This window comes from Motacilla alba, chromosome 4 (genome assembly GCF_015832195.1).
Source record: "Motacilla alba alba isolate MOTALB_02 chromosome 4, Motacilla_alba_V1.0_pri, whole genome shotgun sequence".
NCBI lineage: Eukaryota > Metazoa > Chordata > Aves > Passeriformes > Motacillidae > Motacilla > Motacilla alba.
Genome location: NC_052019.1, coordinates 61,428,632 through 61,572,810, shown reverse-complemented (window position 1 = coordinate 61,572,810; position 144,179 = coordinate 61,428,632). Strand labels below are relative to the sequence as shown.

Genomic DNA, 144,179 nt, shown 5'->3' with positions numbered 1-144,179 from the left:
TTGAAATCACAAAATTTCTTCGGCAACTTTTGTATAGTTGATGATGTAAGGGAAGTGTTTTAGTCTCCAACAGTATGTCACAAAGATGATGTGTGTGGTATTTCCTTGTTGTACAGAGTTTGACACTAACCAGATCCCTGCTCTTCAGTCAAGAAATAAAAACATTGAAACACACCAGTACAGAAGATTTGCAGCATAAGAACCTAGGAAGCAATTTCTGATTTTTCCCCCTAAGGAAACATAAAATGAAACAAAGCAGAAACAAAGTGTATTTGGATAAGATATTTTTGATTGTGTTTTTTACACAATTTACATATCACAAAGTCAACTTTGACATTGTAGTGCTGCCATATTTCGACTTCAGTCATCACTTTTAAACAGTGGGCTTTGATATTCTTATGTGTTAATTAGTGATAGAAATCACAGAAGCTGAAATTAATCATTCATCAAGTACTTTTAGTCCTAACTCAAGGAATGTTGGATTGAGGCTTGCCAACACTGTTTGATAAAGATTAAAGTAGCAGTGGCATGGCAAGTGTTTGCACCACCCTAAGTCTGAAACCTTCCAAGATTTGCAGTGTGGGAGCTGGTAGTGTTGGGAACACATTCCTTGTGATGTCTAACTGAACTGGATTAGAAATCTGGAGCAACTTACTCTTCTGCCTTGGAAATGTGAACATAGGATACATTAACAATAATAAGGTAGGAGCTTATTAATACATCGTTAGTAAATTAACAATAATATGATCAGGCATCATAGTGCATAATCCCAAAACAATAGCTTACCTTCAAATATCATAGCTGCAGTCTCATAAATCAGTGGAAGCACAGCAAGAAACAAGGCAATAGAATCTGGGTTTGGGGAGGTTTTTGTGGTGGTGATTTTTAAATTTTTTTTAAAGCTTAGAATTTAAGGAAGGAAATTAAGGAGTAAGAACTATTTTGATGCCTGCTTTGACATAGATAAAGTCAAGTATTCCAAATGAGAAGTCAGTTGGATTAAATCAGAATAAGAGCCAGCTCAAAAGTTACTTGGCTAAAAAGATGAGGTGGTAGGTGCAGTCATAACTTCCCTCTACCATATGTCTGCTGAGAAGTGCGTTAAGATCTTGTTTGCATAGGTGCACTTAGCATTTCATTTCTTCTCATTTTATTTTAGCTGCAATTCTGCATTGCCAAAAATGGCTTTTTACAGTGAAGGGGCATTTGTTAATCCTCCTATTTAAAAGAAACATACAGAGAGCTCAGCTGTCTCTAGCACTAGCTCATGATTTATTTTACAAGCAGTTTCACACAGCTCTTTACTAAACAGACATTCTTTGTGCTTTATTACAAGTTTGTTCCATTGAGTCATGCTCTCTGTGGGATGTTGTGTCTATATTTTATTTCACTCTAGCCATTAATTACCTTCTGGGCCCTGTATCATGTGTCTCTCAGTCTCATTTATTACAACGGTGCCTGCTAGTGTTGCTAGTCCAGGGGCTGTCAGTATTTCCATTAGAAAACCCATCTCTCAGGGGTTTACAAGTCAGCTGTAAAGCTTTGCTCCTGGCTGATGGCTGGCATACATGGCCACAATCAGAAGGGTTCTTTCTTTCCTTTCTTAAATTGAACTAGGAAAAAAACCCCTCAGTGTTTTTAAGTCATAGAATCAGACACGAGTTTTGACTCCATGTTTTCAAAACTCAGAAACAGCTTTATTTCTTTAAACCAAGTCTTGCAGGCTGTTTGCTGGTAGTGTAAGCCAGCGCTTGGGAGTTTGACTATTTTTAAAGGATTCAAGTCATCCTTCTACTTCCTTTTCCATCACTGGACTTCCTTCTACAACACTTTGACTAACAGGTCTGAAGTCTGCTCCTCTGAAGCTGCTGCTGTCTGAAAAAGCTTTTGAATATTCCTGCACATATGTGCCCTTCCTTTTAAGTCCAACAACAAAGAAATTGCTCTCTTCTGCCTATATCTCTACAATCATACTCACTTGCAGTTAATATCTCTATATCTCCCTTTTGCCCAGAGAAGTTGTTGGTGCCCCACCCCAGGAAGTGTTAAAGGCCAGGTTGGATGGGGCTGTGAGCATTCTGGTCTAGGGGATGGTGACCATGGCAGGGGGATTGAAACAGGGTGATCATTGAGGTCCCCTTCCAACACCACCCATTCTATGTTTTTATGAGTTAAAGCAGAGCTGGGAGGACTCAAAACCATGACATTTCCGTACAGCAACACCTGATTTCAACCCCATTTAGAACAAAAATGGGCATCCCAAAAGCTTCTTTGTAAGGACTCCAAGGCAAGATAGAACAGCCAGGGCCCCTAAAAGTCCCAGCAGTCAAGGAGCAATCAGGAGCCTCAGAGAGCCAGTGCTTGCCAGACAGGGATTTTGCACTGTAGCATGCAGATGTCTACTCCAACTTAAAATTTAAAGCAATTTCTTCCAATTTTATTCCAATAATTTTAGTGCAACCTTTCAATGGCAGGCATTATCCAAAAATAAATCCTTACAATTGAGGATATGAGGAGATATTCTACAAAAACAGAGGCGCAAACTAGAGATGTGTTTGATCCCAGTGTTCTTATCATGGGGAGTATCTTTACAGAAAAAAAAAGTACACATCAACAACTATATACTATAATAGTACAAAACACTTGGAAGACATATGTTTTAACTAAATGTATGAAGTTTATCCTAGGTCACTTCCCAAATAGGCTGGTTTTCACACGCTACACAGGAGCTTATGAAAAATAAGCCTGGGGTATAGAAAGGAAATAAGCTCCAAAAGACTTTTTTATAGTCTTGATTAGTCTGCATTTTGATTTATTAAGTGCATAGTGGTGGAGAATAAGGCAGTCATCAACCACAGACAGAGAACTGAGATTTAAATTACTGTGTTCATGAGTTTCAGGTAAGGTGAAAGGGAACACTTCTTTAGCATGGTAAGAAGTAAGTAATGAGACTGATAAAGACCGGATAATGAGCACCACTAAATAATCTGGAAAAAATTCCAGTTAAATAGAATTACTACCTATAAAAATCAACAGTCCTTGCCATTAAGCTCTTTTTGTCTTAAACTCCCTAGGATACATCCTGGTTTATCAAACTTCTTGGATAGATGGTAGGTTGCTTATTTCTATGCTCTCATGTAAGTGGCCATAAATTCTGAAAATTCATTATCCTCATTCTTTTATTTTAACTGCTCGGAATATTCTGCTATATTTTTGTCATCTAAAGAGAACACAATGCAAATCACTCCTTTAGACTATCAGTAAGGAAGAACATTATATAGAAGATGAGGTACAGAGACAAGAGGACAATAAATCTATAACAAATAATTTACTTCATACGGGTGAAAGAATTATTAGACCAAATGGAAAGAATTGGTAGGGAGAGAAAAGTCTTTCAAATGCATACCTAGAATTCTGTGTCTATTATACAACCATATTAATTATTAAAATATTCTTAAACAGTTTAAAGATAACCCAACAAAATCCAGGCTTTGTAACCCCTCCTCTGTAAACATCCTTTTCAGATGCTCCCAAGAGTGTTGTCACTATCCACTGGCTCTCATTCAGAGAAAATGATTCCCTCTCTAGTAAATTTAAGAGAGTTAAGATAGTTTACATCAGAATAAACTGGGAGGGGGGTTATAGCTACAGAATCAGAAAGATAGATATGGAAGTTCTGTCATCTGTAGTTTTAGGCACTGGATTTGGGTTTTAATTGCTTTGTCCCTTGGAGTTTTACATCCCTTAGAGAAGGGGACTGAACATGTGAATCTCAGCTCAGTATTGAATACTAGACTAGCTCATGAAATTCCCTGCTTTTTGTAGGCCTAATATTTTGGCATCCTCATCATCTTCATAAGGAATTCAGGGTTTTTGCTGTGTCTTGCTAGTTCATTCTCTCTGGATGTGTTTGAATTCATCAAAGACAAAAACAAATCTTTTCACAAGAAGAATATAGAGCAAGAGTGCCACCTCTGAATCCAGTTGCTTTGACTGATCTTTCATTTCTACCCCCAGTCCTTTTCTAGTGGAAAGAATAGTGTTTGCTTATATTTTCTCTTCAAGTTTTACTATGGCATTAAAGATTCACTTCAAACAAGAAGTGGTATCTTTTATTTAAATCCATGTTCATATACAGTCCGCAGCAAGCTTACTGTCCATAAATCAACCTGATACTTCTCCATAACTCCTTTCAATCTATTCTGCTCTCTTCTCTGATTTAGAGAGGAAGTGTCAGTCATGAAAATTAGTTTATGATTCATTTTCAGTTTATTACCTTGGTTGACTTAGCAGGCTTCCCTGCTAGCTCTGACCTATACTAACCATTGTAAAACAATTAGAAGAGATGCCTCAAAATAATTACTGCTGTGGGTTTATTGAAATTAAGTTTTGCTCAAGATAACAAGCAGCATGCCTAGATGAAGACGATGAAACCTTCAGTGAGGAAAGAAGACTTTACCAGTTGCAGACAGCCATGGATTGGAGTCATTTTTTCTGGAATTCATGTCATTAATGAAACAATAAAAAGACAATATTCCAAAATTTCATATTAATATTGCCATCTCTGCTCCCCCTCCATGAAATTCAAAGGGCAGACTGGCAAGTGATATAAGTGTCTCCTATGCCAATATTCAGGATTACTTGCCCTGGCCACTACCAGCATAACAAAGAAGTCACAAACCATTGCCAAAAAATACTGCATTATCAACAAGTAGCTACAGAAAAGCTGGCAACCTTTACCATGCTACTCTTCCTAGCAGTGAAACCTTTGAGGAAGTCTCTGAAACTCATTAAGTCTCCTAATAAACTCACTTTGTGACAGCAAAATAAGAGAATGAAAATGGAGAAGGCATCTTGAAGGTTTTAAAAAAAATGGTCCTAAATGTCAGAAGTTATAAGGCATTCCTTTGAAAAGCTTAAGATACTGAGAGCTCAACATGGAGTTACTTGCCAGGGAGACAATTTATTAAAGTAAAAACATATCCTAACCATGACAGAAGCCTCTTTGTTTACTTTTGTAATATTTTTTTTTAAATAATGTAGTTGAGAACAATGAAGAACTCTTGAACCCACAGCAAAGTTCAGAACCTTCAGTATGTAAATGACATATTTATTAAAAGAAAAATATTTGTGTGCATTAAGTTTGCTTCTAAAAGCAGTTAGAGAGATATAAAAGCTGTTGGGTTTACAGATATATTCATCCAGGATGCATTAAATGAAGTTTTTCTGAGTTATTTTTCACCTGATTAACAGTGATAACAGAGTCATCCTTTGCATTAATTTATGATTTCACTGAGATATCACTTAGAAACACAGGGATCATCTCTGAAGAGCTCTATAGCAAGGATACCACAAGTATGTACCTAGGCCACTCTTTGGCTGTGGCTAATGGTTGTGAGGGGAGAGTTTGCAGGGCTAAAAGTCAAATGAGGTGGAATATAAAATCTAAAATTCTGCTTTGGAAAAGAAATTGATCAATGCAGAGGTGATAGAGGATCTAAAGAGACTCCAATTCAGATTTATATTTGTCCCGATCTCACAGTAGTTCCACGGTGTTTTGCTTAGAGGGTTTAACGAAGTTTTAGACCCTTCATTCCACATCTGTGTGACAAAAGTGCTGTCCAGATGCTACCATTAGTCACAGCAAGGTGCAAAGGCAGCTTTTTCACATGGCCTTGGAGACATCACCCACAGGGAAGTGAACTCACCTGGCTCAGTATCATGTTGCAAGTCTGCAAATAAACACAAAGTCTGGGACCTCTGCTAATGGTCCTGAATATTCTACCTTCCCATTTCAGGCACCTGAGCAGTCTTTTTTGCATATTCATAGTCAATTCAAAATCAAATTTTCTCTTGACTCATCCTGGAAACCAGTTACTTTTAAATTAATTTAAACACAGACACTAAGTATAGTTGTAAATAATTAGTAAGTTAAATGTGTTGCACCATAGAGCAAAATGCTGCAGTTCCTTAGATGTTTAGCCTTTTTAATCCTCTTCTGATAAAAATGAAAAAAGAAAAAGAAAAAGAAGAAAAATAAGAAAGAAAAAGAAAAATAAGAGAACGAAAAAGAAAAAGAAAAAAACGAAAAAGAAAAAGAAAAAGAGAAAAAGAAAGAAAAAGAAAAAAGAAAAAGAAAGAAAAAGAAAAAGAAAAAGAAAAAGAAAAAGAAAAAGAAAAAGAAAAAGAAAAAGAAAAAGAAAAAGAAAAAGAAAAAGAAAAAAGAAAAAGAAAGAAAAAGAAAAAGAAAAAGAAGAAAAGAAAAAGAAAAAGAAAAAGAAAAAGAAAAAGAAAAAGAAAAAGAAAAAGAAAAAGAAAAAGAAAAAGAAGAGAAGAAAAGAAAAAGAAAAAGAAAAAGAAAAAGAAAAAGAAAAAGAAAAAGAAAAAGAAAAAGAAAAAGAAAAAGAAAAAGAAAAAGAAAAAGAAAAAGAAAAAGAAAAAAAAAGAAAGAAATGCATGTATTTTAATAGACTGGTACCAAAGATTAGTGTTCTACAGACCTGTGGTACACTCCCTTCTCCAGGAGACCCAGAGCACTGTGTACATGAACAGCTCTGGACAGCACTTGGATTGGCAGTGACCACAAAGGTACTCATGGAGCAAGCAGGGATCTGGAAGGGGGACCAGGATTATCTAATGGAATGTTTCAAAACCCCTTGGCTGTGTATCAGTCTGTCTGCTTACAGATACTCTTCTTGGCTTCCAGGGGAGTAGGGTCCTGTCTCACAGCCAGTGGCACTCTTTCCTCTGTTTAAATAAATATGAGCTGTGCTGAGACAAACAATCTGTGCTGGTCCTCACCACACTGGCACATGCTTTTAAAAATATTTCCTGATGCCAGGGGCTGCCTGGTATACAAAAACATTCACTGCAAGTATAGCACAAAAGTTTGGTGACAACGATTTTCCTGCTAAGTGAGCAGACCAGGTTAAAGTCAATCTTCCTGGAGTGGTTATTGCAAATTTATACCATATCAAGCAATTTCTCCTAGTTTTACACAATAATGGCAAAGGGAATCCCCTTATCCATGTTGAGTTTATTTCTCATCGCTTCAAACACTATGACAGACTTGAATCCCCTTTATATGTGCTAAAAAAGGGACTTTGCACCCCTTACGTAGTACACGGGACACAAGCCTATCCCCATGCAGGTCTCCAAAACCTATCTGCATCCTAGAGAGCATAAAAAAGCATAGTCCTGCAGAGAATAACCTCTGCAGGGTTCAATCCCACAAAAACTATTTCATGGGAGTACATGGACTGAAATGGGAAGAATTTGAATCCTGAAAGATTTCAGTAACTGCACGAACCAGTTCTTCTCAAACATTTGCAGAAAGTGAATTAAAATAACAAAATAGTTGAATTAACTTCTATAGAAGCTTTTCCCAGGGGTGTACAATACCTAAATAATGTACATAAAATAAAAACAGGATAAAAAAAATTTTGTTCTGATTTTCATACATTGATCAAATGCATTGGAAGGACAAATTTATTTGCTGTTGTTTTCTAAACTAATACACCCTACCAAATATGTAAATGCTGACTCTAATTAATTTATTACAACTCAAGCTGCAGACAAGCTGTTGATCTTTAGGTATTATATAGATTGAAGTCTCTGTCACTTTTAAGTGAGCCATTATCTTCCACTGAAATGTTTGATTTATGATACAGACACAGTGGAAGTTTTAAGTTTTATTCCCCAAAGTCTCAAAAAAATAAAGACAAAGCAAGCATGTAACTAGGAATGACATCAAATGACAACATCCTAACTGTTTATACAAGAAATGTACTCACATGGGTAGTGCTGTGGAGGGCCAGGGCAAAAGAAAATAAATGGGTCACCCACAGGGGGAAAAGGCCACTTTGGGGTGATTATATAATACATTTTTTGACGGAACCTTAGTCATTCAAAAACAGCTTTCTTTTTCCCCAACCAAAATCAACATGTTTTTCCTCTACTTTGCTTTGACCTTGACCACAAGCACACATCCTTCCTGAGAAACAATTCTAAGTCAACAACAGAAGCTTCATTATTGCCTACATTTTTCAAACAGACAAGAATGATGCACAGCCCAGATCCATGCTTGAGACCCTTGTGAACTGCAATGATCCTTCTGTACATGGAGGGGCTTGGAGGAAAAGCAGCATGATTTGGGTTGTCAGAATTCACATAGTTAATTTAGCACTGGTATGAGCGTGAACTTAAAAAAAAATGTCATGTCAGGGGTGTCAAACACAGCCATGATGTAATTTTAACTTTTCAGTTAATAGCATAGTACTTAAAGTCACTTGAGGTTATTTGGTGGGCAAGAAATTTAGACTCAAAGGTTCGAGCTGGTCATGCTGCCCACCTAGTTGCAGGTAACAGGGAGCCTGTTGTTCCTGGGCAAGCACACCTGGCAGAGAAGGTGCGCTTAATGACTGCAAAAGCCTCTGCACAAAGCAAACCCACCACATTTCAGCCAAGCTGACATGTACACATTATCATACACTGTGCTAGACATGCCACAGCCCGTACAGAAAAGGAAAAGAAGCCCTCAACTCTGGGATCAGAGTTTATAGATTAGCATAGAGAAATCTGCATCCTCACTGCCATAGCTCTTAATGGGACACCACATAGTCTCTGCAGAGCAGTTTTATTCATGCTCAGAGAGATGTTATCCAAACTTTGGTCAGTGAATCTATTAGTCAATAAGCCTGTTGACTTTCCGCAGAAAAATATCTAGATGTTCTATGAAAGATAAGTTTGGACACTGTTTTAACAAAATCTTTTTATTTGTACGGAAATATACAAAATAAATATGACAGATATTCAGATATTGATGCACAGAGAAAAGCAACAGAGATACAATAGGGAAAGTTGGTAGAAGAAAAACTAATTAAAACCTTACAACGTCCTGTAAAACTGAATCAGTGGATCCTTACCAAATTTTACTGGGGAGAAACAAGAAGAAAAAACAGCATTGTTATAGTAATGTCATAAAATTCCTATTGATATTCCCAGAACAAATTTCTCAATATTTTTCCCCAAAGTATTTTTTAATCATCTGCTACTGTAGAAATAAGTCAATATTAGAACCAAATAATTTCTAGTCCGAAATTGCTTTTCCACTGGATTTGATTTTGAGAACACAGAAATCATTGGGCCTATTCTAAAAGAAAGGGCATTGTTGCATTTTGCACAAGGCATTCTAACCAGAGAGTCAAATTTAGAAAACACAGCAAAGTGTTCTCACGTGTAATTGCTCAAGGCAGTAGCTCTGGTGTAGATCCCAGTCTGACAGAAGATGCTAACTGGAAGTCCCAGTCCCAGCATTCTTCTGACCAGGGACTGATGAGTACCCACCATCTCTGCCAAGCATGGGGGACACACCCCAGAAGCTCTGCCTGTTTGTTCCACACATCTGCTCTGACACTTGAGCTCTGTGTCTTCAACTGGACCATTTCCAGACTTTTAACCACTGCACACTGACACGCAAGACCAGGATGGGGAGAGTGCTCAGTGCTCTATCTGCAAAGCAGAGAAGCAGCAGCCTGGGGCAACAGTAACAGCCCCACCAGCAAGTGCCACTAGAAAAAGTGACATCAGATGCAGGGAGCAAAACCCCCTACATGCTAAATGTCTAGGACAGCAAGTGTTATAAAACGGTTTTGCTTTCTCTGTGGAAAGGAAAAGGGATGGAGCTGTTATTCTTCCAAATACAAAGCCATGAGAAAGAGAGGCTGACTAAAATTCCCAAATTTACTCTGTGGCTACAGGCAAGCTTTTTGTACTGAATTAAGAGTCTGAACACACCTGTGATCAGTGACCATGCAGAAGGAGTATCTGTGCCTCAGGCAGCCCAGTCCGCTCTGGGTGAACAAAGAGCAGAGCAGCTTCTCTCTCGTACTCTAAATGGTGCAAAACTTGTTCATACTAACACTACTCATGGTGGTTCTGATGGGGCTAGTGTCCAAGAAACACTTGTTTTCTGATCTCTGTAGAGCTTCTACCACTAGGGTTTTAAGCCTTATTCTTAAATTATGCAGAATCTGAGATTCTACTTAAATATTGCAGCAATAGGGACATATGCTAAGTAGCAGTGATTTGTTTACTACCAAAAAACCTATGCTTAATCTGACTGCAAACACTCAGAATTCAGTAATTCAGCTTAGTTATTCCCCTCCCTTCCAACCTGGAGATAACTTTGGGAAAAAAAATATTACTATTCATAATGGAAGTATTGTTATTTCATCTAACTTTGAACTAAGGTGCCGCCTACCAGAATAAATCAGGAGGATTTAACTGGGTCCATTGAAAAGAGCAGGTCAAAAGCAAGTCTGTCTGCTTACATAACTGCTATGTAAAATACACTATAATTAGATTTCTATATCCACAGATACCAAAAAGGGGGTCATTATACCTGCTCCTCCTCCCAAGAAGACTTGGTACTATTCAGTAGTTAACTGTCCATTTCCAATTTCCCAAAAAATGGTGATTATAACAAGTACTCATCTTCAGTTCTTACATACTTGACAAGGATTATTCAGTGCTTAAAAATGCAAGATGAATACCTTTTTTAATTATTACTCTTAATGTTGAAATGTCTGACTTAAGAGTCCCAGGCTTTTTCAGGATAGCCAGATGCCTCAGCCTTGCAACAAGGGGGCAAGAATGAAGGAATGAGAACTTCCCACACAGTAGGGGGGATGAGGAATTTAATTTCTAATTGCAGACACGAGCGTCTCTCTTCACTGCTGAGTACCAACTGCGGAGAAGCAGCAAGCCATGTCTATTCTTAAAGGATTTGTTTGGTGGTGGGCAGATGCAGTCTTTAACTTTAGAGAAGGAGAAAGTAATAAATATTTTAAAACACCCCCAGGTAGTTTGGGAAGAGTAGTTAAAGTCTGTTCCAGCTACAGAGGACGCTTCAGAGAGAAGCACCAGCAATTTGCTCTCCATCACTTGTACAACTTCCGCTTCAAGCACAAGATGCTTCACTTACCTTTCTGCAGTTACCTCTGCCAATATAATTTGTGCATTTGGAATAGAAAAATGCCTCATCACCAATGCCTCACTAAGTACTAAGAGCTGTAAATTCTGTCATGAAGCATCTGAAATGCAATTCCTGTTACTTTAGCAATAAGAGTTCAATCCTCCAATTTTATGCCTTAAAATAAAATTAAAGATTTCCCTACTAATAACACACAGGAACAGAACCAAACTTGAATAAGCCAAAGCCTTTGACATATTCCAAGTAGCACGCCCCGTCAAGTTTACCTTATATCCATCTCTTGTCCATGTGACTGAGATATATATAGATAAAAATGAGTGAAAGAGCATTGCATCAACTGCTCTTCAGAATCAGTTGATTTATATTCATTACTTTTTTCTTTTTGAGGCAAGAGGTTTATATTTATAGGGCCTAGAAACTTAAGACTGACTGAAATTCAGATCTCATAATGCAATACTGGGAATTGATGCCTGACAGTTGACAGTCTGCCAAGTGTAAGTAAGCACCTAACACAGTTTCTCTCCCTTGGATTTGATCACTTAAATATTTTGGGAATCTGAATTGGAGAAGAGGCTTTAACCTGCCCTTGTTCAGGACACCAAGTAAAGCAAGAAATATTGCAAACTTTCCCTAAATTGGCAGCAAGCTCTCAGAACTAAAGGAACCTCTGAAATGGAAGGGACACTCAGAGAAGTTACACTGAGGGAAGCTGTAGTCATTTCAGCAGCTACTATAGCACAGTTTCAAGTGGTAGCTTACAATCCTGCCATACAGTCGACAGGCCTGTATGCTCAATGCTCAGGACCCAAACTCATGACAACAAAAGTTCTGGGAAAGTGGGCATTTATTCCTGGACTTAACACCCCTGTGATTTTTGTAAACTTGCCTGTTAGGTGACATTTACACTTTTGGTTTGGTACAGACTTTAAACCATTGCTGCTGAGTTTTACATACACAGTGGAATTCCTCAGGGCTATTTGGGGAGCAGAGGAAATTATGTGTTACTGGGTTTGACCCCAGTAACATCTTTGGAATTGAAATATTTCTTTCCAGAGAGACTGAAGTGTATATATATTTTCATACCAACCTCAGTGAAAAGGAGGCTATGACTAGTCTGGCTGTGTGTGACCTTGCTTCCAGATATTGCAAAGCACACAGAAAAAAAGTTTAAATAATACTCCATGAGCCAGAGACTTAAGAAATTGAAAGAGTCATTTCTGATAAAAGAAGCTCCAGCACATGTACAGAAGACCATCTGATAAGGTGTGTGCAATTCCTCAGCAGGGGAGACCAAGGCCTGTTTCAGGTTTCTCACATCCTCTCTCAGGATCTACCTCCACTTGCTCCTACAGCTGTGCTTTCTCCTTTATAACATAACAAAATGCACTTGAACCCCAATTCCTTTTCCACTCCTCTGGCATGAAGTCTCCTCTTTCCAAATCAAACAAGCAAAATGCTTACAGAAGGAAAGCAGAGAACATAATTCTCTTCCCCTGCTAAGCATGCTGGCCTCAGATTGCAGAGCAAGACCATTAAATGAAGTAACCCAAAAGCCTCCAATCTCAAGCCGCCTACCCCAAACGAAAACAGCCTTTGCACAGAGCCCACCCACCACTTCTTTGGACTATACCCAAAAGGTTTTACTGTGTTCACAAGGTGAACTCTAGACACTCCAGAATAAAATCCAAACTACCTTGGAGACTTTATTGTTTAGGTGGTGCAAAATATGGGACGGATTATGAACCAGTGAAGACATACCTCACCCTTCACATTTTTTTTTAATCATAGATTAGCCTAATATGTTGCAGCCTTATATTGCAGCCTAATAACAAAACATTTATGTGGTCCTTAAAGCATAAAAATAAACTACCATTATTCTGGTTGTGATTCATACATATTAAAAACCTCTTTCAAAACACTATTCTTTCACCTGTGAACTGCAAGAATCTATTTTTCTAGTGAAGCATAGACTAAGGACTATTCTGGAACTAGTTTTTCCCCAAAAATATGCCAATGTGCATACCTAGGGGATGTACCTCTTTTCTTGAAATAATTTCCGAATTATAGCATATATTCTACTAAAAAGAAAAAAGCAGAAATATGAAGGTTGAGTGATTGACTGACTGCTTTATTCATCCAAGTTATTACAAGACCTAAGGAAACACTTCAAGGGGTAAGTTTATCACTGTATGTCTAAGCTTATCATATCATCTGGTAATGGTTAGAATCTCATACCAAAACCATCCTGTCAGTGAAATAAATGTGTCCATAGCACAGAAAAATGACTAGCTGTAAGAAGACAGTGAGCGTATAGACACCAGATGGATAATGTAGTTCTGAGCATTGAAGAACACAAGTGAACACTATTTTCCAAAACTTCTTTTCCTTCTAGCGTGTTGGAGTTTAGAGGAGAAAGATAATATAAATATTTGTTTATAACCTGCATTTTAAAAATTTGCTGTGAAGTTATACAGAGAAATTTTTCTGAAATTTCAAACAGTGTGCAGTATCTTGTTAGAATGATGTGAGAAAATTTCTTTAAGACTTTTATGCACATTATTGTAGTCCCTTTATTACAAAAAAAAAAATCTTCATCTAAATTTTCAGAGCAACAATTTTCTGAAAAGAGGAGACAAGCAGGAGAAGATTAAGCGCATCTTTGCATTCACTACCATCACCAAATGCAGGAAACTTCACACACTTTTAATCTTAAGACAGCTTTCAGTGTAATTGTTGGTTCCACCCTAACTCCCTAAAATGACAGAAAGCAATGTTGACAAAAGATAACAAGTCATGGTACAGAATGTCTAAAAGAATGAAAAACTGGAAACTGTAATAATGATAGTCCATCACCTCGATTCTGAAACTCCTGAGTAATTTGGGGATGGATGTCTGTCCTTTTCACCAAGCCACTCTGATTTTTCTACTTCATTTTCATTTTCCTTTGATCTTTCACTCACTTTGAACAAAATGAAATGTAGACTTAAGAGCCCCATCAGGAGTGGGAAATCATGTAAACTTTAGAGCTGCCAGAGTTAGCTCAGTCAGCTGCTCTAAGTGAAGGGTTGTACGGCACAAGGGTGTCTAACATATAAATCTTAATGAAGACTCTGTGAGGTGGGACACCTGGTTATGGTGAACTGGACCAATCAGAAGTGAGAGTAAGTGAGAGTGAATTTTCTTGTATGTTCATAACTTTAAGACTTTTACTCAAAAAAAAAAAAAAGGTACTAATTACAAAATACCTAAACTATACAACAAAGTAAATTTGAAAACTTCACAAGACCAAAGGTATTTTCTTAATCTATTTTGCTTCCTATAGCAACAGGGAGAGAAATTCCTCTAAAATTTTGAAAAACTGCACTTCTAATAGCATCTGCTATCCCAAAGTACTTGGAAAGCTACTTAGCGTGTTTCTTTATGAATGTAGTTATTTTTTCCCACCACAGCAATACGAAATCAAGAGGAGAAATTTGGTTGTAGACTATCTTTTCCCAAATATAAGCAGTCCAGTCTTCAGTGCCTAAAGCTACTGAAGATGGTCAGTAATGGCTTCAACAAATAACACCTCTTCTTCCTTTTGACTGAAATAGCATATTCCCCAGAGCAAAAAAAATATATTTGCCTGTGGCTGAAGACTTGTTGAGGATTGTGAATCCATTCCAAACAACCAGCAACATTTGTTCTGCCATCCTCTACCTGGAGAATGAAGTCCACTATCCAGGCAAAGACCTCGGAAAGCCATGATTAAAATAGCTTGTGAAATCTGTCACATCACAGAACAAGGTGGGAAGGAAGGCTGCAGACTTTCCTGACATGAAAAACTGAGGGCATTAAAGGACATTTCTGGGGTTCCCAAGAAATCTTGCAAAGAGAACCCACATGAGGAATATGGCTCTGTATCTTCTGACATTTGGATAGGTCTAATAGAAAATACAAATCTGATCAAAAAAGAACCATCCCACAAATCCAGTTCCACTTACATGCTTGTAGTTAAAACTAGCTGTGTTTACATCCCAGCCAAAGAACAAAAACATCAGGTTAAGCCAAAGATGTCATGCTTCCTCACCACTCCATCGAGTTACTATACCAAAATATAGTGAAATTATGTAGACAAACTTAAATTTATACGTCTTTCTCATCAGACTAAAGAAATTGCACACAAAACAGCTTGTTAAGAAATAAGTAATATTTTTTAAAAGGCATTTAACAATCTGTTCCTACTACAACTCCTTTCCAGACAATTTGCACCTATAAGTCGTAGTACAACTGCTTTGGAATCCAGAAAACATGAATTGCATATTTTTATTACACAGGAGATGTATAACAATACTATTACTGCATATATACATAGTTTTCCTTCACTGCCTTTCACGAGCTATTCAGCTAAGTCGTTTTATGTGTGTATTGTATAAAATTACTTTAAAGTCCAATATGCCAAATGGTAGAAAATTTGGGGACAGAAGAATGAGTTTTGTTCATCTTCTTTTCATTACCCTGTGCACCAAAGACAGACTTCTGAATGTCCCTGTGACATTTCTGCCTTCAGATAAAAACTTTGCGTAAAGTACGTTATTCTCTTTTAAAGCAGAATCTACTTACCCAGAGGCAAAAGACCCCAAGACTTGCCACAATAAATAGTTCTTACAGTAAATCCCTTGTCAATGCATACAACACCAGGGCAATCTGTGCCTGGGATTTTCATTTCCCCATGGACAGCACTGAGGCGCCCATTTATATCACTTTATGCTCAGATATTAACACTAAACATTGCTGGCTCTTTCTCCCATAAGGGGCCACCAGTAGCAGTGGAAGAGACTAATTTTGTCTCATAAATAATCAATCAAAAATCTGTTCAGCCTTTCTGAAGACATGTATTTGGCACATGGCACATGGGTGGTTGGAGAAAAAAAAATTGAATAGATCATAGAATGGACCGTAAAGATCACCTAGTTCCAACCTCCTTCTGTGGACAGGAACATTTTTTCCTATATCAGCTTGCTCAAAGCTCCATCAATCCTGGCCTTGAACTCTCCCAGGGATGGAGCATCCACAACTCTCTGAGCAACCCATGCCAGTGCTTCATACCTCACAGTGAAGAATATTTCATCTAAACCTACTTTTTCAGTTTGAAGACATTCTCCCTTGTCCTGTCTCTATAAAAAACCCCTTTTCCATCTGTCTTGTAGTCTCCCTTCCGGGAGACTAGGATCTTGATTGTGGAAGGCCACAATTAGGTCACCCTGAAGCCTTCTCTTTTCCAGTCTGAACAAACCCTATTTGCTCAGCCTTTCCTCAAAGGAGAGGTGCTCCTTCCCTCCAGTCACCTTGGTGTCCCTCCTCTAGACTCACTCCAACAGTTCCATGTCCTTCCTATTCCGGAGCCCAGAGCTGGATGCAGCACTGCAGGTGGGCTTTCACCAGAGCAGAAGGACAGAATCCCCTCCCTCCCCTGCTGCTCACAGGGCTTTGGATGAGCCCAGGACATGTTTGGCTCTCTGGGCTGTGAGAGCCATGGCCGGGGCATGTCCAGCCTCTCCTCCACCACACCCCAAGCCCTTCTGGGCAGGGCTGCCCTCAATCTGCTCATCCTCTAGCCTAGATTGATACTGGAGGTTGCCTCTACCCAGGTGCAGCAGCAGTATTTGGTCTTGTTAAACCTCATAAGGTTCCCACAGCCCCACTTCCTGAGGTTGTCCAGGTCCCACTGGATGACATCCAATCCTTCAGGTGTGCCAACTGCACCACTTAGCCGGGTGTCAAGTGGGCTGAGGGTGCACTTGATCCCTCTGCCCGTGTCTTTAATGAAGATACTAAATAACACTGGTCCAATACAGACCCGAGGGAGGCCACTTGTTACTGACGTCCACTGGGACTCGGAGGCATTGACTACAGCCCTCTGGATGTGACTGTCCAACCACTTTCTTATCCATGTTACAGACCATTCACCAGACTATTTAAAGAGAAATTATATTTGAATTATCAGAGCTTGTTGTCATTCACATATTTTCCAGTATAAATTATGAATTGCCATTTCTGAAGCATCAGGTCACTGTTCTTACGTGCTCCCACATTTACTTGTAAGATGGTCCCAGATGAAGACACCAGAAGTGCTTTCCTCCAATAGCTTTGTCATTGTCATTCCCTGTCACCCAGTATGTGACACGACAGCTGCTTTCAAAAGCTATGCTGAAGGAGTGCTGGGATGCATGGTCAGAAGCACAGGTACTGTCTTCCTGGACAGGTATAATTTATGCTGAATTTCTTGCTTTTGTAACAGAAACAGAGAGGACTCCTAAAATCAAAGGGTTCAAAGTATTATGAAAATACATTAGGAAGAATGGACATTAGTCCTTTTACTTGAAATTTCAGATATACTCTACAGAAAAAAAAAAAAGAAAAAAAAAAGCCTTTCTACTCTGAAGCTGGGTATGCAAAAAGCTTAGGGAATTACAGAATATTCAGGATCACAAAATAATTGTATTTTTGTTCTTCATTGAATTAAGTCATTATTCAGTCTCCCTCAACTTAGGCATGACAAGACTGACAGGTGTTTCAGGCAGGAATATATATATATAGCTCCTAAGGACAGAAACATATATTCAGCTTTTTTAGTGAATGCAGTCAGGTCAAATTTGGTTTTCTGGAGATGTTGGAGGCAGAAGAACTTAATAAATGCACTTGAGAAATTGAATGGAATATGAGAAAAGGTCTGAAATTTTTACTTTTGCTAAATGCTTTTTCCTCTGTATGTCTGAAAGATAGTTTATACTTTTTCAATCTTTTGACTTGACAGTTTAGACACAATTAACCTAATATTAATTCATCATAATTAGGAACACTCATTCTACTGCAGTGTCTGTTGAATTATAAAAATTATTCATCTATCTGTTAATAAGAAAATTTAAATTAAAATGGTTACAGCAGAGGTATGAGCACCAGAATTTCACTGTTCCACCCTCAGTCTGTGACAGCTCGTTACAGAAACTCACATGGGTCAGTTTCCCTCAGGCTCCTTTTTTAAAACAGTTCAGGGAAGATGATGTAACACTAAGCTCAGATATTTCTGCATCATTTTGGGCCATTCTGCTGGAGTTTCACATCTATCAAATGGTAACCACAGGAAATGTCATTCAATATCCTTAGACATTTGATTTAGAGTAGCACCCAGTCGTGCACACAAAAAGTGAATTTCTAAGTAGTCAGCAACATAAGATTGCAATTCATACATTTTTTAGTAATAAAATTGCTAACCTAATTGTCTGTAATTTAGGATAGGCAATGTCTTCTGGGCCAGCCTACCATGCAAGAAGCTAGAATTTGGAAAGAGCTCCATAGGAGAACAGTTAACATTTTGACCTGTGCTGACACTATTATCAATGAGGAGGAAATGCAGAGAAATAGAAGCAAAAGGAAAGATACAGTGAGTTTGTTAAAATCTTTATGCACATTGAGAAGAGAGAAAAAGCCTATCAATCCCTTTGACATCTATAAATGCCACCAGTTAATAATTTTCCAAAGATATTTTACATACAATTCATGTGCATACTATAATCAACATAAATTAGTGCTTGTCATCAATATTTTAAGGTTTATGATAAAACTAGATATTTGATTTCTCATCTGAAAGTAGAAGCTAAGCTGTACTAGAGAAGGGTATGCAAAGAGAATTATTTGACAAGAAGCAATGTAAAACTAAAGAAGACAAACATATCACACAAAAAATAATCGGCTGGAGAAAAAGAACCTGCTGCTTTGCTCCCTGGCAAGAAGAAAAAAAAAAAAAAAAAAAAAGGGATTGCCAGGAAACTAGCTTTTGTGGCTAAGAAGGGAGAGTGAAAGTCCTTCAGTCTCAAACAGATGCTTCTCTAAGACATGATAAACTTTTCCACTAAAACTTCTCCATTGGGACTCCAGTTTCAGGTTCCCTTCTCCTGAGTACGTGTTCAATAACATCCACACATATCATTTAAAACTTAAACACTGCAAAGGACTCTCCAACTGTATTTGGAGGTAATACAGATGCCACTTTTGTTCTTTGAAGATGAAACTTCAATATTGTTATATAATTGAACAGAATTCCCATTCCCATAGCTGTCACCTATAACTTTATAGTAGCATCTTCCAAACACTGCCATTTTTGATTGTCCAAAAGATCCTCCAAAAGGTTTTAAAAAAGGCAAATGCCATAAACAGATTGACACAGTTGTCTGAAGGTCTGTATAAGCCAAGATGTGGGCCATTCAACAGAACACAAGTACTTAAGTGATCACTGCTTTTGGTTGAAATCAATACTCAATTAAAAATCTCCTACAGTCTTAGCTGTTAATTGCTTCACAGTAGAACAAATAACATTTTAACTGCCTGTAGGCTTGTAACAAGCCTATTTCTTTCTGTTGTAATTGCTTCTCTTCTTGGCACCCTTACATTTCTTCCTTGATCCTGTTGAAAGAAATTGAAAGAATGAATGGATGATAGGATAATGTACACATAGAGATTGATTGCACATATTTTGATTACAAAAAAATTATTGGGATAAATAAAAGCAAGCAGAAAAAGTGTATAAAGTGATAATTTTGATCAAATGTATGTTACCAATGTTTTTTGTTCTTAATTTGTAAAAGCATCTCAAATTTTTTCAAATTTAGAAAGTATTCAGACTTCAAAAACAGAGTATATTTTAGAATAATAAAGTTTCTTTTTATATATATTTCGCAATTAGGATGATGTCAGTAATAGTACCAGAAAATCTTACAAAGAGAGTCACAAACGTCTATCTAGATGTAGAAAGCATTTTGTATCCAAAGTTTCCAATGCCCAAATTACAAAATAAATTGCTTATTGGCATCTTATTCCTGCAGCTTACAGAACAGCAGAAGTCAATACACAGTGCTGGATTTTATTCTCACCATAAGATAAGCAGTAAAACATCTGCTCTGCCTAAAATGAAAGGACTCTATTTTCATTTAGAGACTTCATGCATTCCCACAGACCTCTGCTATTACTTCCTTTCTGCAGAAGAATTCATATGGTGCTTTAATTTCCTCCTTCCCAGAATGGTCAAATACCCTTCTGTATGTTTTTTCTGTTCCAGGAAACTGCTCAGACCTGAGAAACACAGGGACTTGAAGGAGTACATCTCCCTCACATAGCTCCACTGCCCCTTATTTGTCAAGTTCAGTTTGCTAGCAGGTTGTAAAACTTCAATAGATTTGTTTGCAAGGATATCTGCTTTTGTACTTGATCCCTTGGCTACCCATCCCTACCTGTTGCTGAACATCTGTATTCATGGGCTTCTGGGGCCTTTATCTAGAACAGCCTTTCCAAAACTTCTTATCTTGGCTTAATTGCATCAATAAAAGAATTGCAAAACACCTTTAAAAGTAATGAGCTCTCTCTCTCACACACACACACACACTACTGCTGTTCCTTCTCTTATGTAGTCCATAAAATGTAGCAGGAACTGATGATTCTACTTTACAAAGAATAACTAACTCTGGCAATACAGTGCATGGCACTCTGTTTAGATCTTATTTATTAATAGCAATAGTAAACAGTAAAACTAATTCATGCAACAAATCAGGAACCTTAATTTGATGCTCAAGATCAAGACTTCAACAGGTAAACTGTGACTGATATTCTCAGAGTATCAGTGAAGATTAAGAACACTGAAAACACTGAATTTATCAATTAAAAATAGACTATACCTTGTCACACTGTTTTTCAAGTACGAGTTGCAGCCCATGTGAAATTATTATGTCTTCAAATACACTTCTAATAGGAATTTTCAAGGTTTCCCAGCAGTTCACATTCTTAAAAAAAAAAAAGGTCTACATGTGTACAAAACAATCTTCTGAAGTAGTAACCATCAAGAAATTTTCACACAAACATCTAATGAGAAGACATAAAGATATAAACCTCAGTGGGATGAACTAACATAATTTACTCTAGACTAAACTAACTTGATTTGTTTAAACCCATTTTTATGGAACTATGCACTTGTGTTCTGTACCCCGTTGTGGCCCAATCACACCCAAGATAAGAAATTAACATTTCTGATCAAAAATCACTTTTATGTATATATTCTAAGTTCTTCAATTATTGTTTAAAAAACCTGAAACCAACAATAAATTATTACATAGCCAGCTGGCTATCCTACTGAAATATTAAGAGGAAAAAGATCAAGTCGCTGTATTCCAGTGAGCTTACAGGAAAGCTTCTGCCACAGCAAATGCAACTGTCCAACAGTGCTGAAGAGAAAAATTAAACACTGGGGGTGGGGGAGGAGGGGTGGTTGTTTCCTTTGCTTTTCCACGGGAAATACTGCTTCTAGAGAGCGCACAAGAATCACTAATTTAGTTTAATTGCACTATGAATCTTACCACTGGTGGAAAAAATTTAATGAAGCTTTAGGGGAAGAGGGGAAAAAAAGAGAGAGTTTCATATGCCATCTGAACTTCTCAAGTGAGCCATGTTCCCGTTTTCCAAACAGTAAAATTAAACCAGAGGGTTAAAACACAAAATCACTGCATTGTTGTTCATTCACACCTTCAAGAAGTCCTGATCAAAAACTTGCAGGAAACCAGTTTTCAGCCTTCAGCTTATCCTTGGAAGGGACACACAGAGGAAGTAATCCCCCAGACTGCCTTTATAGTCAATACCTCTTAAAGCTCACAGGTTTCCAAACGTATTATCTCATGTTAGAATTACAGACAAGCTCTGTCAGGCTGTTGACACCTTAGTGTTGCCCAAAACACCTCAGGTTCTGTCTCTCAGTGGGTTTTTAAAGCTGGCAATCTTCCTGCAGTTATTTGAATGGGATGCTCCATTTGGATATCCTTCTAAGTAATTTTTCACTGCTATGTTCGGAATTACCCCTTAAGAGGAATAGTGACATCTGTTCCTCACAGAAAGAAAGGATACCTGAGCAATGCTGTCAACCCTCAGCTATTTTTTCTTGGCCAATTGCTAAAACAAAGTTTTACATGAGAATTTAGCATTAATAGGATCAAGAATAACTCTTAAAATTGTGTGCACAACAACAGTTTGGAAATTTTGCCTTTTCTCTGTTCTTTCTTAAACAACTTTTGTTTGCATTGATTTCACTATTGTACAGGAAGTCAAATCAGGAAACATATTTCTAGTGTTTTATTCCCGCATTCCCAATGTATATACCTGTTATTGTAAGCTGTGCCACCAAAAGTAATTAAAATTGAGAAAAAAGGATAAGAAAAGAGGGGGGAAAGTACAGTTCCCTCCCTCCTCATGTATATACTTAGTGCTTTTAAAATATTTGTACAATGTTTTTCAAAATTCAACTTTTCCACCAATGTAGATTTCTTATATAGTTATATTTTGGGTTACATATATAAGGATAGTTAGATATCATCAGTGGCTTCCTGTTGGCTGGTGAAGCAATTTCTAGACTTCTTTTGTTTTTGAAATATTGATAAACCATATATTCTTTTCACATAATCTGGGAAAATCCATCTTCATTTTGTAGGTATGGTAAAGAGAAATCAGACCTTTCCCTTTTCCAAATAATTTGTGTAACAATAAGAGGCAGTCTCCAATTTTTTTTTTTCCATTAAAAATCTGCTGAGGATGTTATATAGTCTTTCTTCTAAATGCCCCATTTGTTCTACCTATTCATCAGAGCAGCACTCGAGGTCCAGCTGGCAGTGAACTTTATCCATCCATAAAAGTAGGAGAATAAATTGTATATAAATAAATCCAAACTGTATGGTGACAAAGAGCGCTCAGTATGCCTTAGTTAATAGCAAGTGAGTCCTGATAAAGGCTAATGATGATCTTTTGTGATCTTTAGGTGATCTTTTGCTTATGAAGAAGCTGTAGACAGCAAATAACAAATGCATATGCTAGGCTAAAATAAATAAAAATGGAAGAGAACAGGAAGGATTTTTTCTTATGAGCAACTTTAGAAATGATAGCATCAATAAATAGTAACACATTTCCATTTTTAACATTTATTAATACACCTCCAGGAAGTTCAGCACAATAAATTACCATCCCTCCTTTCTAGAAAATTCTGAAAGGAATTGGTAAAATCAGATCATCCAAATCCCTTGTCCTGGACTCAGGAGAGTACCTTTTTGAATTAAGATAAAAATCATGCCTAAGTCTTTTATTAAATGCATTAAAACTTTCTTTAGGGGATTATGTCACATCAAGGATAATGGCTGAGAAATTTACCTTATATAAAAGGACATTAAAAAAAATCTAAAACGATAGTGTTCTATGGCAAAAAGGACTCAGACAACCCAAAACTCAATTTTTACAATATAGCAAGCAAAAACAAAAATAAAAACCAACCAAAAAAAAAGACAAAAACAAAACCAAAGTTGTATCATCCCTCATAATGAAAAAGAGTGTCTCTAGAATAAAATGAGACTCTGACTTCTTTGACCACATATTAGCTGGGGTAATTACACAGTGCCTTACTACAGCCCACAGAATCTACCTTTACTACGTGGTGCTTTTCTTTTGCATCGAAGAATTGTCGCATTTTACCCTGCAAAAGGCCACATTTCAATAGGGATGAACAGCACTTGTGTATTGCTTGCGAACAATTTCAAGCTTTAAAAGCTTCACAGGCCTACTTGGTCAGTTGTTTCTTAACAAAAGATACAAGGAATATATATAAAGAGGAATATATATCAGAGAATCTATATATATTCTTAGAAGCCATGTGGAAAAGTTGTCCACCACAATGACAATTTCTCTATAATGATAAAATAACTTATTACCTACTCATTATTATGAAGAGGTGCTGTTAAATCTTCCAGTTAAACCCTAAAATCCCCAAATGAGAAAGATTTGGAAACTGTTCAGTGTTCTTTGGGTTTCTTTAATAATTTCCTCAACAATCTTTCTAATATAGCTTGCGGTAAATTAATACAGATAGCATAGCCTTATGACTCCAAGAGTTTCATAACAACCACATGAGATCACCTGCAGCAAGAGCAAACACATCACCACAGTCTTCTTTTTTTAAATAAGCCCTTACTACTTAACAACAAAAACAGCAATGTTTTGCTATCCTGTATTTTGCAGAAAGACTAGATTGTGATGCTCTTGCTCCTGCCAAGACTCCTTCCTGCACAAACGTTTACTCTGACTTCAACATGGTTATGCAAATCCTTGAACCAGGAGGCAAACTTGAACTCTGTCATGCAAAGAAACCCCAAGTAAATCACATTCTTAATTGTAAGCAGAAACATAAATTCCTTGTTGAATTTTGCTTAAGATGATAGTCAAGACAGAAAAAAAATAATTTGAATTTTACTTGAAAGACTCTAATCATCCAGAAGGAAAAAAAAATACTACTGTTTAACTGTATTGAAGTTGAGTAATTTGGTATCCAAAGAAAATTCATCCATGTCTGGTACTGACAAAATACCATAACATAGATATAAACCTCATTTACCCTCTCTTAATTGTCCTTTGAAAATATTGCCATTCCAAATTTAAATCTTTTCACAAAATTCTGCAGACATTTTTCTCCTAAGGATATAACTCTGGAGAGGAAAAGAGTAAAATAAAATTAGGGAGATTTCCAAAGACTGCTGGTGTAATCCAACCTGAGCAATGCATTAGTCATTCATAATAAATAATTATGCAAAACTCAGAAAAAGTATATGAAAGTAGACACAATATTCATGTCAAATGCTATTGAACATATGACATAAACTCCCTATAATTCGGTAGTAGCAGGATTTCCTTATGCCTCAGTTTTCTCTTACAAATTCAATACAGTAGATTCATAACTAGTATTTTCATGGAAAGTGGGATGAAGCAAGTGGATGAAGCATCCTCCCTTACAGAGAGGGGCAATGAGAGGTTCCCCCACCTTCAAGCAGCCTCCAAGCCAATGCAGGAAGAGAAGGTGGCTTTGGAGCATGTTCTCTCAACTGACTTCAGGCGGAAGAAGCCAGTCACAAAATATGTTCAGAGTAAGTGTGTCTCTATTTGTAAAAACCAAAACCAATAATGCAACAGGCAACACCAGCAGTGAATATTTTATAAGCCAATGTTCTTTTGGTAGTGTGGTATTTTTTTTGAGGAAAACACCTGCCTGTTTGCCACAGAAGAAGGGTTAATAAATCTAGTCTCTCTCAAGAGCTACACAAGCCCAGTGGATTATTCTGCTCGGTGCAGATGAGTCTCTACCTCTGCCAAATGCTGCCACAAGGCGTGTTCTAGGGAAATCACAGGCTTGATGGCCACTTGCAATGTCCCAAGGCACAGACATGAAGCAGGAGGAAATCAGCCCCTGAATCTCTGCACAAGTCCTAAAAGAGGCACTTTTAGTTCCTGCAAATTTTAAATGAAGCTATCCCAGCCCCTGAAGAGAAAAACAGTGGTTTTTCCTTCTCTGCAGTAATAGCACCCTGCTCCTATTCTCCTTAATTACTTAAATGCTTTCCCAGCAGCAGCACATGGAAAAGGGTCTTTTCATTCCCACAATGCCTGTGCTAGCAGCAATACCAGAACCAAGGATGACAGCATATGCCTTTCTGAGTCAAACACTGTTTCTTTCTCTGAATTCTGACCTTCAGCCTCCCCATTAAAAATGTTGCTTTTGGGAGAAGAAAAAGCTCTTAACCACAAAATCCGGTGAAAGTGGAGGAAGAGGAGGAACAGCGATGAAATGGAAAAAGCCAAGCATCTGATCAGAAAATACACTGTTGTAAGAATAACATTTCCAACTTATTTGTCCCACCAGAAATAAGAGAGTGAATAAATGTTACCATTCCCTTTGGGATCCTGAGGGGATGAAGTGATACCATGAAACAAGTCTGCCAGGTGACTTATCTTCATGCCTTTCCCTTTCTCTCCTCACTCTGAGAGTCTCACCACGTCCAGTTCTTGTCATACCCAAATGAGCACCTGCAGCCAGCAGAGACAGAGCCAGTCCAGGCCATTTGCTGCTTCTGATTCAATGACAAAAGCCTCAAGGATGATCTTGTAAAGATTGTGTTTTACCTAATGCAGGCCAAATAGGAAGGGGCCATTCAGAACCTCCTCACTGCAGAGAGATGTGTTTATATCTCTCAGAAGAGAAAGTCAGGAAAGAGAGAGAGGGAGAATTTATGCCTGATTTTAAAAGATGTCTGGTTTACTGAAAGTCATTAGCCTATTTTGCTAACCTCTTTTAACTGCTGCTGCTGGGAGCCTACAGCCAGTTCTCTGCTTGTGCCCCACAGTGGGATGAGATGTGTAAATGTGTGTAGATTTGTGTATATGTGTGTATGTGCATGTGTTGCTTCACCTTTTGCACCACCGAGGCAAAGCAGCACAGCCGAAATCTATTCCCTCATTTTCAAGGGGTGTGGGGCTGGGATACTTAACGAAATAAAAAGCTACCAGCTAACGAGAAGCATCAGAAAAACAGCTTTGGAAAGGAACAGGCCATGCACTTTGAGTCTGAAACTGCCTCAAGTTAACAGCGCACATAAGAAGAATAAACTGGTGGTGCTGTAATTGAATTTTTATGGAAATAAACAGGTGGCAGATTTACTATGGCTGCAGGGATAGCAGGGGGTGAAATGCTGCAGCTACATTAACCTGTTTAATTTAATAGCCTCTCTACTCCAAGAGGGAAAAAAAAAGATACTGTGCTGTTAGTTCAGTCAGCTGGATGCCAAATGTAAATAACTGCAATTACCCTACTATGCCCATGTGCTGGATGGGGAAGGGCTTTGAGCCAAGTCTCACTTTCATTGTCATGTTTATTAATTAAGCTCCAGGAAGTTTAAAAACACAACAGTTTTCATGAAAAATCAAGGCAAGAGGAGCCTGCATATGGCAGGAAGTGCAGGGTGTACCTCAGTCCTCTCTGTAGTGTCTGCTACTTAAACCCAGCACTGCAGCCCCACTGTCAGAGAGATGTGGCCAAGTCACTACCTTCATTGGCAAGCTTTTAATGCCTGCTGGGGTATTTCAAACTGGTCAGCATTTAAGAGCAACCTTTAATGTTCACAGGAAGCCTGCAGCAATTTAGCACAGGGAATCCAAAATCATTATGTATTTATAATCAAGGAAATTGTATGTGGAGGGATGGAAATATTAGATTTAGCTTTTTTACCTTAACTGCTGATGCAAAACAAAAATAGGTTGAAGCATTAGGAGAAATATATTTGCATCCTGGCATGAGAGAGGTATATGAAAGAAATGCTTCAATAATACTTGAAGAGGGATCTAGAGCATCCCTATAAAATTACACATTAATGGAGTGGGGAAACTGCTCATTTAGGCAGCTGCCAGCCAAAAATGGGTTCCAGGGCTCTGCCCCTTGTCCATATGGATTATGATACAGGTTTTTAAGTATATGATCAGTCTTTAATGATGTAATATAATAACAACACATTTCCTGGTGTACTGCCCTTAATAAGCTTATGCAGCCCCCTAGACCTGTGGGTAAGTAGACCAGATTAAAATATTGTATACAGATTCTTTTTTATTCAAGTAAATGAAGGTTCTTCTCTGGAAAATTACTCTGTTGAAGAAAAGGAATTACATTCTCTGTTAGTGTACACTGGTATTGACTCTGAGGGAGCTACAGTCATTTATATGCGTTGTGGGTCTGATCCAAGCAATCATGTAATTAAAGACTGCAATGCAATTGCATCTCATTAGTATGGCTGAGATAAAGCTTTAATTTAGTCACTACCTGCCTTATGAGCAAAATATCTGGGGTTTTAGCATACTGCCACTGTTAGGCTTTATGTAATTTTCTATCTTAAAAGAGTATGACTGAATAAAAGAAGATCCCATAATTTAAAACACTTTAGAAAAACATGACTGGAAGAATGCATATTGATCTCTGTCTCATTTACTATGTTCTGTGCAATATACTGACTGCACACACAAGAATACTTCCTTATTCCTCACTAATCTTCAGTAAATTTTTGGCTTTACTTGTTTATTCATGGACAAAAAAAAAAAAAACTCCCCTTTAAAAATTTCTGCCCAACTTGCCAAACATCTTCAAAACCGTCATCATCAAAATACTTTGCTCTACCTGCCACTCTAAATGACCTAAGAAGGTCAGGAGGACAATGAGAATGGCAAGGAGAAATTAAAGATAACTGTCTTTTAAAGCAAAATAAGTAACATTTAGACTGGGAAACTGAAGTCCATTTTTCTATCATTCTAGATATTCTCTGAACCTCAAGAAGAAAAGCAGGTATTGTAATCCTGGCTCTGTACTTTCTGAAAGAACACTGATTTTGAATAGTTACAATGATAAAAGTATAAAACACATGCAGAACAAGGGCCAGGATTTCTGACCCAAATTATGCATCTGAACAAAAGATAAATTTAAACATCAGTAAGGACTTTATGTTGCAAAATACAACTGCTAAAATATAGCTCATTCTGAGACATTATTAATGGCCCTCCCCTTAGCTGCTATCTATGCTAAGTATTGCAATGAAAAATTAGAGTATGCCAAAGAAAAAATCTGAGGGTAGAAAACCAAAACTGTTTGAGAGATGATTCTTACTTCCTTTACTTCTCTCAACAGTCTTCAGCCTGATCTGCATGAAGCTGCCATGTGTGCATCCCTAGTCCTAAGCAGGGAGTCATAGAATGGTTTGGCTTAGAATGGAACATTAAATGTCACCTTGTCCAACCCCCGTGCCATGAGCAGGGACATCTTCAATTAGGTCTGGTGCATCTAATTGATCTATCCAACCTGACCTTGAATGTTTTCAGGGATGGAACATCTACCCCCCTCTCTAAGCAACCTGTTCCTGTGATTCACTACCATCATAGTAAAAACTTCTTCCTTATATCTAATCTAAATCAAACCTCTTTTACTCTAAAACCATTCCCTTGCTCTATCACAATGAGCTCTGGTAAGAAGTCTGTCTGCACCATTATTATAAGCCCCCATTAAGTATCAAAAGGCAGCAAGAGTCTTCTCTAGGCTGAGCAAATCTGTCTCCCAGCAGAGGTGCTCCATCCCTCCAGCCATCTTTGTGGCCTCCTCTGGACTCACTCCAGCAGGTCCATGTCCTGTCTGTGCTGGAGCCCCAGAGCTGGATGCAGCACTGCAGGTGGGCTCTCACCAGAGCAGAGCAGAGGGACAAAATCCCCTCCCTCCCCTGCTGCCGACGGTGCTCTGCATGAGCCCAGGACATGTTTGGCTGCCTGGGCTGTGAGTGCCATGGCCAGGGAATGTCCAGCCTCTCCTCCACCAGCACCCCCAAGTCCTTCTGGGCAGGGCTGCTCTCCATCTGCTCATGTCCAGCCTGGACTGACACCGGGGGTTGTGTCAACCCCGTGCAACAAACACTGGTGTCACCTGTCGTGCTGAGACACCCCCCGAGAAGCAGCACAAAGCACTTCAGAACAGCAAGAACAGAGATTCCTTCCACAAAACAAAACAAAACAAAACAAAACAAAACAAAACAAAACAAAAAAAAAAAGAGAAAAAAAATAAAAATACAGATCCCCATCGCAGCGATATTTTACAGGTGCACCGGGGAATGGCCGGAGGAGCTGGAATTCGGAGCTGGGCTGACACTACCATCTAGCGGGGATCGCTGGGAGAACCAAAGCAGGGAGGCAGCAAAAAGCAGCTGAGGCGAATCCAGCATCTTCCCAGCTCGCTAACGCGCCTGCAATTTGACTGGAACCGCACTGAAAAGGCTAAAAATTAGCCTTTAACCCTTCTTCTGCGGCAAACAGGCAGGTGTTTGCCTCAAAAAAATGCCACACTACCAAAAGAACATTGGCTTACAAAGTATTGGCTGCTAGTGTTGCCTGTTGCATTATTGGTTTTGATTTTTACAAATAAGTAGGTTACAAATTAGCAGTCTCACAGTGTCTGCTACTTTTCAGGGGGGTCCCAAACTAAGCAGAAAGACTTGTTGGAAAATATTTTATTCGAGCAAAAAATAAAAAAGATCAGCACTCTCTAAAAGCAGTCAGGAGTCTGTCATCCACAAGGAGCAAAGGATGATCCATGCATTGTTTCTAGGCTATGAGAAACAGCCCCTTATCTGGAAAAAAACCTCTGTATTTCTTGAGTTTTCCACTGAAATATTATCACTACAATTGCAAATTAATTTCTTTCTTTCTTTTTTTTTCCCTTTTCCTTCTGGGTTTGGGTTTGTTTGGGGTTTTTGGTTTGTTTTGTTGTTTTGGGGGTTTTTTTGTGGGGAATTTTTGCTTGTTTTTGGTTGTGGAGTTTTGGGCTTTTTTTTCTAATTGGGTTTTTTAATATAAATAAATAAAAACAGCATTTCTTTCTTCTTTGTTTTCCTGAAGTTCTGCTAAACTTCAGAAGGATTTCTGTTGTAGAAGAAATATCTTCAGGCTTCCTGGTCCCTCCCAATACTAGGATTTAGCACAAAAGGAGAAGACATTTTTATAGAGAAAATACAGAAAATACTACACTGATGTGGACCCTCTTCCTCAGAAGTCTGTGTATATATGTGTCTGCTACAAGCCATAAACGTAGGAAAATTATGCTGCTCCTCATGGTGGTATAGGATAATGAAAGTGTTCAAACTAGAAAAACATGATATATGTGTATAAGTGTCCTTGGAGTCTGAAGACATCATAAACTACTCATGTTTTTCTCTTTTTGCTACCAGAACCCCTTAATGCCTACATAGTGGTTTCCCATCAGTTTTTCCTCAGCTGGCTTTTTATTTGTAATGGATAAAAAAACACTCTCATAGCTACGGCTGTAATATTCATTTGTGTAGTACCAATAACCAAGAAAGTCTGATTTTATTTCTTCTTCAGGAAAACTGGTGTTTTTTAATCCTTGTTTCTCTTTGGCACACATGAATGAGAAGTTAAGACTCCTTTCAACAAACAAAAAAATTTAAGGCAAACCAAATAGCCAGTTCTATATAAGTACAGGAATTTTACAGCCATTCAACAATGCAAGTGTGAAAACCACTGCAAAAATGAAGGCCAAAGAAACTTTGCATCTTTACATCTGCTTATCAGACTTCCAAATATTTTGGTCTCTTTTATGCTGTTTTCTTCTTTTTCTTGTTATTATTTTCTTGTTGTTTCTGTATTTAGTGGCAACTGCCACTAAAGCATCTCCTGTTTGATTTCTAGAACATATTTTCAGTCTGGAGTAACATATGCAACTTATATTTAGGTCTTCTGATAATAATTCTTGCTTTGGTTTTGGGGTTTTATTTTCTTATTTCCTCAATGGTTTCTTTATAGCATTATACTTCAAAACATGCCAGAATCTGACTTTTACAAATAGATCATCTTGTTTGCAATTACATGGGTGCATGATACAATATTCTTCACCTTCCATTCCAGGAGAATTAAAAAGTCTGTGCTTTTGGTTTCATGGAGTCTCGGTTTGCATTCTCAGAGGATTATGTAAAATATTCCTCCAAGTCTAATCTGAATGTGATATCCTGGAATTTTATTGTTCACAAGCACAGAAAAAGTCTGACCCTAGTGAAACTCTATCTGAACTTGAGTTTATTCTGAATCCACATCACCTCCATGATGTGAATTTTTTTTTTTTTCCAGATATAGAATTTTAAACCAAGTGAAATTCAACTCACATTCAACCTACCATCAGTGCAGTCACCTGAAATGTTTGGGAAGCTTGGAATGGTGGGACAAGCACTTATGTGTGAGCTTTAAGGTAACTTGAATACCATGCAAAAATAAGTCCCATGGCTCTGGAACATTTCACATTCCAAAAGTCTGAACCACCACAGCTGAAGCATCACTTCAATGATGCTTCAGGTTTCCATTTGTTTGCATACAGATCACACTGCTTTTCTGTTAAACCCACCCAGGAGTGGGAATATGGACACGTTAACTCTAAGGGCCCCCAATTCCTGCTTGTGAAAATCAGCTGATGTCAGTGGAATTGAGTAATTTACAATGTTTGAAAATCTGGCCCACCAGCATTTTCTGTCAAATAGAGCTTTAACAGTTAAGTAGCTAAGCAGAAACTAAAAGATAGTGACCATATGTAAAACAGTTGTCCATTTTGTAATTGGGAAAGTAAGAAATCGATTTTTCAGATAAGACTTAGTTCTTCATCTTGCTCAAAATTGCATTCATCTGAAATTTAAATGCTGAAAATACTGGACAATAACTTGCCTTAACACACAGAACTATTTCTGGCTGGATACACACAGACGTCCCCAGCACTTAAGCCATGACAAACCCCCTAGAGTGTTCACCAGCCAGTGTGGCTGATCAGCCAGTGTGATCATCACTCAGAGATATGCTGAATTTCTCCTGCTGAAGTGGCTCTGCTTGCAAAAATGGATTCCTTATTAAAACAGTGAGGAAACCAGCTTAGGGAGATATCTCCCTCTCTTTCTCAGTAGTGATAGAAACCAAAATCCCCTGAAGCCCTCAGAAAGCTTGGCCTGACACTGATAACCTCTCCATGTGAGTCCAGAGGAGGCCCAGGATTGTGATCATAGACCTGGAATATCTCTCTTGCAAAGAGAGGCAGGGAGAGCTGGGGGTGTTGTTCCTAGAGAAAAAAGCACACCAGGAGGACCTTAAATTACCTTCCAGTACCTCAAGTGACCTTCAGAAGATCTAGAGAGGGATATTTTACAAGGGCAGGTAGCAATAGGAAAAGGGGGAAGGGCTTCAAACTGAAAGAGGGCAGGTTTATATGAGATATTAGGAAGAAATTCATTACTGTGAGAATGATTAGGCACTGGAAGAGGTTGCCCAGAGAAATTGTGGATGCCCCATCCCCAAAAGTGTTCAAGGCAAGGCTGGATATATCTCTGAACAATTCAGTCTGTTGAAAGCTATCCCAGCCATTCTGTGATGCTTTGATTCACAGGATTTTTCTGCTTGTTTGCTTTTTCAGACTAGAGAGGGGATGGCCAGCTTTCACAGCTGTGCATCCTAAACACACACCTTTCCCTCTCATTTCTGAGTAAGGCATCTAAACATTTCTCTTGCTTTCTGCTGGGCAGCCTAAACAGCTTCCTACTCAACATGCTGGTTTTTATAAGCCCCAGTCTTAGCCTTTTAAGAGATATTTCCAAATCCAGGTGGTGCTATTCAAGGCAACATGTATCAGAAGGGCTCTGGCTGTGTTAGCAGAGTCCACTGATGACTGGGCTGGGCTCTGTGTGCCCAGGGAAGCTGTTGATCCAACACAGCCATGGTCCATCCAGTGCTCTACCCAGCCATCTAAGCAATGCAAACTGGCTCTCCCTCTGCATCATCTCCCTGCATTGCAGTACTAAGTCCACTGGAGAATCTAATCTTAGTTTTTTTTCTATGGCTAGAAAAGGTTAATTTGCCTCCTGATGAGACAATGAATTAACTGGATTTTTTTTCTTTGGGGGAATCTGAATACAGACATAAAAATCTTTCTCATGCTCCTATCACCCCCTAAAATTTGTTCTATGTGTCTTCTGAAGCTGTTTGTCTCTGCTTCAATCATCACACTAAAATAATATGGTCATTTCCCAAGTGCCAGCCACTGCCATCTTCTCAGTAGGAAAAAAGGGATCTTTGATCTGAGCTAATTATTCATCTTGCCGCACACCTACTACTACTGTTAAAACACATAACACATCAGAAGTAGATTGTGCTGTATTTCATGAACATTCACTGCTGGCACTAAGGGACATACCCATCTGTTATTTGCTCTCAGCTTCGCTTACTGATAAAACAGGAAAGACAGAATGCTGATGGGCTCTTTGAAGCAAAAGGCTTCACTCTTTTACAATTAAAGTCTATAATTATTTTTTTTTTCAGTAGACAGCATGCAGCCTAGCTCAAATCAAAATTACTTCTACTAAATTAAAACTAAGTACTCTGTACTTTTTTTTTTTTTTGTATCATGTAATTTTGAGTGATGGAACCTTACAGCAGCATGACTTTCTTTAAATTGTATTGGACTTTCTCCCAGCACAAGCTGCTTTTCTGTTATCTGGATTTCAAACATATGCTCTAGTCTGTTTTTCAGCTGTGTTGTCATAGAAAAATCTGTGAGGGGGTTAGTGCATGCTGGCTCAGGGACCCAAGGAGAGAATCAAGGGCAGAAGGCAGAGGGCAGATAGACAATGCAACTGTCTGTAGGATGGAAGCTTTGACAGATACTGTCCTTTCAGGGGTTCTCGCTGCTAATTTTTATGGCCATCACAGATCCCAAGAACTTCCCAGTACAGAAGACAGAAAGCCTGTAATACATCAGGAGGGAGTCACAACCCACTGGTAGGAGACATGATGTTTGTTATAAATTTTCACCATGCTGAACAAAGACACCAGACACATGTCAGGAGCTCTTCTGTTTTCTTGTACATCACACTTCAGTAAGTTTTCAACTCCCACCACAAACTCCTCAAAGGTGCTGAGTCACAAGCCACAACACACCTCCAGCATCTTAACAGGGATGATTTTCACTTCCAGGAACATGCAGTAGGGGATATAGCACAGGTTTTGTACAGGTAAATTGTATTTTCAGAGTGTGAGTTGCTCCCTCCTTTTCGTCACTCAGAGCAGTCACCACGCTCCCGACCCCCATCCATCAGTGCATCAGCTCAGATTTAATCCCAAAAGTATTTAAAGTCACTTTGGAAGATTTCCAGTTTTGCCAGACATGTAACCTGGCAGCAGCTCATCTAATACACATTACCTGTGTCACCCCTTATGCCCTATCAGTGGAGCTCTGGCCAGCACTGGAGTCCTCTTCATTCAGCATGGGAACACTTGGCAGTGATCTCTCTGAAGAATAGAAATACTCAATGTCACTCACATCAGTGACAGGTGACATACAGTTTCTCTTGAGGTACATCTCAAAGCAACATTTAAAGCTTTTTGGAGGAAAGTTAATTTTCTAATAATAATTAAAATTTCTGCATGCTGGTATTCTACAGGCAGGAAGTACAGGAAGAGACAACCTCTGTGATTCACAGTCAATGAGTTCTGAGCTTTCAAGATTCAGATGCACTATCCAATAAAGTGCAACCATTAACAGCATCTTCTGTGTGCTTCTCAAGATATCTGAAAAAAAGTCATTGTTCTGGCAAGGTCATTTCTACTGCTTGAACCAATTAAACTGCTTTTAGGAGAAAAAAATAACCTGCTAAGCGCAGAAAATTCAGCTCTAGGTTCAAAGTACCTGAATAGTTCAGAGTAAATAACCTTGTAACTTTGGGACAAATTTGCTAACACAAACATCTCTGCACAACCACTGTCATTTTGCTCAATGGGATCAACATATAGAACACTTATAATGTAGCCTTGTGGGTATGCACCCTCCATATGACATGCCCAAATAACTAGAACAGCAAAATTTTGCTGTTCTTCTTCCCCACATATTGCCCTATTGTCCACAGCAATCTACAACAGGAGCAAAATCTGAGGACGTCTGTTGACTGGTGAATTCTTACTGCTTTGGGAAGCTGGAGGTCTTCATGAACTGAGTCAGTGCGCCACAGACATCATCCTAAAATATCCTAGGAAAACACTTCAGAGAAGAACTTCAATGCTCCCTGACTATATTACTATTCTATCTTTCCCATACCAACAAGCCTTCGGAGAAGGCTGATGAGTTCTGTCTTACTGTCGTGACTTAAATCCATCCAGCAGCTAAGTACCTCTTAGTGAGCAGATGCCCACTCACTCCCTCTTCCCCACCGTGGGAGGGGGAGGGGAATCAGAAGCAGAGAAAAAAACCTCATGGATTAAGCTAAGAAGAATTTAATAACAGAAACTAAATTAAATAAATAAATAAAATAATAATAATAACCAAAAATATAGTAATGAGGGGCAAAAAAAGGTAAAGAAATAAAATCCACGACAGACACAAGTTGCACATGATAAAATTGCTTACCACCCACTGATCAATAAGCAGCTCATTCCCAAACAGTGATTGCCCTCTTTTTGGGTAACCCTCCCCAGTTTATACTGACCATGACATTCTAAGATATAGAATAGCCTTTTGGCCAGTTCAATTCAGCTGTCCCAGCCAAGGTCCCTCCCAGATGCACTTTCTCACTGCAGAACCTGGGACACTGAAAAGTGCTTTATTTAGAGTAAGCCCTACTGAACAACAGCCAAAACGTCAGTGTGTGATCCATGTTATTCTCATACTGAATCCAAGCCTATATCCTGGCCTGAAGCAGGACACTTACTAGCCAGAGGAGTGTTTTGAGATTCTTGAAGAAAAGCATGGCTGAAGTGCAAGCAGCAAGAGCTTTGGGCCAGCAGAGGAGCTGAGCAAGCACAGCCCAGGCACCTGGAGTCTGCCAAGGGGCTTTGCTGTTCTTTGTGGAGGGATAGGCCTCACAGCTGCAGTAAGCAGCTTCACTTGGTTGGCCCCTAAAAAGTTAAATTTAAGTTGGAAAGCAACTGAAGGCAAATCCCATGCCAAGTGCAATCAGCCCCTTATGTGCCTCTGGCTGCAGGACTTGGTCTGCTTGCACACACTACCAATGGGTCAGCTGGGTTTATCTGGACTTTGAGGGGTACATTGGTATGTACAAGGTCAGGGTAACCTCACAGTGCAAAAATCTCAAGTGCATTACTGTTTGCCTGCAACAATCATTGTTATCTCCTCTGGAAGTATATCTGTCATTGTTGCAGCTGGACATAATTACATAGCAATTTGTCCACACTTTGGAAAACAATGTGTAGTTTGCAATAGTGTGACCTCACTCTCACAGAGTGCTCTGACTCCATTGTTCTTCTCCACACAACATGCTTTGTCACGGGTTTGGGTTTTTTTCTTCTTCTTGGGCAGAATAAACAAAAAGACACACAACAAAATCTTTCCCTCTCCCGGCAATGGGTAGCCTCCTCTGGGCGCTGTGCTCATGGTACACAGTTCCTCTCCTTGGAAGCAGAAAGGGCCACCTCTCTCTACCAGTCCTGCAGCATTTCTGAGCCACTAGAACAGAAAAAGGGATTTGGTAGCATCAGGTCATGAATTTTGTGTCATACAGAAAGGGCAACCTCCTCTGGCCCTTCCCTTGCATAAGAAAGTTAACAAAGGGAAACAAGGGAAGTCATGCTCAACAGAAGTAAAAAATTGTTGGTTAAAAAGTAGGAAGGAATACCTATGTTTGTGCATTATTTACAATGGGTTAACAAATGGTTTTCATCTCTGGTCATCTAATACATCCTGTCTTGAAATAGCCCTACATGCGTGTCTGTGTACACAGATGTACAGAACCTGGTAAAATTAGTTACGTTTTTAGCCTGTTTTCATGCCAAAAGCCAGCTGGGAGAAATACTAGGGACTTTATGGGTAGTCTGAACTTTTCATTTCTTCCTTTCAAACAAGGTCTATGGATTATTTATCCATTCCCTTCAAGTGTGAACACATTCTGTCATTCATTATTGTATGAACATCCTTAGGGACTACATCATGCAATTAGGCTCCCTTCTGTCACCTTCCTTCTAGGCCTGGAGATAATGTACTATCCAAACATCACCTCATACATAACTCATTCATTTAATTCCCTGCAGTACACTCACTCCTTACTCTTCTTTGCACTTCCTGAAGCATTTAAATACCATCTTCAAACTATTGTTATGAGACTAGCCCACAAAACAGCACAGAGGAATTAGACCAGTTTTGGAGACGCTGTAAAGAAGACTTTTCTTTGACCCATAGCAATGTTTTTCATGGTCTTCTGGCAGCTCAGTCCTTTGAGACAAGGAGGCTCAAAAACAAGCCCTTCCTAAAAGAGAGCTGCAGCTTATTGCTTTCTTTGCTGCATTTCAGTTGTTTTCAGGGCCTTACTGAGCATCCTGGGTCATATGATTTCCTTTTGCTCAAGTGTGTCAACAGCATATCAGCTCTGTTCTGGTAGTGCTGCACTCAGCATACAAACAGTGCAGGCAATGAATTTCAAAACAGAAATGCTGGGAGCTACAGAGAATATTCTTAGTTTTTGAAGCATTGTCACAATGCTCAAACCTTGAACACCTACAATGAAACATCTGCTTAGAAAAGAAAGGTTATAATTTATAACAGCAAGAATTTCTATTGTAAAACAAACAAAACAAAACAAAACAAAAAGCCCCACCAAAAAAAAAAAAAAAAAACCAAACACCTGAGGGAGCAAAATATCAACAAAATATCAATTCTTCCTCAAGCAACCCTCTGGAGAAATCAGCTATTTCCTTACAAGAGATACCACTCTAGGAGGGAAGCATTCTCCACTTTTCTTTCTCAAATGAATTTTGTGTTCAGTAGAAGCATGAGCATGTGATTACATTATGCTTCTTACACATGCCAGTGCCTAACTATAGTTAGTCTGTTTCCAAAGCCTGTCAAGTTTACCTATTTTCTCTGTTATTAAATAGACTATTTTGTCTTCCCTCTTCACAACAATGAGTAGACTGGTTTGTGTCATTCCAGTACTGTCATTAACAGCAGGCTGGAATGAGGCCATGCTTTGCTGGAGCAAAGCCAGGCCAGAGAAGTGTCTTAATAAATGCCAACGCTTTTCTGAGACAACACTCCAAACAAAGCAAGCCAGGAAAATTCCAGAAAAATGTGTTTTCATTGAAATGGATGGAATTTTCCAAACATCAAATATTAGGTTTTATTAATTTTTATTCATTTGCTTTTTTTTTTATTTTTTAAGCAAAACATTGATTTTGGTGACAGGGGCCTGGAGAAGTATGACTGGTTTCTTGTCAGATAAAGCAACCCTCAGGAACCTAGGGTCTGTTCTGAAAATGTCATTGCTGATGAAAGCCCAGCAATTATTCTATTATTCACAGCCCAGGAGCAGGTCCCACTTGCTGGCTGCCTCATGTAAAAGGCTATACAAGTTTCTCAAAAAGTTTTTTTCCTCCTACTTTTCCCTAGGTTTTTTTTTTTTTTTTTTTTTTGGGGGGGGGGGGGGGGGTTGGTTTGGTTTATTTTTGTTTGTTTGTTTTTTTTTTTTTGGTCACAGGTTTATCACACATACTTCCACCCCCATTCCCCCAAAAATAAAAATAAAATAAAAAACCAAATACTTCCAAAGCCCCAGGGCTTCTGAATTCCTCAAAACTGCAAAAAGAAATCTCTTTTCTGCTTGCTCTACTCTCCAATATTGACTTCTCCAGAGAGTTCACAGTAAGTATGAAATGCAGGTCTACACAATGCAACACCCAGGTTGACCATGTGTTTTAAAATGAAATTTCTTTGTTGTCCCTACAAGCAGAAGAAAACCCCAAAAGTAATTGAGCAATGTTGCCTGCTCTTAGGTATTTCTCTCATTTGTTTCTCTTTTGGTGGAATACACTACACTTTAAATATTTCACTGGGTCATCAGCAACACTGTACTGCCTCATATGAAATGAATTAGGGTCCTTGGAGAGTTTGTTTGGATTTAATGCTGGGTTTAATGGTCTAGCTAGTGTGGTTCTCTGAATAACCTGAATGTCATTAAAACTCGCTCTGTGTGAAAAGATATGAAGATTCAAACCAGATGAATCTGTGCTACATGTGCAAAATTAGTGTAGTGTTGAATTCTGATCCTTAGATAGTGCAATGCAGAGCAACTGCAGAGATGACTTATGAGGCAATTTTTCTGTATTAATTTAGATGACATGCTCTGCCCTCCAAACATAACTCAGGCATTCTTCTACCCATGTCACAAGTACAATCTGCTGAGTCAGCTTTTAGCTGGCTCTTGATTTCAATGCCATAAATTTCAGCAGCTGGTGATAAAATACATACTTGTTCTTGCTGAGTAGAGCCAGAAGTTAGTTTTACATTTCTCTAAACCTGGAGCTGGGTTTGGTATTACAGTGGTGCCTGGAGGTAAAAGAAATTAATTGTTCCTGTCCAAAACTTTCCATAAAAACTGTTCAGCTTTTATATATATAAATTTACAAGTGTCTGTGTTTAAAAAAAAAAAAATCAAAAGGTTTTAGACAAGTCGAAAATTCAAGAGATGTGAAAATCTGCTTTATAGTTGGGGTGAGTGGGCTGTACTCACAGGCCTATTTACAAAGAAAACTATGGTCTCTTTCTGTTTTAAATCCCAGACTTTCCTTAAGTATTCCTTCAGCAGTAGAACCTATTTAATATGATCACAGAAACTTTTTAGTTGAAAAAGTCCTCTTAAACTGTGAGTCCAACTGCTAACCTAGTACTGCCATTACAAAACCTTGTCTTTAAGTACCACATTTACACATCTTTTAAATAGCTCTAGGGATGGTGGCTTAACGACTTTCCTGGGCAGTCTATTCCAATGCTCGGTAATCCTTTCCATTAAGAACTTCTTTCCTAATATCCAATCTAAACCTGCCCTGGTGCAACTTGAAGACATTTCATCTTGTCCTATTTGTTGTTACTTGGGGGAAGGGACTTTTGTCACTTATACACGTCAAATTCTAAAAGTAAAATTTTATCTTACTGTTATTCTCAGTCTAATAGGAGCTTTTGTTGCTCCTTCTGCCGTTTTAATGCTTTTATTTGCTGGCACCTTGTGTGCTGTCATGCCATGCCGTGAGAGAGGTTTGCTTTCTCTTTGAGAAACCACAAACGTTGCCTAAAGGTTTACAAACCTTTAGTGGTAATAATGTCCAACATCCCCAGTTCCTCTGTCCTACTCACACACTTAGTATCAGCCTGTAAGCCAGACTCCAGGATGGACTGGAGTCCATCCAGTCCATCCATCCCAAATAATCTGATGAGGTCTCCCTTCCAACCCAGTTCTTCTCATGTGATTCTTGTCTGCAAATATAAAAGTCCTACAAAGAAATGAAGCAACATACAAAACAACAAGTAGTGGTATAAGGACAGGGAAGAAACCAGGGCAGTTTTAATCCTGAGATTAATTCCTCTGCCATTTGAAATTGTTAAATACTTCACAAGCATCACTAGGAAAACGTCCAATTCCTAAGGCTCATTTATAAAATGCACTAACATTGAGAGAAGTCTTCCAGGATGATATTCTTCCTCTCCTCACAAAATGTGCTCAGATTTTTGATGATATTTCACAGAGGGACAGCCAGCCCTAGAAGAACTGATTAATTGCACTCCCTGTTGAATGGGGGTAGGTGAAAAGTTGGAATGCAGGCATCTGGCCTAGCAACAACAATTAGGATTGTAAAGTGACTAATGAGATGAGTAATGGCTTAAAATTTCACTTTTCCCAGAAATAAAAAGTGGAGGGAGTTAGTCACATTTATGTGCTAATTCCTCCTATATACCAGGTGGCTTTTAGAACTTGTTCCATTGGTTTTCTCTAATTTTTTCAAGTTTTATTTATTGACATTCCAGCAAGAGAATTCTTCTTTCACAGCAGCCACATAACTTATCTTTGCAGAGTTTTACATTTCTTTCTTCCCTCTCCTTTTTCCTGACCTTTTTTTTTTTTTTTTAACTCAGAAGCCGGTTTTGCAAAGTTTAACTGTAACAACAATGCAAGACAGAAAGGCTGTTCTTTTGCTTAACCTGGTTTGTCACTTATACTAAAGAAAAATTTGGCCCTCAGAACAGAGGTTGCATGAAGGAGATAAATGATGGCTCTGTACAGCAAGCTGAAAATTTTGCCTTCTATTAGATCCTTGTTCTGTCCAGTATTATGTGTCTAAGTCACACCTGAAAAAGCACTTAGGCACATCCCTGTTTATAGGAGGCAGAAGCAGTTTGCTAACTAGGAATGCACTACTCAGCTGAGGACTGCATTTGCAAATTGCACCTTTATCAGTAAATGTGAGTATTTTAAGAGGAACTGTCTGAATAGCACACATGTGGTACAGAAATTGCCATAGCACCAGAAAGAAAAGATACAGCAGGGTGATGATAATCACTATCATTAATATTTTTATCAACGGAAATTATGAGTAAGTAGTAATAATGTATTCCAGTGTTTTGATTTTAAAGGTTTGGTTTTTTTTTCTGCAATTGTTTCACGAAAGTTTGCATTACATTTTAATATATGCAAGGCAATATTTCAAGAAGGAAGGCTTAATGCATGTTTCACAGAGCTCTGAACATCAGGATATTTCAACACTTCAGTCTCATGGAAGCATAAATTTGCAGAGTGTTCCAAGGTGGCACTGGTAGATACTGTGCCAGGAGGTGTCCCGTTCCCTGCTGAATCCATGAGCAGTCCTTGCAGCAGTACTAACCGTGCTCAGTCTGCCACTAGGAGCTTTTCCAAGTGGAATTAGAGTACTGGGAAAGCAGGATATTTTACACTCTGCTTTAGACTTTTCATCCATCAACAGTCATTGTGGTGAATAAATAACTTCCAAAGAATTTAGCATCTCCCTGAAAAGGGAAGTTTTTGTTTCCTGTTTTACAAGCTTTGTAATAAACAAGTTTGTTTCCCTCTGTTGAGAAGACAGCTTGCAAGACTGTAATGTCTACTGCATTTAGGAATAGGACAACTAAATTAATTCAACCTTATTGCACAGGCAGGATACTTGCACCCATGGAAATGTTTGTAACGACTGAGGCATGGACTCAGACCAGCAGGGAATCTGAATCCTTTATTCAAAAAACAAGTAGGTTTTATACACTTCTTGAAGACACAGTATTTCCTAATATGGTCAGGCTGCCATGTGCTTCTCTGTGCTGCCATGTGCTTCTGCAGGTGCATCCCACTGCTGTAACTCAGTTCTATCCTATCTCTTCCCACAGAAGTGCTGAGATTGACCATAGGGAGTCACGTCCTGAGTCACTAAGAAACTTTTGAGGTTTTACATATTGGGTCAAGTATTCCATTTCCACCAGTCTTCTTTTGCTGCTGTTGAAACCATGATAAATGTGATCGGTTGTTAATTCACAGTGAAACAGAGGGTGGAGAGAGCCAATTGTCATTAGTACATGACTCAGAGTCTTCAGATCTCTGGACAAGAGGTTTACCTCTCAGTTTGGAAGAGGTTTTAATGTTTTCAATTTATTATTCTGAGTTATTTTCAGTTGAAAGACAGATAGTCTGTTTAATGACTTGAATTTATAGCCTTCTTTAATAACTTCATCTATGGAGTGCAAATAACAATGGTAAAGACAGAGAGAAGACATATAGCAAAACACTTTCTGAAAATTTGAGTTCGGTATATGCTACTACAGCTATAAATAAAAGGAACTAGTCTATGGCATCTTACAGAAGAAAAATACCATAGCAGAACTTCTTCTTATGGCCTTTCTCACTGTTCTTTTTGTGATTGTTCAATGACTTAATGCATTTCAGAGTAGAGGTGCAGGATGAGTGTAGTGTCTTGCCTGTACAATTTTTTTCTCCTGGTACTGTTGGCCACAGAAGGCACTGTCCTGATCCAATGGGGAGTATTTGCCTTGTATGAGAGGAAGATGTAAACCCTCAGGTGGGATGAGATCCCATTTCTATTCCACACCTCCAGGAGCTATTTATGTTTTCACAGGTGGAAGGCAGACCAAAAACCACTGGCAGATACACTGGAGTGTTGTAGTGTGTTTTGTCCTATTAATATGATTATTGTTTGATTTGTAATTTCCCTGTGCTGCCTTTTGGTCTCTGCCCTTTTCCCAGAACTTCCTTTACTCCTCCTGGCAGGAAATGCCATTCCCTTTCTAAAAACTGCCGTCTCTCGAGAAACTTCTCTGTCAGTTTAGTATTTCTCTAAACTTCATTAGTTCACTGAAACTGTTCTTTTTGCTTGGGATTCTTCATTGGGTGATATTTGAATGCCCACCTTGTTTGTTATCTCTAGTTCTCCTGATTTGTTGAATTCTGTATCCTCTGCTGTGACCCTCCCCTGGTATATAAGCTATTGTCTGTCCCGAGCTCGGGGTCCTGGAGAAGCCAAGGGGAATGGTAACATCACATAAAAGTACCCCAGGATCCGTGACTGCTGCTTCTGTTTTTGCGCTGTGCCCTCCTCTGGCAGCTGGGGAAAAACGGAGGAGAGAGAGGGGGCTGTGGCTGCCTGTTACCACCTAGCCAGGACAAGCTACACTGGAGAAAGAGGAGTTTCTCACTGTCCTTTCCTCCCTATTCCCCTCCACTTATGGGCATTGCCTAACATACCTGAAAAACTTCTAGAATAGTTTCAGTTGGAGGGGAACTTTAAAAGTCATCTAGTCCAACTCCTCTACAATGAACAGGGACATCTTTAACTGTATCAGATTGCTCAGAGTCCTGTCCATCAGGCCTTGAATGTTTCCAGGATTGGGGCATCTTCCACCTCTCTGGAAACTTGTTTTACCACTCTTAGTGTAAAAATTTTCTTCCTTATATCTAAACTAAATGGAACCTGTTTTAATTTAAAACCATTAGTCCTTGTCCTATTGCTATAGGCCCTACTGAAATGTATCATAATGTAAATCACGTTGTTTTGAAAAACAAAAATTTCCTGTGACCATTCAACTAAATGGTGGCCACAGGTGATGCCCTTCATTATGAATAGAACTAATCAAACATTCTTGAGAGCAGTTCTCCTCATTCTGGAGAATGTCTTCAAAGTCTCTCCCATCTTTCTTACAAGCTCCTTGTAAATACTGAAATGCCACAATAAGGTTTCTAAAGAGCCTTCTCTTGTGCTGAACATCCCGACTTGGCTTATCCTCACAGGAGAGGTGCTACATCCATCTGACTATTTTTTCACAGAGAATAAAGAAACCTCCTCCATAACAGTGAGTCATTGCAGTTGATATTTATCCAGGGTCTAGAACTCATGCCTCTCTCCTTCTTCAGCACCCTTGGTCTTCTTTTGGAAACAAAACCTTTTGCTTGTACTACATTTTCTGACTTGCAGATGGAACTTCAACTGCAGCTGAACTGAGAAAAGTCTCTGTTACCCATTGAATTGTTCTTCTCATAGGTATACTGCAGTTCAGACACCAAAGTCTGACCCAAATACACCATCAGGAACTGAGGAACCAAGAGGGTTCAATTCCAAAACATCACACAGGTACCTCTGCTACACAAATATCTGGGTGTCTGTGTTTGCATGCACATGTGGGAGAGTGCATGCATCCCTCAACTGCGAGGTTACACTTTTTTCATAACTTCAGTCTGAGACAAATGAAATTGCCCCCCAGAAAATGATTAAAATCAAAATCTAAGTGGATCAAAACAAGCTTAACTGAAATAGATTTGGGAGTTTATCAGACCTCATGTACTAAAACAGTAATGAGACCACTTCCAATTCATTCATATGAGACTAAATTTTCAGCAAAGATTGATCTAGGGATTAATGGGAACTTTTAGTAATAGATTAGGGCTGCAAAGCATTCTTTTTCTAAGAAATAGTAGATTTTCCTCTTACTGCTGGCAACGTTTTAATGCCGCCTTTTTTTTTTTTTTTTTATCAGAACACTAGATGCTCTCTGAGCATCTCTTATTTGTTTCAGAAAATAAACTATTAATTCATTGTCTGCAGCATTTTGAACTGGATGGGATGAGAGAGAAAGAGTATGGGAGTAAAAATCCCTTCTGGCCATGACTGTTAAAGCATTCCTCTTGGTCCCCTTGTTGCTCCCATTGCCTGCATTTATCACATAAGAGTTTGGATGAAGTTAGGGAGCCTCAGAGGAAGGGATGGAGAGTCCCCAGCAACACTGTAGGGGTGGGAAGATCTGAGCTGAAGGCCCCCATCACTGGCATTGGCCACTATGTATTTGGCACCTTCTCCTTCAAAACTTGTGTTTGAGGTTTACTGAAAAAAAAAAAGAAAGAAGAAAACAAAACAAAAAAAAAACAAACAAAAAACAAAAACAAAAACAAAAACAAAAAAAATCCATTCCCTTAACTCCATGGCTATAAAATCTGCAAAAGGTAGGTCACTCCATCTGCCCCAGGGACAGACACCAACATACTTTTTGGAGAGGGACTGAAGAACCCTTTTTTCTGCATTTTCCTCAAATGTTTCCTTCCCTCTGCACATTATCCTGGCTACTTACTCAGGCATGTGCACTGCTAATTGGATGGATAGTCTTAGGTTGGGTTTATCAGTACTGCTTCAAAGAGTAGGATTTATTTCTTCTAAATTCTCAGTTGCCTTGGCATGTGATGTGTGGCTTAGGTTCTTTTATAGTCTAAGAATGTTCTTCATGGTCAGTGGGGAAAAACCAGAGTGCTTCAGAGGGGGTGAAGAGAAAACCCACCATTCTCAAAATTCTGCGAGCTGACATGTGTCAAAGGGTGTGAAAGGCAGCCAAGTCCAACAGAGCTGGAGAGACAGGAAAGTACAACTCCGCTGCAAGCAGAAGGCAGACAGAGAAAAAGTCATCCTTCATACACCAGAATAGCTCACATTGCCTCCTGGGAGGACCAGTTTGCCTCCAATGACTACAGAGACCTTCAGTCTTGCACTGAGTTTTCAGATGGTTAGAGGCAAGTGAAATTAATACATCTTCAAAGATCCAGCATCCACAGCTCTGAAGTTAGCTCTTAATCTGCTCTTATTTTTTTTCTGGAAGGCTGTTCATGCAGATGGACTATAACTTTTTTGCTGCGGCTTGATCCACTTAAGGGAGGGGGAAAAAAGGAGCAAAGGAAGGTATTCTCCTGGCCATTTACATATATATGTGTAAATAAATGCATCCAAAAGGAGACAGTGCTTGCAGAGCTTTACCTTTCTCTGTGTGACTCCTAAATTACAAAGAAAACAGAAGGAATTGCCAAGAGAAATCTTGTCCGGTAGGACATGAGGAGAAAAAATAAGACTGTAAAGTTATTATAACTGTAACTTTTTGTAGACTAAAAAGAAAATCATAAGGTTTGTAGATGAAAAAATCCATGTTTTGACTATGTAAAAATTTGGTAATGTGGGGAGGTACTTTGTGTACCATTACAGAAAAGTTACAGAGTTTGTTGTAACCCAGGCAGAAGCTGGTGCATAATCTTTGAAGTGATACCTATTATTTTGATACAGAGACATTCAGTAAGGAATTTAGTTTGTTCTGGGATTACAGTTACCAGAGAACTTTTGGCACCACAGTGAAGAGAGCTGAATGTTCATATTCTGAGCTATAACATTCAGAGCAAGAAATATAAAAACTTGAGATGAAATTATAACACAGCACAATAACAGATCTTTCCTAATGTTTTTTGTAAAGTGATATTTAACAGGATCACTTCTGCTTTTTAGTTGCAGAACCAGCCATAGGTCATCAAGAAAATGGAATTCCTACATACTTACATTTATAAAAGTATTCTGCTGAGGTACTCATAGAATCATAGAGTGATTTGGGTTGGAAGGGACCTTAAAGGTCATCTAGTTTCAACCCCTCTGCCACAGGCAAGGATGCTTCCCCCTAGAAGGGTGCCCAGAACCCCATCCAACCTGGCCTTGAACACTTTCAGAAATGGGGTGTTGGAAGAGATGGGATGGAGTTGAGCTGTGGGCTGTGGGACCTGCATGCAGAAGCACACGGGGGCTCCAAGCAGCACATGGGGGCACAAAGGAGCACATGGGGCCACAGAGAGGCTATCTCCACCAGACTCCAGCAGGAGGAGGTGTCGCACAGCAGACCCCTGTGGGAGAGGAGCCTGCTGGAAGCTGACAAATTCCTGAACAGTGCGTGATCACCCCATAGAAGGACGTTCAGAAAGTGTGTTGCTGATGTGGCAACATGGGATAGGTCACATAATGAGAATTACCATGTAAGGAAATACTGTACCTTGGAAAAGTGTATAAAACCAGCTCGTTTCTTTAAATAAATGATTCAGATTCCCTGCCAGGCTGGGTCTGTGCCTCGGTCCTTCACAACGGGGAATCCCCAACTTCTCTGGGCAACCTGTGCCAGGGCCTCACCACCCTCACAGGAAGAATTTCTAACTAATACCTGTTGTAAACCTACCCTCTTTCAGCTGGAAGCCATTCCCCCTTATCCTATGAATAGTCTGTTTGTAAGGAAATCCTGTAGTTGTTTGCAAGAACAAACACTGAGTAGCAAGGACAGCAGAATGATGGTGAAGGTTTTGGCAGAAAGACGAAATAGGGCAGAATGAAATGCAGGACTCTGAGCAATACCAATTATTAGAAATAAACTTAATAAAAAACAGAAAGAAAATGTGAAAGATAAGGTTTTCTGGACTAGAACTTCTAAACATAAATTGTTGCCTTAAAAAAAGCATATTGAATATGTCATATTATGATAGATAGGAAAACCAACTGAAGTGGAGTCACAATCAATTTTTTTAAAAACAGAAGCATAAATAAAAAAGTAACAGTATCATGATACTCATCCAACCTGTATTTTGGTAATGAAGAATAAAGGATTTCTGCAAAATAGTTGTTAATAATTCTGCCTAGACTTCAGATAGCTGCTTCTGGAATGATAGCTCCTGGTCAGCTGCTACCATTGCCAAGAATGCAGGAATTTGAACCATGTAGAAAATAAAAGAAAAGCACTTTTTTTTTTTAATGAAAAAACCTTTTAGGAATGGACTTGAATTGCAAGCAAAAATTTTAAAGTGCTTTTGGAACCCCATGAGGAATACAAACCCAGTTAAGATGAAAAAAAAAAATTATCATTCCAAAAAGAGTCTACAACTTCTAAATTATGGCTCTTCAAGTTCCTCTTAAATTTGAATACTCAGTCACTCAGTTTAAAATACATCAAATTAGATGTTCCAAAAGAAACCCAAAACCTGTTGTTTTCTTTTAATTTATTATTTTATTACTTCAAAAGTGTAATTGTAACTGAAGCTCTTTGTGCATGCCCTTCCTGTAATCCTTTGAACATAAATGTTTGGAATTGAATAATAAAATAGTTTGGGTTGGCAAAGACCTTAAGGATCACCTTATTTCAACCCCCTTGCCATAAGCAGGGTCACCTTTCATTACACCAGGTTGCTCAAAACCCCATCAAACTTGGCCTTGAGCATTTCCAGGTACGGGACTTCCACAACATCAATAGGTGCCTTAGGAGAACAGAAACAATATTATGTGCCTGTCTCAATCAATCAATCAATCACATATTTAATGGATATAATTCCTCAATTGTAGACTAAAGATTTCAAAACAATATTTCTCAAATACTGTTGAATATGAGTGGACTGTCAAGAAACCACAGTTTTTTAATTGGTACAATGTCACCCACAGTCAAAAGCATTTGTTGCCTGAATGTAAATATGGAAAAAAACATGGAAGGCAAATCAGATATTTTCAAATGCTTATATGGACATTCATTATCTCTTCATACAAACGAATGCCACAACAGCTTGGACCTCTTTTCAGCTCAGTCCTGCTCATTATAACTTGTCCCAGACAGTTTTTACGTTCCCCCAGGTTTCATATGGCAGCCACTGGTTTCTTCTGGAAGAACACATGGGTCTGTATCTCTGGCATCCCTCTTTAAGGAGACCTTAAGTCTGTATTCTCCTCTTCAAGACACCGGGACTTGAAATTCATGGGAAGAAAACTCTGCCCATTCTTTCCTACAGGTGATGACTCTGCTCTACTGTCCTGATCCTCTCAATTCAACCTGTCTCCCTGCTGTTACCTTTCTCCTTTTCTCCGGCCTCCTAAAATAACCCAGCTTTCCCAACTGCCCTCATGAGCTGAGCCTTCTTTTTTTATTTTTTGTTTCCCTGAGACATGTTTAGCTCTCCAGGGAGCTGAATTACTTATCCCCCACGGAGACAGGAGCACAATACTGACAGCACCTCTATGTTCACTTTGGAGCTCAATTTCTTTTACACAGTCCATTGGAGCTCAATATAAAATACTTCCTGGTTTTAGAGCTTACATTTGTCAAAAACATGGGCTTCTGGGTAGCTTCTCATAAGCTACCCATTTTTTCCCAGTCTTTGTTCTCACTATATTCCACAGTCCCACTGGTATGGGGCCACCCTCCATGGGGGCTGATGACTTTCCAAGTACATTGCACCTTTTCCACTACCCAGACAGGGAAAACCACTCCAGCCAAATTCCTTCACAGTGGCAGCACCTGAAAGACTGATGCTGGAGGTGCTCGGGAGGACAGGAATATCAGAGTCCCAAAATTTTGGCAGCACAACTCCCAGACAGGGTCTCTGAGGTCGAGATGACCCTGAGGTGTTAGAAAGTGTCTTTTTCCCAGCCCCGAGACTGAAGAAGAAGCCAAGATGTGTCGGTTCTGCTTTTCAAGGTCATTTATTTTTCCTTATCTATAACATTCTTTTTCTGATCTGCTGTGCTCTGTCTGGCAGGTTGATTTGTGGCACACTGACCGCCCTTGGGGTGGTGTTAACATTTTATACTAAAAACTACGTGTAATTTATTTACAATAATTTTCCAATACCTATCACCTATGTTAGACAGTCTGTCTCTACTCTAAACCAATCCAAAAGTGTAACCATCACAGCAGAAGATGGAGGACAAGAAGAAGGACAAGGAGGACAGGATATGCTCAGATTCCTTCATCTTGCCTCTTGAACCCCCATTCTAAAAACCCCAAAATTCTACTTTTTCACCCTGTGACAAATTAACTATCATTCTACTCAAACTCTTGTGGCTTGTAAATCCTCACACAAAGCTGGTAATTTTTTCCATGGGTTAAAATCGAAGGCACAGGTGTATTTGACTCCGTGCCGAGGTCCCTGAGACCCCTGCCAGGGTCTCGAGCCATCCAGGGCAGCCAGAGGAATGTCCTGGGTTCCAACACTCCCCTCCCGAAGCACTCACTCCTCACCCAGAGTTTCAGGATTAGTACACAGAACATTGCTCTTATGTGTTCTCCCACCTGCAATACCTGCAATACTTTATTTCTTCTCTCATGCACACATAGTTGTCTGCTTTTATTTGCAAACGAAATGTTTTATATAAGTGTGGAGAAATTGGTGGAGTTTTGTTTCTTAAATATTTGCAGTAGTACTTCTGAAACATCCCTATCATCTGACAAAAAAGGGAAATTTAACGCAAACCCATATTTCCTCTCTCTCCCAATACTGCTGCTTCCTCTACAGAAATTGTTTTACTGACTGATTTTTTTTTTATGAATTTGGTATTCATGAAAGAGCACAGATTGATAGACTAGAAAGTGATGGCCAGATTTCTGCACAGAACTCAGATAAGCAAAATTATCTCAGTTTTAAAAAGGGTTCAGGTGGAATTTTAGTTCTAATCCACAGGGAAACGTTTCACCCCTGTGCACAACATAATGCAAGGCAGTGTCCCCACTTCTTCCCAGGTTCATTTTAAAGGCTTGTTACCTGTTTGGAGTGCTGTAAGATAGCAGGCTCCCTACCTGATGACTTTGGGAGGCAGCTTAATGAGAGACAGTGGCCAATAATTTGGTCAAACAGTGATTTTAATAGCTGATCTAACATTAAAAAGCTGATTTATTGCCTGAGAGATTGAATCTTCTTTTTCATCAGTTTAGTTAGAAAGGAAATTGTTGTATTTTAATAGCAACATTGAAAAATATGGATTGGATGAAATACAAAAGAAAAAACTTTATAATTTTGAGAGTATCAGTGAAGAATATCCAGTCTTCCAGTAGAGGTTACATCCTCTGAAGGACTTCAAAGTTTGCAGCAGCCTTTCTACCTACCCAAGGGCTATGTTCACATGATCTGCTATGCACAGTCACTTTGATATGAGTAAACACAGGTGCAGATTTGCATCAATCAAAAAAAAAAATCTGTTTAATGTTTTTCCAACAGCTCCTTTTTATTATCTTTTCCTTTTTTATCTAACTTTGTTCCAAGACCAAAATAACAAGATTTCATCCCATGCATGCACAGTTGTAATGTTTGGCAAACTAGGGGCTGGTATGATACCTTACCAAAAAGATGCTCCATTCTTAAGGAAAAGAGGGTCCATGTTATTTTGTCTCATTGATATTGGAGGAAAATAGAGTGTGAAGTACTATAGGTTTGCTACAAAGAACTTGAAAGAACCTCTTGATTATCATTCACTGCTTTATAGATCCTTGTTAAAAGTGTTAATTTCAATTATCTAAATGTTTTTCTGGCTTGTGTGTCATTTGCAGTAGAATAACCAGGGCCAGATTTACTGGTGTACACCATTTGCTGTGTGCAATTCCAACCTCAGCTTTACAGCTGCTCTGTGTTGGTGAAGTGGTGCACTGAGCTTTTTAATGATTCTGGCTTATTGCCTATTCCCCACACATTCTATATCAATTTATTATTCCATGGCGGATAGCTGTGTACTTGCTGAAATTTACTTTAGAAACAGTATTAAAAAATAAGTTGGCATGCATTAAGTAATGCTTCATTGATTGTTTTAAACGTTCAACACCGGAGTGCAGCTCTGCATCTCTAGCCCTAAAAAATACATACATACATGTATATGTTAATACAGAAAATCATGTGTAGGAGAAAAGAGAAAGCCAAATTAAAGCCATACAAGCCAAACATAAATGCATCTTGAAAAATTGTGAGAAAACCCAACACAATGTGCTGCACCACTCTGTAGTTTGTAGGCAGGCATATTCATAACATGAATGAACTGCAATTTCTTCATGAGAGCAGCTTCCAGATGAGTTCTAGTATTATGACAGATGCACAAACCCCTCCCCAGCAAGCAAGGACAGGGAGACAGTCACAGGCTGCTGCTCCTTGCTCCCTCTGCTCAGATAAATTTTTGGGTTTCAAGTCCAAATTCTGTGTTCAAGACCGGAACCTTGGTGCAGACATCCATTGCTAAGAGCCAAACAGCAACCAAACTCAAATTTGTATGACTGGAGAGTTTCTGATACTTGAGTAAACAGTATTTACTAAAGTAAGGAAGAACACGAGTGTTTGCATGACCACCTAAACTTTTGACTAACACATAATGATTTCCTTTCTAAAAACAGTACTCTTAGTGAGTACAGAGATGAGCTATTTTTTTACCCACATGTGTCTGCTTTAGCTAAAGGCTTTATGTTTCTATTTTAGAAAGGTTTTTGAACAATTTTTGTTTAAAATATGGGTAAAGGAATAAAAATGGGGAGCATGGATTCAACACAAGAGAGAATTATTACCATGAGCTACAACCTGAAGCATTTTAGCAGACACATGCCACTAAATAAATATGACAGTGGTGCAGCACTGTATGCTGTCTTCTAAGCCAGCCTGCTTTTCATCATCCAAATGCCTCTATATGATCTAAAGTAGGGCTGCATGAGACTTGCAGTCAAATGTAGTGCTGTCACAAAGTATGATCAATCATCTCTGCCAACCTGACAGTTCAGGATCTGATTTATTCTGCCTCTGACTCATATATTTATTACAAAATCAAAGGTAGGGCTTAGTATTAGTACAAAGCACTGGAGTTTTGTTCAATAGTGAGCTGTTGCATGTGGAACAAGCATCAAATCCCCTGATGTTTAATGATTCATTTTAAATATATCTGGTACATGAATTAGCAAACAGAGATGGGAAATACTAACAGCAGCCAAAAGTAATTTATGAATATTGAATTGCATTGTGCAGTACATGTAGAGAAAATACAGTGAGAATTCCCTTAAAAGCTTCTTTGTCTGCCCCAGCTTTCAAGCAGAACACCTGAGGGAGGTGTCCTGAATATAATACTTAAAAACAAAGGAAAGAAATATGAAAAAGAAAAGAAAAAAAAAAAAAAAAAAAAGAAAAAAACACAAAAGAAAAAGAAAAAGGAAAAAAAAAATAAACTCAGGAAACCTGAAATGCCCCTCTAATGCCCCTCTAGAACAGTAAAACAGATTTTTTAAATGAAGCTATTGGTTATTGAAAATATGCAAGTAATTAAGTATACATAGAAGTCTAATCATTAAATTCACTGCTGTGCGTGTAGTCTTTCAGCGTGTCCAAATCTCTCACCATCCCCACAGAGTTTTCATAACCTCAAGTGGGGTTTACCACATGCCCAAATTTTCTAATGCCAAGCTGGCCAAGTCAGGACCTCTAATCAGGTGTTGGAGTGCAAGTGCAAGGATTCTATTAAAACACCACACCCTTGATACCTGAGAAGAGCTGAGTATTTGCTGTGATAAACTTTAAGATCCTCCAGCTGCAATCTGCAAACAAAACTATATGAGCTTGTTAGGAGGGAGCTGCTTGGAACTACTTAGAGTTTATGTGACCCTAATTTATGACTGTGTTAATTTTCAAAAGTACTGTTACAGCCTGAAAAACCAGTTCTCTATGACATGACAGTTTTCAGGTGAGGAAAAATAGGAGGTTTAAAAAAATCACAAGCAAATTGACAAGAATAGCACCCAGCTTAAAATTAAATACAGATCTTTCAAAGAGCTGGCTTGCAGAAGAGACACTGGCTAGAAATGCTCTCAGTGAAAAGGTATTTGTAGCCTTCAGTTAGGGTGAATGCAGAAGAAAGCACTGGGGAAATCATCTGCCTAGGAGGTCACATTTATATCTCTCAGATTTTCCTCATTTTCTCACGGAAATTTTGCCAAATGTGGAAGAATGCACATATGTGTAGAATCTAAAACATCTCAGGCTTTGCACTCATGGTGTGCTGGGCTGTGTCATAAGGCCTTCTGAAAGCCTTCATCCAGTTTAAGCCAGAGATCCTGCCTTGATGCTTTTAAACAGCTTGATACGTAGATAGCATGAAAGCTCAAGTTCCCAAGAAGTTATTTATCTGCACCAGTCTGACTGCTTTGCTGCGCATATTTATTGATGAGTATCGTTAGAAATCAGCTGGAAGTCACAATTAAGACAAGCCAGCATTGCTAGCAGAAAATTATAGAAGTACTTTAGATCCAATTACACTGTAATGACTGAGTGGCAAAGAGATATTGGCAGCTGAAACTGCATCAAACAGCTTTCTTCAGGCAGAGCCAAAGGTACAGGGTAAAATTAGAAGATCCCATAACACTTAGCTTCTCATAACCAACAAAGAGGGGGGAAAAATAAAAATTGCACACACACACACACACACAAAACCACATTTAAAAAACAGCACCAAAATTCCCATCTAACAGTTTTACAAAAAATTTTAAGTACAAATGAGAGAGGTGATTGCAAAAGAGAGCTTCTTTTTAAAACCCAGGGTTCCAACTTCCCTTGAACAGAACAAGCTCTGGGCTCAGCAAAGAGCCTGTCTAGAGCTAAAGTCACCTGCTAACATCCAGTTCTAGGGGCTGAGGTGCACCATAAAGGAAGGGATGGCATTTCCCTTTCAAAGGAGATGTAGGTGAATTCATGGATCTGAAAAAGGCCTGTAGAAAAGCTTCGTAGTGGGAACATTTTGTAGCCTGGGTTGGGAGCAGAGAATGAGCTAGAGGAGCATAAAACTGACTGTTGCCACAGCATCTTTAGAACTATGTTGGATCATCACCAATAGCATATTTAGAAAATATCAAAGCTTTGATATACATCATAACACTGTAGACATTCCTATATGAAGAGGATCCAAACTCTCTTGATAAAGTTAATCCTTCATTGGGAGAGGTGTTTTATCCACTTGGTTCTTTGCACTTCAAGGAAAAATTATTTCAAAAGTTTCTTTGAATAAAAAAATAAATAAGAAAGTGAATGCAAAAAGAAATGGTGTCAATTGTTGACATGTTCTCCAGGAGTTCCTTGGCAAAAGTACAATAGAAAGCAAATTAAACATGGACTAACACACAAGAAAATTCTACAGCCTTCTGAAGGCAACAAAAAAATTCCATGAGTTTGCCAAGTCTCAACAAATCCCCAGAGGTGTTTAAGGCATGGAGGCTTTCCTCAGTTACTGCAGACACCACCAGAGAGGAATGATTCAAAGAATACAGGAGGAGGTTCAAGGGGCAAAAGAAAAATCACAAGTGATGTCTTCTACAGAAAAGGCACAGGGATATCTCAATCTGCCATCTCCCTTCTGCAGTACCAGCCTTCCCTGAGACTTATCCTGCCAGGGGGAGAGCCAGGCTAAAAAGGACTCTACAGCACCTTAGGCAGGACACAAACTGGCATGGGCACAAGTATTAATTTTTAGGATGCTTGTCTAGCAGAGGAGTCTCCAGACTTAGGCAGCTACCCAATAATCATTAGAGGTCATCACACATTGTCCTGCACTTCCCCCTGACCACTCTTGCCTGGGTTCAAATGCCAGACTTTGTACTTTGCATCCTTGGCAGACATAAATCAATTTTTGTATTGGATTTCAGTATATTCCTTACCTGCTCCATGCTCTGCTGTCCGAGCTATCTGTGGTCTGCTGGTCATTAAACACAATAATTGATAGGTACAAGGAAAAAAAATGAAATATCTAATTCCTCCTGAGATCAACATCCATTTCTCGAAGACTTATGCTAATTAAAATCTTTTTGGATCATGCTATATGGCTAATTCTTAAGTCAGAAATTCTGGAAGCACTGAACATAATGGGAAATCCTCTTTATTTTGTTACATCAACACAATTATGCACCCTGTGGAAATAGGTAACTACTACTTTCTTGTGTAGAAAAATATTTGAAAACTATTCTTAAATTGAAGCCTGATTTTCCTGTGAAAATCAAAAAAGCAGGAGCATACACATTCAGACAAAGTTATATTTATTTACATATAGTGAGAGGCACATGAACTTTTGGCAAGCAAAGTTTTTTGGGGTTTTTTTTTTCCATTCAGATTGAAAAATACAGAAGATGTAGTGTGATCAAAAGAAGCCTCTGTTTCAATTTGAATTGAAAATAAATAATTCTTACAGGGGAATCATGATGCTCCAGATTAGGAAATGCAAAGGCATGTCAGCCCCTCCAGAGGCTTCAGGTGCTGAATGGTTTCTTTATCTTATACTAAACCTGACCAGTATTTGCTACTCACATAAGATACCAATTTCTCTTGCCCTCAGGGAAACTTTTACCTATACCCCAGAAAAGCGACAAATTCAAAGAAGAAAAAAAAACAGGAACAACCACCTAAAAAAAAAAAAAAAAGGAAGATATCTTTTGGCACATCCAGTTGGTATAAAAGTGCAAAAGGCAAGAAAAATAAGAGCCACTGAATATCTCCACAGAAATGGTCTTATTGGCTGACCACCTCAGGCCCTAATAAGAAAAAATATATAAAAAGTTTATTCTTTATTCTAGAAGAATTTCCTCTATGACTCTGAAAAGAAATACTTAACAACCTTATAAGAGAACTTGATGCTTTAAGAAAATATGTTTTTACTCAATTTCTGAAGCTATGCCTCACTTTCAAGAGTAATAAAAATCCCTAATACTGATTTTCATCATACAGTGGAAACCCAATTACATTATTTTGTATTGCATTTGCATGTGCTAAAGAAACTAGACCTGAAATTAAAATCCCTGTGCACCTTCAAAAACTCCAGATTTTTATTTTGCATGTAATTTTTTTTTCCTTCCTAAAGTATATAACTTCATAATCAACAAGTCCTAGGATTTCCCTTGGGATAAATTAACCCTTTGCATCAACTAAAGCTAGTAAAAATCTGTTCACTGAATCAGGCTTCAGAAACATTTCTAAACCTTAAAAACCACAATGGGAAAATAAAGCAACATCCAGTTATAGTTATGGAGCCCATTTATTTCTACAAGTTAACACTGCCAACAATCCAATTTTCAAGTAATGTGGCACAACAGAAGTGAATACATGGGAACAAAACAGAGTGACATAGTCGCATCCACTGTTGCTCTGGAAGTGGTTTGCTCTGGATCCCATGCGCTTTGCATTCATTAGGGGAGGAATGGGTTAGATGCCCTCCTGCAGGGTGCCAGACAGATTATTTCTGTCAGAGAGAAGCAGAGTTTGTGTACTTTAAAGATGCTCCATGACGACAGAGGCCAACCCCAAAGAACGGGGATGGCAGGAGATGGCCTCAAGGGCAGAATTGTGACCCAAAGGTAAGTACTAAATAAACACATCTACTGTCAGCACAAAAAACTCTCTCAAAATATTTGCCTAAAAAAAATTTCAAATAACACTAAATTGCTGTAAACAGAAAACATTAAAAGAAAAACACTATTTGCAAAATGCTTCTTGTGTCTTAAATTACTGCTCTTCTCCATAAGCGGTTACTTGCATTTCCCTACTTTTGTGAATTCCACCACAGAGATACAAAATCAAAATACAGGTATACATTTAAGACACATTACTGTACACCTTTAAAGCAGTAGATATTCTGGATATATACAACACATATACAATACACAGTCTCCCTTTACTGTAGTGGTCTGGCTACTAGTTGTGCTTTTCTCCCAATTTAGGAAGTTAAATGTTGCTTAATTCCATAAGAATTTTCATGAAACGTGACTTGCTGAAAGCAGACAGCTCAAATAGTAGTGCATTCAATAGTTAGGTGTTATGTTCTTAACAGAGTGATAATAAACCTTAACCTTAAGGTTGGGTAGTCATTAAGAATATAAAATTCAATTTCTAAGTATTAAAATCTTCTTCAGCTATACAATTATCTTTTAAAAAGGGCAAAATTTCAGCTCATATTTGAGCCAGAGTTCAGCTCAAAAATAGCTCTGGAGATGAATTTCATTTCATTTTATCAGTTTTGAAGGCCTTTCTCTGTTACTGCTGAGATAAAATCCGTGAGAAGACAGGAAAAGCACATGTTCCTCAGCGTTCCAAAGCTCTGTTAACTGGAGTGTGCTTGAGTGAAAAGCCCACAGATCAGGCACACATCCTACTCAAATCAGCAAATCTGCTGTAGCCTGCCTTATGCCTTATTCATAAAAAAGTATTGCATTTATTGCCATGTCTTTACCATGTTCCTACTGAGTGACATCTATTTCTGCCCACCAACACTGATGTAAAACTTTAAAATCAGGGTTGCCTGACTTATAACTGCAGGACCCTATGCTCCCAGATAGGAAATATTCATACAGCAGTGGAGGTGATCTTCAAATATTTTGACTCATTTGAAGGTCAGTGCTCAACTTGCTGGATTTTGTGTATGTAGGTACACAAACACTGGTAAAAACCAGTCATCAATTCCAGCCTGGTAAAAAAGTTAACATGCATGAAATTACTGCTAAAATTCCCGTGCTAAAATCTTTCTGCCCCACTGGCAGAAATATTGAGTCTCAGAAGATATTTCTGTTGGCTATGGTGTAAGAACTCTGGAATGAAGACTTGAGTTTGCCATCACAAATGTCTGAGGAGTTGTGCTTCTGTATCTGTGCGCTGGGGCTTCCAGCAAGTCAAAAGTCAAATCAGGCTGCCAAACAGAGTGATGGGAAGAATGTAGTATGTGAAATTCAGCAGCTTTATTTCACCCTTACTCTGGTGAGAGTTGAGATCTCCAGGGACAGAAAGCAAGATCCATTCTTCACAGTACACCCAGCTATTACACATCACTTAAACCTACTATGCTTTCTACATATAGACCAACTGTGTTAAAAGAAAAAATGTTGCAACAGCATCATAAAAGACAATTCTGGTAAGGGACTTGTTCGGTATCCATTGCAACTGTGACTTGTTCCTCCAGTTTGCAGCATGTTAGGAAGGGAGATAAATCTCCCTACTCTTTTTATTTCAGGTAGAAATGAAACACCCAGCCAAAAGCTGTACATGGTGATCATGATTTCTGATCTTCCTCTGCTGGGATGACTTCCAAGAGGATTTGTAATGTTGTGGTTACCCTGCCTGCAAAGATAAAAGCATACACATGGTAAGATTTTGCAGGAGAGATTAAGAAGGAGAAGTAGTCAGGCAAATTTTATTAGCTTCTATACAGGCTACTTGCATGTAGACTTCACACAGGTCATATATATCACATATGCATATATCATTTAAACTCAACATTTTCTTATTAACTGTTTAGTGTGCCTCTGATCCAAGGCTATGCATATACAATAACAATAGAAGGGTACAGATGTATAACCTTATTCAATAAAAGTCTGTATGCTTTTAAAGGCTATCTTAAAAAATGACTACTCTGCATAACTGCTTAGCTTTGTCAAGATTTTATGTTGAAATAAAAGTCTGGAAGAATTCAAATAACTTATTTACCTGTGCTAAGACCTGCCTAAGCAAAAAAAAAAAAAAAAAGTCACCCATCCAAAGTAACTTCATGTTTTCATGTTTTCTTTTTTTCACTCCGAACAATTATTTCCTTCTGGTGCTTTTGGTGGTTTTCTTTTTAGGGTACTGACGCATAAATGGCACTGTTAATTCACATGTAGCACATACAGAATAGTAAAAGAATATTTTCTTACAATTTCTTTCACTTATCACTCTTTCTTAATATCTTATTTTAAATAAGCAGAAATTGTTGCAAAAAAAGTTCTCATTTTTCTTGAATGTCTGGCATAAATGTTGACATTGACACAATGCCAGCAGGGTAAAATAGTGCAACTCACAGAAGATATGAACTGAAACCACTTCTATGATCTTCTGTCTAAGGCAGATTCTACCATTCTTTCCTCTTTTCTCTGGATGTCACCATTTCAGTGCAAAGCCAGGTTGCTCTTAGACTATAAACTGATAGGAGCAGAGAGGCCGAGAGTCCTGAGGCTTTGCATTTTCATCCCATCTGCCTTCCCTACTCATAGTGGGGACATCAGAGCTAGGCTGAATGTAGCAGAGATGAAAGACAGGAGGACAGGCAGCAGCAGGAAAACAGCAGGGCTTCACCCTGCCATCCCAGTCCTTATAGCTTTGAGGACAAGCAAAGGGAAAAAGAGAATTTTATGAAGCCAAACAGCAGCATGAGAGCTCTTGGGAAAGGGCATAGCAGCAGAGGGAAATCCTGGGCATCTCTAGAGCGGGATGTGATTTTGTTCACCTAAGTGGAGAGACCCACCAGCAGCAAGACCTTGCCCAGGTCTCCATTCCCATGCAGCAGTTTTCCTCTCTCCTGGGATGAAGCCACAGCAGAGAAACAAGTTGGGGGAGCTGGCTTTCTTTGCATTTCTTGATTGCAATGTACTCAGAATAAATGCTCCAGTATCTGGAGCATTTTCCCCATGAAAATGTTCCAATTTGTTTCCAGTCAGTACCTCTATGTTGTTGGCTTGGAGCAGTACCTAGAGTTACGGGACCAGTTTCACATTTGTCACAAGACAACTTAACATGCCATGGCAGTGCAGATAACTTTCCCAGCCCACTTGAAATCCTAATTTTCCCTTTTTGAGAGAAGAATTCACTGCAAATGGGTCCCAGGGGACAACTTTTACAAAAAAAAAACCCAGACCCTCTATCCACACAAGCACCACATAAAGTTTAGGTGAGGAAAGAAAGCAGGAATTTTATCTCATATGTATGACTGGACATGGAATCTGTAACAACAAAATGCTGAGATAATCTCCTATGGATCCCACCACAAACTCAACAAAGAGAAGCAAATTGAGCATACAACACTTCGTCCTAAGTGAAAAAGTGTTATCCTCTGGTGTTGCTAAATAACCCTGGCAGAGATATTTTGTTATAAAAAAAGATCTCATTTCCAGCAAGGGCTCAGCTATGAAAAAAAGTAGGATTCACCTTTTTATCTCTTTGAAAGTCAACCCACTGTAAAGGAATAGATGTTTTTAAGTGTGAGTCTAAGGTTGGGTTTTCAGCTGAGGAAGTGCAGATAGAAGCATTCTCATGCTGGTGATGCATCCTTTTACACACTGATCTGCTGCTTAAGATTTGCTGGGCTCAACATTTTTAATCTTCATATTAGTTTTTCAAAAAGAAAAAATGCAGTGGTCAAATGAAGCCTGTACCAGCTGAAAATAATTTGTCCCAGCACATCTAGTACTACAGCAGAATTCCTTTGGAAGAGGAGAAAAAAGTTATTCTCATTGCAAAATATCATTTCAGAATCTACAAACCCTACGAGCTGTAAAGTTACCTTTTGTTCAATGCAGCAATTTTATAAGGAGAATGGACAATGTAAATGCCCTAAGTACAGAACAAAGACTTTCAGCTTTGGGAGAGGATTCCTTGGGTAATCCATTCGAGGGCTCTGCCAGTGTAATCAGCCTGAAAGTCCTTTCAGAAATATATGTATCTTCAGGCTGGCTCTTTTATCCCACTACTCATTCTGGCTGCTCAATATCCTTTTCCTCTGATCCTTACAAAGCCTATTCAGGATATTCCCTTTGACCTTATATGGGACTGGTCTGTACCCATGGGTATTTGCACCTTATGGGGTTTATGAGCAACAGCCATCTCTCTCTGCTGAAGCACAGCTGGGCACCTGAACCAGACAATGCCTCAAGAAGGTGACTTTTCAAAGCCCCACATCAGCTGCCCATGTGCTGATCTGGGCACATGAAACAGCTTGGGAACAGTATTGGTAGCACAGCAGTGTGTCCAGACTAGCAGGCTCCTACTTCCCCTCTGGTACCACACAAAATGCTTTGGTCAAGTCTAAGTAGATTGGATTCATCACATTGTCTTTTGTGAAAAAAAAAAAACAACAACAAACAAACAAACAAACAAACACAACAACAACAAAAACAACTCATTTATCTTCTCATAGAAAGTTACCAAGTTACTCTGGCAAAAAATCTACCTCTTAAATGAAAATCCCATTTTTTATGCTGTCCTTTACCTTGTGTCAGGAATTACACTTTCATGCCTATGTAAGACATATTGTTTCAAGGTTAGAAAATCAAGCTTGCAGCTGCCCAATTTCTTTTCTATATCTCACAGAGGTACCTTAAGTGAATTTATCCTCAATCAATACCTTTTGTAAATGTTCTCAGGCTGTACAATGGGTCTCCCAAAATAATGCCAGCTTAATGACTCCACACAGAAGTTTTATTGCTTCTTCTTAGGGAAAAGAAAAATCTGTTTGTTTCACAAGTAAATCTCCACTCTGCTCCAGCTCAAAACTGTCAGCATCAGTTTTCTGTCATTACTGTTGTCATTTTGGGGATAGTAATTGCAAAGCAAACAAGCTGTTTCCCTCACCCACTGGCTTTTGCTACATTCCTCTCTGAGCCAGTACACCATGCCCATCCATAGATATGACACAGGCACACAGACTTCTTTCTAGGAGGAGAATTTTGTGTTATCTCAAAAGCTAAAAATTATTCATCTTCATTGTCGCAGCTGGCAGAAAAATCTTCACATCTATCCAGTCTACCTTAAAGAGACTATTCTTTCTCTTGCCCAAGTAATGTAGTTCAACACTGTCATCCCGTGGCCAAAGGTTTAAGTAGTTGTATTCCAAGACCTCTGAGACATGACAGAAAATGCCAAAAAAGCTCCTGGATTTGATAAGGGAAAAAATCCTAGACTGTAAATGTCAAGACTGAGAGATTATAAACAGACTAAACCCCAACCACTTAGTAGAATGTCCTTCTGCATACAACTGCTTTAATTTGTACTGAAGATTTCTACTCATTCCCGGCACAATGCAAGCAATTTATAATGTTTTGGCTATAAAATTAAGATTTTGCGAGCCTAAACTAACACATTTTGCAGTAAATAATTTCTGCTCTATTGCCTATGGACTTCCCAACATGTATTGAGAGGGAAATTCACATATTCTACAGCAGACAGGATATAACTCTATAACATATTTATATTGAGAAAATACATACAACTGGTTATACTGTAATTACATATAAAAGTACTATTCTTTTCTTGTGAGCAGCTAATTTTAAATCATCATTTAATATGCACTTTTAATTCAGCATCTATAGAAATCAATTACTTTTAGTTAAAGATTTCACAGGTTGAGTTTTAGTTTGGCAGCAAAAGAAATTTTCTTTTGTTTTGTTTGATAAATTGTCCATTATTCCTGAAATACCTTCACAATAGTGTTACTTCAAGTTTTGAAAATTCTCTTTATTTTAGAAGCCTATCATCCTAGTAACAAAAAATGAGAATAAACAGCTGTAATAGATGATACTGACTTCTAATTGAAATGTTTCAAATAATCCTTCTCTAACGCATCAGAACTTCCACAAATCCTTCCAAAACCTTTCAGAAATAGTACAGAAAGTATTCTCAGTGTATTTCAGGCATGAAATACTACTAGCCAAGTCACACAGAAGTCATTCTTCATGAAGCACAGAAATAATTTCCATAGAGGCATGTCAGCCATGGCATATGTTGCTATCACCCTGTCAGGAGCCACTGCTAAGGACAGCATCCAGCATCCCCACGCCCAACCTGCCTGAATCTTCTAGACACTTCCAGTCCCATTCCAAACACTCCTCAGTGGTCCATAGACACATGGTGTCAGTAGGGAACACCAAGCTCATCCTGATATCACAGTTGCTTTGCTCACAATTCCACACAGATTCTCCAAGGAGTGCAGTACTGTCTTTATTAGCACAAAGGCAGGGTCAGGAGAAGATGATGGTGATTTAAAAGGAATTAGATATTTGTAGGGGAGGGCGGGGAAGAAGCATCAGTCATTTAAAGTCAATCACTGGCTGAAGAACAGCCTTGCTGTGAATGTACCTCATTAGTTAGGGGACATTGATTGCCACTGGCAGAGCAATGCTAGAGCATGTGCCCAAAAGCAACTTGTGTTGTCACCACCAGCTCACAGCAGCTGAGAGCGTCAATCCAAAGGATTTCACAACATGGGGAGAGCTCTGAGAAACTCATGGAGTCAGCATGAAGGAGAGAAGTCCCACACCAGGACTTACCTAGAAGCTTTCTGAACCACTTTGGCTTATTGTCCCATACAATGAAGAGGTAGTAGGCAGGAATGCCAGTCAAAGTTATTGCAAATCCAATCCCTGTGTTCACTGGGTCAGAGTAAAGTGACAGCGCAACCATGAAGAGGCAAGTGAAGGAAAACAACGCTGGAATAAATAGAGGAACCTGAAAAATAACCACACAAAGAGCCATTAAATAATGAGGTCATTGTAAAGTAATGAATAAAATGTTTAACTTTCCATGAAATGTAAATTGGATAAGACCCAGCAGTACAGGACAGTTCTGGAGAAATAAGGGTATCTAGAACTGGCACACAAAATGTCAGTGACTGCCGAAGCCAAGCCCTGCCAACTGCTATGCAGTGAGTACCACAGAAGTGTCTTAATTACACTCTAAAACACTCCAGTGTTTTACTTCCTTTAAAATGTAAGGACTGTAAATAAGTTACGTTGTAAAAGTCCTTCCTCTAATCCTCCAGCATATAAGCAACCAGCTCTAACCACAGTAAAGATTTCCGTTTTGATAATTACCCATTAGAAAACATTTTAAAACAACCAGGAGCTCAAGTCACCTTTTAAAACTATTAAGAACATATTGATTTTCTTCCTAAGGTAAAAATCAAAATCTAGCAGGAAGAGAGCAAATTAAACAGCAATTTGACTGGTGATAAAGATATTTGATAGTGTTATGCACCTGATAGCGATTGAAAAAGCACTTTCTGACTGTTTGACTGATGGCCATGCCGGTGTCACTGTTGAAAGCACATGAAGTAACCATATCAAATTTATTTGCTCAATTTTCAAAAACACCAATACAATCACTCTCTTTGCAACTCTCTGAAGGAAATGCCTACAGGCATGGCTTATGAGACATTAAGTGTAATTGAGAATTGAAAATTCTTTGGAGATTGTTCTCTTCCTTTCATGCCTCAAAGCATTACTGTTCCTCTTTTGTGTACTGTCAAAGCTTTTTTTTTTTTTTAATCAAAGCAAAATAGGTTGTACTGTTCACGTCCTTATTTACTAATATACCTACAAGAAAGCAACAACATACATTCTTAGTTCTTCACAAAATAGTCTTCTTGGCAGCTTGTAAATAGGGATATATTTCTTAATTTTTTGATGATGGATATTATCTTTGGATGGATACACAACAGGACAGCTTACTTTGTATGATGCTACTTAAAACAAGCAAGAAAAATAGCAGAACCAAGGCCAAAATAGATACTATTCAAGGGGCTGGACTCTTAGCATTTTCTTTCTGGGTTCATAAATATTACAATAATCACACTACCCACTTATTTGCACAGAAAATTGGCATACTTGACATTGGATATGCAATTACATAAATGCCCTCTCTCACAAATTCTTGTGCTTGACATGACTTTTATGTCATGTTATTGTATATTTGGTCATAAAATTATCCAGGCCTTTTTCAAAGGAGACATTAAATAGAGGACTGGCTGAAAATCAGGTTGGCACATGTAACCCCAATATTTGTAGTCTGAACCCTCTGTGGCTGCAGAGAGCTCAAGGTATTTTCACACAGCTTGCATCACACAGCTCACATCACACAGCCTGAGCACAACAGACAGGCAAAACTGAGCAAATGTCTTCATCTCAGCACAGCAGCTTCAGTCTCTGCCCCCCAAGCATAGGGAAGAGGCAAGAATTCTTTTGCAGGATGGAACGCATCTGGTGGGGCACTGGTGACCTTGCAGGAGAACTCTCACTCTTCACTACAAAGCACTGTTTTCTCTTAAATCGGTTTTTCCTGAGAAAGATGTTAGCTTGTTACATCAGAAAATGCTCCCTTGCCGTCTGACTGCAGGACAGAGAGGAGGGAGGATTCATGTAAAAGAGTAGAGAGCAGATGTTACCTTGAAAGGACGAGGCATATCAGGACGTTTATATCTGAGATAAATCAACCCAGCAACTACTAGTCCAATAAAAAGCCACCTGGCAAAGCTGAGGAAATTCAAGAGGCTGTAGAGATCCCCGTTGAATAACATTATCATTGTGAGAGGATGCTGCAAAAGAAATTCAGAGCGTAAGGGGGGTTTAGTAGATCGATCTCTATTATTTTACAGCAGCGATGTCAAAGTTTTCCTTAGGGACAAACAGCACAGCCTTATGCACACACCTGAGTGCCACAGACTTCAGGCTTGTCTTTGTCATAAAATCAGGTGTGTGATCAATGTCTAGCTGTCCCCTGATACCATTTTGGATCAATATATATCTGTCCTGGGTGGCCACACATAGTCAATAAAAATCTGTCCCCTATGACCCAGACAAAAATACACAGGCACACTACACCACCAAAGTGCTGGAGCATCCTGGGCAGCATTGACGTGCTCACTGCAGGTTTACTTGATCATTGCTCATGCAAATAATAAGAACAGTTAAATTTGGTCACATCTAATCATATGAAAGCAGAAGTTTCGAGGTATTTTGTGGAAGGAAAAAGTCTTAGTCCCCCAGGCTTCATAGGGGAAGTGAGCAAAGAGGACAGGGCAAGGGGCAGTTCCGCACCATGAGATGCCAGCTGGGCACACTGGGTTGCCACCAGCTTGGGTTTGCCTTTGTGCAGACTTGCAGAGTGTAGACTTATTGCACATTGTAAATGCAAATATTTATAAGCAGAAGGAAGAATTTAGCTGTCACTCAGGTAGATACTTAAGAGCAAGAAGGAGAGGGGACACCAGAATAAATAGAGTTCCTCACTAAAAAACTAGTCTGAGATACAAGGCTTCTGTGAGGCAGGCAGAAGGTGATGTATAAACTAGTGTTTGTTGTGAGTTAGATGGTTATCGAAGGCTACATGAATCTATTTCAAAGTAGTATCTGGACAAAAAATGTCCTTGCATTTGAGCATGAAGGAGTAAGTCAAATTCACCATATCCCTCATTCTTCAGCAGGAGGGAAGATCCTGGAGTCAGAGGTTTATAACAAGACAACAGGTGAAATCAACTGCAGATGCAGTAAAACACTAGGCTAAATCTTTACACAGAGAAAACTAACTTGTATTATTTATCTAGATTCACAGCCTTGCTCTCCTTTTTTTCAAAGGAGTTCAGACAACATGGATTTGAATCAGAAGGATCGATATTTCAAATGTGGGTCTCTGGCCTCCAACCTGTAACGACTTGTAAAGTACTTGGTTCCTTACATATAGACAGTAAGCAAACTCCTATGTAAATGTGAAGGGAAATCATACCACTGAATTGTATTGGGCAAGATTTCTTCTCTACAGACTCAACTTCTAAAAGCTTAAAATCTCAGTTATAGCTAGAAGGCAAGCTATATAGAATAATGCACGTGAAGGAGAGCTATCAAGAAAAAATACAATAAACCAGGATTACAATCACATTGCATGATTTCTATGAGTTACTACATACATCTATCAAATTCCTCACATTGGTGAGGAATACTTCTGGTCCAGGTAGCTCAACTTGCATAAGAGGCCATGAATAGCAGCTTCTGATGCAACAAAGAGTATGAAAGATTGGTGACTCCAGCCAGATGAACAGATACTGGGTGACACAGCAGAAGCTGGGAATTGCTGACCCTTTGGATACCAAAGAAAATGAAAACCAGTGAAGCCAGCAAATTGGATGGACATGGAGATGGAGCAAGAACCAAAGACTTGGGAGGAAGAGCAAGACTTGTGGGGAGAATGTGGGGTATAAAAGGCAGTGGGATTCCTTTGTCAGGGGTCCCTCCTCTGGGGTACCAGTTCAGCTGTTTCTGTGTTCCTGTGCTGGGACTAAGTGGCTTTATGGAACGAGACATCTGATATTCTGCCATGGGAAACCCAGGTCAAAGCAGTGGGGAAACCTGGCCTGTGAGTAGGATGTGCATGAGTCCAGCAGTGACCCATTGAGTCACCGGAGCCCCCACTAGGAAGGGGCTCTGGTCCCAGCAGGGACATACCTGGCACTGGGCGTGTGCTTGCCAGGAAGTCTCGTGAATGCTCAGACTGGAAAATTTCTCTAGTAACATACACACATAAACAGATTTCTTAATTAAAAAAAAAAGGTGTTGTTTTGTTTTGTGTTTTTAATTTAACAAGTCTCAAACACATGCTCATTTTCTCAGTTTGTCCTCAAAAGCTCTTTCCTTTCTTACAGTGTGTAGAACTTGGAAGGAGAAATAAAATAGGGAAATGCTGAAATTACTATTGATGTAGAATATACCCTGCCACTGCTCTATTTGCAGTAAGGTGAGCTAAAAAATTGCAATCTTTGAAGGAAAGCCATCTTTATATGAGAATCTGACTTTTTCAAAGGAAATCAATGCACTGGTGTAAAAGGACCACATGCAATAGCAGAAAATGTCTGTCAGGAAAAATAAAAAATATATTAATACATTTTGTGCATTTCATTCCACAAAAAACAGTCAATGCAATTTACCCACAAGGTATGACTACACCCAAAGAATAAAATGCAAACTAAATATTTATGGAAAATTAATTTCATTAAAACCTTTCACCATAATCACATTGCCTAATTTTCAAAACTTCAAAGCCTATGGTTATATGTGCACATATAAAATTCAACAATTCAGCAGTGAGCGTATAGACATCAAGAGCAAAAAACAATTTAAATTCCTCAAGCATTTGCTCTTAGTAGCATAGACTCATAGGTGCATCTTTTGCTTTGGCTGTAAGTCCCTAAATATGGCAGAGGACTGTGCAGATACGCTGCAGTCATTGATCCCAAAAGTGGGGCTGAATATCCATGATTATGAAGACTGCATGTTAAGTGAAAATCTTTCTGGCACTATGAAAACTGAATATTGAAGTTGGTATTTTGACATTTAGTCCTAACATTTTACCATAAAAATTAGTCTGCAAAGCTAACGCAGGACCAACATTTACCTTTGCTGCTTATTTTAGAAGTCAATAATAGGTTTTCCACTGAAGCACCAGTGGTTTTCCTTAGAAAATCCACAGACTATTTCACAGGCACATGTTCTCTCTTTTTTTAATCACCACTATGCTGGACAGCTGAGCATTCTTCCTCCTTTATATTAGTAGCAAAACTGCTTGCATTTTTTACTATAAGGTAGTGTAATGAGCCCCTAGGGTACTCCCAGATGCTGGTGTTTAGTTCAACTTTCAGTTAACTGAATCCGTTTTTTGTTTGTTTAACTGGAATTTGTTTCTCTGAAAGGCAACTAGCTCACCACTAGCAGGTCCTTAGAATTTCAGAGCAACAAGATATGAATTAGGTTGCAGTGATAGGCAAGAAAGCAAGGAGGAGATGATAGAATAAGAACAACTCACAAATCTCATTCCTCTTTCTCCTGTCCTCCGCCCTGCCCAAGGCCCATGTTCACATTAATAAATGAGACTCAAGCAGTGCCCAAATTCTGTTTGAATCCTCTAGAGCAAGCTTGTAATATGAATTCTAGTGCAGGAACATTTGTTTGTATGATTTACCAAAACAATGACAGCTGGCAGAGGAGTGTGCTTGCGGACATGAATCATGGAGAGAATTTCTGGAAGGTGACCCTCACGGGATGCAACGAAGAACATCCTGGTGGGAAATAAATGTGGACAGACTTTAAATGTGCTCATTAGTGTGAGTACGCAAAGTGGCTCATGAAAGTCACAGAGCAGAGCAGAACTTCTTAGTCTTGTTTGAGGTGTTCTAAATGAAAGCACTGGCAGGAAAAACCCACACACAGAAATCAAAACCATCTCTGAAGGTCTCCCTTGATTGGTGTTGAGAAAGAGTTAATATTTTCCCTCTAATTTTCCTCCTTTACATGAAAAAAAGCAGCCATTGATTAAGGGCTAGCCTCAGAGACATTCATTTCCAAACCATTCAAAGGATTTTAAAAATAGTACCCTAAACAAAGTGAGAAAAAGCCCTACACCTGGTAAACAGTGTAGTCATTTATGCTATCCTGCTAAAGGAATAAACTCTACTCTCCCTTCCCCTTGCTTCCATACTTTCAGTATGTCTCCCAAGCCCTCACCCCCAGGAACATCAGCAGTGCTCTCACCTGGAGACTGCAAAAACACCACCATTCATAGATCCAAAGCAGGAGAGAGCAACAAACACGGGTACAGCTAAAGAGAAGTTTCCCATTAGTCGTTCAGCAAAGGTCTGTTAGAAAAGAGAGAGAAACACACCATGAATTTTCATCAAATGGGAAAATAATTGTCCTCTGTTAACAAATTATCGTGGTCTTAGTTATTCCCCTTCTCTGCATCCCTCACTGAAAATTGTGTGATGCATTTGTTGCCTCTTTTGTGAGAGGACAGCTACTACAGCTGAGCTGTCCTACCCCTACCCCTGAGGGCACGTGGAAGATCTCCAGCTGAAGCAATGATGAGGAGGTGGAATCAGACCCTGACTCATGTCACTTTAAACCATTATGGCTCCAAAGAAGAAGAGCAAGTCGGAATGGATCAAGGTCTGATCTGCATATCTAATACCTTTTTCTACAGCCTTCATTGCACTCAGCTGGTACTACCCAGTGGTATAGTCTATCCATTCAGGCTTTAGTGTTTTATTTTAGCGGAAGAGCCTTAATTGGAGTTTGGGGCACCACAGGCAACATGCATAATTTTCGTCATGTTTATAAAATGATTTATTTCTAGATCTCCCATTAGCTACAGAATTTGGTCATTTTTCAAAAACCCACATCAATTGAAATAGCCACAGGCAGTATCACAACTGGAAAAGAAATGGAATTATTTATTTCCTTATTGTGACTCAGATACCATAAATATAAAAATCAGTGTCATCACCACAATTCAGCAAGGACAATCAAAGCAGTATTTCCTAGCCAGGTTGCCTTGCAATTCCTTCCCAACTGAGCTCCAGTATTCACAGCAACCCCCTTCCCAAATACTCAGGACACACATTGTGCAGGGACAAAGTTACTGTATTCTGCCGCACAAGATAGTTCAGAGTCCTCTCTTCCATAAATATCTGTAGTTCCTGCTTCCCAGGAGCTGAGCTTAAAATTTAGCTCTGAATTTTTCAAGCACGTACTTGGCTATGGAATGCAAATCCTGTTGATTTTGTTATAAGAGATAAATAAATACAGTCCAGTGTTACATTATAAATGCTACCGATGACCTGAACTGCAGTCCCATTCATCAGTCAAAAATCAAATTTCACTGGGATGCTAATAACTGCTGCCATACTGAAACCTGAATGGATGTGTCCACCCCATCTTTTTCCCCCCTGAAAATAAGAATAATATCAACAAACATAACTGCAGCAGGAATATATCTTTTATCTTTTTCTTCTGTAACTTACCACTGCTACAGCTTTTGAAAGCAGCAATTCCCCAGCACTGATTGTAGTGAAATAAGCCACGTTTGTTAACACATAGCCAACTGTGACGATAATCATTGAAATGCATATTGCGAGGGGTATGTTTCTGAAATACACAAGGTAGCTCATTATTTTGCAATCTGGTTGCTAATCCCTGAACATTAAACAAATAACATGGGAAAAAGCCACTAATGATGGTGAATGCACATTTGGGGATCCCAAAATATCATCACTAGAAACTACCAGTAAAAAAAAGGAATAAACAAAACCCTCTAGACAAAGGAAATAGGTTTATAATGACGAAGTGAGAAATCATTTGAGGGAGGAGACCTTTAGGGACACCAAGAGGCTTGTGGCCCCCATGCTTCCCATTGGTCCCCCACTTCCCATTTAAGTTACCTACTCGGATTGACTTGCAAGCTGAACCCAAACACCTGGAGGTGTTTGACATCTTCCCCTGCTTACCAAAATATCCAGCATGCAAAATTCTGCCCTTTCATCCCGGGTGCATTTCTCCCTTTCCATATCCTTACCATATCCTAGTGATCCTTACCATATCCTAGTGATCTCTCTCACTATTTAGGAGAACATGAGAGCAGAATATGACACAGAAAGGGAAACAGTACAAATTTGTAAATTTAGCACAGAACAAATGGTATTGAAAAGCACAGCCTCCCTGCCATCCTAGCTAAAAGGCAGAACAACAACAAACAAAAAAATAATAATGCCAAACTTTTATATAGCCTGTCCTTCTAGTCAGAAGAGCAGAATTATTTCTGTTTTCAAAAGGAGGAACAGAGGCCCAGTGAATCTGTCCAAAGCCACACTACAAGCAAATATTTGAGTCAGGAGAAAAACCCAGGTGCCCCAAGTTTTAAGCTAGTCTCTTTCCACCTAATATTATTGATATCTACATCACACCAAGAAAAAAAACTCAGATATGAAACCAATCCTTTAGTTCTGAGGCTGGTATGTTCGGTCCCTCTAAGGAGAGCTGAGAGCCTCTCTTTCATGGCTGGTTCTCTCCAGCTGTCTATATTAAGGCTGCTTTTGGAGGGATTGTGAGGTTGCCATATTTAAAGAAGGTCACCCCAGCAGGTGACTAAAGGAAAGACAGAGCTAGGAATTCTGGTATTCCAGAATAGATCACAAGCACATTTCTCAAGGACTATTGTAATCACCTCAAAGGAAAAGGTATTTTGAAAACCAACACAAAGATCATTCTTTTCTGATGTTTTTCTCAAAGAAACACAGCCAGGTAAGAATCTAAGGATCTTCTTCACTTTATTTCTCAAACAGATCCTTCACATCAGTATGGCTGTATAGAGCTGAAAACAAGCTCTAAGCTGAGACTGAATAAATAAATGTATTTATAAATAAGTAAAACAGGACAGTATCATTGTTGCACATCTTGCCCACCTCAGAAACCATGGTGTCAAATGCTCCCATTAACCCAGACATATAGGATCATAGGTAAGAGGATCATGCTGGTAATGTAACACCAAATCTGGGTAGACGTCATGATACTGTATTAAGCCACGGCTACCTCATGCACACATCTCAGGTGAAGAAACTGGAAGAAGGGAAGGCAGTCAACTTGTAGGATGTGTTTGTTGATGGCGAAGATGACAGCAAGGACTAGAGCAAAGAGCCCAGAATACAGGTGCTGTATTGCTGGAAAACGCACAGTGATGGACCCAAGAGATACTGCAGCTCTGTCTGGTGATAATTTATGCCAAAATGGGGTTTGTAAGTCAGATAGATAATATAAGTCAAAATGGGGTCTGTAAGTTGCCAGACATATTGCAATCAGTTGGGTTAAGCTTCTTACCTGACCTGGGTGTAAACTGAATTCAATCCTCTTAGCATCTGATTCAAGGTAGGGACACATGGATTTAAAGCCTCTCAGAGCAGGTATTTTATATATATTTTCTGCATCGCAGATGAATGCTTCAACCACCAAGCTTTTGGAAAAATCAGCCCTGACTCCAACCTTAAAGAGTGTTTTCAGCCAAATATAGCAAATTTGGACTTTTTTTCACAAATACCATTTCAATGACTGAAAGCATAGTGCTAAATTAAACAGATTATCTTTTTTTGTTCTAACTCTTACTAAACACTTTATATTCACATCTAATTCAAATCCCAGTTTAACTTCTGATAAAACCAAATGGCAATTCAAAACGGAGGGGGTGTGGTGGGGCGGGGGTGGGGCTGGGAAGAATCATGCTTCCAAACGTGACCATTATCGGAGCACTGCAGGTCCTGCTTTGTTATGCTGAAGAGTGCTAACGCCCTTGGATAGTAATACCAACAAAGAAACACACTCAGAAGAATAAAACCCCCAAACAAGCCAGAGCTAGTCAGGAAGCACTATTCATTAAAAAGCCTGCAAATCATAACCCGGCGCCTGGAGCAGCACGAGGGATGCTGTGACTTCTAAGCTCCCAAGTCCCTGTTCCTGAAGGAAACTGAGTGCTCAGGCTGTGCCGCCTTTTGTCTCCTGGTAGGAGTGAGTTTTCAGAGGGCTGTGGTTTGCCTGCACAACCCTTCCAAGCGCTGCTTACTACCCACTGCTTCCAGTGACAGATTCAGACACAAATAAAAGGCCAATTTCAAGATTTCAGGGATAAGCAATACAGTATGGTTCATTTCTCACTGACACCTCCATTCAGATTCGCGTTGGTCCTCAAAACACCTGAAAACAGGCAGACAGGTAGGAACCATACGCAAAACCACAGAGTGAGAGTTTAAATGGTGTCTTTTCTATCCATCTAGTTTAAGAGACAGTTCCCAATTTGCAAAAGAATCCCATTATCAGATTCTCTGCTGTGAACTACAGTCTCCATGCTGGAATAAAAGCTATAATGCCATTAGCAAAAAAGACTACCTCTTTTCCTTAGAGGATCACTGTAACAATTTTCTTGGAATAGTTTAGATATTCTCCAGACTTACAAATCTTGTCTCTAAATAAGAAAAATCATACCTAGGTTCTATTCTCCATTAAACTGCCTCTATTGATGCAGTTTCCACCTTTTCCCTTCTGCATTCTATGAATCACACACAACACAGGGTGTCCACAATACTGATAAGCCATGTTTCTGATGTAAAACAAATTCACAGCTGCCTCACAGCTAGCTGAGACTTTTGGACTACAGAGAGAAAATTCATTAATTGGTTATAAGGGGAAGCTGCTGCCAGGAAAGTCTTTTTGCAATACTCATGTCTTCTCCCAAAACTTTGAAGAAAATCAGTACCAAAGGGAATCTGAGGAAATCTGAATGAGGACAATGTTGACCCTATAATTAAACGGTCTTTTAAAAAGTGGATGTGAGACAATTAGGATAGCTTCTATGTAGCTGAATGTTGACTAAAATGGAATTGAATCTTCATACCTTCTAAGACTTACCCATCCCTAGCTGCTATTCAAAACTAAATCTTCCTCTTCTGCTCTATATATAGAGCAACTGTAATGAAGAATCACACTTGAACAAAGAGAGCATTTACCTTGTGATTCCCAGAAAAAGAGTCACCAAGGAGCCTACCATCACTGAGAAGTTCAGCTTTGGGAATACTGCTAGCCCATCCTGTGCTATGCAGGGCTGAAATGGTTGCCAAGCAATGCTGTATATTGCTTGGAAGCAAGTTTCCTTCCTCTAGAATCTGTAAAAGGCACCAGAGCTAGAGCATACGGTTCAGTTAATCAGGATAACCACTAGGATTTGCATTTAACCTTCAGAATCATAGATCTTCTGATAATCTGCTCTAGTACATCTCTACTCCCACAAATATTTTTGCAAGAAAAAACCTGAAAGCAGAGCAAGCAAGAGAAGGGAAAAAGAAAAAAGAAAAAAAGAAAAAAAAATAAATAAAATGAAAAAGAGAGAGAAAGCCAGGGGAAGAACCTGAGGAAGAGAAAAACCATAATCATGTCAATAAATCAGCTGAGGAACAGTCCTAGAAATGTACAGCACATATTCCAGGTTAATGGCAACTTTTATAACAGCAAACGGTGAGCGCTAAGAGCTGTGTCCATTGAGGGCTGTTTTCCCTATGGAATGACAACCACACAGTCAAAGACACCCCTCCAAGCCAGCTGAGTTCACAACGGTGAAGCACCTTCTTGCCACATTCTTCATCACTTGGAGGTCATACCAAAACCTCTTCCTTGCATCCATATCAAAGCCAGGTTTTACAAATACTCAACATAGTCAACTGTCCTGGACAAAGCTGCATTAGAAGTACCCAGCCAGAAAACATAAACAAAAAGGTCAAAATAAAGAACTTAATTACTGATAAAGTTACATGAAATTACATCTTTACTGTAGTAAGAAAATTGTGGACAATAATGTTACATATAAATTTAGAATGAAAACAGTAAAGAAGGAAAGAAATCTTAATTCCCTTACATGATTTATGGGCAAAGATTTACTTAGTTTTCATGAGCATGATGCTGTATATTCTATATTTCTTTAGTCGAAAATTTACCATCAGTGGAGTTTAAAAAGTTCCCTTGTGCAATAATTTATTCACCATTTGCAATCTGCTAAGCAATTTTCCAAATGAACTCTTTCCAGATTTTGGCACTCCTAAAAAAATATCTAATCATCCACTGCACTGCCCATAGCACCAAAGCTTGGCAGAAAAAGAGCAAATTTATCACGAGAGTAAATTTATCCAAATAACCTGACACTAGGGGAAAAAAAATGTAAAAAAGAAAAAAAAAAAGAAAAAAAGAAAAAAAAAAAGAAAAAAAAAGTGGAAAGAGAAATTTAATATTCCTAGGACTTCAGTGCAAAGCTAGAAGACATACAGGCTTGCCTTAGTAAGCACTGTGTTCCAGAGTCCAAACTATGTCTCTCACCATTCCCATGGTCGTTCCATGAGCTGTGGCAATCCCAAATCCTGGACAACAAGCAGCACATTTCAATATAAACTCACTTATCCCTGACATGTTTTTCATGTAAAAAAGCAGCCTACAAGACAAGACATTACACTGAAGGGATCAAATCATCCTCACCATGTCAACAGGTGAAAAAACTACAATCTCATCCATCTGCTAGGAGAAAAGGCAGATGCAAAACTTCAAAGGATTTCACCTCCCGGACTGATTTAAAGCCAGGAATAGAGAGACAGAAGGGATGGGCATCATCACAGCACCTCTCAAATCCACATATTTCTACATGCTAACCAGTGTCTCAGCAACTGCTGACTTCTGTGGCAAGCTATTATTATTTTGTTTATTGAAGATTTCCATCAGCAAATCATCTCTTCCCTTCACTGTCTTCCAATATGTCCATCCTTATGTTCCAGATCAGAGGAACTTGCAGTCTGTGGGCTTGCAGCTTAGACAATATCCAATTACATAACTGTTCTTCATCATCCTGTGATCTTTTCTTGATTTTGAGAGGAGAAATAAAAGAAAGGAAAGCACACTAAGCTGCACTCTCATTTACACCACCACATGCTCCATGGATACTACTGCTGAAATGAAGTTTTAAAGGGCTCCCCATATTCATTTCCATGCTTTGGTTCCATATCTCTTACTTCAGAGACACAGCAGCATGACACTGGGATAAAAGAGTGAAGAATCAGGCTACAGTCTGCATTTAAAAGCCTTCTTGCCTTCTACCACCTAGCAAGAGAAGAAAAGAGCTTCTGCTGTGCTAATTACTTATTGTCTTCTCAGTGTTTGGCTTCACTGATTCAGATTATAATTGCTTACAGTTTGTAAATAGGGTCTCCCATGACCAACTGACACTAAAGGGTCATACTGTGTAATCAGTGTGCTGCAAAAGGCAGGAAATATTATTAACTTCTCAGATGTTTTCAGCACTTTTTCCAACAGATTTTCCTCAAAAAGTAATTAGCATAAATACTGCCCAAAGACTTAGGTATTAATTGCACAGGGTAATGCTCTTTTCCATAAAATATCTCCTTTCAGACAAATCTTCCCAGCTCAAGTATCAAGAGGCAAATCTGTCCACAGCCCTTGAGAAACTGAGAATAGTTGTTATGCTCCCAAGGGGATTGGCTTTATTTTAATAGATGTTTAAAGCTGGCTATAATGTCTTTGTGTACGCTCAGGTTGCCAAGCCAGATATCTGACCACAGTGCTCATTTATGTCAAGCCCCACCCTGTCAAGTCAATACCTTTTATGAAACATCTTTCTTGGAAGAGCAGAATGAACTCTGAAACTTGGACTACCAGCCAGAGACACTCCTCATGGTCAAGCAGGATCCTGAATCATTTTGCATGGAGTGGATAGCACTACTGGCATTCCCAAAGAAAACTATGCCAACACAGCAGATATCAAAGATGACAGCTAAATACACAAAGAACTTTTGAGATTACAGCACTAAATATTAGTCCCTCTGTCTCTGCTTAGCCATTTCTTGTACAGCTGGCATGTGAGAACTCTTAGGAGCCAGAAATTGAGCATAAGAAGCAGCACACAGAGCTACTATGGGAGCTGTAAAAGAAGAAATGGAAAAAATACTTGAACCATAAAATATCATCCACCCCCTGTGATTTCTCTTTCCATAAGTACATCAAGTACCAGTGTTAAACATCTTCATGTGACCTTAGTTGCAAATTTATTGTACAAAGTTTACAACTGTTTCCAAAAGACGTGTGAATAACCAAATGTGGCTTTTATTTTTCTCTGTAACTTGACCCCAAGTTACATCCCTTCTGTCAACCTGAAAGTCCCAAGGAGCTTGTTTTTCTTTCCTATTGCTATAGTCATACCTGCAGGGACCTAGGCCTACCCTAGAAACTCAAGTGTGTTTATTGTTAGGAGTCTGGGAGGCTTAACCAGAGAACAGCCAGGTGCCTGGAAAATGCAGGATCTCTAGCAAAAGATCTGCATTTTGCATTTCAGAACTTGAAATGGTAGTGAAGATGGCCAGAATACAATGGTTATTTATCTAGTGTATCACAATAAAAGTGAGGTTTAGGTTCAACCTAGTTAAAAGGTTGTCTACCACTCTCACAAAAGCTTACCATTTAAAAAGCAGCAGAGTCTAAATTCAGAGGATTCAAATACACTGTGACTCCTGAGTTTGATGAATGACTTCTATGTTTCTATCTTGCATCATCATTTAACATCCCCCTCCTTATATTTCATTAGTGGGAAACCTGAATATTTCATTTGTGGGAAACCTGTCCTCAAGGAAGTCTGTGACCTTTTCTACCAGAGAGACAAAACCTCAGCTTTTACCTTTATTGCCCAGCTCTCTCCCAGACAGAAGATGAAAGGAGCACCTCTGCTCTCTCAAGAGAAGTTCCAGCATTTTATTTTCTTCTGAGGTCTATTTGTGGAAGTGCTCCCAGTATTGCCAGTAGTGTAGATCATGGTGAGAAGCACTAGTAAATCATGGTGCTTGCTTGGAAGCAAGGAAGCCATAACAACTAACCTGACACAGGGCTGTAAAAACAAAACATCTGCCTGCACCCAGCTCCTGCATGGAAATGAAAGGGAAAGGGGCAGAGGCACAATCCAAAGCACTTCCTCCAAGCTGCTTTATTTAGTGGGTCTCCTGGGTCTAACTTCCTCTTAACTGCTCCATACCATCACATACCTCATTGCCAAACTTAAATAAATGTAAAAAGGAGGAAGTGAAGTAACTGTGTATCAAAAGTAGTTCAATTTATTACAGCGGGCTCTCCTGGGAATTTGAAATTATTAATTCCCTGAGCACCTGATTTATGAATAGTGTCTACTTTCTCCAGACAGGATCACTTTTCTTAGGAAAGATGGACCACTTGTAGTAGTTGGCAGTGGGGGAGTGAGGGATATTTAGAATTATAAACAAGGGAACCTGATCTGGGAAATGTGCTGATCAGGCCACGTAGCTTAGAAACCTAACCCATCATCTCCTGCATAACAATATCATGGCCAGGGAAAGAGATCACAGTGGTTGTGAAAGGAATCTCACTAAAAACAGTGCTGCCTGTCACAGTACCCTACCCACACTCCCACGAGTACCTCGGTGTTTGCAGGGAGCGGGGCTGGGGTGGAAGCAGAGCCCTGGCTTGATCTGTGAGTATCTATATTGCTTGCACCAACAATATGTGTTTGTAATTTGGGCCAGGGCAAATGAGAGAGCAACACTTTGAGGAATGCAAGGGTGCAGGCTGGCAAGGCTGCTATCACTCCCAAAATGATCTACTCATGCTCACAGCCTGGAAGCAAATGCAAAACCCCTCACTCAGTTCCAGTGGAAGGTACAGGAAGGAATGCTATCCCCTTAACCCCTCTAAAAGCTGGACTTTTTGGGAAGCATCACTGGTAGCATATTAATGACTCCTTACAGGAGTAAGGGAAGGTAAATGCTTAGATGCACAGAGCACAGAGAGAAGAGCATACATCTCTGTGTGTATGTGCATAAAAGGAGCCAGATTTTTCATACTTGCTAAATTCCTTGACATTTAATTTTGAGCACGAGAGTTTCCACAATGCCAAGGATCATAAAGGAACAATTTGCTGCTGTATGTTACCATTGATATTTCAGCATGAATGAAAATTGCACCATTTGGTGATGAAAAGAGCAGCTATTTGTAATAAGGAGCACCATGGAAACTGAAATATCATTTACCATGACAGGCTCTTCTTCTGAAGGAATTCAAAATGAGAAAAATAGTAAATGCATGTGCCCTAAAGCATTAGCATTTTTAAAGATACAAAAAGGTGTACATTAAATTAAAAGGAGATATCTTAACAATACTGCACTGTCATGAAAGCAGCTATCTGGCAGACAAATTCTTTTCTCGGCAGAAAGCAAGGAAATTCTGGTCCTGCTAAGGATAGCCCAGCAGAGCACCTACAGATGTGAGACAGCCCATACAGCACACTGAAATAACTCTGTAGGAGTTCTGACATAGAACAGAAATCCAGAAAACTTCAAATGTGATCTTAAATATGCCTTTGCAGCCCACAGTAACTGGAAGCACTTGAATGGAGTTCAAATGGGAATATCAACTTTTTCTATTTTATTACCTTCTGTGCTTTGAGTAGGAAAATAGTAAGCTGAAATCCTCTCTCACTAAACCTTCATAATGCTGAAACTACAATCACAGGCACAGGAGAAAAGCTTATGCTTGTCTTTTTTGATTAAGTGATATCATGAATCAAAATATGCACAATTTTCAAGAAGGCCAGTAAGGCTGAGGTTTCCTTTTTTCTGTGTTCAAACCAAGAAATCTTAAACATAACCTTAGAGAGTTAATCCTGAAACTCTGCTGCAAATCAAGTTCCCTGCAGTTGATAGTGACATGAAATAGCCAGACTTAGTAGCCTATTTCAATTATCTTGGACAGTATAATCAATGAGACTCAGGATTTTAAGGCTGACTCATCTTTGCAATTGCACATTGTTCAGTGTACCCTCTGCAAAAATGCCCTACTCTTCCACGCTAAAATCTTAAAATGAAAGTGATAATGAGGGTTTATATAGAATTTACCACACTATCTCTTATCCTGACCCATAGCATCAGCTTAAAAGGACCATGCACTGGTGCCATCAAAAATCCCTACATCCTGGCACTCCACAGCAGCCTGTCCAGCACCAGTCTCCCTGACTTCTGCATTTGAAAGTAAACTAGATAATCACAGAAAGATTTAGGTTGAAAGGGACCATTAAATGTCATGTAGTCCTACTTCCCTGGGAAGAGCACGGACACCTTCCACTAGATCAGAGGGCCCAAAACCCCACCCAACCTGGCCCTGAATGTTCCCACTGATGAGGCATCCACCACTGCCCCAGGCAACCCGTTCCACTGCTTTACAATCCTCATTGTAAACTCCTTCCACGTAGCTAATATAAACCTATTGGTTTAAAATCATTACCCCTTTTTCTATAGATTGCAACAGATCCTGCTAAAAATTCTGTCTTCATTTTTCTTGCAGGACACCATTTCAAAACACCAGCTCTGGGGAACAGGACAAATTTATGTGTTAGTTTAGCAATAGTGCTTGCAAGATATTTTTTCAGCAACCAAAATAAGCACAAAGCAAATGGCAGCTTTTGGGCCTCTGTGGGCAAAATTATGTTCTTAAAAGCCGAGAAAATATGTAATTCACTGCACTCCAGGGTCATTCCAGTACAGCATCGTGACTCTGTCAACACTTAACACCAAGCTGAGGTGGCCTACAGCTTGGATCTGTTCATGTCTGGGATAGCCTGCAACTAAGAAAAAGCCTTTACTCATGACTTTAACAATCACCAAGCAAGAATCTTAAAGCATTTCTGCTTTTTTTCACATCCATTGAAATATTTCTTCCTTAGACTCACAAGTAGCTTATTCTCTAATGGGAGTTTTGCCCAAGGAAAATTAATTTCATGGTCTTCTACATTCCTTGTGGATAAATCTTTACTTTTATCTGGTTTTGCTTAGCAACTGTTTTTTTTTTTTCCTGTAATAAAGAGATACAATAAACTAGAAGTGCCTGTCATTCCTTTACAATGTTGGATGAATGTAAATTTTCTTTCCTTTAAAACACCCCCACATAGAAGTTAAACCTCTTGCCATATCAGAGTGCTCCTATTCATTATCCATTCTCATTATCTATGGAGGAGGTCTGTAAATTGCTGTTAGATCTTTAGATCTTTCCAAATGATGGCATCAAAACCATTCTTGTGAGGGATTTTCCATTCCATCGTACTTCAAAAAATTTAATACTGTTATTATATAGTCCACTTTTTGACAATAAACAAAACATAATGACAAGGTGAAGATGCAAATAACAGCACTTTTTCAACAGCAAGTGCTACAAGTGAATGAGGATTGACATAATAAACCACAGCACCACTACTTGTGAAATGAAGATTATTCACTTCACAGCACCCCTGGAGTATTATTCATCTTATATAAATCCTCTTCGTTTACATTTCATGGAAATAGGCTGTACTTTAATTTAAATGACTAAAAACCCTAATGGTCACTTAGTTAACAATAGCCATTCCATAAATAAAATATCACTGTCACTATGTGTTTAAAGTTCCAAGATATTCACAGCCAAGTATCAACACGTAAGCTATGATGTAAGTGACCAGAACATCTGCACACCCATAAGCACTCACATAAAACAGCCGCCATGCTGTGAAGGGGTGTGCAGGGGAATAACAATCTTAGCATTCACTAGGTAAGATCAATGCTCCCTGATGGAAATTCTGCTGTAACACAGGAAATTATGTACTCATCTACAGGAAAGATGTACAAAGCCAAATTGTCTCATTTTCGTATGACTATTACATATCTTAAATGCAAGCCAGCAATCTCACTATCTATTAAAGGTGAACAATCAGATAACAGAACCCCATTTAATGTCTCATACGAAAAGACTGTGTCAGAGTAAGTTATTGTGCTGGCTGAAGTAAGTGGAACATATTCCTTTTCTTGTGTGCGTAATGCCATTGCTATTGGAATTGTGACCACACCAACTACTCATGGTGGCATGGCATGTGCTAATGACTCTTTGTGCATTATAAAACTCCAATCTGCTATGCATGACTGCAATAAAGAGCATATGGCCCTTGCAATTTTTGTTGCCCATTGCTTTGTTTGTATTTTATTCCCTGATGTTGTATCTTATCCCAGTAAAAATGTTGTCTTACTTTCTCTGACAGTCATCTCACCACCTCTGTCAGATGGTGCCAGTCAGCATCAGCCTAATGGTATACTCCAATAAAAGATTTATTGTTAATGGCAAGCAAGATGCTGCTACATGTGCTGGTATAACACCCTGCTTACCTAACACTGCCTTAGCACTCTGCTCTTCCTCATTTTTGAGGCTCAGCATTAAAGAGAAAAGGACATAAAAAGTGGCAGAAGAGGGTCATCCCTTTCTGGCTCCAGGAAAGGATGCACCACATGCAGATCACAACATTGCACTATGAATTAAAGTAGCTGTTGCTGCCCCATATAACTAACCATAAGTAGTGGGGGTCACTTGCTTTCACAAATACCAGGATAAATGGCTGTGAGACCTCTTTTTCTATACCCAGGCTATAAACCAACACTGGCAGTACCCATGAGAAAAGGCTGATCTATAATTTCATAAGGAATTTCAAGGTTTTGACAGGGGTTTACAGTGATATTTCTGTGCTATTTGAAACACGGATTTAAATCTCAGACCAAAACATTAGGGTGAGTGCTCTGAGTCACCTCCACGAGAGCTAATGCCGTCAGTAAACACAGAAATAAGAGCTCAAACATCAGACAAAACCAGGTTCCAGTTTTAAAGTGGGAAGGAGAAAATCTGGGAGAGGTTTACCTACAATACAGAGCAGCACCCTAGAACACTAGAAGCACCCAGCACACTAGAAGTTCTACAAAACACGCTTGCTTTCACAAAGAGTGCAACACCCCTAGGACCCAGGACAGGAGATGTGAGGCGCAGCTTCAGTGACTGTTCTGAACCACCTCAGTTGGACTTGTCACCCTAGTGAATTTACTCATTTTTGTATCTACCCCTAATACACTGCTGCCCATCACTTTTCCAGTAATTTCAGCCAGACCTCCTGCTTATGAACCACCAAAAGAGAATGAAAATGTCTAATGTAACCTTCACTGTGGCCAAGAGAAGAGCTGCTCAGCCTTGAGAAACCCATCATCTCTCCAGTAAAATACATGCTGTTCTACAGTAGAGCGTCAGTCTTGCAAAGGATTTTTATTCCCACCATGAATATTTTGCTGAGCAACTCAGGTTCCCCATGAAGAGGAAACTGTCACCCTTCTCTACAGGTACTCCTATGTCCCTCAGTGAAACAGAAATAGATGTTAGAACAGTTTTGCATGTGTTTCAGCTGGTGAAAATTTAAGGAAAATCCAGGGCAATGGAAACTTTGAAGGTTACAATGCTTTGTGTTACATTACCCTGCTGGTAAAGCAGATTACAATTTTTCCAGCTACCCCAAGAGACTGTGGATAAACATTTATTTCACTTCCTTAGGAGAGCTGATTCATAGTAACCATGATTCACATAAACAAACAGAAGTGATTTAGAAAAACAAAAAAGTAAAACCAGCAACAGGAAAGAAAACAAACTTTACACTCAGCAGGTTATCACATTGGCAAACAAAATGAGCCACGAGGGCTAGAAAGGAGCAATATGTTGTGCAGTGGCACAACACCATGCACCACATACTGAATACCCACTGTGGGGACAGACAGATAGCCACTGTGGGGACAGACAGGGCCAGTACATGGGCTAGTCACATCCTCGCACCTTGGAGACTCCAAAGCTCTGTGAAACAGAGTGGCTGCAGGACCCTCTGCAGCAGCCAGCCACAGTCTTGGCACTCAGGACACACCTTCTCCACTCTGGAGCAGGAGGGAAGGCAGGAAGCTCCACCTGAGTTCACTGGACTTTACTTCCTCAAAAGATGTGCCACAGGCTTGCTAGAGGAAAACCTGTTTGAGGGCTTGTATCCTATGTGTGCACTTCCATGTAGATGTTTGCCCCTTCTGTGTACACTGCAAGCAAAACCTCGTCCATACCTTTCATTGTCACCTATGAATTAATGAAAGTAGTCACTTGTAAAAATCAAAATATTGAAATCATGCAATAATTTTGTTTGAAAGGGACCTTAAAGACCATCTAGTTCCACCCTCTGCCATGGACAGGGACACTTTCCCCTTGACCAGTCTGCTCAGTCCTCATCCCCTCAGAAGAGATTAGTCCACACCCCCTTTCTCCACTGGCCCTGGATAAAAAAAGAAATAAGGACATGCATCACAGCAGCCCAGGCATTCGCATGTCTATTCATCTGGTGGGTTTGCAGGAACCTCTCCCACTCTCCCAGGATCCTGCCCCAGAGATGCATTTTTAGAACTATCAAATAGTTCTAACAAATAATCTTCAAAAAAGTTTCAGTTGTCTCCAGGATTGTGAAGCAATTCATCCAGTCATTTTCATTTCAAGTTCTTTTATCTTAAGCCACAGAGTCTACATAAACAGAAACAAACATATCAAAGCAATGGCTTCTGAAGTTTTGCCGTAATGTAGATCTGCCTTAGAGGAGAACAATCCCTCAGGCAGCATGCACTCCCACCCTGCTTTACCATCCTCCCTCCCAACAGCACACGCAGAACAGAACCACTACTGCCCCTGGGTCCTGGGATATAGCAGTATGGTGTTACACTCTCTGCCCTTGCAATTTATCTTTTTCCTTCCATTCTCCACCTATGTTTTTTGCATAGATTTGATTTTTCAGGTAGCTGACTACCTTCTTGATTTCTGACTAATGTCTTGATAGTATCCTTATAACATTTTTGTGACATAAAAGGAGTCAGAATCAGATTCTATATCAGACAATTAGGGGGGAAAGAGCAAAGGTACCACTATTAATTTCAACTCACATATCCACAGATAAAACCCAGCACAGCAATACTGTATCTAACCATGCATCTATAGCACTCATTTTTATTCTGCCATTTTCCTACTCACTTTTCTCCAATACCCATGCCAGGTGTGTGCAGTAAGTTAACTCTGTATGAAATAATAATTAGGTCTATAAAAATCAAACAAATACATAGGAAAAGACAACTACCAAACAACTTCATCTTTCTTAAGTGTGCCCACCAAGTTTAGATATGAAAACTGCATTGCCTAGTCCTGAATATTTCCATGGCCTTCAGCTTGACTTTTATGTGAGTAGGAGTATTTTATACAAGGAATATAAATGTTAGAACAGGCAATTATACAAGTGACCTTGCCTTGCTTCATTCAATAGTGAATTATTAGTCTTCTCAGCTGCAGTTTTGTAAGGCATCCTTATTGTCTTAATTAATGATCAAGGTACATCTCTGAAATCTTTACAGACACTATAGATTACATCACTCTGTTTCTAATTTACACATATTGACTGGCATATCAGTTTAAACCCTGCCACAGGTAGCTCTTCACTGCAGTCAATTTCTAAACAGAACATAACTTTTTTTCATTTTTTTTTCATAAAACAGAAAGATAATAAAGTGGAAGTAGGAGTTAGAAAGACCTGAAGACAGTTGAACCAATTCAAATGCAAAACTGAGGTTTAGAAAGCAGCTGCCAATGACAAAGATACAGCACCCGAGGGTCACCTCTCCCATGGTGTAGAATTTCACCACAGGACTCAACAGTGACAAAAGTACCCAAAAAAATGAGGTAGGGTGAAAAAAAGCAAGCAACTGCACATGGGAAAAGGAAAAATAAATAAAAATATCTGATAATATGTATTGAATGTGTGTCGTGTACACATCCCTGAACATCATAGACTGCAACAGCATCCATTAGGTCAGTCCCTAACTAAATGCATAAGGAAAACATGCAGCCTCTGGAAAGCAGCAGGCACACACAGTGGCTGCCTCTGCCTGTCTCAGAGGAAAGGAAGAGGAATAGTGCCCAATGAAATCTGCAGCCCTTTTGTTATCCCTGCTGCTGAAGCCTTTGCTCCCTGTGATCACCCAGATGACAGGTGAATTCATGCAGTGCGTCATCTTCCCAGACCCTCTGTTGCCTGCATCTCTTGCCCTGGTAAATTCAGAGCACTGCTCAGACACAAGGTGCATCTGTCAAAGACAAGGCAGGGGATTAGCAGTGTTTTCTGCATACCTCTGGATCCCTCCAGACTCAGACTGCACAGCACACCATGCTCTCCAGCTCTGCTCTCTGTTCCCTCTCTCTTGCGACACAGCACTGCTGTGAAGTAAGACCTCATGCACCTAGGGGGCAGGGGACACGCAGGTGTAGCTGGAGGAATTTGCATTCAACAGCCAAGAATAAGGAAAATAAGAACAGAATGACCAAATCTGAATTCTCAGTTAATTATATATGGTAGCTACTATGTTGAAATGCTCAAAAACTACAGGGCCAAACAAATGTCTTCACTACAAGACTACAGGATAATCCACATTATCAAATTCAAAAATCCAGTCCAATGTAATTGAAGTTAACAAAAAAAAAAAAAAAATAGAAAGAAACCAATTATTTGGATTTTAGTCTGGGTTACCATTTCCAATTCCATTCTGACCATTTCCCCATTTTTAACTCAAGCTGCTAACACAGTTAAAATCACAGTTTCACTTCTTCCTCTGTTTGGAAATATTTTGTGGATTCAATGACCCCCAACAAGTCCTATCACAGACAGAACCCAATTAGGGCTCACAAGCAAGTTGCAACCCTTGAATCATTTGCATGTATCACATGGGACTCAATCATATTTTTTCTCAGCAAAACCAACAAATTGTCAAGGTTAGGGCATTTATGGCACATCTCCTGGGGGGTGGGATGGAGAGTTGTCTTAGGTTCCAAGGTAAGATGTAACCAAAAGTATGTATTCTAGACCGCTTGTTAAAACCAGGTGGGGCAGTGTTTTTATCTCTTCCACAAACCAATCCTCCCTCTGGGGAGATATCTTCTGTTAATGGGCCATTGAGTCTCGCTGCATGACCGATAAATTACATCATCCCATTGTGAGATGCTCCATCCAGGGGGAGGAGCCAAGCATTCCTACCTGGAGATAATCTGAGATTTGGAACACCACAAGCAGCCTTATCCACTGAATTCCCAGAGGAAAAGAGCTACATAACCACCACTAGACATTCAGGGGAAGACCAGACCCTTCTACAAGATCACCACTTCAACAGAAGCACACCTGTCACTGCAGGAGGGCTGCAGCCACCATTTAATCAGACTGCTACCGACACCCTGACCAACAGGGTGTCAGGCTGTACTCTGACTCTGTCAGGTTAAGCCAGTGTTTTTTGCATTTATTTTAATTTTCCTATTAGATTGTAGATCTGACAGGGAGTCTCTTACTGATTTGCTTTCAAACTAATGCAAGAGTGAAGAGAGGAAAGATTGAAGCCAGAACTCAGGAGTATTCAAGGCCAGGTTGGATGGCACCCTGAGAAGCCTGGTCTAAAATCTCCCAAACTAAGAGTGAAGAAAGAATATAAATAAAGGCAAAGCAGCTCAGGATATTTGAATCCCACTCATAAGAGAATTTCCAATTTCCAGCAAGAGCAGCATCCTCCAACTAAAAAGAATAAAATAAATTTATGAAGGGAGAAAAGTTTGTTCCCATACTGAGATGTCAGAAATCTGACATTAAAACATGCATCCAAGACTGAAATACTTAGTTTCAGAAATGAATCATTAGTCATTTCTAAAAGAAACAATAATTAATGAGCTGAAGATGTGAGTCATAGTAACGAGCTAATAAGATTAGTGGGAAAGTAAAAATAAAGGAAAGATCATTTTATTAAGAACAGCTGGTGAGTCAACTCCCCTGAGAGCTAGTAATTGTCTATTTGTCCCTCTCAAGCACACACAAATACTACTGAATTACATTCTTAATTAAATGTTTTTCATACACTTTACAAATAGCAAAACCCATGCTTGGTTTCGTGGAAGTAGATTTGAGCTAGTAAATTAATTTGTTTTCTTTATTTGGCAGATTCAGCTCCCCATTAAACGATTTTCTAGATCTGAAAACACGATTTTATCACTTACAGAGGGTGCAAATAAACTGTAGAAATTGTTGTTGAATTCACCAGGTTTGGACACCTCATCTGAGATGCCTCCCAGATAACTGAAAGAATTTAAGCAGACTGCAATGCTGTTAGATACAGTCAAATTTAGAAAGTATAAAACTTCTATTAAAGAGACATAAAAATAGCGGGGGGGGGGGGGGGGGGAACACGCTAATTAGAACATCCTCACTCTATGATGAGGAATAAGTATTCAAGTGCAAAAATACTACCAAGACACAAATACTATATAGAGGAAAAAATGCAAATTCTCACTAAATTGACCTGGTTTTCCCTTTAAGGTAATCTGATGGATTCACATGAGCAAATGGGCTTTACAAAACACTGGAAAGATTAGCATTTGTCACTTTTGATTATCTTCAGGTAAAATATCACAATGTAATCCTATAACTTCTGCACTGAATATTTGGCACTGTAGCCTGACATGAAGAAAATGAATTGGAGTCAAATATATCTTTTAGGAATAAGCAGAATGTAACAAGAAAGATTTCCAACTCCAAGCACATAAACCTTTCTAGTGTCCAAGAGTACTGTTATTAATATTCCTCTTCAGAGTAAATCTTGCCATTAAATTATAAAATAACAAAAAAAAAAAAAAAGTAAGAAGCAGAGGCAGAAATCTCAAAGGTTTACCTCCTCTCAATTAACACTGAAAAGATTTTTTACTCTTTTGTTTACTGGGAATCTGATCCCTAATCAGTGGCTAGATTGACAATGAGCAGCAGTGCAATTCAAGTTTCTGACTGACTTTGGTAGGGGGCTGCATTTTAATGAGAAGTGCCAAAAATCAGGCGGCTACAAATAACAAGGGAGCTGGAGGAGTTGTAGCATCTCAGCCACCATTCTCCTCCCATCCATCTGCATCTCTATAATGCTCAGAGAGATTGAAGAAAACACCCCTAATTTTCTATTTCTCTCACTCAGTCCTCATAGATGCAAAGTTGACTCTATAATTAGAATGAATGGGCAGCACACATTAGCTAGACATGACAGTCCCATTATTTAAAAACAGTATAAAAAATAGATTTTATCAAACATTTTGATATCCTGATTTTATAAAATGTCTGATCGTATCAAGCTCTGGTGACTTGCTATACAGCTACTATTTCTTGGTGTTTTGGAAAAGAAGGAATAAATGAAGTGAGAAGAACACTGGAAAAATCTAATAGACAAACTGTCTGATCTCAGACCCCAAGGTCACAGCAAAGCAATTCATTTCTTGGTTTTTCAACAGCACAAGACATGATTTATCAATCTGAGACCAAACTTATAAACACTATACATCTCAATAATATGTTCTTTGCACTGTGTAATTTTTTAAACAATGATAGATTGCCTGGGCTGGACCAAAGTTATTTTACAAACAGAAATGAAATATTTGCAAATGAAATGGTTCAATGGGGGGGGGGGGGGGGGGGGGGGTAAGGGGCAGGAGAGAGAAATGGAAAAGAATAAAGAAGAGATAGAGAGAAAGAAAGTATTATGCCAAATAGCAGCTGTACTTAACTGTAACTGCAAAGTAATATATGCTGTAACGTGTTTTCAGAATCCACATCCTTTGAAATTCTCTTATTTTTGTCCACTAAATGAAAAATATTTCCTAAGTTCAACACCACCTACAAAAACCTACACTGCCAAAGAAAAAATACTATTTAATAAAACAAGGGCTATAAATTAACATCTCTGTCAAGCTGTCCACTTGATGACAGATGGCCTAGAAGTCAGTAAGGAATTTGTGTCTAAGCTTCCCTCCCCTTAAAGTAAAATAATATTTTCTCTCTCTTCCAACACAAGCCTAATCCTCACAACTTGATGCATTCAGGCCAATCATCTACTCATAGCGATGATGGAGCACAATTTTGTTAAAGTGGGATTGTCTTTGGCCAGTATCTGACACAACCTGGCTCTGACTTTGACAAGGCTCTGAAGGTGTTGCTGTGATGTGAAAACACTTGTGTTAATCTTCTCATCTGGAGGCTGCCAAAATTCTTGATGAACTATAGCACTGATCCCGGACTGCTCAGCCTAGGAAGGGAAGAGGCAAGTGCTCTTCAGGCATGAGCTGCTTTTAGGGTCTTGATTGAAAAACCTCAGCCTGTTTCTTGAGAATACAGAGTGGGTGCTCAAGAATACAGATGAGATCAAAGACTATGTACAAGAAATGAGTCTGGAAGTTCAACATGCATGATTTCTAGTCCTCTAAATTTCAACATGCATGATTTCTAGTTCTCTAAATTTCCTGCTTCAGACAACATGGCTCCTGTCAATTTTCAGGTGACAAACTCTCTCAGAGACCTGGCTGTTCCTTCATTCACTTATTATTTAACAATAAGACCTCAGTTTGAGACTCATAGAGTAACAAAATCAAAAAGATCAAAGCTGCAGGTGATGTGGCTGCACAAGTTTGTTTTGGTGAAGTTCTGCTTCAAGGATTGTTTAGGTATTTTATTCGAAACAACAATCGCTATTCACCCAGCCTGTACATGCAAAGCATAATTTTCAAAAAAAGGAAAAGAAATTTGTTGCCACACTTTAATGTTGTTCCACGTATTCTTGATGCTAAAATTAGTTCAGCTTATTTTTAAAAATTGTGCATTAAGACTGCAACCACAGCTCCTTCTAAAATAAGCATTAACTTCATGTTTCTTCAGGTCCTACTAATAGCTGCATAAGAGAAGCACTTGAATAAAGAGGAATAAAGAAATGAGCTCAGGCTTAAAAATGAGACATCAAAAGGGGGTTTAACAAAAGACAGAAACAGCTACTTTTACATCTTATGATAATTGGGGTTATAATAATGTCCTTTCACAAAAGAAGGAACAGTGGCATTTCCAAAGTGAGAATTCAACACTACTTCCAAAACTCTGTTCAAAAAGTAATGACATTCGCTTTGAGATTTTTTTTTTAAGTCTTTCTGTTCTCCCTTCTGTACTGTAAAGGGTGCTTGCTCCCCTTGTTACTGCTTTGCTCATTCCCACTGTTTCTGCTCTCCCTCTCTAGGGTTTCATATTGCCTCGGCACCCCAATGTGTCAAACCCGGAGTATTTATCCTACTTATAGACCTAAGCGTGGAATTTATTGCACCTGGGCAGGCAGCTGCATGTCTACCGATTCCCACAGCCTCCAAAGCCCTTCCTGCCTCTACAAAAGCTGCTTGGAGCACAAAGGGGACTGGGTTAGAGCACAAGCATCCCCCTTTCCCTGCCTCTCTCCTGCATTTCCAATGACACATGCCATATTCCAAAAGGTCTTCTTGGTGCCAGGCACCACAGAAAGAAATGCAATCCCTATCTGGGAAACTTAATGTCTAAGAGCAGATGCTTCCATCTTCCTACACATCTCAGGATATATTCTATGGTCCACCTCCACAGAATGTTTTGGGTTGGAAGGAACCTCAAAGATCACCTTGTTCCAATTTTGTGGTCATAGGTGGGGACACCTTCCACTAGACCAGGCTGCTCAAAACCCCATCCCCACTCCCTGCTAGACCATTCCTGCCATCCCTCTGCTGTAAACCTGGCACATCCCCTTGGTACATTCACTGGGGGTTTGCAGCCTGCTGGTTCACATGGGGATGGAGCTGATCATTCACCTCAGTTACTTCCAAAGCTGTTGCACATCTGGAAAAGCACAACTGTGACTGATTCTCAGGCAAATATTTACTTTGACAGGCGCAGGGCAGAAGACGCTGTGCTCACCTCTTCTGCTGTAAGTAATTTGCACCCATCCTACCCACTGATAGACATTACAAATTGCACATCTGGAGCGGTTACAAGCTCTAAGTGTTCAAGCCTGTACTTTCCTCTTCCTTTTAAAAATCAGTAGCATCATACCAACACAGAAGTACAATACAGTAGAATCACAGAATAGTTTGGGTTGGGAGGTACCTTAAAGTTGTAGCTCCAAGCCCCCTCCCCATGGGCAGGGACACCTTCCACTAGACCTGGTTGCTCAGTGCAACTTTTAACATAAGGCTCACAGCAAGAATGAAAGACAGTTGAGTCTTAATAAATGCCTACAACAACAGGACAATTAGTGGCTCATCTAACATTTGCATTGGGTTTAGTGGGAGCTGAAACAGTTGCCACTGAGATTAATCCACACTGTTCCCTTGCCCTGTAGCTTTGGGAACAATGGTGGAACAGCCCTTGGTTCAGGACACCTTTCCAACAGAGCCATTCACAAGTGACAACCAGATAAAAAATACATTCCAAATGTTTCCTTTAATTGCTTATTTCAGCTCAAGGGATTCAAGAATCCCCACTTACAGGTGGTGCAGAGGTCTCTGTCAGCACAGACAGTAACAATCCATTTGTCCCACCATCACTTGCCACTTATTTAGCAATTTTTAATATCCCACTCTCTTCTATTCTATATTATACATTTGCATGGAGATTGGGCATCTACTCATCCTCTCAAAGTGCAGCCTCCAGAGGAAGAGTCATGAAGGGAAGTTCTAAGAGCCTTGTGATAACATTGCACATGTAATAGTGAGCTGGTGTTTTTTTTTCCAGTGCCATCCTGGAATACACTAAACCAGCCACGTTATGTGGTTTGCCCTCCAGTCCTACATCCTCACTGGCAGCACACATAACTTCAGCAGCTCTCCAAGGATAACCTGGAGAACAGAGGAGTTCTCCCAAGAAGGGAAAAGACAGTCTTCTCTCGCATCCTAGCTGTAATGAAAAAAAACATCAGAATCGAACCAGCACCACTTCTCTTAGCTGAGATTTTTCATGCATCAAGGGGTGCTTAGCTTTTAAAAAAGGGGAACTATGCTTTTGAGTCCCATGCAGCAGAGAGCAAAATGTTCAAAAAATAGGCACTACTCTGACTCAAATCATAAAAAACTCAACATATATAAAAATAGCTATAATGAAAATTACCAAGAATTCCAATTAAAAGAACTGCAGAGACACAGAAGTGTTTGAAAAGTCACAAAGGGTGTAGACATCTGCGCATTTAAAAAGATCACACAGTATTGGTGGTAACCACATGATAATTTACCAGTTATATTGCTTATAGCTGAATTTAACCATACCTTGCTAGAGCAAGACTCTAGCTCCTAACCTATCTCCCCAGAATTTCCTGAAGTACTAGATGTCCTGGACCAGAATCCCTTCACAGCTACATTTAGTTTCACATTTGAAATCAGTCTGTCACACAACAGTTTTTCAAAAATAAAAAATAAATCTGTAGGTTGTCTTTTGGTTTTAGTGTCTGCCTCTCATGATTTTATAAAGAGAACAATCCTTGGTAGCTAAACCTTAGATCATCCAGCTTGAGTTCATGTGTGTTCCAGGTCTGGGAATCTTTAGCCAGCTGCTCTCCACTGACACAAATGATTTAAAAGCACAGAAGCCTTCAGGTTTGAAAAGAACTCTAAGACCAGTGAGTCCAACCATTAAACCAGCACTCCAAAGTCCACCACTAAACCATGTCCCCAAGTGCCACATCTACACATTTTAAATACATCCAGAGTCATATTTTACTAAACCACAGCTCCTAAAACGGCATTTTATCAGAACTGAAGACTACCAGTGAAAAACCCATTTGTACATAGATATCTGTCATAATGATTACTCAGAAATATTAATGCAGTATTTTCTGCTTGCATTTGTCTGGTCTCAGATTCCAATCACACAATTCTCACTCTACATATCCAGATCACATCAAAGAGTCTGCTAACATACAACCATCCCAAAGTCACGGAAACAATGGAAATCTGCCAGTGTTTCTACCAGCCCCATGTTTTATCATCCATTTCCTTATAACGATTTTCAGGCCTCTGAAATAGCACCAGGTTTGGGTCAGACTTTGAAGAAACCAACAAAAATCTTCTGCATGTTCCCAGTCAGTGGCTTGGGGTTTTCTTTCCCTATATGTCTCAGATTCATATTATCTGAGTGTACAGTGCTGGGGGTCCTTTTAAAACAATAAGTAATTTGGTAGCCAGCCAGCTATCTTATTTTAAAAACATAAGAAAATTTAGCCATTAATGTCTTTATCAAGTAAATAGCTTCTTTTCCTCAAAGAAAAACAAATTGATCTGGAAAGGCATATTTTCTCTAACTTTTAGAAAAAGTTAATAGCTTTTTATTACTGGCCCGATCTACCAAAACACATCTACCAAAACAGATAGGACAGACAAATCAAACTCTCCCTAACAGGACAACTTTCCATGTTTTACAGGCAGGTGATGTGGGAGTATTCAGCTCTGATTGGAAACAGGCTCCAACCCATATCCCCTGTTCAGTTTCATTAGATTGGATGCTTTGTGACATGTATTCAAGATCCTGCATTTTTGAGACATCTAGAACAAGTAGAACTAAGTATTTGATTACTATTTAAACACAGCAAAACTGACAATATTGCAGCAGAAAAGTTTCTTGGGCAAGATTTCCCTGACAGGATACCAGTGGCTTCCACTGAAAAGAGCCGCTGATAGTTACTCGTATCCTGAGGGGGAGAACTAGAGCCCTAGAGATCTACTTAATTCTGGAATATACTAAAACAGCCACGCTTTCAGTGCAGATAAAAGCAGAATACATAATAAGGTCACAACAGACCAAAAATAGCAAATTTTCAAGCAGTTGCAATTCAAATAGAGACCAGATCTGCTGGAAGGCAAGTGGCTTGACCAGCATACAGAACTTCTGAAGATCACTACTTTTACAACATTTTAAATTTCATGACCATTTCTCAAAAGTCAAGCAAAACATCAAGTACGTACTTTTCAGGGTTTTCCACTTCTTCAGTAACAAAATTGAGGTAAAACCTAGAAAATAGTTATAAAATGTGTTATAAGATTTATTCTTATATTCTTATATTTTTATACTGCATTTCTTTCACTAAGAATCAAGAAGATGCTTTTAGTTAAGCACTGCTGTTAATTACGGTAGGCTTTGCAGGCCCATGTTTGGATTAAGGAGAGAGTGATATTTAACCTTCCCTTATCCTCACACTCAGGAAGGAAATTCTCAGAAAAGACAGCAAAGCAGGAAAAGGACAATAACTATGTAAAGTCAGTGTGTAATTATTTTCTTTTTCCCCTGACATACTACACAGTTAATGGTTTACTCTAATTCCATACATACACACATGCATGCACACTTCAAGCTTTATATTCCATTTGTGCTTGCTACCTTTTACAGTTTCAAGTTATATTGGCAAAAAGTCTCATCAGAGTACTCAGCGAGGGCTCCTTAACAATACAAAAACTGAAGCCTTAGAAAAACCCCTCCTAAACCAAGAACTTTCTCATCAGTTTGTTGTGTAGAATCTCAAACACAGGCTGCTAGCCCTGCATGCTCTTACACAACCTTCAGTACAGGTTGCACTCTGATCATATTCCAGCAGCATTCACGAGAGAGCTCGGGATGGGAATTCATAGGAACTGCTCACCCGGCACAGCCCTGCATACAAAGCAACCATAAGCCTCAAGGGCACTGAACCCTCTGTTCTACATTTACTAGCACGTGTGCCTGGCTGGATCACAACTGTGCCTGGCTCAGAGACAGGCCCAAAGTCACATCTTGTCTAATGAAACAGAGCAGTCAATACAGCACCTATGCTGGCCTTCTGCACTTGTGCAGAAAGACAAACGGCACCTGAGCCAGCAGTGAATAAACTACTGCTAACTAATCTGGCAGAAAGTCTGGGAGCTTTCCCCATCAGAAGTCTTGGAACAGAACTGGATTAGCAGAATAAATTAACGCTGGCTCGTGGCTTTTAAAAAATAGTGATTTTGCAGCTGCGAATGAAATGGTCACCTTATGCAAAAATATCAGAACTTGGTTTTAAACTTTCTAGTGCACAGGGCACAGAAGATGATTTAGGTTAGATACATGGAGGAAAGTCTTTCCAGTGAGGGTGCTGGAGCACTGGAACTGGTTGCCCAAGGAAGCTGTGGATGCCCCATCCCTGGAAGCATTCAAGGTCAGGTTGCACGGGGCTTTTAGCAACCTGGTCTAGTGGGAAGTATCCCTATCCTTGGCAGGGGGATTGGGACAAAATGATCTTTAAGGTCCCTTTCAACCCAAACATTCTGTGATAGCCCAGCATCTGTCCTTTTATTGATGCAAAGGCATGTTTCCTTGCATTGTTTTCTCCACTTGTCCTTTTTCAGCCAACATTTTACATACCCTATAGTCTATATTTGCTCTTGGCAGGATGAACTCACACACAGAAGAGATACTGCTTTTCTTTTCTTCAAAGCTGTATCTTTAAAAGTTAACAAGTAAAAATTAACAGTCTTGTGAGCTATGCATAAAATTCTGCCTGCATCCCAGGACACATCACCAACACTTCCAACACTCCTTCATATTCAGCTAATTGCATTGATTTAGCCCCATGAAACTGATAGTGCAAGGATATTGCCACTCCACTTAATGGTCTGCTCCTCCCTGATGAGGTGATGAACTTTAGCTGATGACAAAGAATAATAGACAGCTGGGAAGAATCACTAGCCAAATTAGGTCTTTTTCCTGCTAATTTCTTTTATAAGTAGCAAATAAGGACCTTGAAATAAAAGTCAGAAGGTGTAAAGGGGAAAAAAAAGGTAATTTTTATTGCAAGGCTTTGAACCGTTATGCAAAAAATGGGAAAGAAGCAACAGAATAACAGTATTTTTGATGAAGCATTTTGCAGGAAAGAAACTCTGAATAATATTAAAGAGCTTTTAAAATTGCTTTCATACAAAAACTTAGGTTAATATTTAAAAAGGGAGAAACCATCACATGCATGGATGAGAGACATGAGAGACATGAGTCAGTTATAGGAGAGAGGGGGAAAAAAGTAGAGATTCTCCACATAATCAATTCCATTTCTTTGAGCTTCAAAATACCAGGCTCTTTTCTTACATATCTATCCCAGATAAAGGCTTTGGACTCTCTTGGGTTTCTTCCCCCGCTGCCATTTAGTATATAAAGTTCTGTTCATACTTTAGTGTGCACATTTATAATGCTCCTGCAACCAGGGAGTTACAGATGGGCAGAGAACTCCAATGCTCGACCCATTGTCCTTTCATATTAAATAAATAAACCCCTTATCTTGCAGCCCTCGTCTTTTGTGCAAGGTAAAGAACTTGGCTGCCTGTGAGGCTATGGAGAGCAAAGGGAAGACCTGCAGACAAAGCTATCTCAAAATAAGCCCACTCTGTGCACTGTAGTCTGCTTTCTTCCCCCCAGGCTGCTGCTGCGAAAGCCCTTTGGCACTGCGCAATGCAGAGCCCTCAGGAGCATGAATAAATTGTAAAGGCAGATTCGAGAATAGGCAGCACCTTTCAAACCAGCTGCTGTGTACTTTGGAGGGAAAAGAGAGAAAGAACTTGAAAGTTCTAAGCAGGATACCTGAAGGTAGATTCTCATACCTTTGCTCACAGTCACTCACACCTGACTTTTGTGGAAGCCAGTTGGATTTCTTTCAAGTATGGTCCAAATCTCTCGGACCGAGAAGTGTAAAAAATCTAGAGATTTTTATTCTGTTTTGTGGTCTACGCCAATCTCATTGATTCTTACTTGTCAAATACTGCTTTTACAAAGCAATGCTAAGGGCCTCTTCATAACAGAATCGTAGATTTAGTTTTTATATAATTACTGACTTCTTCAAAAAAATATTTAATGAAAAAATGAAGAATATTCCTTTCTTGTGGTGTGATTATTGTGGCGGTCAGTGCATGTTTATATATTGTGCACTGAAAAAGAAAAATCTTTCCTTTGCAGAGCTGCTTGCACAATGACCACTGAGCATATGGAACAGTGGTAACAGCTACCCTAGCTGTATGATGTAGCTTGGCAAAAGATGTAGAATGTACTACCCATTACTTCATTGAAAAAAATAGCTTTGTTAAAGCACATTAGTGTTTGTTTTCAGGACAAATACATATAAGTTTCATCCACTTACCAGCCTGAATAGGCATACATTCCTGAATAGAAAGCAAGTGGTAATCCCATAACAGTGGCATCATTCCCTGCAAAGGCATTTTTAAAGTGCTGTGTTTCTCCTGCAAAATCAACCAAAAAAAAAAAGTTGAAAAATAAGCTCTTTGGTCATAACTACTTAAAATATATATATATATATATATATATAAAACACATCATGGAACATTTAATCACCCAACAGTTCACTGACATCAAGTTCTGCCCCTTGACCTTAAATTCTGACACAACCCTTGCAGCCATAATGTGCCAGCAATTGTAAAAGGCTTTGTGGAATCTGTATTCATACAATAGGAGAATTTGACCTATTCGTTTCTTTCAAAGCATGCTGAGCTTGATGACACTCACTGCTCTGTCATTTCCAGCAGTGACTTACATCAACATGAAAGAACAGAATGAGCTCAGTAGTTTTTGATGTGGAAAATTTCACTTGTTCAACATTTTAATCAGAAGGAACTTTGCTGGCATTTCACTCAGAAGCAACATTTATAAGATAAATAAACTCAAAATCCTAAACATTTCTACTGTTGAAAAATGAGTTTAGTAATCCCCTACCATGATAATCAATACTGTATTAATATTAGATCGAGTAAGATTTATCTACATACCTATAAATGCAAATATGCAAAACTTTTGTTATGCTCTTATTAATTTACAAAGTCCTTCATGATTTGTAAAATATCCCCACCATATCCCAAATTTCCTGAAAAGCAATGATCCTCCACAGATACAGAGCAGGAAGAAACTTAATTAATTCAGAGTTAAATTAGCAATGAGTCAAATCCTCTACCTTTTATTCTATTTTTACCAAGCTCTCAGTCAAAATTCCCATTGAAGCAGAGCCTTTTTGGGAGAACTGTGACCAGAAGAAGGTTCCAGTGGAGAATCAGGGACATTAGCTGAGCTACTCCAGGGCAACAACCCCCAACCAAACCTGGGTTTGACCTGCTCCAAAGGTCTAGGAAAAGTGGGGTGTATGGGAAGAGAGAGAAATTTTGCACATTTCATGTGTCATGTGCCACAGGAAATGGCATTGCAAGTGCCAGAAAGAAAGTGAAAAACAAGAAAACAAAAATAGTGAATCAGCAGAGTGCTACACAGGAAAACTTTTATTTCGGAGTCTATATTAACCACAGAGAGCAGCCTGTCCCTGAGAAACTGAGCTCACTGCACAGACTAACACTGTGCTCTTCACTTGGGTGGGACATAGCCCAAAACTGTGACAGTTTTTGTTAGATAAAATCTGCCCCCAATACACTCAAGAGTGCTCCCTGCTCTGCCCCTGTGTGCTGAATGGCTGCTTGTGCTCTATGTAGTTGTTGTAGGGAGGGTGACCTGGGGCTTGTCACCATCTCACACCTGCTGCTCAGAGGGCTGGAATGGGAAAGTCTGTACATGTAGCTGAGCACCTGTCAGTGAAAAAAGAGCCTTTACAAGGGCATGTAGTGACAGGACAAGGGGAAACGACTATAAATTGACAGAGGGCATGTTTACATTAGGGCGTGTTAGGAAAAAATTCTGCCCTGTGACAGGGATGAGGCACTGGAACAGATTGTCCAGAGAAGCTACCCAGGATGCTCTGAAAGTGTTCAGGGCTTTGGATGGGCCTTTGAGAAACATGGCCTAGTGGAAGATATCTCTGCCCACGGCAGAGGGTTTGAACTAGATGATCTTTAAGGTCCCTTCTAACCCAAACCGCCATGTGATTTTGCAGCTCTGTGAATTGGGAGCACCCTCTAGCATCACACACAGGTACCATGACTAGGGACTAGCACAGTCAGAGCAGCCATCCTGCCTGGACTAGGCATGTGCTCTGGGGAAGTGCATGTGCATCTGCCTTTAAATCCCATCCTGCCCCTTTCACAAAGTTCAGGCCAAAGACAGATTACAGAGAAGAGCAGTCCATTTGCTCCTTGGAAAAGCAAGTCTGATTGGAATAGTCTCATTGGCATGCTGAAGGAAATACCAGTTCATCCCAGTATAGTTCCACTTCTTATCAATGACATGACAGTACAGAGCCTCAGTTAAGCAAGCACAGACTAATTAAGAGATTTTGCTGCTATAAGCATTATGTGGTGGAGGCAAGTGGGGTAAGACTGCTGAGGGTAAAGATAAAAGCTCTTTAAAAGCATTTACTTTTCATTTCATACCTTTAATTAGCTGGATAACTCCAGGGACTATAATTATCAGAATTGCTACAAGCTTACAAAAGGTAAGGAACATCTGAATGCGGGCACTCCAGCTGACACTTGTGCTATTCAGGACCATCACCAGTGCTGTGAGGGGGAAAAAGAAAAGTCAGAAAGAAATAATTGTCACAAAATTCTTTGCCAGCAGAGAGGTGACACAAACAACAGATCCTGATGCATTAAAGGAAATACACCCCGACAACCCTCTCCAGCTCTTGTCCTCCCTCTTCTTCCATCCCCTATCAAGGTACCACACCAAAGGCTTGAGCCCTGTGCCTCACCCACGGCACTGACCATCCATCTGTGCCTTCTCTGCCTGACATCCTTCACACCAAGTTACAGCTTCATTGACCCAGAATTGTCAGCTGCTGGTAGATAACTGGCTGGCAGGATGCTTCTTCAGATGAAAGAAATTATTTGCCCAACCCTTGTCCCTCCAGATTTTTTTGTCAGTGCTACTTTCAGTAGAGATTTGTAAATTTCATAAAACAATAACAATTAATAACTATATTGAACTTTCTCACCCTCATTTAGGCTACACAAAAATTTACAACTGCTTCACCTCTGGTCCTCTTTTCCATGTTCTCCCCACTTTTTGCTGTACCACCAGAGATGCAGGAGGGCCAGAGTGCAAGTACTGTGCCCACCCTTACTAGGAATCAGTGAAGAAACAGACTTTTTACTTCTTGAAAACAATGCCCAGGTCTGCAGCTCAGTAGCATGTGGAGAGATCAGTGAGAAGGGTATTTACATCCTGCCTGGTCAGTTTGCATCTCCTTCTGGGTCAGGGACAGCATCTTCTAGCATTTCCTACAGAACTGACTGACAGGAGGAGGGCAGGTCTTGTCATTTTAGTGCCACTTATTCCAGTTTACTTAAACAGAAGGAGTTTAGATATTAAAAACAAAATTTTCCCTAAAGAATGGAAGATGGGAGCCATTTTACTAGATAAAAAATCTCTTTCCCCTGCTGCTCCAGGTAAACATGGTCAAGCATGTTCTTCTCTTTCTTGCCATCATATGGAGCTAATGAAGTAGCTCCTCATCTCAATCCTCCCATAATTCAAGCTCTCTCAAGAGCACCAGTTTGTGTAAATCATCAGCCACGTCACACATCTCAAGACACACAAGAGCACAATTTGCTAGTTTGTAGGAGCTAGCATTGTAAAACTGGCATGGCACAGGCTTTCTGGTAAAAAACCCCACTGCTTCATCTCAAGTCTTTTATACAGTTTCTCTTCACTAGTGAGGTTAAAAATTTTTTTAAATCTTCTCATTTCAACTGAAAGTAGTTTGAGTTCAATAGAACTGGGAGAAAATTCCAAGTAATCTGGATCCCAATGTATTTTTCATATGTTCTTAATAAAATAAAAATTCTAGGAGGAAAAAATAAAGGTATTTTTCTAGAATTTTTATTTGGAAGAGAGACAGTTCCACTCTCAAATGAGCAATTTACAAGTCAATATATACTCACAACACCACCTAACACAATTTTTTCACCAGAAAAGGATCTTGGAGATCAAATTCTTTACTCAGTTCTGTATCTCACCATACTTCAGAGCTGAAGTGTTCTGAAGTCACAAAAAAATCACTTGGACTTCTGCAACATTTCACTTGAGACCCAAACATGCAGTTTTTCACTTGAGACCCAAACACTTTTTTTTTTTTTTACCTCTTTGTATACCTATATTTGACAAGCAGCAGAAAATCCCAGAGTCCTAATTCAATACTCTATTGTTCCAATATTACACTGACATATCTTGACTCATTTAAATTTTGAAAGATCCTTTTAGGTTGCTGACTAATATTAGTGCTGTTTGAGTTTTCCTGTCTTTCCCTGAGGCTTGATTACCAACAAGACTAACAACTGTTATTTAAGCAAAATATATTTAAAATATTCATTTGACCAGAAGTGCTTCAGTTATAAAAATCTAATGCCATAGTAAAGCACTAGCTTATTTTAATTTTCCTAGAAGACTCAGGATAAAATTTTTCTTCTGTAGAAAGTGAAGCCCAGGCATAGACCAGAGCACAAGAAAATGTCAAGAAGGAGTTTTTTGTGTAAGAGAATCTGCAATTTGATACCCAGTTTACTCAGAGTTCAAGTTGACTGCAGCAATCAGTCTGTCAACCTTACACAGGTCAGAGTAGGTAACATGAGTGGGGAGAGCTCCTGCAGGTCTTCTAATGCACTGGTTTCACCTTTCTGATACACATATGAGAATGTTACTGGATGGAATGGCCTCAAGCACTTCAGGAAAAGTGTCAGCCACAACTTCTCTGCACAACTTGTGCCAGTGTGTTACCAGCCACATCAGAAAAATTTCTTCCATATATCTAATCTAAACCAGCCCTTTTCCAGCATGAAGCCATTTCCCCTCATCCTGTTGTCATGGTTTAAGCCCAAATGGAAATTGAACCTGGCAGCTGCTTGCTCAACTCTCCCCTTTCTCCCCTCACCCACCACTGGAATGAGGAGGAGAGTCAAAGTAAAACTTGTAGGTTGAGATAAGAACAGTTTAATAGCTGAGAACAAAGTAAAATACAGTAATAATGTAAAGGACAATAATAATTATGATAACAAAAAGGAAAAAAAGCAAGTGCTGCACAATACAATTGATCACCACCCACTGAATAGACCCAGATCCCCCATTCTCAAACCCAGATCAGATGCCCTTTCATTCAAATCCTCCCAGTTTATATACCAGGCATGATGCTCTATAGCGTGGATTATCCCTTTGGTCAGTTTGGATCACCTGTCCTGGCAATGCTCCTCCCCAGTTTCTTTTGTGAATCTCCTCACTGTCAAAGCATGGAGGCAGGGAAAAAATGCCCTTGACTGTGGGTAAACTGGACTTAGCAAAAAACCAAAATATAAGTGTGTTACCCACACCATTCTCATTCCAAATCCAAAACACAGCCCTGTAGTAGCTACTGAGAAGAAATTAACACTAACCTGGCTGAAACCAGGAGACCTATCACTGTGTCCTTATTTGTAAATAAATCCCTTGTAAAAGTCCCTTGTAAAAAGTCCCTTGATAAAAATGTCCTTTTGTAGTCCTTCACAAGAGTAAGTACAGATTTGGAGGACTGCAATAGTAGTAATTCAGGTTGCAGAGCTGAGACTTAAGTGCTTACAAGTGCTTTGAAAATTTGAGGCCAGTTTTATTTTTTTAAATTTTATTTTATTGTACTTATTAGGCTGTAAGAGTTTCCAGTCTTCTTTATAACATAATACTTCATAACATAAATGCATTCTTGATTATTGTATACTAATAATAATAGTAGTGGTATTTTACAATAAAATATTCGGTGTCAATGGTTCTATGTGCATGACACTTGTCTAGAAATGTGGGGCTTACACCAGTACCATGAAGCAGCAGCATAGTACCGGTTGTGTTGGCAACTGGGGAGTGAAAGGCAATGGGGAAGTGGAGTCAAGAAGAAAACTGCTAAAAAGCAAGAAAAGATGATGACAGCTGTGCCAGGGCTCAGGAAGGACGTTATATTCTGGGACTGTGGCCATTAGTCAACATCTCTCTTCAGAATAGAGCCTATTGGAGGTATTTAGAGAAAATGATTGCAGACACTTTGATAAGGGAGCACAGCAAATATCAGAAGGAGCAGCAGTTTCTCAGAAAAGGGGAAGTGAAAGGAGGACTCGGGTTTAACTTTTCTAACTAAAATCAGGCATTGAGTGTGGCTGCATTCTCAATGAAGAGACAGCTCCAGAGGATGAATAACAAAACCTCTGTGAGATGCCTATCGCAGATGAGATCGTTTACCTTCAGGAAGTTCCTCTTTCCTCTTTCTCCACTGTATGGGGAGCACAGAAGATTACCTAAACTAAACACGTTGCTAAGATGAATCCTAACCAAGAGTAGTGTGGAGGGTGAACAAAATGGGGTTCATGAACAATCAAACATAATGGATATACCAAGCATGTTTTTCACAATCTCTTCCCTTCCACAGACACAGCTACAGACAGATAACAAAATCTAATGGGAGAAGCAGCAGTGAGCATTACATCCTGGCCTACTTTTCAGAATGTATTTACCATTGCCTCAGCAGGAGACCAAGAAAACTGCTCTCCCATAACTTGTCAGACTTTTAGGGTCAAAGCATTCAAAAAACGCCAAAAAATACCCTCAATTTGCAGACCCTAATGAGCCAATTAAAAGTCACAGGAAGCACAAGAGCACCTATCAGAGCATATTTGCAAGAGCATATCAGAACAGATCTCTGCAAGCCAAGAGATATTTTAATGTAAACTGCTTGTCTGATGACTGCCAGCAGTAGAGAGGGCATCTGCAACATCTGCTATGATGAGGGGAAAAAAAGGCATCTAATTATAGACTCACCCAGACACCTATAAAACTTGGGGCTGGAGCATTTGCCAGCAAGCACTGATAGACCTGTACAGTTAACCATAGTTTACAAGCATAACTTTACTTCTAACAGCCAAAGTTTGGGGTATTTGAGTTTTAAGGCAGATTTCTCAAAAAAATAAAATTTAAAAAGAGGGGAAATTATATATTATTGCAGTGTAAAGTGCCCAAAATACACATATGAATTAGTGTAAGAACACATGTGAATTGCTTAGTGGTTTTCAGTCTCACAGTTTTTAATGGCTCAAACCTGTTTACCTGCTTTCTGATACGGAGGCCATGTGAAAAGTTTGGAAAAGGCTCAGTTCCTATTCGGGCTACATGTTGATAGAAGAATTTGATACCTTTGCACAGTCCAATTTATCCCTTCCTGTTACCATTATATTTAAGTTTACCACTAGGAAAATAATTAATAGATACAAATAAAGCAATATATGAATATAGGGCCTTTTTTGCAATGATTGGCATGGTGACAGGATGTTTCTTCATTACAAGAAACAATAAATATGGAGGAGTCTATCCAATTTTACTTCAAGAGAAAAATTAGTTTTAAACTCTTTCTCCTAAAAAGACTACCTTCAGCATCTGAACAAAGGTTGACAACATCCCTTTGCTTTGTATCCTGGAGCTATTTTGATCTGCTGGGAACAAAGCAGGGAGTTAAAAGGACTAGTCTCCTGCTTGCATTTTCTTCAGCTGCCCTTCCCTGTGCTGGAGCACATCCAGCTTCTCTCTCCTCTACCTGGTCATTTATTTTCATAAAATTGCAGTAATTACATATCTTGTCTCTGGAAGTGTTCAAGGCCTGGTTGGATGGGGCTTTGAGCAACCTGATCTAGTGGAAAATGTCCCTGCCCATGACAGGTTGATCTTTAAAATCGTTTCCAACATAAACCATTCTATGATTCTATGAGTCTCTGAAATGTATAGTATAATAAAAATCTTTGAGATGTCTGCTTCTCTTTCATATACCGTTAAATTAACCAAGTTGAGAAAAAGTATATGGCAGACGGACAAATTGAGATCTGCATATCCAGTATTTGATCTAGGTTTTTCTCGGTATGAAGATTTGTTTAAGAAACACCAAATGAATTTAAGTGATTTTTAACTTTGAAAAGAACAGAAAGGTTTTGCTTCAGAGGTTCAGAAAGCTGTGGCACCTGAATAGAGACTCCACATGAGCATCCTTCTCTCTAAGGAGACATTGAAATGTTTGGACATTTTGGTTGGTTGGTCATGGTAAAAAGAGAAAAACCATAATAAAGGCAACTAAAAATGAAAGCAGCATATTGTAGAACAGAAAATTTGTTGTTACAGATTGTTCAAGGTTGCTCTGAACAGATGATTTTGAGGGGAATTTTGTGCCCAGCATATGTCTTTTTCCTATAAATAACAAAGCAAGAACAAGGGATTTTTTAAATGTCACCATGTCCAGTAATTCCATTTTAACTCTCATCTGATCTACATCTCCTCTGCACTTTCCTTTTTCACTGAAGAGGCACAGAGATGGGGAGCAGAATGGCTGTAGCCCCTCCATGAGAAATATTTTTTGGTGACTGGTAGAGAAGCAATAGTATTTGCCACTTCCCAGCATAATCCTGGTTGCATCCATCTCAGTCAACTTTTTAATAATAGGCCTAAGATGCATCAATAGAGATACAGGTGGGGAGAAAAACAAAAAAGGAAAGAGAAAAGCTATATTGTGACAAGGACAGAAAAAACTGGGCTACAATACTAGTTTAAAATTAGTTTAAACTAGGGTTAAACTAGTTTAAACCCCACAACTAGGGTTTAAAAAACTCCCATGCTGGAGACTTAAGGACCACTTAAGATAAACATCTGACAGATATTGTTTTGTGTTTGGGATCAGGGGATCACCTGAAGATTTTTCAAAATTTCTCCCTCTCCTTTCTAGTACAATGAGAAATGACAAGGTAAAACTCTCAGCCAAGGACAGAGTTCAGTGGTGCATCCCACTGCCTTTCCCCATGCAATAAAGACATATACACAACCAGTGCTCTCTCATCAGGCAAGGAAGGAAAAGGGACCAGGCATGGGTAAGAAAAAAAGGCATGTCATTTCACCTTCTGATTAACTTAAAATTTGAAGTGGAAACAAATATAATTTTTTTGCACCATTATATTGGATTACAAGATCTCCAGGGCTCCAAAGTGTCTGTTCAGCTCACCACCTTAATCTTACCTATCACTCTGCCTACACGCACAATACCAAACATTTGTAACAACTTCTACCATAGCAGCTGATTCTTACCACACAAGGATAACATTCAGACACTCTGGGATCCTTAAGTGCAGCAGAAGTTCTAAGAACTACTACAAATGAAACTCCACTGTAGAGCATACTGCAAAGAGTGAAGCCTCAGTCTGACATATCACTGTGTTTCTTACCGTCATCCCATTCACCACTACAAGTTTTCTACAAGAATCCCTTCTTTCAGTGAAATGCCAGTTCACCCTAACTGTGCTGTACAGACCCACTCTGAACAGGAGCATCTGACCTCCCCTCTCCCTTTAGGCTGTGAATGTTTCAGCCTAACTCCACCTCCCCTGAAATGCTACTTATTTGTTCAATTATTTTGCCAAGCCCTGGCTTATCACACGGATTTTCACTTAAATTAAAAGTAATAAAAACATATTTCAAATTGTTCACCTATTGTGCTTGAATCACATGTAATTAACAAAACGCTTTGATGGAGTCCTCGCTTAATATGCCTTTTGTCTCAGTGACCTTAACGTTACTGAACATCTGTTTCACTCCTATCTTGTACTGAAATGTTTTAGACAGATGTAGCTGAAAAAAGTCATTGACCTCAAAATTCAAACCCCTAATTCAATTATTCCTATGAAACCTATAGTTTGTGCACAATTAAGTTAGAAAGGAATGCAGTCACATACTGATTTTTTAACGCTCCCAGCAGAAAGGAAATCTTACAGAGAGAGCTCCCACAAAAAGCCACAGTAACCTGGAGACTGGAAATTTAAATGTCAATTGAACTCCTTGCCCCGAAGAAAAAAAAAAGTAATCTGAACCTATTATTGTGCAAAACTGAAGTTGTCTCTTGTGGGCCTTTGATCATTTCGCATGTCTTAATTCCTTTTTCCAGCCGTTTTGTTTCTGATATGTGCACTGAGCAAATTTAAAGGAACAATCTGTTACTAATTACTCAGGTCTACTCTGCACTCCCTCCCAGCACAGCTGAATTCCAATGTGTGCCCACAAGGAGCATTCTCACCTGTGACCAGGCAGACCTGGAAACAAGCCTCTAATGCTACAAGCTCCAGAGTCCCATTCCCATCATCTTTTGTGCCTTCCCATTGCATGCATCCTCCACACCAGCACAGGTACACTGTAAAGCCTCTGCTCTCAGGGTAGTGTCCCTCTTTCCACTGCAAATATTGGCTTTCTGTAACCCTAAATGATCCCTTTTACACTAACAACAAAGTTATCAAGTGTAGGACAACAAGCCAGGCTGTATGTTCTGCTCCCAAAATTCGGTTCCTGCTTTCTGAACCACAAGTGCCTCAATAAGGATTATCGCCAGGATGGAAAGAGTGGGACTGGGGAAGATGACCTCATGTTGCTGTCTGCACTCAAGAGAACTACATTTCTTCATGACATCATACTTGGCATTCAACTGCCTCCTAAAACCAAGGTAGAGCAAAGCACTTAAAGAAGGTAATCATTCTTCCATATCTCTGGCACTGCCTCGCCATCTCTTAGGGACTGAAATTGCTTCTACAAAAATAATGAAAATTTGGCCATAAATTCAAGTGGCAACAGAATCAGCCTTGGCAATAGATTTTCCCTGCCATTGATAAAGTCTGCTGTTCTTTTTGCTCCTGCGTTTGTTCACAAACACATACACCCAGGCAAAATGTCACACAGGTGCCCCTGGCATTGGATGCACAGTAATTAATGATTTACACCAAGCAACAACCTGCTCAGTGTGCTATATTTTTTATCAATTTATAATTTATCTTTACCCTCCCCTGAAACCTAAAATTGAACACTTACTGATGCCAACAGCTGTAATAAGTTTAATCGCAAGCTCTGGGATTTCACACTGCATAAAGAAAGGCTCCAAGATGTAGCGTCCAAATGCCAATGATATCACTGCTGTGGCAGCAGGGCTAGAGTGAAAGAAAAACAAAGTCACAAAATTAATCTGTAATAGTACATAGTTATTATTCTTACTGGATCATGCTGTAACTTCACTATCAGAGAACTGTGAACCTTAATTTTGGTGTTTCTTGTAGCTTTGCTGTCATATACCATAGTTTCTGAATATAGCCCTACTCAGTGATTCTGATCTTGACAGCAACACTTCTTACCAGGGCGGCTCTAACAACTTCCATGTTGCAAAGCAGTCATAATCAAAAAGTAAAAGTATCAATAGAAATCTTCATTCACTCACTTGAAGTGAACGTAGCCAGGATCAGATTACATGGACAACACCCTGCACAAAAGTCAGTGAATTTTAGTGGCCAGATATATCTCACCACCCCTCAGAGAACAAGCGAAATAATTTAATTCATGGTGAGAATTGTGGTTTACTAAAATAAGCATCCAAAATCTTTTAATAAATGCTGGGACAGTCCAAATGGGATTTTCTAAAACACAAACAGATTTTTTTTTCCTTTTATTGACTAAGAATTTCCTAACAATGAGCTAAAAGCAAAAATCCCTGTAGTATACCATAGAATACCATAAAACAAAGGAATATGAAAAAATACATAATATTTTTTTATTTGGTCAGTTAGTGTTTTTCATAGTAAGAGTTAAATTCTCCAACACCACAAAAAGTTGTTGCATTTACAAATTTGAAATGCTCATAATATTCATACAGCCTTTCTTTTTGACAGAAGCTGTTTGACAGAAGCCTTAACGCTGACACACATTAGTAGCAAATTAGCCTGTGCCTGCATGTTACTGTTCATGTTCCATTTGGGAGGACATTTTCACTCTTTTTAGGACAGCTGGTGGCATCTGTGCTTTATCACATACACACTGTAGGACAAAAGGACACATGATTCTCACAGGATTTCTGAGTTGAACAAGAGTCCATGTAAATTTCCAAATTTCTTCTGAAAAAATCTGCAACATTGTCACAGAATTTTGATAAAAATTCTATGGAACAAGGTAAAAATTCTGCAGACATGTTGTTGTTCTCCATCAAACGATAAAAGAATTTTCCACAAGGGAGTTGCACCATGGAAACTAAACCCACTGTCTTTGTGTTATGACTCAACCCAGAAGTCACACACTGTGTTGGACCAAGCTGCAGAGCAGCACAGAACAGAACAATCTGCCTCAGTAAGTTTCTGCATGGACGAGCAAGGGCTGCTGAATGTGCAACTCCCATGCATGGGGAAGGCCAGAAAATGGCTTTGCGAATTTTGTCTGGATTTTCACAGACATTTATTGACTTTACCTCAGTGGAATATTTCTAACTCATATCAGAAGATCACTAGGCTTCTGGTTTTCATGTACTGCAGGCAGCCTGCCATAAGTGGCTTTGGAATACCCCAGATCAGATGAAAAATCAGATCTTTGGAGCTGTCCCAGACCTTTTTCCTTGGTCCTAGCTCCTTTCCCCAGAACTTGGATTTTGCCCTCCCATTTCAAGGAAAAGCCTTTTAAAAGAAGCAGTCACTGCTACCTATACCACTATGTTTCTAAAAACATAGCTCCTAAATTGCATCTCTAATAATTAGCTCTGACATTCCCATGTCTTGGGGGAGGTGTTGCTGGCAATGCAGTCAATCAGTGGAGGGGGAAGTTCAAAGAGTGAAGCAGTATTAAAAAAACACACAGATGGGTGTTTAGGGACACAGCTTAGTGATGGACTCAGCAGTGTTGAGTTAATGGTTGGACGCGATCTTGGAAGTCTTTTCCAACCTTGCTGATTCTATGCTTTTCCTTTTGCTACAGCGTTCAATAGCTGTGTGTTCAGGAGCAGGTAGAAAGTGCATGACCAGCTTTCACTGAAGGGCAAGGTTACAGGAAGACACCAGATGAGGACCAGGACAGGGTCCCAGCACATACCACAGGTGAGTCAGGCACCTGGCAGCACACACTCTCATCCAGCCTTTGTTTAGCAACCACCACAGTGAAGCTCTACAGACAATGCATCCATACTGCTGTCTTCACTTGTTTGAAAAGTAGTTGTTGGGGGTTTTTTAAAGGTACATAAATATGTATAAAATACACACAACCTGGCTTTCAACCTGGTTCACACTGAGTGCACTAAGTGACAAGCAGTGCAGTGTAAGGCAGAACTAATTGGTATGTGGACAGAGTAATTAAGTGCATCCTCCACTGTCAAATAGCAGCTTTAAAGAGATATATGAGAGCAGGAAATGTCTATTTTGGTTGTGACTCCTCCACCAGCATATGAGTGTGATAATCCTGCAATTTTTCAGAAGAAAAACCAGTCTAGCTGAGACGTGTGTGTGCAACTTCATCTGCTGAAAAGAAAAAATAAACATTTATGCGGTCTCAAGTTCTTTGATGGTAGCAGTCAATTAGTTTCCTGATGCAGGAGTCAGATATAAAACTCTACACAGAGTTTCAGCAGTGCTGCTCTGGTCACGGCAAGTTACAACATGTATGGGCTCCTCATAGCCTCTCAGACTGGGTGATTAAAGAATCCACTGATGTTCTCTCCCATGCTACATGATTATTTTCTGGGTGTGGGGCAGATCACGATGACTAAGAGCATTTATACAACACTCCTGGGACACTGTTGTATGTAAAAAAGTAATTATTTTGTGAGGAAAGGAATTTATGATGCCTGGTTTCTTGTGGGTGTTGTGCCTAGGTTAATAAGTTGCCTCTGCCAAACAAGGTGTAGATTAAGAGGGAGATTTCTAATACTGTTCCCTTTTGTTGATTCTCTGATGTGAAATGATATAGCTGTTCACAGAGACCTGTGAAAACATAGTTCTCATTCCACTGCCTGATTTTCCTTCTTGGCAAAAGGTTTGTACAGTTGAGACATCTGCCCTTTCATCATATTTGATGGAAATTATGCAGTTAATTCAAAGGTTACATTTTGGTGGGGAGGTTGTGTTGGACCATCTGACGTACAAAATTATTTCCTCTGGAAACAACACAAGGATTTATAGATTCATAATGACTCAGCACCGTCAGCACTTTTAAACTCAACAGTCTATGCTAGGACTTGTCAGTGTTATGTAAACGTAGCTGTGATTTGAAATCATGTTTGTGCCTCATTTGTGACTAATCTGCTGATTGCGGAAGAGGGGAAAGAAGCGATAACCAGCCTGAGGCGGGGGATGGAGCATTCCTAAAGTCGTTTTGTATAAGTGAGTTGCCCTGTTCTACATGTATCAAGATCTCCAAACTCAGCACAACTGTAAAAATAAATAGAGAGGCTACACGTGAGTTTGATACGTTGACCCATTTACATTATGAAAGTTTATTTTATATGATTCAACATCATCATATTGTAATTCTTCTGCACAATGTCAGAGGCTGCCTGAGTCAGAAGCCTACACAGCAAGGCAATATATTGGACATTTTAGGTACGTGAAGACAATGTTTCTTTATTTGGTCAGTTAGTGTTTTCCAAAGTAAGAGTCAAGTTCTCCAACACCCCATGAAAACATAAAACCAGGGCCCAATCTGACATATAAAGCATTCATGGTGCCCCTAACTCTGAAAACTACTGGACAATAGTTTCAACAGGAGCTACTCCTGTATCCATAGACAACAGTAATTCCTCCAGAAGGTAGTGCCAAGACTGAGAAAAGGTAAAGGTGACTTCCCTCTTTCACTGTACCATATCTAGGTATGGCTAACAACATTATTAATGACATAAATGGACATAGTAGGCTTACCAAAATTAAGGCAATTAATTGAATTTTTGTGGCAGGGAGTTTTCTTATTTCCCCCATATATGCACACGTCTCCTTGACTATTTCAAAGCTGATGAGCAGAATAGCATTTTTAAACTCTCTGAAGCAGTCATAGTGAAAGAATACAGTTAACTGACTAGAATATATTTGATTTTTTTTTTTTTGCCCAGCATACATCAGAGATTTTTCTTTATGACTGACAAGTGCAGTGCCATCAGAAAAGAAAGAGAGTCATGATACACTTACCGAATGATGAGGAGTTCAACCCAGACCCTCACAAATGCAGGTAATGGGCCAAAGGCCTCCAGGATATAGGTGTAGTGACCACCAGATTTCTTAATGCATGTTCCTAGTTCAGCATAGCAGAGGGCACCTGTGAGAATTCAACAGTGCCAACATGAGAAGTATCCAGAAATACCTGTCAAAACATTTGTAGCCTAAACAACAGAGCTTCCGTGGTACCACAACTACTTTTATATTTTTAAATTTTTTTTCCAATTAATTTTGTAAGTTTTAATTCACTCAGCTAGACATGCAGTAAACCAAACCATTTATCCAGTTATATTTAAAGCTACTATATAATTATCCAGTTATATTTAAAGCTATTTGCAATTACTACTCTGCTACTCAATATCTTGTGAAGAGGGACAACAAAATGGGGTGTCACACCAGCCACCCTACTTCCCAAGCAGCCAGACTGCACCACTAAATGAAAGATTTGTGACACATTTGCTTGTTATCAAAGTTTGATCTACTCCTTTCAGCCTCAGAGATGCCTGGCTCCAACTCTGAAGGTCTGAAAACAGTATTACCTCTCCTCAGCCATGTGCAAAAGCAACCAAATGGCCAAAATTTGGAAGCAGGATCTGCAGAATAAGAATTTTCCTCGACACTACTCCTAACATCTCACATACAAAGCTCAGGGGATGGCTTAGTCACGGCTTTTCAACCCTGATGGAGTGTTTTTGTGTACAGCAAATGCAGTGAAAGGTCAGGAACTATCAGTCAGTTACAAAGCCGGGGATTCCACGGCTCCACAGGTGGACCACATCAATAGTGTTCCACAACCAATAAACACAGGCAGCCCTCTTGGAAGACTCTGAGAAGCCAGTAATAAACAGTAGTAAAGTTAGCACTGCATCATACAGAGTTAAGATCAGCAACATAGAGGAGCTCATTTCAGCTACGATAGTTGTCAAAACCACATCACATGTACATGCCCATCAAAGCTGTACCATATGATGACAAATTCTCCAGCTTTCTTCATTTGTTTTGTTTGGGACTTTGCAAAAATGTGGCAACTTTTATCTGCTATTCTTTAGCTTAACTGAAGATGTGTCTAAAGGAATACCTACAGCCACATTAAAAACAAGGTGTTTCTGAATTTTCTTTTGCTAGTCTCTTCTGTGGAGACTCAGGATGAAATGAAATCGTGTTTTAATATATGCTATAAACATAGGCTCAGCAAGACCTTATGTGACCTCTACATGTGATTTAACTATAACTAAGTCCTTTAGCAAGGAACTAAAAACCAAAATATATATTTAAAAAAAAACAAAGAAAGAACAACCAAAAAACAAACAAACAAACTGTAACAGGTCCATTCTGAGAACAAGATATTATCTTTTGCTGTGCCAATTCACACAGTTCTTCATATCTGGAAAATGACCAAAAAAAAAAAATCTGTTTTATAGAAGAGAGAGGGTTTTTTTTTTTATTTGGTTTGGGTTTTTTGTGGGGTTTTTGTGGTTTTCTGTTTGGGATTTTTTTTTTTTTTTTGGTACAGACTGTCTCACAGCCAGAAGATTAGTACTGCTAAAGTTATAGCCATAAATGCAGTGCTTAAGCAAATTCTGGGTTAATTAACTCAAAAGTTACTTTTGACAGGGTTACAAATAGGATCTGAGGTTTTTCATGATAGGAAAATTTTGTTGCAGGCAGATCTTCCACATTTGTTCAAGAGATTATGCTGCACATTGTACCCATACATTTACCATTTGACCCAAATGAGTCCTAACTTACTCGACTGTTTGTTTGGCCTGGGTGGGTTTAGCCTGTAAAGAATATTTCTTTTAAGTTCAGAGCCAATTTACAAGGTGGCATTTGCATGTTCCGCCTATTAAGTAGACACTTAGTCCCTCTTTGTCCTCTCACCTCCTGCCAGTAAACAAGCAGTTTCCCTTTTAAATAAAGCCAATATTCATGTTAGTTCTTCAGTTTCTTTGAGATTAACTCATTAAATAGGTCAATGAACCCTCTGTCCCACAGAGGCCAGGGTGGGGTTTTCCACTCTGAATGAAGGTTTTGTGTACAGAACAACTTAACTGGACTTCTTCACAATTCAACACTCTTCAAGAATACAAAGAATTAACAAAAACTCCCACAATATGCAGGCCAGCAATAAAACTCCCAGGGCAGATTTGCTTCCATCACACTATTTTTTTGTAGCCCAATCTTTCAAAGCAACATCATGAGTGAGGAAGAGCTGGGAAGAGGGGTTATTAGTATTATTGTTTTGCTCCCCTTCATGCCAATACAGCTTACCTACAGTAGGAATTATTCTTCTCAGACCTTGCTCTAGCCTCTGGGGAACTAGGTTGAGCTGTCTAAACATTTCAGTGGTGTTCAAGCAGCATGCTCATCCAGCTGCCAGGGCTTTACAAGCAAACTATAAATATGTCTTACAGACAGGAGAAAAACATACAGCACATTCTATAGGGAAAAATGATCATTTGGTTTTTCTGTTCCTTTAGGGTCCCATTAAAAAAGAAAAAACAATTATGTTTCCAGCTTTCACCAGCTAGTGCCAGGAGTGGGGGGACAGGGGTTGTAAATCTTTGCACCCTCCACAAACCTATCGTGAAGCACAGACCTTCTGTAGTCCCATTGGTGCTCAAGCTCTACACTCTGACTTCCTATCCAATAGTAAAATCAGAGAAATAATCACAATAATTCACCAGCTGCCCCTCTAGACCAATTAGAAACTTTTCAGGGACTTACCAAAAAGCGAGAGGACACCACACACTGTCCAGACAGTCAAGGACATGCCCACACTGCCTGTGTTCTTCAGGATGCCTTTGGGAGAGATGAAGATGCCAGCTCCAATGATAGTGCCAATTATGATGGATATCCCCCTCAAAAGCGTCACTTTCTTCTTCAGCACAACTTTTCCCTCCTGGGCTGGCTCTCCACTGTCCAGAGAGGACAACTTGCCATTAGCTTGTCCCTGCAAGTAGCTTCCATTAGAGACCGTGGGCACAGCAGCTTTCCTAAACATGCTACAGTGCCACCAGCACACTGCTGGCAAGCACAGGCAGGAAAGTTTTCAGCAGAAACTGAAGGGTTTTTTTTCCTCCTCTATGTAGCCAACTACTTTGTCTCTTCCTCTGTTTTCTCTTATCTTTCCAGCTGCTCCTACACACAGGTAACAAGCTCTTAAAGAGTATGTGAGCCCTTCCTGTGATCCAAGCCCAGCTCAGGAACACCTGCGTTTTCACACTGTGGTACTGCCCTATCATTGGAAACCAGCTCAGCTTCCGCATGGACTTGTATTTAAGCTCTTGTCATACCAAGTTACTCTAGCTGAATGATGATGCAAATTCTCCAGGTTTGCATCAGCCATTTGAGAAACCGCTGGCATTACTCAGCATTTCTCTTTTTTTCCCCTTCTTTTTTTGTTGTTGTTGTTTTTCCTTTCACTCTTTTTTTTTTTTTTTTCCCCTTCTTAACTGTAGGGGCATGTTGTGCAACTGACCTGGGGGTGGTGAGAAGAACAAAGAACTCGCAAGCAACTCGAGCCAAACCTCACCAATCAATGCAAGCATATCACCCTCGACACCCTGAGACACACTCCCAATTTTTTAAAGCAGCTCAGAGCCAGAAACAAAAGCCTGCCTAAACATAAAGCTCGTCAGAGCACAAGGGGAAAAGAAATCAAACAGGATACGTCATCCCTGGGTCTAATCCAATTTCATTCTCGAAAAACTCTCAACAAAAGTTCAGTTTGCGGGGGCTGAACTTCTAGTGTCGCAGTTGGCCAGGCTCTCTCACGTCCGTGTTACTAATTTGGAAATCTCTGCAGGGACCAGGACCCACCGTAAAGGATCCATAGAGCCCCGGTGTTACCCCCAGTTACTTAGCAACACCCCCTAATCAGCCTAAGGAGCACACAGGCGTTATTTCCATAGAACAGGCATTTTCGTAGGTGCAGCTGTTTTCCGGGATGTCAGGAAACAGCACCGTAACACCACTTCGTTAAAATGCACTGCAAAGGTTCACAGCCACCTCGCATGTGTGAGCAGGCAGGAGCAGGGCAACACCCCAGAGCACGGGATCTCCAACAGCTCAGGAATCAGAATGGCATTTCTGTGTTATCCCTGATAACACAAAAATCCGCAGAGCTCCCCTGACCAGATAAACAGGTAATCAGATGCATAAATACATTTATGCCACTTGATTATTCAAATTCAAACTGAGCAATTAAAGCGTTAAAAAGAAGTGCTTCCTCCTAAAACACAGCAAAAATCAATAGCCTTCAAGCATTTTTGACCTAATCAAGGGACAGCCTTTATAACATATGCCAAAGGGGAAAAATTCTTCGTGGTATAACTATTGCAGCTGCTAATAGCTTCAGATTAGATCAGTGTAGTGAGAGGTTATTGCTACAGTTACTGCTCTTACAGGTATTGCTTAATTAGTACCTTGGTTTGGGAGTAAAAAGAAGATCAGTTAAACCATTTTATCCTTCAAAAATAAGGCACCGAGCTCAGAGCACCAGTGTGCTTTCAAATTTATGTGAGAAAGAAGAAATACTGGACTACCAACATGCTGCAACTGTAAAACTTGAGTGTTTTTAAAGCCTCATATTTTAAGTTATAACTCACCTGTAAGAGTTGGCACTGAGATAAAAGAAGGCATAAAAAAAAGCTTATCTGGTTTAAATGCACGCAGGTTTAAAAGCAAAGTGATTGTTGCTTTTGACTGCATAGCAGTCAAGAAGTGCTTGTCCGGTTTTCTGAACATAGCCTACTTCTGCCTCCACCTACTGATGTGCTCAGAAGCTGATCCCTCACTTGTCAGCTGATCCCTGTACAGCAGCCCACATGTGACTGCACAGACTGATTGCAGACAGGACCTTCCCTGTCACCCCACAGTCCAAACCAAGCCAATTTCCATGGCACTAGTTACAAGTAAAGCCAGGATTAGGTGGCATGCTGTGCCAAGATGTTTTCTCTTGATGCACGTTCCACAGGCTGCCCCACAACAGGATTAGGCAACTGGATCAAATCAAACCAGCAAAAAGCATTAACCAGAGAACTGAGTTGGGCTGGTGACCTTTATTTTCATTTTCAAAGGTTTTTAAATGAAGAAGCACATGACATCTTCAAACATCTGATACTTTAACGTAGACACTCTTGACTAATGTTTACCCTTTATTTACACAGGAAGTTGGTTCCAAGATCAAACCAAAAGCTCAAAAACCAGACGACCCCGAGGCAGCTCCCAGCAAGCCAGTTGTCTGCAGCAACCATCCAGTACAAATGCTGGGCAGTATAATGGCTTTCAAATAACATTTGATTACTAGCCAGGAGAATACATGTTTCCCCTTTGGGCATAGCAATTAACACTCTCCCACGCAGGGAAAAGGGTGCTTGCTCCTTCAGTGGTATGGGGATAGCATGCATGCAAAGCTTACGACTTTGTGAAATTCCCAAGGAAATTTATAAGGTAGGACCAGAGGAAAGCTGGATGCAGAAAACTCCTTTTCCTAACTCCTGGCAGCTTGCTAGTGATCTCATTATTTGTAGCCTTCCCAGGGAGTATGCTTGTGTACTTCTTCTTCATAGCTTCTCAATGCTATCCACTAAAAATAAGAAAAATAGGAGCTTTTCTCCTTTGAGTTCCAGCCTTACTTCCATTTATTAGTTCCACTCAGGGTAAGGAATACTTATTTGGTGTTGGGGGATTATTTGTTATATTCTGGGAATTTCATGAGAATTATCCATCAACTGAGCCCAGTCCTGAGGAGGTCACAAAGCTGGAGGAGGGTCATAACTGTCTGCTGACCCCACTTACAGTATAGTCACAAAATCTCTTCTGATTATTTGCATCTCACCGGCCACTTCTACTTCAATTATTCATCACAGGGCAAGGACCGCTATGCAAACACAACAAACAATGCTCAGTATCTTTTCAAAGAGCTTTTCTGAAAGCACAGGGCTTAACCTGTCCAACACTCAGAACAGCCCCCATTCTTCCATAAAAACTCACTCTAAAAGCAGAACAAAAATGTATAAGGTGCAATTTTCTTTAGACTGATGAAATTTTTTGAAGCAGTGTTTCTTAAAAATGTGTTCTGAAAATAAACCTTCACCCTCTAATAGCATCTGGCATTGTGCATAGCCCTTTTATTGTTTCTCTCTGGTTGTTTTTTTTCCAATTCATAGACATTTTCTCCTGAACAAACATTTTAAAGCATAACTGAGATCATCACTGTGAAACAGTTTCCTTTTGAATCTCACTGCCAGCCTTGATCAATCTATCCACTGTCTGTTCCAAACAAAAATCCTTACCAGAAAAGCCTACAAGTCCTATACCCACACCCTGCAAAGAGCTAAAGCATCAGCTAGAAGATTCAGTACCCCAGACTGGTTGCCTGAATGCCATCAGTGGCCTCTCACAATGTGAATAACCTTCCTGGCCAGCTGCACCTCTCCTCCCAGTGCTTGAGCATCACAGGGAATAACAACAGCTCAGTACCTCAGGCTGAACACACCTGACACGGTGTTACCCCTGCTTGTCACACTAACAGAGCTTTTGCCAGCATCTGGACACGGCTGTATCTTTCCAAAGAAGCTACAATTTTGGTATTTCCCCTGGGGAATGCTACAAAACACGCACAAAGCATTCACCTTTATGGTAATGCTACTACAAATACAGCAAAGTGAAGAACCTAAAAGTTCAATCCTGAACTTGAATTCCCAATTCTCAAGCCCACAAAAACTCTGTAATTTCTAGATGCAGAGAGCATACCTTGACAATGTTTCCAGGCATTTGTCTATCAGCTTATTGCATCAAACAAATCCAAAGAGTCACAAGTCAAGCCTCTAGCCACACATTGCCTTGCTGACTGGAGACACAGAAATAGAGGAAGTTCAGCAAGACTGAAAAGGCGAGGAAAGCCCCAAACTATTACACGTGGGTGGCATGGCATGAAAAATGTTGTTTAGAAAACTGATCTGAGTCTTCTGTGCATAATGCCAAGTTGTTTGTGAGCTTCAGAAAGCAGCCCTGCAGAAAGGCAGCAGTCTGGTTTCAAATGTCAAAGGATGGCAAAATACCTAAAATTATTTGTTTCATGTAGATAATCTGGCATTGAGAAGTTTTGACTGGGGATTTCAGCTCCTATTGTAGTGTTGAGAAGGAGTTTAACTAGTACTGGGGGGAGAAAATCTATAAGCATTTAAGAACTAAGGTGTCATTGAGAATAAATCATTATGAAGTAACAAATATCTCAGCAGACTGGGAGAGATTTTTAAAGCTTTAATGCAAACATAGAACTGAGAATATCAAAATACTTTGATGTCTCTACTACAGGTCAAATCTTCAGTTAAAAATGGAACTAGTGAGAATGTTGGGGGTTTGTTATTTTGTAGTCAGTGTCTTACAAATTACTCAATTATTTTGAATTCCACTTTGTGCTGGATACAAACTTATTTAGCAGCAAAAGGTAAAATGAGAAGGAATGAAGTACACATCCAGCTCACAGATTTTAAAAATAAGATAAAACCTCTACAAGAAATCCAAATATTTTTTCTTGTATTCTCAGTCAAAAGCTTCCAACAAAATGCAGGAAGCAAATAAAAATCTGATATCAAGAAGACTGCAGGCAACAGCAGTTTAGAAGGCAAATGCTTCTGAAAGTTTCCTTGTGTTCAATTTGCTGATAGCTGCCAGTCAATTTTCAGCTCAAAAAGAAGGAAAGAAAAGGGATTTCAGAAATCCTTCCTATTTTTCTCACTATTAAAGCTCTGTTTCAAAAGACATGATGAATTTGGCTGAATGGTTTGACAGTTTAATGGCTCTTTTTTAAGCAGACAGGACTCATTAGCACCTTGTATCAAGCATGAAAGCTCCATATGAGAGAAAGCCAATTCTCACTGAAGCCCTGTGGATGTGAAATTATGAGTGTGTTTATACCATCCCATTTTTCATATTTGGGATATATGTAATCATAACCTAAGCAATGCTGTACATAAATATTATTCTTGAGTTTTCTGTGTTTGCATTTCTCATTAGCAGAATGAGACAACAATTTTCAGAGACCCCATGTTATTTTTGCTCAGCTTTTGGATGCAAACACTGAGATACTTCATGGCACTCAAGAAATCAAGACCTCAGGGTAAATTTCCATTAAAACTGCATGTGCCAGATACCTGGCACAATGGCAAGATTGCTGGCAGCTTCAGGGAGTCAGGATTTTATTTCAGATGACTCAGGCTAGGCTGGGCATGTGAAGAGAATTAATTGGCACTTCAGAAAAAAAAATCTTTGAAAAACTCAAATAGAGACCAAATTAGCAGTGAAAATTTTTCTAACCCATTTCCCCATTTTTCGTGGGAGAATCCTTCACAGTAGATAAAAGATTGTAATGTGAAGAAAGCATGCAACAACTGCAAATTTTGTCAAATTTTGTCAAAAACTGCAAACTGATTGTCAAATTTTACCTTGGCTCTTTAGCAACTCCATATTCACTTTTATGGTATTTTTCATACAATTCATACAGTATCATTTTCCATTTGCATTACTCTTCTATTTGATCAGGTGCTGACTTTTCTGTGAATTATGGTTTTCCACTCTAAATCATATTTTTCTTTTTTTAAGAGGGTTAATGATACTTATCCCAGCTCACAGGTGTGACAGGTAGATTCTGCTGAATTCTGTTATGAAAAGAATCTACGCAAAATCTTGGAGAGGGGAATTCAAGAACTTAAACAAAGTTTTAATTTACTGGCCACTAAGTGGAGAAATCTTTCAGATCTCTTGTCATAATCTCAAGGCCAGTTCCTTAACTCCACCCTCAACAGAAGGTCACCTGTCTATCCCACCAGATTAGGTGAGCTCCTTCCCTTTCTGCTGCATACAATTTAGCCTAGATAGAGAATATATACAAAGTTATTTGGTTTTTCTTAGGCAGAAAAGTACACTCTTACTCAAGAATAATTGTGATAGGAATTGCAGGTCCCATTTTGTTCTCACTCCTGTCTCAATTGCCATATGCAGCAATATTTGCACTTTTTCCCTTTTAATGTAGATTTTTCCCCTTCCTCATTTAATGTAGATTTTTTTTTTGTCTGGAGACCAAACAAATCTTGGTTGAGGCATTGTGTAGGTCATGAATGAAGCAAGGTCAGGCTTCAGTCAATGAGCTCTGGGGTGGTCAGGACTTCTTTAGCAGCAATGGCACAATATCTCCATCAATAGAGATGGACACAAACATCTCAGTTAAGGGTTGAAGCAGTGACAGAGTTTGCCACAAGAAGGAATTTAACCTGCAGATAAGCAAAAGCACATACATGCCCAGAAATGAGTGGTAGTCAATCATTCACACAGTCATTGCAGTTTAGCTTTGAAATGCAACCTCTGGATCATACAGAGAATCATTTTATTGGCATCTAAATACACATACTTTGTCTTCTTGAAGTATTAAAAACTCCATCAGAAAAAGCACTTGCTTGGAGCACTGCCAAGGTGCTTCAGCAGTTTGTACTAGTGCAGCTCCATATATTATTCCCACACTTCAAAAGAGAGCAGCATTTTAGTGCTGAGTTCAGCCTCTCTTTTTACTTTAAAAGTGAAGTTCCTCTTTTCCACATTCACAACCTATGCTTCAGAGACACTGTCTACTTAAGCATAATAATTTTACCATGTTTTGTGACATTTAGTGAGAAGATTAAGAAGCCGATGTATGGCAGATAGACATAGTGTGTGGGCTTGATGAAGGTATTTCTGACTTGCCACTTCTAGACTTTAAAATGTTGTGCAGAACAGCTATCATGACAGAAATATGCCCTCTTCCACCTCCCCACATTTGTGAGGAGGTCCAGTTTACCCAGATCCTGAAAAATTCAGTCTCCAGGACAACAGAAAGTACTGACATGGATTTCTAAGCACATTCCAAACTCACATATAAACTTAGAAACAGCCAACAGCTCAACCCTTTCTGTGTATAATGCACCACTTCCAGCATTTCTCCATCCCTTCCACCTTTAATCTAGTTCAAGGATTAAGAGAGGAGGCTTTCCTATCAACTGTTTCTACTCTTATCATAGGCTCTTTTATAACAAAATGGACACTAACCTCAGAGTTTTATTCTTCTTTGTTTGCACTTCAAAGAGGAGAGTTGAGAGGACTCTGTAAGAGAGCACAATTCGAGGGCTCTTGCCTTAAAATAAATGAATATAATCAGTATTGTTCACACTTTTCTAGAGGCTTCAGGGCCCTAGCAGTCCCCTCACAGGAGATGGTGGCAGAGTGGGATTCAACAGGATAAAAGACTCTCACTCCTCTTTAACACGCACACACACACACACACACACACACACACACACACACAGAGCACTGAAATTTGGAGCTAATATACAGAGTAGAAAACATATCTAGTCACTGTCTCCATAGCTAAAGCAAATCCTTCCCACTGCATAACCTGCCCCACACTGAAGTGGCCCTCCCCTTGAGTATGCAACCCTGAATATAGAGATATCTCTTTTACTGAGTATCCATCTGCTGAATCAAAATACAAATTGTACTTCAGTTAAAACAGTACACCAAGTTAACTGTGGTCATTTTTGAGTAGCACAACACCTCCCTGTAAAAGATATTCTGTGGTAGATAGAAGGGTTGCAGAGAGGAAGTACAGAAAGATGGTGCACTGTAAATCATGTGAACACTTCCTGCAGAATAGGTCAAAATACCACCAAAATTTAGGTTGGGGAAAATTTGAGCTGCTAGTGTATCAATTTCTCTTCAGGTTACACAATGTAGGCTTTTATTTTATTCTTAATTTAAAGAAGAAATAAATGGACAGGAGTATAGGTTAAGCAGAGAGATCTCATTAATCATCTGCATACACCTTTTGTTAATAATTATATTCAATCTATGAAACCCTTCAGAGAAACTAAGGGAAATAGCCCAATTCAGCTTTCTGAAAACAACATATATTTAAAGGCCTCTCCTCAGGCACGACAACAATGAATCTGCTACATAAGGAATATCTTGCCATTAATTGTTGCTTTATTTTAACTTTTGTTCTTTATTTCTCACCTTTTTTTTCCACCTGAAGGCACACACTCAGTAAAGTCTGAACTAAACTAGGAGCCATTCCTATTTGAATTTCTTCTTACTTTCCATATTTTTTCATGCCCATTTCCAGGTGGCAGTGAATGCCCAAGTTTCAGTGAATCTTCATGAATCTTCACTCTTTGATCCAGATACCCATCATTATCCCAGATAGCTCAACCAAGCAAAGCAGTTTAATCCAGAGCTTTTCACTGTCCTGCCTGCCCCTCAGGCTATGCCAGTTCTGCACATTGGAGGAGGAGGACACAACCAGCCAGCTGAGACAGCTCTGTGTGTCCACAGCAGTGCACAGCCAAGCAGAAACCTTGGTGAGGAGACAGCAGTTCCCAGATTGTCTTTTGGCATTGGTGCTGTAACTGCTTCCACCAGTGCAGAGTCAAGAGTCCAAAGACACGAATTCCTATTTTTCTCAAAGCAGAGCAAAAATGAGCAATATCATTAAAATAGGAACTATTCGATTAGAAGTAATTAGGGAGTAATTTCTCTGATTCTCCTCTTCCACTGATCCTCCCCTTCCAAATGGGAAAGGCTTCATTGCTTCTTTATCATGAAGGGAGAATAGAAGAGGCACTAATCCAGAAGTTCCAACAAATCCCATAACCAGAGTAGGGAGCTTTTTGAAGTGCTCTCCTCTTTGTATGGACAGCCTTGATATTCTTCACAAAATGGAGGATATCACCATGGAGCACGATGTAAAGGACTGAAAGGTCAAAGTAGTAAAGAATTTTATTTTCTATAGTGTATTTCTCATTATATTTCCAATACTGCTTCTCCTGACAAGAGCTATTCTGAAAACACTGGGCAACAAAATAGAAATTCTACCTCCTGACAATTGTTCTGTCAAAAATCTGGAAATGAGAAACAATGCTATGAGTCACAGTCCATCTTCCTAACTCTCCCTCCATCTCCCCATGAAGGGTACAAAGACCAGTTTGTCTGTAAGGGTTCCCTTTCCTCTAGGCTTCTGCATGGCAGCCATGTATTTGGGAACCTATGCAAATTTCAGAGATCCTTTTACATGCACTGTTTTATTTTTATCTTCTGAGCTTATTCTACCTTATCTATCCAGATATGCAAAATCCACTGCTATACACTTCAGAATCTCCTAATAAGTGAATTCATCTTCGTGTAAAAGACTCATACATTTTTATTTCTACTTGCATGATCATGCATTCAATTTCCCTTATTCCCTTCTGATAATTAATTACTTGGGAGTGTGGAGAGCAGAGGGAAAGGTGAGGAGAAAAGCCAGGAATTGTGCCAACCTCAGGTTTGAAAAAGTACTTTTCTTCTTTATTTTGGCAGCAAAGTTTCCCATTAGTTGTTTTACATTCCTTAACTGTAGCTGTTACCACATTTTGTTTAGAAGGTGAAATTGTCAGAGTATGCAAAAGTAATTCCAAAGATAAAAAGCAGGAATGGTTTAGCCTCTATGTTCTGGATTTTCACATCTGTTGGCAGTTTCTGTAATTGAAGCAGCAGATTCATAGCTCAGCACCACAAAGTACAGAATGAGCTGCAACTACTAAAGTTTGCTGGGTTAAAAGGAAATCTGTCACTATTTTGTTCAGAAAATAAGTCCCAAAATCAAAGGGAAAAAAAATCTGGCAACAAAACCAAACATGCATTGGTTTGTTTCTCCCCGAAAATAAATGTCCAGGTGCTCAGCAATCACCCAGAGAGTGAAATTTTGGCACATCAGGGATTGTGCAACTGTAAATGAAGGAAATACTTCTTCCTTCCTCCTGCAACTTGCTGACAGACTAGTCTGTATATTTTAACAGAGTATGGATGATGTGCCCTTGTCTCTGTTCAGGAATGGAAAAAATCCAGCCATATCTATATGGCAAAATCCATCACATTGAGAAAAGGATGTTTTTTTCCCTTGGGTCAAGACAAATATGCAGTTTAAACCTCTCAGTTGCTACAATATCCCTCTTACCTAGATGCCAGCTGAACCAGTCACATTTTCACTATAGCCTGATAATATAAGTGCAGCACAACTCTGGTATTTGAAATTAAGTAGTGTCTTTACAGTCATGCTCAGTACTTAACTTTCTCTGCATGGCTTTTCTGCTTTCATGCTCCCCTTCCAATCTCAAATTACAGAAATTTATTTGCATTCAGGGCTTCTCAAGATACTCTTGGTTCTTTTTTCTGCTCATCAGAACAATAATTTCCTCTTCTAGAGTCTGATGCCATCCTGAAGAGCAAACATTAGAAATACATTACAAGCAGTGTGCATTCAAATAAATTACATGTTTAAATGTGTCAGTTAAACTATAATGCTCAATTAGACAGCTAATTATGTTGAAAATGCAGTTGTGTGCATAAATTGATGGCCACGCCCCCAGCCTGCCAGGCTGCTTCCATTCACACATTGTCCCTTTGTAAGTTTTATCTTTCATATATCACCCACTTTAAGGTTTATCTAACTGCAGTCAGACACTGCTTTACTGTTATTTCATTTTAAAATATAATTTCAAATACAATTCAACCTTTGCACTGAGTTTTACTACTTGCCATCAAAAATTTAGTAGCAGTAGGATTTGTGGACCAGGTACCCAGACTTCTCAAGGTCATATTCCCAAAATGCTTTTCCTCTGTTTATGATGACTCACTTTCCAGGATGCTTTTTAATAATTCTCACTGCAGCATTTTACAAGGAAAAACTAAATTTCTTTTAAATTTACATGCACATGGGAACTTTAGAGACAACCTGATAGAGAAGCAGTACATGAAACTAGAGATGACACACTTACATTTAAGAAACAGTCTTAAAATTGTCACTGAATTCATTAATACTAGTTACAACCTGGAAATCAGTCAGGAAGAAGAAAGAGTCTGTCAGCATGAACTAAAAGGTTTCATTTAAAAGTGATATCTTGATATGACAAAACACAGCCTCATACTTAATTCCTGACATATCATCTCACAACCATCAGATAAAATAGATATTTTCATATATATTTTCCGTGTTTTACCACTCATTCAGTTTCTATAGGTTTACCAGGTTTATTGGCAACCAATCTGATTGAAGCATTTATACACAGAAAAACCCAAGCTCTCATAATTGATGAGATCTGAGAAAAGATAAATTATTTGTTTGGTGTTTCCAGACAGCTACATATTTCATTTCTCACAATATGAAAAGAATCATACAATATCAAATTTCATCACTATAACTGTGTTGAAAATTTAGGCAAAATAAAGGCAATATGATAGCACCAAAGGGATAAAAATAAACTTCACTTGAGCTCAGCATAAAATACCATTTCATGCAGGTAGCTGTTCTCTTGAGTTCTTATGTGTAGCCAATGCAGAAAAATTAATGATGAAATAAAATTCCCAAACCTGACCATTTCTTTTCTTTTCCAGGTTGTCCTTTCCTCTGAATTATGAAAGGTGTAAGTTTCATTTTAAGGTCTAAAACCATTGTCATACAGTTAATCCATACTGTTAGACCGTATGAACCATATTATTAGTCAGTCAGCCCACATTTCCTGGTAATATATTTAAGATCCCACACAGTAAAGAAAAACTGAAATAAGCCCATGTCTGTAGTTCTGGGCATATATGGTAGTAAAATCCAGCTCCTTGAAATAACCAAAATTAATCTGGATAAGTACTGAAAATAACAATGTATGAGCCTACTACAACTTTGACAACGTAAGAGATAAAATGATCTATTGTATTACACCTTCTTACATTTTTTAAAATTTGTTACCTCTACAGTCATTTAAGAGGGAAAGCATTCAGCACTATGTTCTACTTTGTCCTTTCAGGACTTTTTGTAACTCGTCTGAACTACCTTAACAGCCGAAATCCAGGGCATGGGGTTTTTTTTGGCACACACTACAAATTATTAAATTCCACTTTGAAAATAAAAATTCTGTTCAAATCTCTTTTCAAAAATGGCATTAAAATCCACACATCCATTTCTGACATGTCATTTCGAACCAGTAGTCCTGGAACAGACTAACTGATATATATAGAAGCAGGCTTAGTATTTATCATTTGGTCCAAGTCACTGAGCAGTGCTGGTATGCCAGCCTAGAGAGTCAGAGAGTGACAATGAGAGTGGCTAGAAACTGCTCAGAGATTTTTAATGGTTCTTATGACTGTCACTAAGCTCGCTGCTTCACAACAGATTGAAAAATGTGAGAGGTTTTCCAGCTGAGGTCACATGTGTCTTAAAGAGGATTAACATGAACAGCCAACTAACAAATGCCAGGTTTTTTTCTTTCCAGTTCTTAAATCCTCCTTTCTTTTTTATCCTGTAATAAAACTTTCTTTTTTTTAAACTTTTTTTTTTGCCTTCTATGCATTTGCTCCCTTTTGGCATAGCACATAAAGAAACTCAAGTAATTTAATAGATGCATCTAACACAACAACACTCTGTGCTGCAGACTCTGAGGATACAGAGTACAAAGTGAATCTCACCCAAACCAGGGAGTATTAAATCACATAACCAGTGAAACAGTTCAGGATCTCAGCTGCTCTTTTACACATTTCAGTTGTGGCATGCTTATCTCTCCATTCTCTAATATCCCCACTCTGTAAATCAACAGAACCTGTTTAGACTTAAAAACACCTTTGGCTTAGCATACAAAGTCTTTGCAGAAATAAAATAGAAATGCTTTGGATGAATCACACGAAAAGGCAGCCTTCAAAGTGACACCTCCATCACGGCAGAACACAGCACTCTTGTGCAGCCTCATCCCATCAGCCAGTCAGCTTTCATCTACATCTCCAAAGCATTAAAGGCATCATGGTTTGGCCCAGTTCTACAATTATTGTTCACACACAGTAGGTTGGCTGAGTATGGCAAAAAAATCAGACAAACAAATATTGTAACTAGCAGCTGTCACCATTTTTGCAGATCTGAGTAGTTTAATCAATAGTGTCATACTTATTCAAGTTGAAGTCTTTCCACAGTAACCTGATGTTCTCTTGGTGCGCTCTCAACTGAAAGCTAAGAGAAAGAAAAAATACCAAGCTTTATTTTTTTGGTGGAGAAAAGTGAGACAAGAGGCTAATACTGAGCTGGTATTGTTCACCTTTCTCTTCTAGGATAATGTCTTTTCACAACAAAGTAATTTCTTGTTCCCTTATTAACTGCTGAACACTAGCTTAATGTCATCATAGCATTTCATAATAGCGGTTCTTCAAAGCCTGGCAAATTGGATTCCCCAACAAACACCATCCACCTATAGGACATAGGCTTGACTCCAGCTGCAGTCCCAAGAACTCCTCACATAAAAATTGCATCTGAATTACCCCTATTTTAATTGCCAGAACACTACTCCACATGAATTTGCATAAATCCTTCTGAGACATATTTAACTCTGGAGAAAACAAAACAAAAAAATAATGTTTTCCATATTTCTGCTTAAAATATATTTTATTTTAAAGCATCCACTCATATTAAAACTCCATACTATCCTGTTCTTTAATTTGTTTCCTTTCAGTTTAGAGGGAAGTTTTCTTAGATGTATTTTTCAACCACTTTAAGGAAACCCACGAAAAAAGAAAGAGGAAAAAAACCCCAAATCTTGATCTTCACCAATATCTACCATAGGAATTCTTCCCCTCATTAACACTCTTGAATATGATTCATGAAGCAATTTGACATCTGTATGCACTTGAACTATGAACATCTCAACATTTCCTTTTTAAATTCCTCAGGAAGTAATGGTCAGGCTTAAATGCTAAAGAAGAGGAAGATAAATTTCTGAATAGGGCCTCTGAGAGACAGATTATGAGATGAGCACATTTCACTATCACATTAAGTTTTCTCCTGGCGATGAAAAAAAAAAGCCAAAGGTAAAGTGTCTCTCACACTGTTCATTTATGTCAGAAAACTTTGTAGTGCTTAAATATTTCAAACTAATTCCTCCAGAAAAACCTCAAACAAGTAATATTTCTTTTTCTTTTTTTTTTTTTTTTTTTGGTAGAACTCTCTCCAAGTTTGGATGAGCCAATCTGAGCTGTAAGAAGTGGTACATTAGTACAGTGAGAGATTGATCTCATTATGGTTGTAAATCAACAGATGAATGCTTTAGTGCAATACCTTCCTCTCTTGTCCTTCTCTCTGCAAGTGAACTCCTAATATGAGAGTAAGAAAAATTCAGCAATTCAGCTTTATGTTCTCTTGGAAGGTCCATAAGCAGCTTCTTTCATCATGTTGTTCACAGGAATGTGCACTGGCTGCATGGCAGTATCTGTCAAGAACCATCAAGGAAATGCTGAACCTGGTGATATGAACAACCTCTTCTGCAAAAGTGACTCCACCAGCTGGCAGCAGTAACCAGGAACACCACACATTTATTTATTTATTATACCACCAAGCTGCATGGAAGGAAAGGGAAATAATCACTATGTTTACATTCAGCACAGCAGTGCAAAAATAAATACTGGTACAAGACTGTGTGATTTAACTATGCTTACTCCAAAAGCTCATCCAGTGAAATAATCATTGACTGATCTCAGCACTGTCTCTGCAGAGACACTGATGGCACTGGTCATTGATTTTATATGACTATGAAGTAATTGATTTTGGTTTGAATGGAAAGCAGTCCACCCTCCTTTGACTGTTGGCTTTGTTTATGCCCATTACCAGTAAGTAAGTGGCTTATATTGCTTTTCTCATAAATTTCATCACAATCTTGTGCTTGTGACATCATTTTTGTTGTGAACATCATTACATCCTAGTGAATTACAAATGGAAAAAGAGGCCTCTTTTAGAGTACATGTCAGGTTTTCTAACGCAAAATTATAATTTTCTCAAAACGTCCCTAATGGGAGTAACAAGCAAAAGGGAATTTTTCACTCTGCTTTTAAAATGAGGAAAACACTTATTAGCCTCCAAATGACAGTGGACCATAGGAATAGAATCCTTCAACAATTTCTCCTTCCACCACCTGCCACATCATCTTTCTTGTATTTACAACCAATATCTCCAGTCCCGCTGCCTACTCAGTGACTCCTATACTTTATTCCACTAGGCATTTTTTTAGGTATTCCACTAGGTATATCTCAGTAGTATTAAGAATCATCAAATTATTTAGGTCAGAAAAGGCCTCTAAGGTCACCAGTTCAACAATCCAGCACTGCCATCTTCATCTTTAAACCATGTCACTAAGTGCCACACCTGGATGTTTTTTGAACACTTCCAGGGAGGGTGACTTCACAGTTTCCCTGGGCAGCCTGTTTCAATTCTTGACAATACTTCCTGTGAAGAAATTTCTCTTAATACCCAATCTAAACCTCCCTGGAGCAATCTGAGGCCATTTCTTGTTGTCCCATCACTTGCTACCCAGGAGAAAAGACCAACTTCCACCTGACTACAACTTTCAATTCCTCTCCCCCAAGCCTCCTTTTCTCCAGACTGAACCCCCACCTCCCTCAGCCACTCCTCATCCAACACATGCTCCAGACCCTTCCCCAGCTCCGCTGCCCTTCCCTGGGCACACTCTAGCACCTCAATGTCTTTCTTGAGGAAAAGGGCCCAAAACTCAACACAGAATTTGAGGTTGCAAAGACTTTAAGGCAGGGATGGGGTCTTCAATTTACAAATATAAACCAATCAACACAACAGAAATTCCTCAGACCACTCTGTACTCAGTTACACATAGGCATCTTCTCATCCTGGTACACACATTCCTGGGGCTATTCCAGTGCATGTGTTCATCCCTTATGTTTACTGATTTGGCAGACATCTCTCCCATCTACCACATAAACACACCAACAAGACTTGGTCAGTTCTCAAAACCCAGCTGGACTCAAGGCTATGGAAAACAAAGCCACAAAATTTCTTGTCCAGCTCTACTGATGGACCCTAACCAAAGACTTCCTCACAACATGGGAAGCTGAGCAAGACCACCACTTCTTCACTAGTATTGGTGCAATATGGTACGTACAGAGTGGTGACCACTAAAAGCCTGCACCACCTTCTGTCTCTTCCCTCAAATATTTTGCAAAAGGGGCTCTTTAGGCCACTGTAATTCCTGTACTTTTGAGACGAATTACTGTTCTTTTGAGAGGATGCTAACTAAGCATAACAACTAAGTTTTCAATTACAACCACATCCATTGACAGTGGAGAGAACAAATCAGCCCAAGTATGGATGGCAAAATCCCCAGTGTAGAAAGAAATTCACTAAGAGCTGGGTACTTTTGCAGGTTTAGGGTATGTCATTTGTCATTTTTTGTACTATGGAAATACTCTGCACCTCTGCTAGAACCCATCTCCACCTCCATGTTAACATTCTGACATGTTCCAATGTATGGTACCTCAGCCACTCCAGCACTGGCAAGATAAGCAGCTCAGCAACTCAGGCTTTTTATTTTCTCATTTGCATCTTTTTTTACAAGGAACAGAAATCCTGCCTGGAGAAAGTTGATTCATTACAATATTTCTCCTTTTCTTTTCATGTATGGGTCATTGGAGGCAGACAGAGATTAGACAGGTTTTATAAAAAGATGCAGAATACGTAGAGTATGCTCTAAGAACTGTCTTGTTTTCAACTTTTGCCCTGTTCTGAGTTATTATGAAAATTGTGAGTGAGTAATTTTTTTTAAACTTAGAAAAGATGATGCCTAAGGCATCTCTAATCAACTCACTGGTGAGGCACATATAAATCTGCTGAGTCCTTCATGGCAAATAAGTTATGTAGAATTTTAATACAGCAATTACCATCTGCCAATTCAAGATAATGATTAGCTAATGACCCATTTAAGATGCATGTGTAAGTTGCAAGCTACAGGAGAAGAGACTGTAGAGATGAGATGTTTGCTGGATGAACTACCCCTTAATGCTTCAAGCTTCAAAGCTTCAGCATAAGAACCACCAACAGATGTAAGAACTCCTAGCCTTAAACTGAATCCCATAGTCTGACAAATAGACTGGCATAGGCATATCTTTGGGCAGAGAAAACATTAATAACCAAAGAAACAAACACAGGGACAACTGGAAAGAAGATTTTTGGAGGGCATGAAAAATTCAGGAAAAAGAGGAACTGTTGCAGTAGAGACGCCTTTCTTCATGCAGGAATAGCCAATCTTTATTGTTCACAGCTCATATTTATATGGTTTTCTAAAAAGTTTTAATCAGTTAGTAACTTGTTGCTACCCAGTTCATTGGTTAGTAGTTGCTAGTGTACATGCTCAAGTACCAAAGACTTTCTTCCCAAAGATGTTTACATTCTTTTTCTTGCATACAAAATAATTCTCATGGGTACAGAATCTTTTTCTCATGGGTGCTTGTAAAGTGTTACCTATATGCAACAAGGAACTTGAAAACATGTCATCATTTTCCTTTCCTCTACTTGTCTTTCTGACCTGTCCCTTAGCTCCTCAGGTTTTAAGGCATATCCCTATAATCCTGAACCATAAAAGGCTCTCACAACAAAAGGTGATGTAGTTACTCTGCTTATCAAGCATTACACAGCCCAGCTTTGAACCAGAGTCAGAAGGCACTGGCTGTCTTTAAGCTCCATCTCTCCAGGAAAAGCTTTTCCCATGGTTGCTAACTATCAGAGGAAGCAATTGTGGGTACTCTAGTGTATGTCAAGACATTGTTATGCTAGATCACATCTATGGCAAGCTTCTCTCTAGCTACACAAAAGCATCACTATGTATTATTATGACAAAGTGATAGACAAAATTTGGCAGATAGACTTTTTAAGGAAAAAAAATGCAAGAAGCTAGCCTTGGTGGCAAAGGAAAGCCCAAAACAAAATTACCCTTTAAAAGCATGGCAAGGCATAATTTGCTCATACTTGGTACTAGCAGACCATGGGAACATAAAAGGAATCACAGAAGAAACAATTGATTGCTGCATGCCTTTGCCCCAGCCAAAGGAGCAGCTTTGAAAAACAGTCCAGCTTTCTAATGAGTTTCACAACAGGACACAGATGTATTCAGAAAAACAAGAGGTGGCAGTGAAAAACATTGTGAAGTATCAGAAAACTGATGGGTTTTCACCTAGGGGTAGATGCTGCAATTAATTTTTTGCTGTGAATCCCCTCTGGTTTTGTCTTAGAGTATGAACCAAATATGTCCACAAAATTCCATCCAAACTTTCAATCTCTGGTATTTTACATGGGATATACAAGTATAGATAAAAACTCAACTCCACACTACTTAAGATTAGTAGGATGACAACCACTGAACCTGTAGACAGCATGAGAATTTTTACAAAAGAATTTTCACTAGAAATTTCTGAACATTTAGTGGTTTGGTTAAGTGAGAAATTGTATAAAACAGGAAAATTGAACAGAAGTAGTACAAATTATAAGAAAAATTCCAAAGTCAAAGCAGTAATAAAGTATGAGGCAATCACCACTAACAGAAGCTGACACAACTTAGGACCTTACTCCTCAGGTTTTTACCAAATGACTTCGCAGAACAGATCTTCTCCTTAAAGCTTGGTTTGTCCTGTGTCTGAGGTCTACTTTAAAACCAACACATAAAACAGGCCAGCAGTGGAACTCTACAATCCAATGCATACCTCCTGTACTGCTCCTCTGCTGAAAACTCTCTATATGAGTAAGCATGAGAGATGGACATTTTAGAAGGCTGGAGCATAACATAATACATTACTCACTTTCCCATGACAAATGACTCATAATTGGGTCCTTTTTCTGGAAATTGCCTATGCATGTCAGGTCCAGAAGATTTGTGGTCCAAGACAAAGCATTTCTACCTCTTCCAACTTTGCTGTTATCACTTCTTTGTCCATAACACATTTAAACATACTTAAAATCAAAGGTGCTACAGGATTCCTCCTCATATTTATGGATAACTAAACAATATTGTACATGCAATTTTTTAGTTTCACCTCCACATCATCTAAAGATTACTATTTTCATTTTTGCATAAATCTCTTTGCTATAGAATAGCTGAAGAAAAATCTAAAGTACTGTCACATTCCCATTTCTGGATCTTTTGGTACTTAAAATTCTCTCCCCAAGCCCAGTAGTATACCAAAATAACAGTAAGTATTACCAGAATAAAATGTAAAGAAAGATGATCAGCTTAGGCTGCAACTGAGGTCAAAACAACTTTCAGCAACTTCTAAAAGTGTAATATTTGCAGTAAGAAAAGATACAGAAAAATCTATTGTACAAGGAAATTTTAGCTGCATGTGAATGACTAGAGCCAAAGGCAAAGCTGACCAGTAACTTTGCTGCTCTGGCAGGTGATTCCAGGACTAGTTTTTTTTTGGAACAAAAAACTGTTAAAGTACATTTTTTTGTTGCCACACATGGCAATGAGGCCATGGCAATGAGGCCATGACAATAAGGACTTGTAATCTTGGGTCCTGTGGATAGCTTTTGATAGTGAGGTCTCTAAGACACTTGGCCTATTTTTCTTTTTTTAATTGTTTTTATTTTTGCTATGTTGGGCAGTAATTTTTTGTGCTAAGAATAATATCAGGCAATAATGGCATCACTATTTCAAGCTGTAGAAAAAGGAAAGACTGTAAAGCTATCTACATTCTGCTTCAATGCAGTGTTAAGATTAGTGCTAGACAGTTGACACCTGCAGCAGTTTTATCAAAGCCAAATAATTATACAGTTAGCTTTCCTTCAAAACACATTTCATAGCTGCTGTAACCTGCTAATAAGCTTCTGCAATGTGTGGAGTTTCTTTGGAAGTCACTCACTAGGCAAAATAAGTTTGGTCTCCCTTTAACCTCACTGACAAGTTTTCAAAATTATGTTCTAGTTCAATTACATTATTCTTCTGGTAATTTACCAGGACATGAGAGTGGATAGGAAATCATCACTCAAGCTTGCAGTTGCACCTCAGGTATAGCTTATTTTTTCACCACTGATTCAAGGAAAAGATGGCATCGCTTTTCAAACCCAAGAAAGAAAGATGGAAAATTTCCACCCTGTACAGCTAGCTGCTTTGGGAAGACATGACTCACAAGATAGCCAGCTCTAAGTGTACTCTTGGGTTCAGGGCTCTGGCAACAGCTGTCAGTCCTCAACCTGTCTGCTGTTCTACCTCCCTCACTCAGGCAAGGCACTTCTTTGGAAGAGAGATGTACAGCCCTATCCGCTATAGAGACATCTACAGCAGTCCTTGAACAGCTACTGTGACATCTTGCCCTTTCCAATTTTCAGACAAACAGACTAGATATCCTGCTTTGTTTGCTCTGTATCATTCATCCATAATCAAAAAAGTAAGAGAAGTAGTGGTGGGTTGCATCCCTCCACACACAGACACCTCCTGATAAGCTTGCTTCTCTTCCTGACCTACCTGCCCCTCTAGCTACATCCCATGCCATCCCAGCCGTCATTTTGCTGCAGAAGCTCTCCTGAAGTCACAGAATAGGTCCGAAATAGGTCCGAAAGGGACTACAATGGGTCATCTGGTCCCACCTTCCTGCTCAAGCGGGGTCATCCCAGAGCACACAGCACAGTATTGTGTCCAGACAGTTCTTAAATATCTCTAGTGAGGGAGACTCCACACCCTCTCTGAACAATCTGTTACAGTATTTGGTCACCACATAGTAAAGAAGTTCTCCTTCATGTTCAGGTGGAACTTCCTGCTGCACATCAGTTTCTGCCCATTGCTTCTTGTCCAGTGTCTCAGCACCAATGAGCAGAGCCTGGTCCATCCTCTGACATCTCCCTGCACACACTGACATTGATGAGGGTCCCACTCAGCTGTCTCTTCTCAAGGCTGAATAGAACCAACTCTAAATCTTTCCTCACAAAGGAGATGCTCCAGTCCCTTCATCATCTTCATAGCCTTCTGCTGGACATGCTCCAGGAGCTCCATGTCTGTCTTGTACTGGAGGAGCCCAGACTGGACACAGCACTCCAGATGTGCCTCACCGGGGCTGAGGAGAGGGGCGGGACCACCTCCCTCAACCGGCTGGCATTGCTCATTCTAAGACACTCCAGGACACCACTGGCCTTCTTGGCCACAAGGGCACTGCTGGCTCATGGACAGCATGTTGTCCACCAGGTCCTTGTGGTCACTCTCAGCCTGTGCTGGTGCAGGGGGTTATTCTTCCCAAGGTGCAGGACCCTGCACTTGCCTTTGCTGAATTTCAGATGGTTCTTCCCTGTCCATCTCTCCAGTCTATCAAGGTCCTTCTGAATGGCTAATAGCCCTCTGGAGTATTGCTCACTCCTCATAGATTTGTGCCATCGGGGAACTCACTGTCGAGGCATCTGCCCCTTCATCCAAGTCATTCGATGACAGAATCCACTACAGATGAGTAAGTTAATACAGAGCCCAGGATCTGTTCTCTACTTCTCTCCTTCCTCCTTCTTCTCAGGATATTGTACCCCACTGTTTTGTGGACCCCACTGTAGCAGCGTGGGTGGTAAATAGCCGCTACCTTCCCGAAAGTGTCTCCCGGTGAGGGCGTTCAGGCAGGAGCTCTGACAATCACGCAGTCACACGCGCTCTCGCCACAGATAGCTGTCAACAAATGAAAACGGGAAGGGTCTTCTATATGGAGTTCTGACAGAGGTTGATTGAATCCACACACCAAAGGGGTCCAGGGATAGAAGCCAGGGAACAAAGGAGGGACCAGGGTAAGAGGGGGTGGGGCAGAGCATCAGGGAACAATGATCTGAGGACACAGGGGTGGTACGTAGGTGGGGCAAACAGTAACAGCCAATAGGGAATGCCAGGGTGGACAGGCGGGGATACAAGGGCCCACGGGGAAACAGGGAACAAAGAACTTTCTAGAACTGGGGTACAAACATGGTAAAAGGGGTAAGGCCAACGGGCCAATGGGGAGAACAGATCTGGGGATAATTAACATTGTGCTGTAGAGCACCATGGGGGAAACCCCTTTCCTCCCCATAACTTGTGGGGAATGCCCAGAGCCTACAGTCTACCCTTCCAGAGCATTGCCATTGCCTTTTCCCTGGTACGCTCATGGGCCTCCACACCCCACAGCCATTGTCCAGAGGAACTGTGCGTGCCTCATCGCTGGAAGTTTTCAAGATCAGATTGTATGGGGTTTCAAGCAACCTGGTCTAACAAAATGTGTCCCTGCCCACAGAAGGGATATTAGAACAATATGATCTTCAAGGTCCCTTTGAATCCAAACCTGACTGCTTACCACATCCCAAAGCCATGTCTTCCAGGTTAACAATGAGCAGACCTATCTGTGCATCACCCTAGCTGCTCATTCCAGTTCTTGAAGCACGAAGTTATTCCTGATGCCCTCCAGAAATCTCCTTGACTGTTTATGTCCTGCCATCAGGAAAGAAGGTCTCAGGGTGGGCTAATAAGCTTGCTGGTAAAACTGTGTGGTTTAATTGAGAAGATAGCAGTGTTAGGTTAATAGTTGAACTCTATGATCCTAAAGTCCTTTCCAACCTAAATGATTCTATGACTCTTCCGAAGAAACAATAAATTCAGAGTCCAGTTGGGATCAATAAAGATCAGGTAGCAACTTTATAAAATTATCTGTGTAAGTGACAGTGCATAATTAAATTTCTATTTGGATAATGATCAGCAGCTCCTGCAGGCCCCCTGCTCCCCTACATCCCTGCCTCCCTCCTTCCCTCCCTTCCTCCCTCCCTTCTTCCGTCCTGTCTCCATTTCCTCTGTGAAACTTGTCAATGCAGCTACACACTTGTAAGAGACTACTGCATTTCAGGAGTGGCCAAAGTTGACAGCTCAGTCTTTCCATGTGGTGTGGAGACTCTGTAAGTTACCAATAGGACATGTTTCTCTCTGAAGGCACCATAAACACTTAAAGGAATGACTTTATTATCTTCAGACTGTTCTGTGCACAACTATTCTCTTTCTACATTCAAAGTTTTCAATATAAGGAGCAGAATTCCCAATAGGACAACTAGCATCAATTTTTACTGTATATTTTTCCTATTATTGCCTGACTTGTACTATAAATAGCCTTTCCTGGGCTCCAGGCAGAAGAGCTCGTGAGCACCTAACACACCCCAGAGCCAGTGGGCTTCCCTAATTATTCATATCTACACACCTCCTCCTATGTACCAACTATACATCACCACAGACATGCTAAAGACACATTAAAGTGAAAAAGTTTAACTGTAGCACATGAATTCCAAATTCACTGATACTCTGTTGTTCCGCAGCTGCCTTCTTTTATTGCTGGTTTCTTTGTATTATATCTATTTTGGTCCACACAAGAAACAAAAGTCCTTCCCTACTTCTGAATAAATCCATAGAAATCTGTGTGGACATAGCACCTCCCAGTCTGCAATCAGAGTAAGGCAAGAAGTCAGGATTTATAAAACTGGTGGCAAAATTTATGGCGGCACTTAAAAATAATAGAGTTTAATTAAAATGAGATATGCTAGGGTGGATTTTCTTTTCCCCTTATAATAGTTTCATGGCCAGGCTGCTGTGGTAATTAAGGATTCATCTTCTTCTTATGACCTTCATCGTAATTATTTTTCTTTGTTTATTGTTCAAACTGAGTTTTGTTTCCATCCTCCAGTTCATTTTACAGATTTTGATCTTATTAACAGCCTGGACAGCCTTGTTTAATTCTTCTGCATGTTAGGACCAAAGAAGAGAACTACTTAAAAAGAAAAACTGTGAGTACAAAGAAGGTTCAGGACGGGAGGGTTAGGAGGTGTGGAAGCAGCAACAATATCGCCATTGAACACAAACTTCATCAGCAAGCAGAGTTATTGAGGTATTACTCCAAGGAGGATTCTCTTATCCCAGTAGTTCTGCCTTTTCTTACTCAGTCTGGAAGAGGGTTTCTAATTGTATTTTCTGGAGGCACTTGCAGATCTAAATTTCCTGTGTAATAACTTTAGGTCACATTGTGCCCTACAGGAATCCTCACATTCATAATTTTCCTAAAACCAAAATTATTTAGGCCACAGACTCCCCTCTTTTCCCCATTTTCATTGCAAAATTTCACCCAGTTTACAGAGTGTTATGAGACTTAATGCTTATGTGCAAAGACAGAAAGTTATGTCATAACCAGGAAAGCAATAGATTTGCAGGTTTTATTCAACTATGATACAATTAATTTGAAAACCAGCATACACAAAAAGTTACACATGATTTCTCTGAAAATTAAATGAAGTTTTTTGCTTTGACTGCAAAAAGGCACAAATTATTATGTATGCCATGCATTTAAACTCAGTGGCAGACAGTTGTTCTTGGCCAGTACTTAACTATTGTATAGGAATAAAGGTATAACTATTGTATAGGTATAACTATTGTATAGGTATAAGGTGACTTTTGTCTTTTTTTCTGTACCATAGCTTTTGCATTTTTATCAGCTGTAACAGCCGTCATTTTTATGAAAATACAGGTTACAAGATCTCACATTTAAAGACTTCAGTAAAGAATAAAAAACACCTACCAAAAAAAGTACACTCCAAACTTTCCTGCTATAAAGGTCCCTATAAACAAATATTGAAAAGTAAACAAATCACCCTCTAACAGTATGTAATTAAAATCTTTCAAACGAGAAAAGGTTATGTAACCATTTGAGAGAGGAATGGCTGTTATGTTCGGTTGTGATTTCAAAGGAAAATATTTAAAATTTGTGATCTCGACAGCGAATGTTTTGCTGATGTTCTCTCTCTGACATTTGTGAGATTCATTTCTATCTCCTTTAGGCACTAATGTGTGTAGGATCAATAGTTATTAAGAAAGACTTACTTGAGGATTGTTATTGAAGATCTTTATTTTTTTCTTTTTTTCAAAAAGTACCTGACATTTGAGGTTAAAATTTAATTGGTGAGCAATAAACAGTACTCTGTATTTGTTTCCACTGCTTAAGGGTGTATCCATTTTCCAAGAATATATTTTGGATGTACCTTCACGTGAAATCAAACTGCATGTACTTTGGGAATGTCTGCACACTGTAGCAAATTCATTGGCATTTAAGAAATTCATGGTTCTTGCAGTTATGTTGAGACTTTCCTCAGAAAATTAACTTTGTGCCAGTAGTTTCCAAAGCAAGTGTTGATCACTCTGCAAAAAGCACTGCATCTATAGCAACTGTCAGTCCTGTAAGCTTATCCTTGGCATCCGAACTCAAACACACAAGTCGTTTTTTTCCCAGAACATCACCAAAAAGACAAGGATTGAACATGCTTGTTGTGTCCTGAGGAAGGACGCAGTCGTCCCCATCAAGGTCTGACATCACACATCATATAATGCCTGATCCTTCAGATGTCCACTAGGATTGACTACTCCTATGTGTAAGGACTAAATTTCAACAAGTAGTGAGAAATGGGGGAAAATAATGGGATTAATTGGTGAACAAGAAAATGCATTAAACTTCCTGCCTATAGCCCACATGCTCAAGTGGGACTGGCTGACTTCTTCACTTTGCTTAGCTTGTTCTGCTCTCACAGAGGAGCTGGGGGTGACCACACTCATAGACTTGCACAGTCCCTTCTGGAAGCTTCCCTCCTTCAGCTATTAAATACCATAGCTAAGCATAACATTTGTTCTGGAAAAAATCCTCACCTGGCAGGAGCAGTAATTTTACTTCTTTATAGATCTCACGACCTTATAATTATCAGAGTTATAGCAAACTAACTTCTGCCCCACAACACAAGGCACCCAACATGTCAGTGCTCAGCAAAACACTCTGGGTAAGGAACATTGTAAACAAATAAATGCATAGTCCTATAATAGCTTTATCTCATCTACTTTAGAATTAATCAGATATTACTCATTTGGTTTGCAAGCATCACAGTGGGAGGAATTTAAAGAATATCTTCTATAAAAAATTAAGGTCATTAAAACCTGAAAATTCTTTTAGACAAGACATTTCATTTTATTGCAGCTGTTTCACACTTGGAATTTTTCTTTCTTACATTAACAATACATGATAGAATAGTTTTCTTAAAAGTAAGTGAATCAATTACTTGTATCCATAGTCATATGCTATTCTCCATTCCTTTAAAATATGGATGATCAACCTATGATGTAGTTCAGTATGTGCAACTTTTGGACCATATTTTATAAAAGGATCCATTCAAACCCAGGAAACTTATATTTATCTTTTTCAGTTCCTTCTATCTTAATTTCCTGAACTTATCCCATCTATAAAAGATGAGCAGCTAGAAAATACAGCAGGTATTATATGCCACAGCAAGTCAAGCATTAATCACTTTATGCATTTTTTCTTTTTCTTTAGGTAATTCCCTTGCTCTGGAATACACAGAGGATTGTGGCTTTATTAAGAAGAGCAATTAATTTTGCTGTTTGGATTACTGATGACATATTCTTAAATTTGACGATTTTGCTATTATTTATGTATCTTTTATTGCCCATCAATACCTTCAAGCAAACAGAGTTCAAATAATTTAACATTTTATTTTAATGAGAGGAACAAAGTCATTGACTAATCAGGACTACCTCACTACAAACATCTGAGTGAAAAATTTCCAAACATCCAAAACAGGGTTAATTTAGTTGAAGGATGATCAGAGTTTTGACATACTTCTCCTTTTACCAATGTGTCCTTGATAAGGCACATATCAAGACTGCCACCTGGCCAACACATTTTTGAGTTGGGCATGATACCTGCATGCAGAGAAATCTCCCAGTCACTGAGTGACAGCAGATATCGCAGCCACTCATCCTTAAAGAAAACACATTTTCAGTTAATACCCACAAGTGCTCTGCTAACAGGAATTTCCAAAATCTGTATTATAATGACTTTAACACGCTTTATTGATCTATTTTATTTTTTTATTGGAACATGGCAAGAAGAAGCTGGTATCTTTTATATAATGCCCTGAACTTCCCCTAAGCTTGGCAAAATCTCAGGCACAGCTGAAAGTCTGTATGTCATGTTAAAAGAGAGTTTGAAAAGGCTTTTGAAAAATCATTCTCTGGCTAAAGGTCACTGAATACTGTTTAAATTAGATAAAGGGACTGGGAATAAAGATTATTCACCTTTGGCTGTTTTCCTGCTTCACAGAATGTGAGGGCAATTAATAATGCCAAGAGCTTATAGTATTTATTGATGCTAAGTGCTTAGCAGAAAGAAATGCATATCCATTTTATTTCCAAGACTCCACAGAAGACTGAACAGGTTTGCTGTTCTGTCTGCACAGGATATCATCTTGTTCCTTCATGATTTTTGAATGCACTACATTCACAACTTTCCTGAAGAAAACAAACACAATCCAAATTCCTCCTGCTTAATTATCTTGGA

General features: G+C 39.3%; 1 protein-coding gene across 4 annotated transcripts; it reads right to left on the bottom strand.

Moving 5' to 3' along the window:
- Positions 1-56,219: 56,219 nt before the first annotated feature.
- On the bottom strand, positions 56,220-120,776 carry SLC7A11 (solute carrier family 7 member 11). 4 transcript variants are annotated; one of them, XM_038136268.1, is made up of 13 exons: positions 120,681-120,776; positions 116,649-116,874; positions 113,895-114,021; positions 109,783-109,898; positions 101,322-101,447; positions 99,137-99,236; positions 95,967-96,011; positions 71,678-71,801; positions 70,410-70,513; positions 69,841-69,937; positions 66,278-66,427; positions 64,386-64,563; positions 56,220-59,430 (listed from the first exon to the last, which is right to left on the bottom strand). In XM_038136268.1, the coding sequence occupies exons 1-13, from the start codon at positions 120,699-120,701 to the stop codon at positions 59,363-59,365; spliced, it is 1,482 nt and encodes a 493-aa protein (XP_037992196.1). In that variant the 5' UTR covers positions 120,702-120,776; the 3' UTR covers positions 56,220-59,362. The 4 variants fall into 4 exon arrangements, with proteins under 4 accessions (XP_037992196.1, XP_037992198.1, XP_037992199.1 ...); XM_038136270.1 differs by lacking the exon at positions 120,681-120,776 and adding an exon at positions 118,532-118,676; XM_038136271.1 differs by lacking the exon at positions 120,681-120,776 and adding an exon at positions 117,403-117,462.
- Positions 120,777-144,179: the final 23,403 nt, after the last annotated feature.

Bases quoted from the DNA above. Each gene is read 5' to 3' on its own strand.
- SLC7A11 (XM_038136267.1), bottom strand. From the start codon at position 116,925: ATGTTTAGGAAAGCTGCTGTGCCCACGGTCTCTAATGGAAGCTACTTG. The intron at 96,012-99,136 runs GTAAGTGGATGA...ACTATTTTCTAG, and splicing joins ATGTATGCCTATTCAGGCTG to GTTTTACCTCAATTTTGTTA. The intron at 64,564-66,277 runs GTAACATCTGCT...GTTATTTTTCAG, and splicing joins ATATGCCTCGTCCTTTCAAG to GTTCCTCTATTTATTCCAGC.